This window comes from Myotis myotis, unplaced genomic scaffold, assembly GCF_014108235.1.
Source record: "Myotis myotis isolate mMyoMyo1 unplaced genomic scaffold, mMyoMyo1.p scaffold_m19_p_2, whole genome shotgun sequence".
NCBI classification, from domain to species: domain Eukaryota; kingdom Metazoa; phylum Chordata; class Mammalia; order Chiroptera; family Vespertilionidae; genus Myotis; species Myotis myotis.
This window is the reverse complement of record NW_023416324.1, coordinates 1,238,026-1,379,973: the sequence shown is the minus strand read 5'-3', so window position 1 is coordinate 1,379,973 and position 141,948 is coordinate 1,238,026.

Below are 141,948 nucleotides of genomic sequence, written 5' to 3'. Positions count from 1 at the left end.
CCCGTGTGCGCGAGGCTGTGCCCCTCTGTCAGCAGCCCAGGCAGCAGCCACCAGTCTGCACGGTGGGCGGGGCCAGCACGATGGGCGGGGCCGGATCAGCATGATGGGCGGGGCCAGCACAGTGGGTGGGACCAGCACAGTGGGCAAAATCAGCATGATGGGTGGGGCTAGCACGATGGGCGGGGCCAGCCCGGTGGGCAGGATCAGCGTGATGGGCGGGGCCAGCACTGTGGGCGGGGCCAGCACAGTACCCCCACAGCAAGGGCTGGGGACAGACTCACTCTGCCTGGCTCCTGAGCGGCTGTGCGGAGTGGAGTGGTGCGCTGACCAGGACCCCGCTGGGCTGTGACTGAGGGCTCCTGTTACAGTGTTTCTCTTCCACCTGCCCTGGCACCTGCCGTGGGCGGCTCCGTCCTCTCTCCCCATCTCCTGACGGCCTTGCTAGGACAGGTGTGCGCTGTCACCCACTCGCGGAACAGGAGGACCGAGTCCTGGTGCCCTGTGCCCAGAGGTGGCAGCGAGGCGGTGGGATGCACCTAGGCTGTCCTGCCACAGGCTTGGAGTCCGTGGTCAGCTCCCTCCTGTCTCTCTGAGCCTCAGTTAGTCATCTCTGGAATGGGCACGAGGCAGCCCTGTGTGGCCCTGGGAGGGGCGGGTGGGGGTGGACTGTCGTGTGGGAAACAGAAGCTGTTCTCCTAACGCGGGACAGTGTCCACCGGCCCAGGCCCGCACAGGCCGCCAGGTGAGGTCAGTCACCGGGCCTGGGAGGGGCGGAGGCTGCTGGCTGCGCCTGTGCACCTGTCCCCGGCCGTGCGGCCTGCGCCATCTGAACGCTGTGGGCAGCGTCTTCCCAGGCGGCCCCGGAGGCAGGCTGGCCTCTCCCCTCTTCCCAGGGCCTCCTCAGCATTCTTAGCAGAAGAGGAACTCGAAGCCTTCTTCTCTCCGCGTTGAAAACAGCCATACATCTTCCCAAGAAGCAGGAGCGGTGGGCTCCTGTGGTTCAGGGAGCCAGCCCTGGACACATTATGTCAGAGCCTCACCCTGGGTGCAGGCGGCTCGGCTATCATTTGCACTAATTGACACCTGGGTGCCTCCAGCGCCTCGCTGCCCCCTTCCGCCTGCGGACGGGCCTGGAAACGCTGACACCAAGGAGGCGGGCTCTGCCCCAGATTTGCTGCTGTCTCCATCCTGGAAGGAGGACACAGCAAGTCTGCCACCACCCCCTCTCCCTCCTCCTTCCCTCCCTCCCTCCCTCCCTCCCTCCCTCCCTCCCTCCCTCCCTCCTTCCCTCCCTCCCTTCCCCTCCCTCTCCCTCCCTCCTTCCCTCCCTTGTCCCTCTCTCTACCCCTCTCTGGAATCAGGAGAAGCTGGAGCAAATGCAAGGACGGAACAGACTCGACAAGGCCGGCCCGGGGCTGGGTCCCCTGCAGAAGAAAGGGACCCGGGTGGCCAGGAGCTGTCTGGCCCCTGGACTGGCAGCCAAGTCTGCTCAATTCAGAGTCCACAGGCTCCGCCCAGGCCCCTGTCCACGGTGCTGCCGGGCCTGTCGGGCTGTGAGCTGCAGCCCTGGAGGGGCTCACCCCTTTGTTTACCATCATCCAGTGGCCGCTGTCCTTCACGCTCTGAGCCGAGGTCCTGAGAACCATTGTCTCATCTATTTGTTCACTTTCCTCAGTCGGGGCCTCTGACGTCTGACCCTCCGTCTTGGTGGGAGCAAAGGGGCCACTGGCTCGCAGGCGCAGCAGCTGCCCTGCCGGGGAGCATCGTCCCTCCCCCGTGCATGGCCAGTGTTCTTGCTCAGCCAGCCCCTCGTGAGTCCCCCGCCCCCCTGCTGATGGCTTCTCAGAGTGTGGGGGCTGGTGTCAGCATTTACACCTGCCCCATTCACCCCCCTAGTGACCCCAACAACCTTTACCAGTCGCCCGAGTTTTCCTGTCACTGAGTCCTAACCCCGGACTCTGCCCGCCCCTTGGCAGCTGTAGAATGGGGTGTCCCTGGTGCCCCCACAAAAACCAAGAGGCTGTGGGGGGGGTGGGCTTTCCTGTACCTGGAGAGCCCTGAACTCCTGTCAGCCTCTCTGGGCTTTTCATGTCCAGAGAAGCCACTGCCCAAGACCGGATTGCAGTTTGGGGGTGCCCAAGGCCAGAGGCAGGAGGGAGCCCGTGACAGGAAACACACGGCCTGGAATGACTGTGCTCTCTCGCTGGCGGGCCTGCGGGGTCAGAGGACGCGTTCTTTCCCGCCAGCTCGCGGAGCTGCTGCTCATTTGCGAACCTCTTCCTGCTCGGGGAGGGGGGGGTGGCTGGAGCGGAGGGAGGCCACCCGGGCAGCAGGGCCCCCCCCTTGGAACTGTCCGTACAGGACACGCCCGACGTCCCTTGTGCCCACGCCGGCCCAGCCCACGGTCTGGGAGGGACTCAGGATGGATGTGTTTAAAGCCGCAGAGCGGGGCCGGCCACGGATCCACACACAACCACGTGCACTGAGGCCGGGTCTCGGGGGCTCGACCCTGGGAGTGCAGGCGCCCCTCCAGGACGACACGGGGGCGGGTTGCCCTGTGCCGCAGGCACCGAGCCGGGGGCTTTTCTTATACTTGGGGGAGGTTAAGGGGGTGTCATAAACGTCTCCGTTCCCTCCAGGCTCTCCCCCCGAAAATGCCCTTTGGAAAAGCCGGCCAGGCAGCTTCCTCAAAATGCACACATCCCTCCCGCTGCTTCTGTCTGACTTTTCTTCCGTGACCCTCGGGGAGTGGATGTGAGAGGCGGGGGCAGAGGCAGCAGCATCCGCTGGGCCAGGGCTGGGGCGCGGCCCGACTGCCGTGAGGGGATGGTGTGTGTGCAGCGGGGCGGGCGGCTGGCAGGGCGGGCAGAGCCACGCTTTTGGCCTGAAGTGGGTTATCCAGGCTCCCACGGGGCTGTGGGGAGAGGGGGTGAGACGAGGTGCTGATGCTGGGAGCTCCTGCGTGCAGCCAGGATTTAAGTCGTGGGAGCCTGAGGGGGGACTGTCCTCTCCCATCCTACCAGCTGCCCCCCCCCCCCCCAGCACCCGTTCTCCTGCCCAGCGAAGGCCCCTCCTGTCCCCCGGCCTCTCTCAGGCACCAGCCCCGGCCTGGAGGCCCCTGTCCTGGGAGCTGTGCCTCAGGGTCCGGCAGAGGAGGAAACCGAGGCTCCGAGAGGCAGAGCGCTGTGCCCGAGGCCATGCCAGGCTCGAACCCTGACCCAAACCCTCCGCTGTCAGTGGGGCCAGGGCACAGCCAGGCCCACGGCAGCACCAGGGCAGGAGCGAGGGCAGCGCCCTTTCTGCTGGGAGCTCCAAGAAGATGCTGTGCCCTTCCCCCTCCTCCCTCCCCCCTCCCCCCTTCACCCCCAGTGCTGGGCTGGGAGCTTGGTCCCAGGTCTCTGCTGAGCCCTGCCTGCTCTGAGGGAAGCCGAGGGGGGGCAGGGCTGCCTGGGAGGGGACAGGGCTGCGGGGGGTGGGGGTGGGGGGAGGGAGCATTCCCAGGGAGATGGGGGTAGAAATCACTGTGGGTGGGGAGCCCCTGGGGCGTGGGGCTGTTTGTCACTGCAGCAGCAGCTGACAATTACAGGCATCCTCAGCGGAACGAAGGGCCAGAGGGAACGCCAGCTGGAAGCTGACCTGGCAGAAGGACTTCGAACGCCGTCCACTGGCCGCGGAAGTTCTGTTATTTTAAAATACTGTTCCTGCTAAAGGGAGCGGAACCACTTCAAGCTCAGGGTGATTGGATTAGACGCAGCGAGGGTTCAGGCAAGTGAGGCCTGACTTAGCGATGCCTGTGAATCACTCCACAAAGCTGCTGCCACCGAGTGAATGCGAGCGCGAGTGGACAGGGACAGCTGCTCTGCCCACTCGGGGCCCCGCCCATGGACACGCCCACCAGCGGCCCTAACCCACCCAAGGCCACGCCCACTCCAGACCATGCCCACCAGCAGCCCCGCCACACACACTACCTTGCCCACCAGAGGCCCTGCCCCCAAAGGCCCCGCCCCCAACAGCCACACCCCCATGGGCCTGCCCACCTGGGGTTCCCAGGAGGAGGGAGGCCCTGACAGGATCTCCAGGGCCTTGGACATTGGCAGCCATGCCCTTTGCGTAGCCAGGATCCTGAGCCCTGCCCCTGCCCCCTCCCGTCCTCCCTCTTTGGAGCTCTGCACGCCCATCCCCATGGCCAGGAGGGATGGTTGAAGGTGGGGCTCTGCTCCTGGGAAGACCAAGGACCGTGTAGGGATCTGCACAGAGGACAGAGGGACGTGAGGGCCCCTTAGGGGACCAGGAGAGGGGGCTGCAGCCTTTGCCGGCCCCCCAGCTCTTGCCTGTTGCCTGGGTTTCCGATCACCGTTCCTCTGTCTTTCCCCTTTTGCCTCCCATCATTGCGCGTATGCAGATTAACTGCCATCTTTCTTGGCAGTTAATTTGCATATCACCCTGATTAGCCAATGGGAAGCATAGCGGAGGTATGGTTAATTACCCTTTTTATCTTTTATTAGATAGGATGAGTGAGATCATGTAGTATTTTTCTTTCACTGCCTGGCTTATTTCACTTAGCATAATGCTGTCCAGTTCCATCCATGCTGCTGCAAATGGTAAGAATATCTTCTTTTTTACAGCAGCATAGTATTCCATTGTGTAGATGTACCACAGTTTTCTAATCCATTCATCTACTGATGGGCACTTAGGCTGTTTCCAGATCTTAGCTATGGTGAATTGTGCTGCTATGAACATAGGGGTGCATATATCCTTTCTGATTGGTGTTTCTGGTTTCTTGGGATATATTCCTAGAAGTGGGATCACAGGGTCAAATGGGAATTCCATTTTTAAAGTTTTGAGGAAACACCATAGTGTCTTCCATAGTGGCTGCACCAGTCTGCATTCCCACCAGCAGTGCATGAGGGTTCCTTTTTCTCCACATCCTCTCCAGCACTTGTCGTTTGTTGATTTGTTGGTGATATCCTGTCTGACAGGTGTGAGATGGTACCTCACTGTTGTTTTGATTTGCATCTCTCGGATGATTAATGACTTTGAACATGTTTTCATGTGTCTCTTGGCTTTCTGAATGTCCTCTTTCGAAAAGTGTCTATTTAGGTCTTTTGCCCATTTTTTGATTGGGTTGTTTATCTTTCTTTTGTTAAGTTGTATGAGTTCCCTGTAAGTGTTGGAGGCTAAACCCTTATTGAAGATAACATTGGCAAATATGTTCTCCCATGCAGTGGGCTTTCTTGTTGTTTTGTTGATGGTTTCCTTTGCTGTGCAGAAGCTTTTATTTTGATGTAGTCCCACTTGTTTATTTTCTCCTTATTCTCTCTTGCCCTATGATCTGTGTCTGTAAAGATATTGCTATGACATATGTCTGCAATTTTGCTTCCTATGGAGTCTTGTAGGGTTTTTATGGTTTCCCGTCTTACATTCAAGTCCTTTAGCCATTTTGAGTTTGTTTTTGTGTATGGTGTAAGTCGGTGATCTAGTTTCATTTTTTTGCATGTATCTAACCAAATTTCCAAGCACCATTTATTAAAGAGGCTGTTTTGACTCCATTGTATGCTTTTGCCCCCTTTGTCGAATATTAATTGAGTATAATGGCTTGGGTCAATTTCTGGATCCTCTATTGACCAGCGGTTCTCCAGCTGTGGGTCGCAAAGAATGAAAATACATTCTGCATACCAGATATTTACATTACGATTCCTAACAGTAGCAAAAATATAGTTATGAAGTGGCAAGGAAAATCATGTTATGGTTGGGGTCAGCACAGCATGAGGAGCCGCATTCAGGGTGCGGCATTAGGAAGGTTGAGACACTGTAATCAGAAAAGAGCATCAGAGAGATTATTTCCATCCCATATGCCTAGAACCATGACAGAGAGAAGCACAGGCTGGCACTGGGCCTCAGGGGAGAGTGCCTGGCACAGACAGGAAAAGGGAATTAGAAAGACTCTCCTGGAGCACATGCCCTTGGCCAGAGTGGAACCTGGGACCCTTGAGCCACAGGCCGTGGCTCTGTCCACTGAGCCAAAGCACTCAGGGCTCTTCTCCTCTCTTCTTTTTCCCTAGAAGAAGGAAAGCGGAAAGGCAGAGGGTTTGGAATCCGTACCAAAAGGAGGGAAAAAGAACTACATGGACACAGAGCAGTCCAAGCAAGACCCCAGAGGCTTGAAATAGTGTACAAGTTGGGGGATTGTGATGTGTTCCAACCATAAAGTGAAAGAAAGGACGGAAGGAGATGAGGCTGGAGAAAGGGGTCCCAGGCTGTCCTCACGTGGAAGTCATTACAAAGCCTCTCTTTCCCACACTCCCTCCTCACTCTCTTTCTCCCTTTTACCAGGTTCATCTATTTGCTTTAAAATAACCCCTCAATTGAAAATATTTGAGGTTGTTTTCTCTTCCTTCTTCCGACCCAGGAGCACTTTCGAGTGGGAGTTACAGATGCCCCGAGGGGCAGTCACAGCGAGGTGGGCATGGCCGGCGGGGTGGTGGGGGGTGGTTGGAGTTCCCAGGTCCCTTTGGGGGCTGGTCAGGGGCAGCCCTGCCCGTGTCCTCCCCGGCTGTGTGACCACCTGGGCCTCACCTGGACCCGGAACCCAGGCCACCAGATAGCCAGTCGCCCCACTCTGCCTTATGCCACCCCACAGCCTGAAGCAGGAAGAGGGGGCCTGGCCCGCCCACGGCATCCCACGGTCAACCCAGAGACGGGCCCCTGTTCCCGCAGGACCCACTCCCAGTTCAGTCCCAGAGAACCCCAGTCACCTCCTGGGCGGGGCACTCTCAGGGGTCCCCTAATCACTCCCTCCTCAGCCAGTGTCCCCGCCGCCACGCTGTGATGAACTCTGTCCCTCGGGAATCTGTCATTTGGGGGAGACAGGCAGGTTAATTACTATTGTGGAAGGCTGAGCGAAATAAATGCTTTAATAAACGTATAGACGTGCGTTATGGAGACGCAGGGAGACAGTGATGACAGCTGGTGGGGCGTCGGGAGGAGCAGGCATCAGAACAGGGCTTCAAAGGATGCCACGAAGGAGGGGGGAGAGGGGGTGCCACAGAGAAGGGGGAGGGTGCCATTGAGAAGGGGGAGGGGGAGGGTGCCATGGAGAAGGGGGAGGGGAGGGTGCTATGGAGAAGGGGAAGGGGAGGGTGCCATGGAGAAGGGAAGGGGAGGGTGTCATGGAGAAGGGGGAGGGGAGGGTGCCATGGAGAAGGGGAGGGGGAAGGTGCCATGGAGAAGGGGAGGGGGAGGGTGCCATGGAGAAGGGGAGGGGGAGGGTGCCATGGAGAAGGGGAAGGGGAGGGTGCCATGGAGAAGGGGGAGGGGAGACAGAGATGGGCGAAACACTGACCTGAATCTCAAGCTGTTACCGAGGCTTTAACTTTCTGATAAGCCGGATGATAGCCATATATATATATATATATATATGATTTCAGAGAGGAAGGGAGAGGGAGAGAGATAGAAACAGCAATGATGAGAGAGACTCATTGATTGGCTGCCGCCTGCATGCCCCCTACTGGGGATCGAGCCCACAACCCGGGCCTGTGCTCTGACTGGGAATCAAACCCGGGACCTCTTGGTTCACAGATCGATGCTCAATCCACTGAGCCACACCAGCCGGCCGGGTGTTAGCTTGAAGTTCAAAGCCCAGCATGATCTTAAAGATGCTTGCCACACCCAGTTCCCTCATCAGCTGTGTCATTTGTTGTTTGTTTATGTAAATAAAAGCACATGCTGACACACTCCTCCCTCCACCGCTGCAGGTCTGTGTTTTGCTTCTCACTTGGCCTCATGCTCTGAAGACCTTCACAGCAGCATGCAGCTCGCCCTCGCTCTCGCTCAGAGCTGCCTGGCGTCCTAGCAGCCCGGGCGCCATAACCCAGGCCCTCCCACCCTCTGCCTGTGAGCTCTGTCCCGGGAGCCATGGTATATGTAGGTCGCTGTGCCGGTGGCCGGTGTGCCCGAGTTACCGAGCTGGGGCTGCGGGCCAGGTCCCTGTGTCTCCCCACCTGTGGGGACAAGACAGGTCCCTCCCGATGCTGCCGCTTCCACACCCACCTGGGGGTGCAGCGCCTGCTCCCAGCCCAGCCCAGTGCCTCCGGCCTGCGGACCGTGTGCCCATTTGCGGGGGGAGAAATGGAGTGTTCGTTTCAGTTGCCTTCCTGTTGTTGGGAACGAAGAGCCACTGGACTGTGTGTTCTTGGAAGAACGATCCGGACCTCTCGTCCAACATCCACCCGAACACCCAGCACCGGCTTTGGGAGGCGCCTAGTGAGACCGCATCGCACCGCCCTCCCCTCCCCTCTGCCTCCATGGCTCCCTCTGGGTGAGGAGGAGGCGCACAGCACTGGAGACCCGCTGAGGGCGGCTTCCTGCTCCTGTTTGATGGCTGATGCCGCGGCCCAGGGGGCTTGGCCGGTGCCAGCGGGAGCTAGTCAGGCTGAGCCAGGGCGATCCTAGGGGCGCCGTCTCAGCACCTGGACCCCTCCCCGCCCAGGCCGGCGTCCCTCTCCTCTGAGCGGGTCCCGTGGGCGGCCTGCCAGGCCATGAAGACCCTGGAGGCTTGGTGTGGCCCCAACCTCAGCCCCTGTGCTCACCACCATCTTTGTCGCAGCCACAGGCCCCTGGTCTCCTTGGGGTGACCTCGCCCAGGGCGCAGGCTGCCTCCGCTGGCGGAAGCCGGTGGCTGAGGGTTGGAAATACACAGACATTTTTAATGGAAGCAAAATGGGGCAACGGCGTCACGGCCATCCGGGATGGAGCTCAGGTAAGGCAGGGCGGGCGCTGTGCCCCTGTCATGGCAGCCACAGCAGCCGGGAGGCAGGGGGTGGCCTGGCCATGGGGGGCCTGCGAGGAGCCCAGGCTGCCAGCTTCCTCCCTGGGCAGAAGCACAGGCTCTGGCCCAGCTGGTTCTGCGAACACCCCACGGGCGGGCACCCGGCAGCTCCCAGAGCCTCCTCAGCTTAGTGCTTAATCACACACAGGAGTCCTCAATCTATTCAATCACCAGCCAGGATTTAACCAAGCCCGGCCCGGGAGCGGGGCGACCCGGGGAGCCTTGGGGCGAGCGTCTCTGCGGCTGCTCAGCGTAGAAAACCCTTCACCTGCTTGGTCCTGGAGGCTTGACCACTCATCGCCAACGCGGATTCTTCTAGACAATTAAATGCCACTTATGCTTTAATGTAGCTATTTAGTCCAACAGTCTTAATTATTTTTCAAAAATTTAAAACGCACATTGATTCTTTCGGGTTAGCTTCAATGAAACGTCAATTAGCGGCAGGGCTCAGGGAGCTGATGGCCAAGGCGTCCGCTGTGTCTGAGAGGCTGTGGGCTCCCAGAGCCCGGGCACCCCATGCGGGGTCTGGAGGGGCAGGGCTCCCCCTCCCGCTGCTCCCGAAGGAAGAGCAGAGAGGGCCAGGGTCTCGCTGGAGGCTGTGACTTGAGGCTCTGTGACTGTCCCGCCCAAAGGGAAGACCCGTGGAACAGGACGTCGCCGTTCTCCTGTCCGTCTGTTCGCCACGGAGCACCCACCATGGTCGCCATGGGAGGCGCGCCCCGCGCAGACACCAGCAGGAAGCGGGGTCCCTTCGGCACGGGGCTGCCGGCTGCCGGTAACGGCCGTGTGGGACGTTCATCAGGGAAAATCTTCGCACTCTCGGTGTTTTGGTATTTTGTTAATCCTCACCCAAGGGTATTTTTTCTATTGATTTTCAGAGCGAGTGGAAGAGAGGGGGGAGGGGGAGAGAAAGAAAGGGACGAGAGAGAAACATCGACGTGAGAGAGACAGCGATTGGTTGCCTCCCGCACAAGCCCCAACCAGGACTGGGGATCGAACCTGCTCCCCAGGCACGTGCCCTTGACTGGGAATCAAACCTGCGACCCTTCGGTGCCTGGGCCGACGCTCTTACCACTGAGCCACGCTGGCCGGGCACCCTGTGTGCTCTTCAGGGCCAGGGAGGCCCCCCAGGGGCCTCAGTATGGGGGTGACATCTATCGACTCGCACCGTATTGAAAATGAAAACGGAGACACTTAAAATGTCGGTATGTGCTGATTCTTTTTAAAAGCACAGTAACAAGCCTCATTCCATACGAACAGAAATGACATGCTCTGGGGAAGCTGGCCACCTGTGTCCCCACCCCGGTGGCGAGAGCGTGGCCTGTGCCTGTGTCCCCTCTGAGGGCGGCTCCGTGCCTGGGTCCCGGGAGACCCCGCTCAGGCAGCGGCCGCCCTGGGCTGTGGCCACGGGGTGTTTTGTGCCAAACGCGTGAAGAAAAGGCCTCGCGCAGGGCGGGCTGGGGCGCCGAGGGGCGCCGGCAGGGGCGGCCGGGGAGGGAGCATTTACTGCTGGAGAATCCACACGGGAGGGCCGGGGTCAGCCTGGGGGCCGGTTTTCTCCCCTTTCCGTCCGGTAGCGTGAGTCCTTTCACGGCCTCTGCCCTTAACAACCGCCCACTCACCCAGGACACGGAGCTTCTCCCTATTTCATTCCTGAAAACCGTTCGGGGGGTTCGGCGGCAGCTCGGCCGCTCTGTCCAGACGTGGCTTCTGGGTTCCGCAGACGGACGGAGCCTCCGAGGCAGCTGACCGCTACCGGCGGGCTTCCCCTCGCCGAGCCGCCGCTGGGGCCTGCACCTCATTCCACGTGGGAAACGGTGAAGAGGCCAAGAGGCCCTTGCGAGGCGTCGCGGTGACTGTCGCCGCACCCCCTCTGGCCGCTCGCCCTCCAGGCCGGCCCTCCATTGAAAGCCGGGGATCTGGGCGGAGGGGCAGGGCGGTTGCATAGCCTGACTCATGGCCCTTGGCTGCTATTGATCATAAGATCGCCGTGGCTCCACAAAACGTGTTCATGTGGCTGATTCAGGAGCTGCCGTGTCTGCCCGGAGGTGCTCAGCGGGCGCAGGCCTGGGAAGGGCAGGGAGGAGGTGGCTCTGCTCAGAGGGCGGCCAGGCCTCTGTGTGCTCGGGCTGGTGGCCCTTTGGGGCAGCAGGTGCAGGCACTGGAAGGGCTGGGCCCGCGGCGTGACCCACGGAGAGGCTGGGTGCCGGGAGCCGGTCCATGCTTGCTGTTTCAAGGGACCGGCATATATGGCATACTGTTCTTAATATGTTTGCTCACCTTCTTGGCACTATGTGTTTTAACCAAGGTCTCTGAGAAAGGTTGTTTCCCAAGGTAGGGTTTTTCCCCTGAAGTTAGGGAGGGAATAAAACCTCTTAACTAAGTGCCAGGCGGGTAATTAATCACTTTAACTATGAACAATCATGCTTAAGCTACATAATCTTTACTCCCTGGAATGGAGATAAGAAACGCCCTAACCTTTGTAATAGAGATTGATAGGATTGAATCAACTGGTATAAATACAGATGTAACAAGACAGCAAGAGACAGAACTTAGAATACAGAGCTTAGAACACAGAACTAAGAACACAGAACCTACACAGAACCTACAGACAGAAGAACGTCGCTGGAGAGAACATGGCAAAAGATCCTGGACTGAACCTGACTACAGAAATTGGCAAGAGAACCTGACTAGAACCTGGTGACTGAACCTGGCTGGAGAACCTGGACAGAACCTGGCTGGAGAACCTAGCAAGAGAACATGGACACAGACCCTGGCAGGAGATCCTAAGCAGAACTTCGCTGGAGATCCAGACCAGAACTTGGCTGGAGATCCTGGCTGGAGATCCTGGCTAGCCTGCTGATCAACTGAACACTGTCTCCGTGTCATTCCTTCTTCGCCGACTCCGTCCACGCCTTTGGGGACCCCTGGGGTTGGACCCCAGCAGCTGGGAGGATGGCCCGAGTGCCGGCGGCCATCCCAACTCCAGGATTCTGCCGCCGATTTAAAGTTCTGAGTGTGGTTTTCCTAACAGGGCCCTGGCTGCTACCTGGCTGCCCATTGTCCTGGACACCGTATCTGTGAAGCACCTACTGTGTGCCAGGATCAAACAATGCGCTGGAAGGAGTTGTGGGCGGGCAGACGGGGCTCCTGCCTGTGGAGCCCTTCCCAGCTTCAGAGCCCTGCTGCTCCCAGCTGTGTCGAAAGGGCAGGTGGCAGGAGAGGGCAGATGGCAGGAGAGGGCAGGTGGCAGGAGGGAGGGCAGAGGGCAGGAGAGGGCGGGGAGCAGGAGAGGGCACAGGAGCGCCGCAGCCCCCTCCCACCTGCTGGCAGCCCTGGGTGGGGGTGATCAGCCCCTTCTTCCCTAGGTGGGGAGACCCCGCAGAGGACACAGCACAGACCGGGCCACAGATGCTGAGCTGGGAGAAGGGCTTTCAGAACAAAAGGAGGCGCCTCTGGGCCCGGGGCCACGCCCGCAGCCACAGAAGCAGCTGAGCCGGTGCCCACCAGCAGGAAATTGCTCCTGAGAAAGTGCTGCCCCCTCCCCCCTCGCTGGCTCCCTTCCCCCCACGGCGTCTTGTCATTAATTTGAGGGAGAAAGCCAACCTCTGTGGAATCCGTCCCCGCCTCCTCTCCCCCCACAGTTTATTAAAAAACTAAACGCCCAGCAAATCACTTTTATGAGCAATTAAGTGCCCCTCGCGTGTGCGTGGCGGGCTCGGCTGAGGGATGGATGGAGCCGGCGAGGGCGGGGCCGCTCTCTGGCTCTGCACCCCGCCTGCCAGTCTTGGAGGAGTGAGGCGCGGGCCTGAGCCAATATTTCCTCCTCCCGGAGCTTGGCTCATAACTTCCGTTATTGCGGAGCATTAGTTACACTTCTCAGCGGAGGGAAGACAGCGGGGATATTGCCCCTCCCAGACTCTACGTAAACTCTCTCTGCCCCGTGCGCCGTGGACGGTCCCGCTGGCTCCCGTGTCTGGGACAGTCACCGGTCCGTTCCTTTCGTTGCCTTTAGAGGAAGCGTTCTCACTGTCGCCAGCACCGGCATCCGCCACCGGCAGGCAAGCCCCGTCCACGCCCAGAGGGGACTCCGGAGCCTGGTGTCCCTCGGCCCCTGTGAGTCTCCAGTTCATGCAAAACCGTTTATTCAGCCGACTCCTCTTTGGCAAAGTGAGGTCCACGGTGTAACTCAGACATCATCCTTTTAAAGGCAAATAAATATCACCTGGACGCAGACAATAGCGTGGGGAAGGCCTGGGGTGGGGGTGGGGGTGGGGGTGGGGGTGGGGGTGGGCCAGGAGGGGGACACGTGTAATGCTTTCAGCAATAAAGCTTTAACAGACAGACAAACAAACGAACGAGCCCCACATCTCCAAGCCCCTCCCGGACAGCGCGCCCTGGTGTCTGAGTTACTTTATACCCTTCAGTCTATAAGGGTCCGAACTGGAGTCCTCCGTGCGCACACCCATCTCTCTAACAGGCTGAGTGAGGGGAGGGGAGGAGGGCGCGTGTCCCCGGGCACAGGCCTGAGGCGTTCCGTTGTACGAGTCAGTCCCCAGCGGGCACGGCGGCTCCAACGCTGACAATGCTCCTTCTTGATCAGAATCCCCCCTCGTGGAGGCGAGAGCAGTAACCGGGCAGCCGGTCATCTCCCGCGACGTTACATCCTGAGCGTGAACAGACGGGCTCAGACCCCGGTGGCATCTGGCCACATGGGTTGGCCCGCCTCCTCCGTGGCCCTGTGGCCAGGCAGCCACACGGACAGCGTCTCGTTGGTCCCGACCAGTCAGCCCTTCCTTCCGTGAATTCTGCTTCTGCAGCCGAGCGAGGCCGTGGATGTGGTTGCGTGGGGATCCGGGTGGGCTCGTTCCGCAGACCCTCGTCCAGACAAGGCACCTGCCCTGAGCCTCGGCCTCCGGGTGCCACGTGGCGTGGCCGCCATGCGGCTCCTTCCACAGGTACATGTGGGAGGGACGGAAAGGGAGCAAATGGCTCTTCTGCTTTCCCGGATCCGGGCGCCGCTGCCTCTCCAGCTGCGGCTGAACCGAGGGACGCGGCCACCTGCACGTTTAGTGCCGAAGCTGGGGTCCCCAGCAGCGCTGCCCTGCGTGACACGCTGGCCCAGGCCCTCCATCCACACTTGCTGCAGACCTCCCCGATTCCCTGACCCGGACCTGCTCACTCTGTCCCCCCACGTTCAGCGATGGACCCAGCGACACAGGGATCCCAGACGAGAAATCCATGCCCAGCTGGGGCCTCCCCCACCTGCTCCAGGATGTCCCCCCTGCGGCCTGCCTGCCCCCACCCCCCAGCTGTCCTGCTCTGCGGGGGGACACTCAGGGCAGCTACTTCCCCTCTGCGTGGCCTTGGGCCACGGGTGCAGTGCATAACCCGACGAAGGCTCCCCGGCAAGAAGCAGCGGAGGCCGTGCTGGGCGGGGTCGGCCCCGTCCCCGGTGCTTGGTAGAGAGTGGAAGGGAGGCAGAGGAGGGGCCTCGTGGAGGGTCAGCGGGAGGGTCCAGCCCTGACGGGGGCTGTGAGGGAGCTGCAGGCACTCACTCGAACCGGGGCGTCCCGTGGGACTTACGGGGACCACAGTCAGCGTTCTCTGCTGGCTCCTAAGCTGGACGTGGGGCACAGATTGAGGAAGCTGCCCGTGACCGAGCAAGTCCCGGCCACGTGGGGCCAATGGTCTCGGGTTTGATTCTGTTTGTGATGAGAGACAGCAGTCAACCAGGGGGACAACTTCTCACCCATCGGACGCACAGCCGCCGGCAGCCCGGGCTGCTCGCTGTACATGAGAGTACAAGACGGTAGTCAGGGCCTCATGTAGCTGAAGGGCAGTGCAGACACGATTCAGCAGGAGAGCTGTGCATGTGTGCATGCCTGTACATTAATGTATATGTGAGCATGTGTGTACATGTGTATGTGCGTGCTCCTGTGCACGAACGTGTTATGTGTATATGTATGCATGTGAACATGCATGTGCGCACATGTATGCATGTGTGCATGAATGTGTATGTGTGTATGTATATGCGTGCATGCATGTGCAGGAATGTGTATGCATGTGTATGTGTGCACCTGTACATGAATGTGTATATGTGCACACGTGTATGCATATGCACGTGCACATACACGGATGCGTGCATGCATGCACATGTATGTACACATGACAGCAAGTTTGATCACACACATATGCACATGTGAGCACACACATGTGTGCAGCTATGTGCGAGCATGTGTGTATCTGATGTTTTCGGGGACCAGGGGGGACACTTCTCTCATTGGGTCCCGGCTCCTAAAGTCAGTGCAGCCCCAGGTTTTGAGGGGAACACTGCCTCCTGGGGGGAGACTCCTGGCTGATTGTCTGGCGGCTCCCAGGGGCTGTGGCAGGTGTGGGAGCCGCCGCTGTTCCTCTCATTCAGAGTCTCCCCCCACCTCCGGGTGGAGTCTATAGGGTCACAGTCAATGTGATTATTCAGAAACACCAAGTCGGGAATTACCTCCTGAGAACCTGCTCCCCACAGGTTACCGGAAACAGGCCAATCCTGCCCATTAGCCCCAGATGCAACGGCGCTGTTCCCGCAGGTCACGGTTCAGGGACATTTATATCCGCTTCCTTTTGGGGAAGATAAGGGCACCGTTTCATAGCGGGGAGAGGGAGCGAGAGACATGTTGGCATAATTTAAACACTTACACTGTGATTTAAAGGCTTAAACTAGATACCTTGGGTTTCCAAAGGCCAGCGAGGGGGGCAGGGCGGAAATGTGGGGACGATAGAGAGCGTGTTTCCACAGGAGGGCCTGGCAGTGTCCTGGCACCGGTGAGGGCCGGGGGAGCCAGGTTCTGGTCTCGGATGCCTGTGGGCACACAAGCTGAGGCCCCGGCCACTCGGGATTTGCTGTCCACAGTACAATACAACTCATCTTTGCTGTGAGCATTTTCTTCGCCAAGCAAACCTTTCCGAGCGTGGTTGGGAAATGCGTGGCTGCTCGCTTTGCCGCCCCACGTGAGTGACTCCCTGTGTGCGTGAGCGCCGGTGCGAGGCGGTCCGGGCTCTGGTCCCTTGTCCTTGGGATCCAGCAAGAGGCTCCCCTCAGGCCACTGTGCTCGGGCGCTTGGGCCAAAGGGAGCAGGTGGTCTGGTCATGGCAAGAAGGATTTGTGAGGCTGATCCATGGAGCTTTGCCCAAGTCTGAATCCCATCAGGCCATCAGCCGGTGGGTGGCCTTGGGCTAGTTATTAACAAACATAAGTCTTGGTTTCCTCATTTGCAATAATTGTCCCTCCCTCAAAAGATTGTTGTGGGGATAAAATGAACAAGTACATGGAAGCAATGAAAAGTGTTGGCATTTAGCAAATGCCAGTGATTATGTTGGCCACCATCATCGCCGTCTTTACCATCACCACCATCATCATCACAATCACCACCATCACCATCATCATCACAATCACCACCATCACCATCATCATCACAATCACCACCATCACCATCACCATCACAATCACCACCATCACCACAATCACCACCATCACCATCATCATCACAATCACCACCATCACCATCATCATCACAATCACCACCATCACCATCACCATCACAATCACCACCATCACCACAATCACCACCATCACCATCATAATCACAATCATCACCATCACAATCACCATCATCACCATCACCATCATCATCACAATCACCACCATCACCATCATCAACATCATCATCACAATCATCACCACCACCATAATCTCCATCTTCACCATCACCATCTTCACCATCATCCTCACCATCATCACCATCATTGCCATCATCATCACCATCATTATCTTCACCATCGCATCATTATCAGCATCATCACCACCATCACCATCACCATCATCATCATCACCAGCATTACCACCACTATTGTAACCATGATTTTGTGATGTACCATCTGGCTTGGTAGGAGGCACAGAGAGGTTTCATCGGCTGTGACTATCAGAAATTAAAGAAACACACGCCTGGTAAACGAGAAAAGAAGTATGAGTACTCTTATTAGGTGCTATCACCATCCCTATCTCACAGAGAAGGAGGAGGAAGCACAGAGAGGCTGTGTAACCTGCCCAGCACCACACAGGGCAGTCAGGGTTCACAGTGAGAAATCTAGATCATTCTCTTACCCCTGGAGAGGGTGAGGCCCTGGAGGGAGGGTGGCTGTGCAGGGTGGCCTCGGAGAGGCTCAAGCCCCTGTGAGAGGCTCCCGGTGAATGACTCCGTCATTTCCATCCGTTTATCCGGGTAACCGATTCCAAAAGCGCGGACCAGGTGGGCCAAATGCTTTGAAACATGTTCACAGATTAGTACACAAGATGGGGGCTCTGGGACGAGATCTCACACTCTGACAAAACAGCAAATGGGGTTGTGTTGATCATAGAAGTGCCGTGGACAGCTGGGCCGAGGACAGCTGTATAGCTCCCAGGACACGGGGCTGACTGACGGCGGGCCATCGCATTCCCAACGCCTGTCTAAATGTTTCTCGTTTGATCCTCCTCTTATTGGAGCGTGGAGAGATGGGATGAGCTGCGGCTGCTTCAGGGCCGCAGCCCCAGGAACAAGAGAGGCAATTCTCAGCCCCGAGCCAAGACGGATCCCACCCCCAGCCCCCGTCATAAAGTGCTCTCACCCCCTTCCTCTCCCAACAAGCAGCGCGCTTTCAATTGAACAGCGTCGGAGACGTGCGCCCCATCCAATAACAGGCCCGCGGACGCACCATTTAGTGTCAGAATGACACATGCTTCAATTAGGCCGACGGGGCTCTCTCTCTCCAAAATAGATCCAGATTAAATTTTCATGAGGCTGTGCTGTGCGTATGGCGCGGCGCCGTCAGCAGCTCTCATTACAACACAAATCCACACGGAAACTTCTGGTTCCCGGGAGCCGACCACCTCGCTGATAACTTGGCAGCCGAGGATGATGGTTTATCAGAGCCCCGTCCCGTCACGTGGGAGGCGCGCTCCTCGGACCGGGACATCGCCCAGGGAAGCGTCTCGCCGTGGCCGCGACACACCCTCTTCCGAGAGACCGGGAGGCGTGTTTTGAATCGAGCATTTGGCCAACGCGTGCAGGGCCGTTTTTCACGGGTGCCATCTCTCCTGCTGGGCCCGGATTGAAAGCTGAACCATGATGGCCAGGGCGGGGTCGGTTCAGAGACCGGGGGTCCGCTCCCCAGCAAGCCTGGGGCCCCGAGACTGGCTGCCATGGCCGGTTTGGTAGCGCGAAGGTGATAGTGTTTCTTCGGTGTCCTGGGACCCACTGCGTGTGTCCTCAGCTGCCACGGCTCTGAATGAAACGCGACGGCCGCGCTCCCAGTGTCGAAGGCTTCCTTCCCAATCACTCCCCTGGCCTCCATTCAGGGCTTTTCACGTTCTGCGAACAGGGCGGGAGCACATTATTTCAGGGTGAGGAGCAGGCAGCAGTGTGTGAGAGCACTCAGAAGTCTGCCAACACCGGCCTGGGGGCAGGGAACGGGGGCTTGGCGTGCCAGGCAAGTCCTCCTGCAGAAACAAAAAGGCTGAACGAGCTATAGCACTTGAAATAACACAGTGGCGAGCACAGAAAAGGAAGGAATACCCCAGGCCAGGAATTTATTTTTAAGATTTTTATTTTATTTTATTTTATTATTTTATTTTATTTATTTTATTTTATTTTATAGAGGAAGGGAGAGGGAGAGAGAGAGAAACATCAATGTGAGAGTGAAACATCGATCGGCTGCCTCCTGCACGTCCCCTACCGGGGACCCGGCCTGAACCCTGGGCGTGGGCCCTGACGGGACCAGCAGCCTTTGGGTGCACAGGCCGACGCCCAACCAACTGAGCCGCACCGCCGGGTTCCAGGCCAGAAATGAGCGCGTAAGTCGGTGTGTGAGCTCAGGTGCCTCAGGCAGAGCCTCGGGTCCCAGGGGGGGGGCTGGAGGCGGAGTCTCGGGTAGTCATGACCATTCAGGGTGGGTGGAGGCCTGGGCCCTCCAGGTGGGTGGGGGCTGTGACCCTTGCACAGGCCAGGACTATTGGGACCGGCCGCGTCATCAGCGATCGGCGACGGGAAACAGCCCAGCCACCTAGGGGGTGGCAAGCTCACGATGCCCGATACACGGGTGTGTGTGTGCGTGGGGTGGGGGTGGGGGTGAGGGTGGGGGTGTAACTGGGAAATGGAAGCTCCAAGCCTGCTCCTCCTAGGGGCCTGGAGTCCAAATTTCTGCCGCTAAACAGTTCTTCCTGTTTTTGAAAACACGCTTATCTGCAGCAGAAGTGGCTTCCCCACGGCCTGTCCTGACCCTGAAGCTGGAAGTGGCCTCTGAGCGGCATCACCCCTGGGGCGGGTTTCTCAGCGCGGGGGCGGCCGGCTCTCCGCCCCCCCCTGGCCTCGGGCGCCCGCGCAGCCTCCCGGAGGGCAGGCCCACCCTGGGCCCCGTGGGTGTCCAGCCGGCGCCGACCCCCGACCCCCGTCCCCAGGCCAATGGGAGCTGCTGGGTGAGGGAATGGGGGTCACTGGTCTCCATCCTGCCCGCGTCCTCTCTGGGCCTCCCGCCCAAGGTTTGAACAGAAACTCGCTTTTATTGCCTTGAAACAGCCTGAGGAGCGAAACCCAGCAGAGACCCCTTCATTCGGTTTAGATTTTACAGAAGCGAATGGAGGGCCGCGTGAGACGTTTCCCCTGCGACGTGAGCCGGCCCTTCCCCGAGGGTCTGCAGCCCCCGACCCGACCCGGCGGCCGAGGCTCACAGACAAAGGACTTCAGAGGAAGGTTCATCGCCAAGGGCTCCGGCTCCGGCTCCTGCTCTGGCTCCTGCTCCTGTTCCGGCTCCGGCTCCTGTTCCGGCTCCGGCTCCTGTTCAGCTCTTGCTCTGGCTCCTGCTCCTGCTCCAGCTCCAGCTCCTGTTCGGCTCCTGCTCCGGCTCCAGCTCCTGTTCTGGCTCCGGCTCCGGCTCCTGTTCTGGCTCCGGCTCCTGCTCCGACTCTGGCTCCTGTTCCGGCTCCTGTTCAGCTCCTGCTCTGGCTCCTGCTACTGCTCCGGCTCCAGCTCCTGTTCTGGCTCCGGCTCTGGCTCCTCTTCCGGCTCCGGCTCCTGTTCGGCTCCTGCTCCGGCTCCAGCTCCTGTTCCGGCTCCTGCTCTGGCTCCGGCTCCTGTTCCGGCTCCGGCTCCTGTTCCGGCTCCGGCTCCTGCTCCTGTTCCGGCTCCTGCTCTGGCTCCTGCTCTGGCTCTGGCTCCTGTTCAGCTCCTGCTCTGGCTCCGGCTCCTGTTCTGCTCCTGTTCCGGCTCCGGCTCTGGCTCCTGTTCGTGTCGGGCCCACGGGAGGGGTCGGGCCTGAAGCTCGTTCCACGTGAGACACTGAGAGAACCAGGACTCTCGGTGGGAAGACGACAGTGCGAGAAGCGGAGGAGGGAAGGGAGACGGAGCGGAGCAGGCGAGGCGGCTGGGCCTCCATGCCAGGCGGCTGCGCCCGAGGGAAGCCCAGGCCTCGCCCGCCTTCAGGGGCCCGTGAGGGGGTCCGGTGGGGTTGGGGGCACCGGTGGGGGCGCTCCCCCCCAGCCCCGTCCTGGCCCCTGTCCTTGTCCTAGAAAGGGGCCCTCTGCTGGGTTTACGGTTTCTGTGCCAGGCGCCCGGCGGGAGCCCTCATTCCGCACAGCCAGCCGCACTGCGGGAGCCAGAGCCACATGGAGGCGCGTCCTGGAGGCCACAGATGCTCAGAGGCCGCCTGCCAGGTGCGCAGCAGGGCGGCCCTGCACTCGGGTGAGAGCCAAAGTGGGGCACACGGGAGTTCACAGGGGACCGAGCTGGACCTGCCGGGGCGCCCTGCTCTGCCCTGGGGTGGCCGTCACCCCACCAGGATCTCACCTGACCCGCTGAGCGCTGCAGCCGCACTGACGCGTGTGAGGGTGACAACAGGCCCGGCTGGTGTGGCTCAGAGGCTGAGCATCGCACGGGTGCTGGGGCGATGCTGGGCACAGAGTCGGGGCGCAGGGCTGGGGACACAGAGGACCCCCGGGCCCCGCCCTCAGGGGCACAGAGGGCTGTGGGGGCGGGGGGCCAGCAGGTGCAGAGGGAAACTGCGGTCCCCATGCGAAGGGGGGCTCCTCGATGCCCCCCGGGGCGAGGCCATTGGCCTCCCCAGGGCTCTCCTGGGTCTGGGGCCGGCACCTGAGGCAGGTGGGTGGGTGGCTCTAAGGCTGTGTATCAAACTCGGGCCATGCACCACCACCTTCCGGAACAGCCAGCCACCTGCCGAGCCCGTGGCCTGCTGGGAGCCAGAGTGTCCTTCGCCGAGCAGAGACCTGTGCCTCTGTCCCGCCCCATAAATTCGAGGAATCCCGTCCTCCCCCAGACGGCGGCCTCACAGGGCTGCCCGGAGGGTCACCCGATCCGGGGCCTGGCGCCTCCCCACCAGGAGACTGGGCCTCGGACTGCAGCCAGTTACTTAAACGGCAAGTCGCGCGCAAAGATGCTGTTTGGAAGCGTCTCCGACGTCTGTCATCTAAACCACGTCTGCCTACGAGCCCCATCGACCCGTTTTCTCTCTAATTTCCTTGCGCAAACAGCAGGCTGCGTACTGTAAACCAATTACCGCAATTCTGCTTCCTACGAAATCAGGAGATGTGATCAAGGAATGCAATCCGTTTGCTTTTCATGAAACAGCTCCGCGTGGCAGCCACGGGAGGTGGCCCTGGAGGGATCGGAACCTGCGTGTCCTGTGTGTGAGCGTGTGTGTGTGAGCGCATCTGCGAGACACACGTGTGTCTGCGTGTGTGTGTGTTTATCCACGGAGCCCCGCGCGGGCCCCAGCGGGAGGCTGGGCTGGGTGGGGGGCTCTGCTTGCCACTGTTTCCTGAACCCGGGACCCCGAAGTGCTCCCTGAAGGGCTGGTCTAACCCCCCTTCCCCAGGCCTGCGGGGCTGGGACGTGGCCAGACCCGCTGCTTCTGCACGAGGGACCGCGCATCCAGGTGGACTGAGTGGGAAACGGGAGTCTTACTTGAAATCTCCTTCTTTATCTTAAATGACAGTGTCATTCCGGGGAGAGAGCAGAGGGCCTCACCCGAACCAGCGGCCCGAGAAGAGGGTAGACACTGAGCTGAGGCTGTGGGAGGAGGGGGCCTCCCCAAAGGCCGGCAGTTCCCGGGAGCCCCGCCCGCCCGCCTGCCGTCAGCCCGGGAGAGGCTCTGAGGCTGTGAAGGGTCTGAGCGACTCCCCTACCCTGACTCCGGCTCTGGCTGCCCCCGACGCCCGCCAGGCTCTGATGTCACTGTGGTCCTGGGTGAGGGCAGGCAGCCGGCTCAGCCCGAGGCCCCTCCGCCCCCCTGAGAGCCAGCTCATCCTTGGGGGTGCGGGCTGGGGCTGAGGTGAGGAAGCGGGGGGCTCCTGGGTCCTGGCATGAAGCCCAGAGGCCTGGCCGCGGCCTGGGCAGCAGGACACTGGGTCTGAGTCTCTGGTTAAAGCGAAGACCCCAGCTCTGCCCACTCCCTGGGACCCCACAGCCCCCCAGGGCGGTTGTGGGGGGGCACCTGCAGCCGCCTCCTGCCTCCGCCAGTGGTTCCCGGTAAGGCTGTCCCAGGCTCCACTGAGCGGTGCCCACACCTGTTCTTGAAGCCTCTGGTGCCTCCAGGCATGGTAACCCCCAGGGTCCTCCTGGACCCCGTCTCCTACACGGGCTCCACCCTGGCTCCCCTGGCCCACCCCGGCTCCCCTGGCCCACCTGGCCCACCCCGGCTCCCCTGGCCCACCTGGCTCCCCGGCTCCCTGGCTCAGCATCCAGGGCAGGTGGGGCTCCAGGAGCCCCAGTTCCGCACTCAGCCGAGGCCCTGGGTGCTGGGCCATGCTGCCCTCACTTGGAACAGCAAGGCCCGTGTTGGGAACAAAGAACTGGACGCCTGCCCGGGCGTCTGGGCAGAGGACACACTTGTTCCCCGTCTGCAAAGGCAGGCGGGACGCGGGAGGAGGCGGGGACGGCGATGGCTCGGGAACGTGGAGGCCCGAGTTCCCGGCTGCGGTGACCCCATCTGTCAGTGCCCAGGGCTCCCCGGCCACGTCGCAGCGCGTGTGGGGACAGGGAGGGGGGACAGGAGCCGCGGAGGCGGAGGGATCGCTGCCCACCCCACCTTCAGGGTGCCCCGGGCTGCAAGGAGGGTCTGCATATCTGAGTCTACCTCTATTTTTCTCCCTAAATTACACACACACGCACACACACACGCACACACACACACGCACACACACGCACACACACACGCACACACACACGCGCGCACACACACACACACACACACACACACACACACACATAAAGCTATGACCTACTGCCAACGACAGTCACGAGTTCAGGCTCAGCAACTCCTTTCTGGCTTCTGCGAGTGGAGCTGCCACCTACCTGCCCCGCGTCCCCCCGCAGCTGGAGTCCCAGAGGGGCCGGCTCGAGGGGCGGGCACGAGGGAGAAGCGGGAGTGGCTGCGTCAGGACCGCCTCTCAGCCTGGACACGGGCTGCCTCCCGGCTTCTGGAATGACCCAGGTGGGGTCAGAGGCCGGCACCAATGCCCTCCTCCTCCTCCTCCTTCCCTCTCCCGCCCCCAGAACTGGCCCTGGAGACAGGGAAGGCGCGAGCCCAGGACATTAGCCCGGCCGAGCGGGAGCCGAGGAGACGGGCTGTCCCTCAGCGCCTGCCGGTGGGAAGAGGCCTGGGCTAACGCGAGGCTGCGGGTATCCAGTTGCCCACAGAGCACCCCGAAAGCTTCCGGTCGGAGTGAGAACCGCCTGTGTGCTGAGAGGCCTGTGGACCTGGGCGGCCTCCTAAGCCCCAACTTCCTCTTCTATAAAATGGGGCGAAGCCCCCAGCCTGTGAGTTTTAAAGGAGCCCGATGTCCCCGAGCCTTCTGCTCAGGGCTGGGGACAAGGTCGGCGTGCGAGCCATTGCGATCTCTTAGCCTCGATGTTCTCATCTGTAAAATGGGGGCGGCAACTGTGCAACCGGGGGTGTGGGGAGAGAGACGGCAGGACAGGCCTCATGACGGACACTGGAGACAACAGGAGGGGCTTCTGACTCAGACCCATTGAAAGGGGCACCGTGATCAGGGCGGCCGGCCTTTCCCTCTGCACCCAGCGGCGGGCACAGTGTCGGGCAGACGGGGAGGAGGCAGAGCACAGAGGAGAGGTCGGCCTGTGACCCCCGAGGCCCTCGCGGAGGACCCTCAGGGCGGCTGTCCAGGTGCTGTCCTCCGCCCAGGCTCCCTCCTCAGCCCCTCACCTGACCTCCCGCCCTCTGACCTCTCACCCCGCTTTTCACTAGGGACACACTTCGGACCCCACATTATGATCTTTAGGTTGAAAATGTCACTCCTTCCCGGGCAGCAGGGTCTCCAGGGAGCCAGCACCCCGACTTCAGGACAAGCCGGGCCTCCCCTGCCCAGGGCTCCCCTGGTGGCTCCCAGGCAGCTGCCTGCCCCAGGGTCCTGGGCATCTGCCAAGTCCAGGCAAAGGCCCCCACATACACGCTGCAAGCCCCGGGGCTGTGGCTGGCGTCGGGGGAGCCGAGAGGAAGCGGGCCTGCGGGCCAGGATGCGCTGCGCTGTCACTGTTCCTGAGCCCGAGGGCAGAATCCCGGCTTCCTCTCCATCTCCGCGTTCCCACTGTCAGCGCAGACAGGCAGCGCGGAGTGTGCGGACGCGCTTCCCAGTTTCTGCAGAGGACGCGCTGGAAGGGCTGTCACAGGTTTCTGCGGGAAGATAAATGGACTCGGCGTCCTGACAGCGCTGGCGTCCTGCCCGCAGCCTCACCGATGCTCTTGTCCTCTCTGCAGAGTCCCCCTCCCAGCACCCTGCTCTTCTCACCAGCCCTGCCCCCTCCCAGCACCCAGGGCCCCTCTGGGCACCATATCCCACCGCCCTGCCCCCTCCCAGCACCCTGCTTTTCTCGTCAGCCCCGTCCCCTCCCAGCACCCTGCTCTTCTCACCAGCCCTGCTCCCTCCCAGCACCGAGGGTCCCTCCCAGCACCCAGGGCCCCTCCCAGCACCATGTCCCACTGCCCTGCCCAGTGCATCTGTCTCCCCACTGCCCTGCGCAGGGTGTCTGAGAAGCTTGCCACCAGCCTCGGAGCCTCCGAGTCCTGCCTCTATCTGCCCACCGTGTCCTAGAAACACCCCAAAACCAGGAGGCTCCTGCCCAATATTTCAACCTGACCGTCCCCTGTCCTCACACCAGCACCTCATCTTGCCAGGACTTTCTTTGCCAACTCCTACCCAGGGAAGCACCGGGACCTACCTGCCAGATCGCCTCTACTTGGGGATCCCCAGGAACCTCGGGGGGCCTGTCTGTCCGAGCTGAAGGGCCCTTTTCTGCTCCACCTGTGCCTGCCTGTGGCCCCAGCTCAGGGCCCCGCCCTGCAGGCCAGGCCGAGGTTCACTCCGGGGCCTTCTGGCTTCCGGGCTTCCTCCGCCCACCAAGCAGGGGTGGCATCTGCAGTTCATTCCTCACTCTACCCCCACCCCGTGCTGTGTCCTCTCGCAGCCCCTCCCCGACTCATGTGCATCTTTGCAACAATCTCCTCGCTCCCCTGCCCTGGCAGCCCCCCTCAGCCTCTGCTCTGAGCGCTGGCCGCGCCTGTGTGCACCGGTCAGTCCTGCAGATGGCGGCGCGGCATCCCCCTTGGCCCAGCGCCTGCCCTGGGATGCCCTTGGCAGCCTTGCCTCCCGCCATGTCTGCTGACCCTGCGCCTGTGAGGGGCTCCCACTGGGCTGTCCCTCTTGACCTCAAGTCTTGGGAGATGCCGGCCTCCAGCTCAGGACAGGGCAGCTCTGAACCTGCTGCTCTTTCAGGCCCGGCTCCCCCCAGACCCCCTCCAAGCCCGGCCTCGCGTGCCCTCCACGTGCTCGGGGCCCAGCCTGGGGCCCCGACCCTCAGGCCTCCCGGAGGCCCTTCGCTGGAGGTGGTATGACACTGGCAGCGCCACCCACCCTGTGTGAAGCCCACCTAAGTCCGCAGCTTCCCCCGCGCCCTGTCTGTCCGTCTCCGAAGGTCCCGCTGATTTAGCTGCAGCTCCCGAGTCTAGAAACTTGTTGACAGCTTGTGCGGCAGGTGAGACCCAGACGCGTTCTGCCACTGTTTTCTCGGGGAAAAGAGAAAACAAACAGAAACCACAGATGTCGTGGGAACAGCCTGGCACACCTTCCCTCTTCTCGCTCCCTGGCGCGAGGCCCTTGGGGGTTACCTGCGCCACGTCCGTGCTCCTGGCAAGTGACGCGTCAGCATGTGCGGTGCGCTCCGTCCCCATCGCGCCTTCCAGAGGCGAGACGTCCGGATGGCTGAGGGAGACAGGCGCCCCTGGGGGCTCAGGCCTGCCCGCTCCGTCCCCATCGCGCCTTCCAGAGGCGAGACGTCCGGATGGCTGAGGGAGACAGGCGCCCCTGGGGGCTCAGGCCTGCCCGCTCCGGGCCCATCGCGCCTTCCAGAGGCGAGACGTCCGGATGGCGGAGGGAGACAGGCGCCCCTGGGGGCTCAGGCCTGCCCGCTCCGTCCCCATCGCGCCTTCCAGAGGCGAGACGTCCGGATGGCGGAGGGAGACAGGCGCCCCTGGGGGCTCAGGCCTGCCCGCTCCGGGCCCGAGCGCAGGACTCTCCCGTCCGCAGGTTCAACCTTATCTTGGGTGAGCGCGAGGCGGGTTGGCACCAGGCAGCGTGTGGTTGGTTGGTTCCTGGCTGGCTGGGTCCTTGTCTTCGTCCTGCGGCTGCCACAGAGCAAATTACCACCGAGCGGGCGGCTGACACAACAGACGTGCGCTGTCGCGGCCGGGAGGCTGTGGTCCAAGGGCGAGGTGTCGGCAGGGCTGGTTCCCTGAGACCCTCCGTGGCCGGCCGATGGCTGCTTCCTGCTGGGTCCCTGCATGGCCTTGCCTCTGAGCACTGCATTCTTGGGCTCTTGGTACCCCAATTTCCTCTTCTTATGGGGACACTGGTCAGTTTGGAGTAGGGCTCACCCATATGACCCCATGTAGCCCTAGTCACCCCTCTAAAGGTCCTGTCTCCAGATTACAATTACACGCTGAGGTCCTGGAGGTAGGACTTCAACACAGGAATGTGGGGGCCCACAGTTCAGCCCCAACAGTCCTCCTGGAACAAGTCATTCCACCTCCTTGGACCTTGGTTGATTCGGCAGCAACATGTTAATAATGATGGTGGTGATGGTGATGATTATGGTGATGGTGGTGATGATGATGATGGTGGTGATGATGATTGTGGTGATGGTGGTGATGATGGTGAGAGTGGTGATGGGGTGATAGTGATGTTGGTGATGATGGTGATGATAATGATGATGATGATGGTGATGGTAGTGATGATGGTGATAATGGTGATGATGATGATGATAGTGGTGATGATGATGATGAGGTGATGGTGATGGTGATGGTGGTGATGATGGTGATGATAATGAGGATGGTGATGATGGTGATGATGGTGGTGGTGATGGTGAGAGTGGTGATGGGGTGATAGTGATGTTGGTGATGATGATGATGATAATGATGATGATGATGATGGTGATGGTAGTGATGATGATGATAATGGTGATGATGATGATGATAGTGGTGATGATGATGATGAGGTGATGGTGATGGTGATGGTGAGAGTGATGATGGTGATGATAATGAGGATGGTGATTGTGGTGATGAGGCGATGGTGGAGATAATGATGATGGGCTGGGTCCCATGAAGGACACAAACAAGACAGAAGCTAACAGGAGTGATGAGCACCATGAGGTGATGGGAAATCACTGACCCACAGGACGATGGTCGTCAGTGTGAACAGAGCCTGACCTGGGGCGATTCCAGAGGAGCCTGGGCTGGGAGCCCAGGGAGGGTGTAAGGAGGAGAGGGAGAGCAGAGGGTCCAGACACCGCGCTCTGTCACGTGCACAGCCCGCCAGCACCCTTCCTAGCACCGTGGTTCTCAGGCCACACGGCTCGGAGAGGCACGAGACAGGAGCGGTCCTATTTCCCTCACAAACTCTTTCATCAAAGTGACAATAACAGCCGGAGCTTTGGCAGAAACTGGTTAGGAAACTGAATCGTGGCTCTTTCCCTGAATTGCAGGAATAATTAAGGTCACAGGTTGGATTTCTTTAGATTTCGGTTTTGTGACATTTGCTTCTGTTAAAGTCTCAGTGATAAAGGTGTAGCATGCCCCCTGGGGGTCACGCGTCAAGCTGTCCCCAGCCTGTGTGGGGGGATCCCAGGCACTGCCGTCCTGCTGTCTGCACCCCCTTTCCTGAGCTCCAGGTGAGCACCTGCAGGCGCCGCCCATGGGGCTGTGGAACCCAGAGGACGATGGCCCTGCAAATCCACGAGGGCTGGTCACCATCTCTCGGTCCCCGAGCCCCCCGGAAACCCTGAGGCTACAACCTTTGTGGACCTGGCCCCCAAGTCCGCTGAGAGGGCATGGGGCGCACATTGCAAAACTCCACACTCACACTCACACACACAACACAGCAACGCTTGCGTCTCCAACGTTTTCCTAAAGGGTCCAAACCTTAATCCCACCAGCAAAAGTCCGCCCCCGAAGGCCAAGCAGCACAGGAAAGGAGGTGCCATCCCAAGACACCCCCCGGGGGGCCACCTGGCTCCAGGCACCTTCTCCGCACCCCAGTGTGGATGGCGGAGTCGCTTGCTCTCTGTGGGTCGTTCCAAAGAGCAGGGCCCACTCAGCACTCCGCCCCTGGGCGCCAGGAGCCCTGGATGTGTGTTTATTCCCTTTCAGGCCCACCTTTCAGCCGCCAGTCCCTGGGGCGGGGGCGTGGTGACGAGGAACACGTTTGTCTACAAAGCGCTCTGTCCCCAGCTCCACCTTCGCTGGGGGAGCCCCGAGGGTTGGTCCCCGGAACTCCAGGGACGGGGATTTCCACCGTCCCCCACCCTCCAGGAACCCCCTCAGGGCACTGAGCCGAGGGCCCGCCCCTCCCCATTCCAAATTGGCAGGTGGGAGAAGAGGCTGGTGTGCCTGGCTGGGCCTGGGTCTGTGCCAGGGACACAGGTCTCCCCGGTTCCCGGCCTGAGCCCCTGCCCTCAACCTGCTCCGGGCAGCAGTCCCGCATCCTGCCAGCAGGTGGCAGCGCGCTGGGGCGGCTTCCTCCCTCCTTCAGGCCCAGCTGGTTCTCCCGAAACTTGGGCGATTGCTCCATTAAGTTAAACACCTTTAATGGGCTCGCAGCCGTTCCTTCAATCAGGCAAAGGTCAGCTGTCACCGCACAAATGTTAGACTTAATTTGTTTTCTTGATGCACATCCTATCGGTGATCATTTGGCCCCATTTCTAGTCATTTGCCGTGGGCGGGTCAGGGCGCACAGGTGGGGAAGCCAACGCCTCTGGGAGTGTGCAGGACGGGGAGGGGCCTGGTTCTGGGAAGGGCGCGAGGACAGCAAGCCCCTGGACCCCGTGTTCTGGTCCCCAAACTGCAGGCGGCAGCGGGGGTTCGGGGCCAGGCGCGCTCCGCTTCCCTGACCCCCACTCCTTCGGGGCTGGACTTGGCGTTCTGGCAGCTCTTCCTTGCTCTTCAGCTAAGAGGCAAAGGCGGCTTCCTGACCCTCCCCTGCCTCCTGGCCCTCTGCCCCTCCCTGTCCCCCCCCCCTCACCTGCTGGGAGTTTCCAAGCTGAAGAGGGACCTGCAGGCTCTAGGCCTGCAGCAAGCTGGTCCTGGGGCACAGGTCTCTCCGAGCTGGCGGGAGGCCCGGAACGATGGTGGAGGCAAGGCCAGAGCTGCCTGGGACATGGCGCTCACCTCTGCATTCGCGCGGACTTGCTTACTCACTCTTGGCCCCCGCCCCCCCGAGAAGTAAGTGAGCCCGGTCAGCACCTGTGAGCTCCGTGCATGCAGCGTCACGTGCCACCCGCTCTCACGCCGCACGTGGGTGCTTGCAGGGTGGACAGGTCGGGGGTTCCTCTTTATCCAATGCCAATGTGTCTGTCCATACGTGGCTGGATCAGGCACCGCACATTGTCTTTATTTTTATTTATTTATTTTTAATATACTATATTTATTGATCTGAGAGGAAGGGAGAGGGAGAGAGAGATTGAAACATCAGTGATGAGAGAGAATCATCGACCAGCTGCCTCCTGCACGCCCCCTGCTGGGGATCAAGCCGCAACCTGGCATGTGCCCTGACTGGGAATTGAACCCTGATCTCCCGGTTCATAGGTTGACGCTCAACCACTGAGCCACACCGGCTGGGCTCGTGTCATCTCATTAAATCCCAACCACGGCTCTGGTTGGTGGGCACTGTGGTGCCCACCTCACACGGGGTGAAGGAACCTGCCTCCGGGCACACAGCTGGGGCCCGTCAGACCCCAACGCTCACTCCTGCAGACACGGGTGGGGCTTCCCCTCCTGCTACACCCGACCGGCTTTCTCCACCAGCGGGCCCCGGGCCGCTCAGCATCGTGGCTCCTCCAGCTGCAGGTTAGCAGCAGCTCAGCCTGGCTCAGACCTGCTTCTCGACCGCACCCCCTCACCCCCGCGAGGCTGACCCGCCGTGGGGACAGGCGGGCTCTCGCTCACCCGGGCGCCCCACAGCCTGGCGACGGGCGCTGAGGAAATGAAACCAGGGATCTGATTATGTTCTGGCGCAGATGGAAATGCAATTACCCCGGCCGAGCCCACACCTGCTTTCTGCTCTGACTTCCCTCCTCCGAGGGCTGAGCCGCGAGGTCAGGGGTGGAGCCGACGGCCTCCCTCCTCCGCCTCCTCCTGCCTGCGGAGCCGAGCGGAGCCGAGCCCCGGGCTCCATTCCCTCCAGGACGGCCTCTCTGCATTTGGAACAGTCACGGTGCACGGCCCACGTCAGAGACACTCAGACCCGCAGACCAGGGTGTGACGTGTGGGTCCCCTCGGAACCACCCTTCCCTGTGGCACTGACGTAGACACGTGTCCCTCACTGGGGTCCCGTTTGGAGTTGAGTGGGTCGAGCACGCCTCTGCGTGTGTGACGGAGCACCCGTGTGTACTGCGCGCTCACAGCCACGGAGATCCGCCGAGTAGGGGGACTGCGGGCAGGCCGCGCCTCAGTGTGAGCCGCCGGGGGCTCGAGGGTCCTTGGTGTCTGTAACAGATGCCCCTCCTCCAGTGTGTGCCCTGCACCCGCCCGGCTGTGTCCTGCACCCACCCGGGCTGTGTCCTGCACCCAGCCGGGCTGTGTCCTACACCCACCCAGCCTGTGTCCTGCACCCACCCAGGCTGTGTCCTGCACCCGCCCGGCTGTGCCCTGCACCCGCCGGGCTGTGTCCTGCACCCGCCTGTGCCCTGCACCCGCCTGTGTCCTGCACCCGCCTGTGCCCTGCACCCGCCGGGCTGTGTCCTGAAGTGCCCGCTGCCGTCCTGCTGTCTTCCCATTTGGAAAGTGTTGTGTCTCATCAACAGGCAGAGGTGGAGCCCCGGCTCACTCAGGGGCTGTCGGCCATCAGGTGGCGGAGGACCCCCGAGTTTCACATCCAAGTTGCAGAAAGTGGCGATCGTGTCCTGAGTTAAGCGCCCACCTTGTCGTTATCTGTACTTCTGCCTCAAACAACCTGAAAGTGTCACCCGGCTGTGGCCGCGCTCCAAGGCGGACAGGCTGGGCACTGGCGCTTGGAGGGAGGACAGCTCTGCTCCTCGGCCGGAGGAGGAGGTCGGGGCTTGGACCTTGTTCTCCACTGTCCCTGGAGCAAGGGGCCCGAGCCCCCTATTCGCCCCCCTTTCCTCCAGGCACGGCCTCTGCATCAGAGGGGAGCAGCAGGAAGACTCTGGGCCAGGTCTGTGTGTGTGTGTGTGTGTGTGTGTGTGTGTGTGTGGGGGGGGGCGGTCTCGGGAGGATCACAGGCCTAGGGGCCTGGAGTCCCCAGCAGACACACCCCTCTCCGTGGGGGACACGGCCCTGGAGAGGCCACGTGGGGCCTGGTGGACCATCACGTGTGTTTTTTAAAGTATATATATATTTGTATTGATTTCAGAGAGAGGAAGGGAGAGTGAGAGAGAGAAACATCAATGATGAGAGAGAATCATTGATTGGCTGCCTCCTGCATGCCCCCCACTGGGGATCGTGACCTCCTGGTTCATAGGTCGATGCTGAGCCGAATCAGCTGGGCCCCGTAGACCTTTAGAGAGAGTGGGGGGTGGGGAGAGGGAGAGACAGACACTGAGAAACGTCCATGTGAGAGACACCCATTGGTTGGTTGCTTCCCGACCCCGGCGGAGCCGACAGCAGAGGTCCGTGCCCTTGACCGGAATCGAACCTGGGACCTTTCAGTCCGAAGGCGACTTCCAGGCGCGGCAGGGGATTTTGGGAGCAGCCCCGCCCCCGGCGCTCTCCTAAACACAGTCAAGTGGCTCTTTGGGGCGACTGCGGACAAGCCGCCAAGACACAAATCTCCCACGGGTTCCTCTCCCCACGGCCCCGCAGGGCCATCCTTCTCGCTTTCCCCGGGGACTAAAACGCGACTAAAGGCAGCTTTACTGTCCCCCTAAAGCAGGGCTGCCGCTTCCTGTCCTACAAGAGGGGGGAGAGGCCTCCCCAGTGTCTGTGTTTGTCAGGGTCAGCGCCCGGGCGCTCGCACGGAGCGGGCGGCTCTCTGAGACTCGCCTGCAAGAAGCTTCGGGGAAGTTTCTAATGAAGGGCCGGCCGCCCAGGCCTTCCCGTTTTCTCCAATTACACGCGGAGGGCACCTTCTGCTCGTCCCTCGTCCTCGCCCCGGGCCCTTTGGGCTGCACTTAAATCGAAGCCGGTCCAGGCAAAGCGCTGGCTTCCCGCGGAGGGCGAGGGCGCTGGCGACACATTAGCAGGAAGTGAAACGGCCGCAGGGCCCGGCGCCTTCGCTGGGCCCCTTCCCCGTTAGCAGTTACGGTTTGTGCTTCTCATGTCCCGGGGGTTGAACCGCCTCTTAGAGCTGCATCGTGGGCTTTGCTTGACTCCTCGTCACCGGGATTCGAGTTGGGATCCGACGCAGACCTTAGAAAAAGCCCGAGCCGGCTCCTGGTCCCACAGCTGCTGGCACCAGGACAGGGCGAGGGGGCAGCGAGGCACCTCGGGGCACTGTGGACAGACGGCGGGCTCTCCGGTCCCCGGGGGCACACGCCTTGCGTCCCCCTCCCCCCAGTCCCAACCCCGACAGCGGTCTGGCTGAGGGACAACTGGCCCAATGTGCCCGGCGCTTACAAGCCTGAGCGTGGCTTCCCGGGGAGTCGGACTCGCTGATGCCAGCCCAGCGCTGGCTGGGTCTCACTGAGCCAGACCCGGGAGTTCGCAGTGCGTGGCAGGGGGGACGGGGGGACTTCCTCCTGGTGGACCATGGGGAGTACGAGCGAGACTTGGAGCCACGGCCCCGCCATGTTCAGGCCTGACTTGCGTCCCTCCCGGACCCCCACGTGGAAGCCTGGCCCCCAGAACCTCAGGTGGGGCTTGAATTGGACAGCGTGTCCCTGCAGGCGTCATTCGTGACGGTGAGGTCACCCCGGAGCAGGGAGCACCCCCCCCTCCACTGGGACTGTGTCCTCGTAAACAGGGGAAACGTGGGCACAGACTCGTACATGGGGGGGGGCGCCCTGCGAGGGCTGGGGGAGGCTGCCCAGCCATGGAGCCAGCAGAAGCTGGAGAGAGGCCGGCCGGCCACATTCTTCTCGGAGCCTCCAGGGGGCGCCGCCTGTGACCCGTGGTCTCACCCTCCAGCCTCCGGAGCCGAGAGAGGGGGACGTTGTGTGTGCCCGCCACTCCGCCCGGGGAACTAGTTCCAGCAGCGCCCGCAAACTCACCCCCGATCTGTCCAGAAACCTCTGCTTCCCCCGGTCGTCTCGCTGTGGTGTCTGTCATGGGTTCCTCTGTGCGCTTTTATTCACTTGCTTTTTAAAATATACATACATTTTTATTGATTTCAGAGAGGAAGGGAGAGAGAGAGCTAGAAACATGAGAGAGAATCATTGAGCCCACGACCTGGGCATGTCCCCTGATCAGGTCTCAAACCTGGGACCCGTCAGTCCACAGGCCAGTGCTCTATCCACTGAGCCACACCAGGTGGGGCTGGTCCCTCGTTTGAGGGTGCCTGCATGCGCGTCCATGGAGGCGTGGCTGAGCCTGTAGGTTTAGGAGGAGCCATGCCAGCCGCGTGCACCTGCCGGGCGGGAGGGTGGGTGGGGCGGGCGCTTGGATGGCAGTGGACTCGGCCCGAGTCTACGCGTTGGGCACGGCCGGTGATTCTTCAGACGGAAGGGGTGCCATCCGCCCGTCCAGTGGCTGGTGTTCACTCTAGAGCAGTGGTTCTCAACCTTTCGAATGCCGCGACCCTCTAATACAGCTCCTCATGTTGTGGTGACCCCCAATTTCATTGTTACACACTGAACATAATTAAAGCACAGTGATTCATCACAAAAACAATATGTGATTATATATGTGTTTTCCGACGGTCTTAGGCGACCCCTGTAAAAGGGTCGTTCGACCACCAAAGGGGCCGCGACCCACAGGTTGAGAACCGCTGCTCTAGAGGCAAAGCCAGAGGGCAGGCGAGGCCGCACGGAGGGGCGCCCCTTGTGCTCACAGGAGCCCGTGCTGGCTGGCGGGGTGAGGGCCCCCAGCTCCGCTCCGGAGGGTAATGAGATGCTCAGCGGCGGAAATATCGCCCATTTGCATATTTCTGGGGACGCGGTAATGGGATTCAGGAAAGCGAGCCGCGGTGAATGCCACTTAAAGTTCACGCCTGCTCCTGTCGCCCGTGTTCTTCAAATTGAACACGGCCATAGACGGGGGGGGGGGGGGGGGGGGTAGGGGCCGGAGATGGCGCTCAGGCCACGGGGTTACCTGGCGGCTGGCCGCCCTCGCGGAACGCAGCTGCAGCCGGAAAAGCCGCGCCGGCTGTTCTAAACGATTCCGGGGACCGTGATGCCGCCTTCCTGGAGAGAGACCCCGACTTCCTACCCCCCAGGCGGTGTGGGACCCCCAGAGCAGGCAGGGAGGAGGGACTTAGAGCAGCTTCTGCCGTTTTCCCACATGAGATGACCGTGGTGTGGGGACACAGCACTCAACACCGGACCGTGGCTGTCGGTGCAGAGATAACGAGGAGCTTCCTGTCTGTGTCAGCCGGTCACAGGCCGCACCCCCAGGTCCTCGCGGTTCCTGGGAGCAGCACAGACAGCGGACGGAGATGGACGAGCGGCCAGGAGACAGAGCTGGGGTCCGGCTCAGACCACCTGGGCCAGCTCACCGTGTCTCTGGGCCTCGCCTCCTGGTCTGGGCAGAGGCAGGAGGCAGGCCTGGCAAGGACTCCTGTTCCAGGAACCAGGTTCGATTCCTGGCTCTGCCCCTTCACCAGCCTTGGGGGGGTGCGGGGGGCGGGGGGAGGGGAGCTGCTGCAACAAAGTACCGAAACCTGGGGGCCTTCAACCCCAGGGATTTATCCTCTTAGCCTGGAGGCCAGGGCTCAAGGCCAGGTGTTGGGGGGGCTGGTCTCCCTGAAAGCAGGAGGGGCCTCCTGTCCCCCTTTGGCAGTTGGCTGGATGGGAAATTGGTTCCGTGGCTCTCAGATGTGCCCCCCCTCCGTGGTCACGTGGCACTCTCCACGTGTGTCTCTGTCTTCACGTGGCCTTTGTATGCGGATCCCAGTCACAGGGGATTGGCCTCCTCACCCCCCGCCCCTCTCCCCCCCTCGCCCCCCGCTCAGAGTTTAAAGGGGCAGCACGTGCTTTAACAGCAGCCCGGATGGCAGTGCACAGAGCGGGCCCGGGCTTCTGCTGGGCACTAGCGACTGGGGGGCTTGCATAGGGGGTGTGGGGTCCACAGCGGTTCTAACAGACCCAACATGTAACCAGATGCATAATCCTGGGCCGTTCCATTTAATTCCACGGAAAGGGCGCTATGAAACGGGAACGCCATCCCAGTGACGACGCAGCCACAGGGCCCTCCTGAGCGTGCGGAGCGTGGCGGCCGGGAGCCTGGGCTGGATCCGAATGGAGGTTTCAGCGCGAACTGATCTGCATCAGGAAGTGACGGGCAGGGTGGCAGGACACAGGGGCCCCCGCCGGCTCAGAGCCGACAGTACCAGCGATGGACTGTGCATCCACGCTGATCGTCAATAAACAGTTCAATCACTAAGCCCATGGGGGCCGCAGGGGAGGCTGGCTGAGTCCGCGTCGGGCATCGGAGAGCAGAGTCGCTGTTTTGCAGCAACTGTGGTAAAGTTGGGCCTGGGGGAGGCTCGTCTGTGGGTGCAGATTGGGGTGGAGGGTGGGGAAGATGGAGTGTTGGTGTGGTTCCAAGTGGACATCACCCTGAAAGGTGATCCGAGTCGGCACCCCCAGGGGAGGGGGCGCACCATGTCCTTCCGGCTGAAGCCGAGAGGGTCGGGCATCTCGGGGTGGTCCTGGCCGGCACGCTCGCCCGGACGCCGAACAGGAGGAAGCACCGACCGACCGGGTCAGACCCTCCTGTGGACTCACCGGCCCATCTTCTTCGGGAATGTTGGGTTCCCGACAAACAGAGCCAGGCTGGGCAGCTGCCCAGTGACGGAGACGGGAGGAATGTGACCAACAGATGCAGCGTGTCCTGGGACTGGCTCGTGGGCCGGGGAGACAGCAGAGCGACATCCCAGGGAGCCACCGACTGGCCTGGGAGCTGCGGGGTGAGGAGCGTATCGCTCGTGTTAAACGCAGATTCATCCGGACCAGGGCTCTTTGCCGTAGAGAAGGCAGCTGGCTGTGGCAGGGCGGGCAGCGGTGCGGGCAGTTCACTCTCAGGTGACCCAGAAGAGCTGCACGTAAAATGCATGCACGCGCAGGGGGTTAATGGACGGTGGCAAATGTGCAAAACTGGCGGATTTAGGGAAAGGGCGTTTGGGAGTCATCCCGGCTGCTCTTGCAATTATTCTGTACGTTTCCCACGATTTCAAAATAAAACGTTTAGGAATGCATCATGTTCAGCAAAAAAAAAAGAAAAAAAAGAAAAAAAAAAGCAAGTGACAGAAGCACAGACTAGGTAGGGGTCCCCTCACCTAAGATTCAAGACCCTGCACAGCTCAGCCTCCTGAGTGTATAGGTATTAAGGTGAACAGACAGGAAGAAGGAGAGGCACAGAGCGTCCAGGGGAGGCAGGCTTGGGGGAGGCAGAGGTGTGGGTGGGGCGGGCGGAGGTGCTGGGGTGGGGCAGGGCCCAGCCTGTCCTGCTGAAGTTTCTCCAGTTGGGTGGTGGGTAGACTGAGTGCTTTATTACCGTTCGTTAAGCTGTGTGGGTATGTTCTGCACAGTCTCTGGAATGTAAGCATCTATACTAATAACAGAGGAATATGCAGGTTGTCCGGGACGCCGTCACAATAACATGCTCCACAGCAGGCTGCGTGGGGCGACCAGGCCGGTGGGGGGGCGGGGGCAGTTGGGGGCGACTAGGCGATGGGGGGAAGCAGTTGGAGGTGACAAGGTTGGCAGCGGGGAGGGGGCGGTTAGGGGCGACCAGGCTGGCAGGAGGGGCAGTTAGGGGCGATTAGGCAGGCAGGCAGGCAGGCAGGTGAGCAATTAGGAGCCAATGGTCCCGGATTGTGAGAGGGATGTCCAACTGCTGGTTTAGGCCTGATCCCCGAGATCAGACCTAAGCTGGCAGTCAGACATCCCCCGAGGGGTCCTGGATTAAAGAGGGTGCAGGCTGGGCTGAGGGGACCCCCTGACCCGTGCATGAATTTTGTGCACCGGGCCTCTAGCATTTCATAATAGAGGTTTAGAAACCAAGAATGAATGTGAAGGTATTATCCCCCCGCCCTCCCACCCATTTTTTTTTAACAAATGAAGAACCAAAGCTCAGTGAAGCAAATTTGGTTTGAACCCAAGTCTGCGGGCTCCACAGCCCATGCCGTCTCCTAAAGAAAGAGCCTGCTGGGCCAGCTGACCTGTGACCCAGGAGGTCACGGTTCGATTCCCGGTCAGGGCCCACGCCGTCTCTGGTGCCTGAAGAAGGAGCCCAAGTCCACATTGAGCAGGAAGGGAGGGAACCCGGGGAACTGTGTGGAAGGCGCCCTCCCCTGCCGCCTCGTGCCCGCTCGCTGGACAGGTGCCGTGGTCAGTGCCGACGGGCCTAGGAGAAGCCTGGTCCCGGGGGCTCCTGTGTCTTCCGGCCCCTTCCCCGAGCTCACTGAAGGGGGTTTAGGATAGATGTCCCTCCAATTAATGTCAATTAAAACGTAACACCTGGGCCCGGCCGGTGTGGCTCAGTGGTTGAGCGTCAACCTATGAACCAGGAGGTCACGGTTGGGTTCCCGGTCAGGATACATGCCTGGGTTGTGGGCTCGATCCCCAGTGGGGGTGTACAGGAGGCAGCTGATCCATGATTCTCTCTCATCATTGATGTTTCTCTCTCTCTCTCTCTCTCTCTCTTCCTCTCTGAAATCAATACAAAAAACAATATATTTTAAAAAGTAACACCTGTCCAGGCCAGGTGACTCGGTTGGCTGTAGCATCATCCTGTACACCAAAAGGCTTCAGGTTCGATTCCAGCTCAGGGTGTGTACGGGAGGCAGCGGATCCATGTTTCTCTGCTTCGCTCTCTCTCTCTCCCTCCCTCCCTCCCTTCCTCTCTCTCTCAAATCAAAAGCGTGCCCTCAGGTGAGGATTAGAAAGAAGTGACACCAGGTAAGAGGGGTGAGAAGCTGCAAGATCAGGGGACACCGACCCCGATGGCTGCGCACAAGTCTGGGCCGGCGCAGTACCTGCTCCTTCTTCCCAAGACGCTGGGCCGAGCCCCAGGGAGCCCCGTGCTCACCTGCAACGTGAGCGTAATCGTGGCTGCCCTGCCGGGACCTCCGACCACATGGCCCGGCGGCCACGGCTGTCCTGTGCGTCCAGTGTCCTGTGCCCTTGTGCCCGTGTGCCCGTGTGGGCGCCCGAACCACGGCGACTTCCCGCCACCTCCCGGGACCGGCGTGGAGCCCTCACCCCCAGGTCTTGCTGCCCAGGGCTCTGCAGCGCTGCTTCCGCTCACGATCAGGTTTTGAGCTACTGAATAATTGCTTTCTAATTGGTATTTGCTCTCAGCGTGCCGTGTGGTGGGCGCCTGTCAGACCCGGTGATTCAAATTCCCTGCGTGTCGGCTCCGTCTGCGCGTCCGCCTCCCTTGCCTTCCTCTCCCGTGGAAACACATGCGTTAAAGACACGCCCAGGTGTTGAGGGGCCGCTCTGGAACGTTCTCTCCCGTGACAGCTGCGCCCGCTGTGGGGGCCGCGGCGACGTCTTCGCCGTAATTGCCCAGGTTTTCCTGAAGCGTCGGTGTCGGGGAAGCAGAGCCGGGCAGGCGTCCCGCTCCTGGCACTGTGTTCGCGAGGCCCTCTCAGGACCAGAGGCGGGGAACACGGCCACGGACGGCCTGGCGCATCTCAGAGGGAGGGGCGGGGGCCGGGAGGGATGGGCCACAGACAGTCGGTGGCGAGGCCGGGGGCGGGGGTGGGGGGCGCCATGTGGGAAAAGCATTGCCTCTGTGACTCTCAACAATAAAGTGAAGAAGAGCCACTGTGCTGCCTTTTCTATGAACCGTCGCCTGTTCTTGGCCTGTTTTTTCTGGGCGATTGGTTGCTGTTTTCTCATAGATTTTTAGACGCTCCTTGCACATTAAAGAAATTAGCTTCTGTTTGTCATAGGAATCAAGACTTTTTCCTCCCTCCCTTCCCCCTCCCCTCCCTCCCTCCCACCTTCCTTCGTTTCTGTAATAATATTTTCTGCTGACATTTGGCCTTTGCCTTGGCTGTGCTGCTGCTTCTGCCCCGCGGAAACGATTTCTTTTTACATAACCCATCGCGAGGGTTTTCTGAGGAGCGCCTGGGTTTATAATACAGCTGGGAACATCGTCCCTGCTGGGAGGGAGATGCTTCCGACAGCGATGGATTATTTCCTGGTCCCATGTTTCTATACTTACATCCTGCTTCCTCCCCGTCACTTTAGGGAAGGGTGTGAGGTAGAGATCTCACCTTTTCTTGTGAGGCCGCTGAGCTGTCCCTGGGCGCCGCTCTCCCTGGCACTTGGGTCAGGGCTGTGATGAGTGGTCAGAGGACTGTGGGCAGCGTGGGGTGGGCCACGTTCGGGCCGGGGCCTGCAGGACTGGCCACCAAGGCTGAGGACATCCCTTCCCATGCTGGTGACCTGGGACACCAGGTGTCCAGGAGGCACGGCTGCGGGGGCGGGGGAGGGGGGGCTGGTCCACGTGACCGGTGAGAAGGAGCCTGGCTCCTCTCACAGACGCAGGTCGGGGCTGTGTGCGGGGAGCCGCTGGGGTCACTGCAGGCATCACTGTATTGACTCCTCAGTGCGTCCCAAGGAGGTCGGTGCCCTGATGGAGAGACCGGTGACCTGGTCACATCTCCGCCGCTGTAACCGGTGTGGCCGGGCAGTTACCCATTTAATCTTCCAGGAGAGTCAGGTCCTGGCCGCTCGCGCTGCGCCCGCGTTAGAGCGATTACCCGGCTAATTGCTCGGATCTGGACTTGGCCGAGGCCGCGCTGCGCGGAGCCCGGAGCGAGCAGATGGGCTGCGAGGAGGATTCTGAGGAGCCGGCCGGTCGGCCTCTGCGCCCAGCCCTGCTGTCCAGCACCAGCCACGCGTCGGTCACCTCGGGACGCCCTCCTCGCGTCTCCTCGCAGCCAGCGCACGAGGACGGGAGGACGGCCGGGAGCGGCCGCAGAGGTGACGGGAGACGCGGGGAGGGTGGCGATGGGGCTGCTGCCTGTGAGGGCAGCTATTCGGCCGTCAGGCCTGGACCGCGGCAAGATGCACATCGTCACCGCGGCGATGGATGGCTCCCAGGCCAGCAGGGCTCGGCTCCACGGACCCCGACCACAGTGTCCAAGTTTCAGCCAGAAACGGTGGACGTGGTTCATGCTGCCCCTGCCTGGTCCTGTCCTCTTTCCTCCCTCCCAGAGCTGGTCCTGGGAGCCCTTCCCCTAACGCCTCTCGCTCCATTCATGGGGGTCACCTCTCTGACTCCCCAGCTTGCAACTGGGGTGAACACACGTGGGTTGGTTCAATCCCCAACTTGCTCCGGGGCCTTTGGAGAGGAGCTGCTGTAGCATGAAGGCCGAGTGGAAGTTGCCAGAAAGCTGGGCCCTCTGGACAAGATAGTGAATCAGCCCGGCCAGTGTTGCTCAGTGGTTGAGCATTGACTTATGAACCAGGAGGTCAGGGTTCGATTCCTGGTCAGGGCACAGGCCTGGGTTGTGGGCTCAATCCCGTGTGGAGTGTGCTGGAGGCAGCTGATTCTCATCATTGATGTTTCCCTCTCCCTCCCTCTCCCTCCCTCTCCCTCCCTCTCTCTTCCTCTCCCTTCCTCTCCCTCCCTCCCTGAAATCAATAAAATATATTTAAAAAGAAAAAGATAGTGAATGAGAAACAGCACCGTGTCCTTCAACCGTCCTGATTGATGACTGTCATGGGCGGTGGCTGCGGACACACGGCTCCCCCTCCCCAGCGGGACGGTCAGGCAGGGGCCACGTCCCCGGGAGAGGCTTGGGGCGAGGTCTCCACCACAGCGGCCGCAGCGGGGAGGAGGGCGGCAGGCCGGGCGTGCGGTCACTCACAGCCCAGGGGGCCCTGCGCTGGCGGCCCTGGCTTCCCTCCGCCGGACCCAGACCCCGTCCCTGCGGGGCAGACCGGGCTGGGCACCTGGGTGCTGGGTCTCCCTGTCTCTGACGCCGGCTTCTCTGGGAACTGGAGGCCGCCTCCCCCTCGCCTCGTTCTCCTCCCGGCGACGCCCCTGGAGCGGGGTTTCCGTGGCAGTGAAGGAGAAAGGCAGCTGTGAAATCCAAAAGGACGGACAGTCACTCCAAAGCCCGAGCATCTCTCGGCGCGGGAAGGCCGCGGCGCCTCCGGCTACGAGGAGCAGCACCTGGAACGCGCTTCGCAACAGGCATTGAGGACGCTCTAATGAGAAGACAATCTAAAAGCCGATAAACATGTGTCGTTTGTTGATATGAGGCGGGGATTTTTTGGGGGGGGCGGTGGGGGCGGTAAGAGATCAACCGAAGGACTTGTATGCATGCATATAAGCGTAACCAATGGACACAAGACACTGGGGAGTAGGGGAGGCCAGGGGAAGGTCGGGGGGGGGGGGGGGAGACATATGTAATACTCTGTAATACTTAAAGCAACAAAACAAAACAACAAAAAAAGAAAGACGGGGACTCTGCAGGTCACACGTGAGGTTGGAACCAAGCCCAGCCCTGGGCGCACCGTGCGGGTTTGAGCGAATGACCGAGCCCGGCGTCCTGCTGACCTTGGAACGTGCTCCCTCGTGTGCAGCACGACTGCCCTGAGGCGGGACCACGCGTGTCCCGTGTCCCACATGGAGCTCGGGGCCAGGCCCTGCCGGCTGACCAGCCACTGAAGCCAGAATTCCCGGCTGTGTAAGCCCCTGCTGAGTGGGCAGCGGGTCCTGAGAGCCAATGAGATACCAGTGCTGCACCCCAGGGCTATGCTGTACCCCAGGGCCATGACATACCCCAGGGCCGTGTCATACCCCAGGGCCGTGTCATACCCCAGGGCCATGCTGCGCCCCAGGGCTATGCCATACCCCAGGGCTGTGCTGTACCCCAGGGCCTTGTCATACCCCAGGGCTGTGCTGTACCCCAGGGCCGTGCTGTACCCCAGGGCCTTGTCATACCCCAGGGCTGTGCTGTACCCCAGGGCCGTGTCATACACCAGGGCCGTGTCATACCCCAGGGCTGTGTCATACCCCAGGGCCGTGTCATACCCCAGGGCCGTGTCATACCCCAGGGCTGTGTCATACCCCAGGGCCGTGTCATACCCCAGGGCCGTGTCATACCCCAGGGCTCTGTCATACCCCAGGGCCGTGTCATACCCCAGGGCTGTGTCATACCCCAGGGCCGTGTCATACCCCAGGGCCATGCTGCACCCCAGGGCTATTCCATACCCCAGGGCTGTGCAGTACCCCAGGGCCATGCTGTACCCCAGGGCTATGCCATACCTCAGGGCTGTGCTGCACCCCAGGGCTGTGTCATACCCCAGGGCCGTGTCATACCCCAGGGCTGTGTCATACCCCAGGGCTGTGTCATACCCCAGGGCCGTGTCATACCCCAGGGCCATGCTGCACCCCAGGGCTATTCCATACCCCAGGGCCATGCTGTACCCCAGGGCCATGCTGTACCCCAGGGCCGTGCTGTACCCCAGGGCTATGTTTTACCCCAGGGCCATGCTGTACCCCAGGGCCATGCTGTACCCCAGGGCTATGACATACCCCAGGGCTATGCTGTACCCCAGGGCCGTGCTGTACCCCAGGGCTATGTTATATCCCAGGGCCATGCTGTACCCCAGGGCCGTGTTTTACCCCAGGGCTTTGTCATACCCCAGGGCTATGCTGTACCCCAGGGCCGTGCTGTACCCCAGGGCTATGTTATACCCCAGGTCCATGCTGTACCCCAGGGCTATGCTATACCCCAGGGCCATGCTGTACCCCAGGGCTATGTTATACCCCAGGGCTATGCTGTACCCCAGGGCTATGTTATATACCCCAGGGCTATGTTATACCCCAGGGCTATGCTGTACCCCAGGGCTATGCTGTAACCCAGGGCCATGCTGTACCCCAGGGCTATGCTGTACCCCAGGGCTATGTTATACCCCAGGGCTATGTTATACCCCAGGGCTATGCTGTACCCCAGGGCTATGCTGTACCCCAGGGCTATGCTGTACCCCAGGGCTATGTTATACCCCAGGGCTATGTTATACCCCAGGGCCATGCTGTACCCCAGGGCTATGCTGTAACCCAGGGCCATGCTGTACCCCAGGGCTATGCTGTACCCCAGGGCTATGTTATACCCCAGGGCTATGTTATACCCCAGGGCTATGCTTTACCCCAGGGCTATGCTGTACCCCAGGGCTATGTTATACCCCAGGGCCATGCTGTACCCCAGGGCTATGTTATACCCCAGGGCTATGCTGTACCCCAGGGCTATGTTATAACCCAGGGCTATGCTGTACCCCAGGGCCATGCTGTACCCCAGGGCTATGCTGTACCCCAGGGCTATGTTATACCCCAGGGCAATGCTGTACCCCAGGGCTATGCTGTACCCCAGGGCTATGTTATACCCCAGGGCTATGTTATACCCCAGGGCCATGCTGTACCCCAGGGCCATGCTGTACCCCAGGGCTATGTTATACCCCAGGGCTATGCTGTACCCCAGCGCCATGCTGTACCCCAGGGCTATGTTATTCCCCAGGGCTATGTTATACCCCAGGGCCATGCTGTACCCCAGGGCTATGCTGTACCCCAGGGCTATGTTATACCACAGGGCTGTGCTGTACCCCAGGGCTATGTTATACCCCAGGGCTGTGCTGTACCCCAGGGCTATGTTATACCCCAGGGCTATGCTGTACCCCAGGGCCATGCTGTACCCCAGGGCTATGTTATACCCCAGGGCTGTGCTGTACCCCAGGGCCATGTTATACCCCAGGGCTATGCTGTACCCCAGGGCTATGTTATACCCCACGGCTATGCTGTACCCCAGGGCTATGTTATACCCCAGGGCTATGCTGTACCCCAGGGCCATGCTGTACCCCACGGCTGTGTCATACCCCAGGGCTGTGTCATACCCCAGGGCCGTGTCATACCCCAGGGCCATGCTGCACCCCAGGGCTATTCCATATCCCAGGGCCATGCTGTACCCCAGGGCCATGCTGTACCCCAGGGCCGTGCTGTACCCCAGGGCTATGTTATACCCCAGGGCTATGCTGTACCCCAGGGCCATGCTGTACCCCAGGGCTATGATATACCCCAGGGCTGTGCTGTACCCCAGGGCCATGTTATACCCCAGGGCTATGCTGTACCCCAGGGCTATGTTATACCCCACGGCTATGCTGTACGCCAGGGCTATGTTATACCCCAGGGCTATGCTGTACCCCAGGGCCTTGCTGCACCCCAGGGCTGTGTCATACCCCAGGGCCGTGTCATACCCCAGGGCCGTGCTGCACCCCAGGGCTGTGTCATACCCCAGGGCTGTGTCATACCCCAGGGTCGTGTCATACCCCAGGGCTATGCTGTACCCCAGGTCGTGCTGTACCCCAGGGCTATACTGTACCCCAGGTCGTGCTGTACCCCCTGGTTCCGCTGCCCCCTCTTAGGTGTTGCTCCAGCTCCGGGGATCGTGTCCGTGTGCAGAAGGCGGCACAAACGTTGGTTGATTTAAAACGAACTCCGATGAAACAGGTTTTCAGAAAAAGGAGCCATTGCTGTTGGAGAAAATGGTCTAACCTTTCAGCTCCGTCATGTGGCACAGCGGGCGCAAGCTGCCCGGCATCCTGCGGGGAACCGCTGTGGCTATCATAGGACACGCTCCCACGGTGCCGCAGCGGTGAGCCGGAGGGTGGGTGGTGGCAGCCTCCGGTTAGCGTTCGGCGCCTCCCATGTGCCATGAAGGGACCCATGCTGCTCCTCGGCCCACCCAGTGTCCATTCCCCCGCGTCCATTCACAGAGCCAGGAGGGCTGAGCCTGGGCACTCATCTCTTCTTCCGAAGCCTCTCTTTTACATCGTCTCCCGAGTGTGAGGACGGAGAGGGGCCGGGCCTACCCCAGGGGCCCTCCTGCCTGGAGAACCGTCCGGGCATCGGCTCCTCCGGCGCCCCCTGTGGCGGCGGCTCAGGCGCGCAGGCCCTTCCTCCTCTCCCGTGTCTTCCCTCTTCGGCGAATTCGGTGTCTTGCTTTTGATGAAAGGAGGAGGCTCCCTGGCACCAACCTCTTCTAGGATTCTAGCACTCTTTTTAAAAAATATTTTTATTGATTTCAGAGAGGGAGAGAGAGATAGAAACATCAACGATGAGAGTCACTGATCGGCTGCCTCCTGCACGCCTCCTACTGGGGATCAGGGCAACGTGGGCCTGTGCCCTGACCGGGAATCAAACCGTGACCTCCTGGTTCATAGGTCGATGCTCAACCACTGAGCCTCACCGGCCAGGCAGCTCCCAGCACTCTTAATGGAGTCATAGCGTCCCAGTGAGATGAGCAGTCGTGGGCAATGGGGACCAGCAGACGTTCTATCCATTTGCTGCTGACAGTCACGGGCAGCAGCGGCCTATGAGGCGAGGTTCCCTTGGGTTTCCAATGAAAGAAAACCCACAAACACTGGGAACCAGCATCCACGTGTGATGATGTGGCCAGGAAGACAGCAACCCCGGAGGTGGGGAGGGGCCACAGGATGCAGTCTCCACCCCCATGTGCCTGTTCCCCCTGGGTCTGGGGGGCTGTCCACAGACAGGAGATAGGATCCTCGTACTCACACGGTGTGGCCGCTGCCGAGTGAGGGGACTTCTAATAAAATGAGTGAAAGCAAACGTTCGGTAAGCGCATTCTTGCTCTTGGCTCTGTGCTGGGCAGTTTAAGTTCATTGTCTTGCTGTCTCCCACGGCAACCACGTGGGGTCATGATGACTGCAATCCTCATTTTAGAGGCGAGGAGTAACCAGAGGCCAGAGAGGCCACGCGACACGGTCAAGGTGCCACAGAAACCACGGGTCACAGATTCCTGACCCAGACCCTCTATCTTTGTCACGGGGCTGGGAGGAGGGCAGGTGACACCCTGCAGGAAAGGCCACGTGATAAGCATCCCTGTTAGGGGCTCCGTATAAAAATCAACAGGACCAGACCCGCCCCCTGCCCCCTTGGGAAGCCCAGGCAGGAGGGAGGAAGCCGGGAGCTCACTGAGAAAGCTGGGCAGCTTATAGAAGGAAAGATTTCCCAGCCCCGGGCTACGGCCCATAAATCCCAGCAGTGCTTCGAGCAGCCCATTTCCCCAAGTGCAGACCCGGATGACTTCCTGAGATCAATGACACTTAAGATTTACTCACTGCGCCCTACGTGCCAGAATTTACTTGGTTTACCTCATTTAATCCACACAGCAACCCTGGGAGGGCTCTCTTCGCTGAGGCTGTCCCCAGAGGCAGAGCCTGAGACACAATTCAAGGACAAGCTGGTTATTGGTGAGGGGTGAGGGGAGCTGCTCTAAGGAAAGGAGGGCATCACCAAAGATACTCATCAAGTCAGTTCCTACTCCGCTGTCTGGAGATGAATCCCACAGAGAACCTCTGGGAAAAGGTATAACCACATACTTCTGATTTTTTAAAAAAATAGATTTTTATTGATTTTTTTACAGAGAGGAAGGGAGAGAGGCAGAGAGTCAGAAACATCGATGAGAGAGAAACATCGATCAGCTGCCTCCTGCACATCTCCTATTGGGGATGTGCCCGTAACCTAGGTACATGCCCTTGACCGGAATCGAACCTGGGACCTTTCAGTCCGCAGGCCGACGCTCTATCCACTGAGCCAAACCAGTTTCGGCTGATTTTTATGTAATTTATTATGATGGTGATGATGATGATGATGATAGTGATGGTGATGATGATGATGGTGGTGGTGGTGATGATGGTGATGATGATGGTGATGGTAGTAATGGTGAGGATGGTGGTGATGATGGTGGTGATGATGGTGATGGTGATGATGATGGTAGTAATGGTGAGGATGGTGGTGATGGTTGTGGTGATGATGGTGATGGTGGTAGTGATGGTGATGGTGATGATGATGATGGTGATGATGGTGGTGATGATGGTGATGATGATGGTGATGGTGGTGATGGTGATGATGATGGTAGTAATGGTGAGGATGGTGGTGATGATGGTGGTGGTGGTGATGGTGGTGATGGTGATGGTGATGGTGATGGTGGTGATGATGGTGATGATGGTGGTAATGATGATGGTGATGGTGGTGATGATGATGATAATAGTGATGATGATGATGATGATGATGATGGTAATGATGGTAGTGATGGTGATGATGGTGGTGATGGTGATGATGGTGAGATGGTGATGGTGATGATGACGGTGGTGATGGTGATGGTAGTGGTGGTGGTGATGAAAATGGTGATGATGATGGTGATGATGATGGTGATGATGGTGAGATGGTGATGGTGATGATGACGGTGGTGATGGTGATGGTAGTGGTGGTGGTGATGAAAATGGTGATGATGATGGTGATGATGATGGTGGCGATAATGATGGTGGTGGTGATGATGATGGTGATGGTGGTGGTGATGATGGTGATGGTGAGATGGTGATGATAGTGGTGGTAATGGTGATGTGATGATGGTGATGGTGATGATGATGATGGTGATGGTGGTGGTGGTGATGATGATGGTGAATGTGATAATGATGATAATGGTGATTCTTTTTAAAAAAATGTGAAGTACATTTTGTATTTCAATTTGGCTTCTCTTTCTATAGAATTATTGGATATTGTAAGTCCAATAGGAGAAGATTCACCTAAAATTATTTTAAATTACATGCTATTTACATGATATAGAAAAGTTCAAACCAAGTATGTTCCAGAGTCAGGATCAATTCAGCCCTATCTATATGCCTTCCACAGCGTGTCCTGTAGGACATGAGTCCAATGAAGGCGGAAGTCAATCCCGCATCAATGCCCGTAGCATAGGGCGGGCACGCCCAGCACCCGTACACCTTTGCTGACTGGAGGACGAGAGCAGGCACATGTATTTAGTGATCAGTGCAGGAACCTGGTCGGAATGGCTTTAAAAGCCAAGTCCTTCCTTGTTTCCGGAGCATCTACGGTGCTCAGGGAGCCCCCTCACCAGCAGGGATCGCCTGCCCAGGCCGCCAGGGACAGCCTGTGGGTGGGCACTGGCCTGGCCAGGGAGGGAGGTCACACCCTGTCTCCCATGAGCTGGGTCCCCTCACCCCCGAGGGGAGTCACCTTTCCCGCTCAGGCTCCCCAGCCTCAGGCCTCGATGTGCAAGAGAAACAGGCCACACGCATGTCGCCGGAGAGGGCTCCATTCTTTTCTGACGCGTCCTTTCGCCCGGGGCACCGTCTTTGAATCAGTGTCTCCTGGAACTGAAACAGGAAGGAGCAGGAGTCCATCCGACCAGGCGTCATAAACAAATCATTACCTGTCCGTGATTCTGTTGCGGCTGAGTTATGTCTCTCTGTGGCGGGGGGAAGGGGTGGGCGGAGGGGAGAGTCGTAGAGGGTGGTGGGCAGACAGGCGGGTGGGTGGGAGGGACAGGGTCAGGGTCAGGGCTGCGGGTGGGCCTGCACCCAGCCCCAGGCAGCACGTCTGACTCTGCCCGGCCTCCTGTGTCCCAGGAAGGAGCCCGGCCCTCAGTGCATCCTGTCTACCCAGACCCCTGCCGGTCCCTCCGGCGTCTGCGGGGACGCGGGAGGACGTTAGGAGGGCATGTAGCCAAACCCAGGTTTGTGGGAATCAGGCCTCGTGAGCACAGAACAGAGAGGGCTGCCAGGAAGGAGGGGCTTTCATGCTCACAGGCCCTGGAAGCAGGAGCCACCAGGCCACGCCCGCCACGGCGGGAGCACCGCAGGCCCGGGGACGCGGGCAGGGCCTGGCCCGTGGTTTCTGCAGGAAGGAACAGGGAGGCGGGTGAGCGGGCTCAGGACGGGCCAGTTTGAGCGATTTCCACGGCTCTTGGCATCAGGGCTGCTCCTGGATGCCCCCTGGGCGACTGGGTTAGGGGGGCTCGCAGCGTCTGCGGGGGCTCAGCGCCTGCGGCCAGTGCCTGGCAGGGCGGCGCTTCCCTCTGCTCTTCACAGCGGGTAACGTGGCCGACCTGTCCCACCCGTGCCGAGGCTGTGGCCTGGCCGGAGGCTGTGCGTGACCTGGTGTGGCCGGGAGGCTGTGGCCTGGCCGGAGGCTGTGCGTGACCTGGTGTGGCCGGGAGGCTGTGCGTGACCTGGTGTGGCCGGGAGGCTGTGGCGTGGCCGGAGGCTGTGCGTGACCTGGTGTGGCCGGGAGGCTGTGGTGTGGCCGGAGGCTGTGAGTGACCTGGTGTGGCCGGGAGGCTGTGGCCTGGCCGGAGGCTGTGCGTGACCTGGTGTGGCCGGGAGGCTGTGTGTGACCCTGTGTGGCCGGGAGGCTGTGGCCTGGCCGGGAGGCTGTGCGTGACCTGGTGTGGCCGGGAGGCTGTGGTGTGGTCGGGAGGCTGTGCGTGACCTGGTGTGGCCGGGAGGCTGTGGCGTGGTCGGGAGGCTGTGCGTGACCCTGTGTGGCCGGGAGGCTGTGGCGTGGTCGGGAGGCTGTGTGTGACCCTGTGTGGCCGGGAGGCTGTGGTGTGGTCGGGAGGCTGTGTGTGACCCTGTGTGGCCGGGAGGCTGTGGTGTGGTCGGGAGGCTGTGCGTGACCTGGCACGGGCGACTGTTTCCTCCACACACACCCCTCTCTGTCCCCGCCATCTATTGCCTCTGGGTTTCCATTTAATCCCAGGGCTGCAGCCTCAATTTGTTTTTCATGCACTTTGCTGGGCCTCTTGTGTTCCATTAATTCTTGCCTGACCTTTCTCTCCCTCCCCCGCCCCCCTTCCCTTTCGCAAACTCGCTTAGCACTGCAATTCCAGCCCAGGGAGCACAGCTTCCGCCCTCCGATGTGGGCCCTTCCATCCGCCTCCTCAGGATGGAGCGAGCGCACACATTATCGGCTCAATGTCAGGCGGCCTCCCGCCTGGTGCTTAGCCCGTCAGCACAAAGCCCGCTGGGGAGAGCCGGCCCCTCCGCATCCGCTGGCCTCGTCCCGGCTCAGGGGGGCCCGTGGGCATGTGGGCGTGTGGGCCTGTGGGCCTGTGGGCCTGTGGGCATGTAGATGCATGGGAGGCTTTGCTTCTCTCTGGTCACCGGGCTGTGTGTGCTCGGACCTGCTCTCCTCGGACCTCCTCTCCTGGGTGTCCATCCGAGTGCCTCCACGTGGGGACTGGCCCGAGAGCTCCTGGCCGGTGGGGCCTCTGAGCTGAGGGAGGGAGCTCGGAGTCCTGAGATCCCCTCCATGGCAGGCTCCTCCCTCCCCCAGGATGGGGCCCTCTGTGGGGTGATGGAAACTCCTGAGGCCTTTCTGAACTTCTGACCAAGGGACTCCATTCCCTCCAAACTGCACACACACAACCACAGGTGGGCAAAAATGTGAGGCCCTGTGGAGCCCTGAGGCCCATGGAAGACCCCCTCCCTGATGAAGCTTGCAGATCAAGAGGGTGCCGGGAGCTGGTCCATGCTTGCTGTTTCAAGGGACCTGGCATATATGGCATACTGTTCTTAATATGTTTGCTCACCTTCTTGGCACTATGTGTTTTAACCAAGGTCTCTGAGAAAGGTTGTTTCCCCAGGTAGGGATTTTCCCCTGAAGTTAGGGAGGGAATAAAACCTCTTAACTAAGTGCCAGGCGGGTAATTAATCACTTTAACTACGAACAATCATGCTTAAGCTACATAATCTTTACTCCCTGGAATGGAGATAAGAAACGCCCTAACCTTTGGAATAGAGATTGATAGGATTGGAATCAACTGGTATAAATACAGATGTAACAACACAGAACTCAGAAGACAGAACCAGGAGGCACAGAACCTACACAGAACGTTCTCTGGAGACAGAAGAACTTTGCTGGGGAGAACATGGCAAAAGATCCTGGACTGAACCTGACTATAGAAATTGGCAAGAGAACCTGAATAGAACCTGGTAACTGAACCTGGCTGGAGAACCTGGACAGAACCTGGCTGGAGAACCTAGCGAGGGAACATGGCTACAGAACCTGGCTGGAGAACCTAGCAAGAGAACATGGACACAGAACCTAGCTGGAGATCCTAAGCAGAACCTCTCTGGAGATCCAGACCAGAACTTGGCTGGAGATCCTGGCTGGAGATCCTGGCTAGGCTGCTGATCAACTGAACGCTGTCTCCGTGTCCTTCCTTCTTCGCCGACTCCGTCCACACCTTTGGGGACCCCTGGACCTGCTGGGTTTGGACCCCGGCAAGAGGGATTCCCCCTAAACCCGGCCTCTGCCAGCTGTCACTCCCGCTGGCGGATCCCCGAACCCCACGTGTGCGAGTGTGCAGCTGGCTCACACTCCCACCTCGGAGAGCGGGTGGAAAGGCGGCGGGCCTGGAAGGGCTGATGCTAAACCATCCGCTGAGGCTGTGCTCCGGCCGGAGTGAGCAGGGCGGGGTCTGTTTCGGGCTCTGGCACTTGTCTCTGAACTGCATGGCTGAGCCATGAACCAGGCTTCGGGGTGCAGTGAAGGAGGCGGGACGCAGGCCACACGGCCCCACCCCCATCCCGGCAGGCGACTCTGGCACAGACACAGGCCTGAGGACAGGTGTCCTAGCGGGCGGGCCAGTGGCCGGGGCGGGGACAGAGAACCCAGGGACACGGCTGCCCATGGCTCCCTCCATGGCTCCTCTCACGCCTGCTGAGGGTGAAGGATCGGGGTGGCCACTTCCTGACCCTCGGGCCCCTCTTCTCACCTGGGCTGGCCCCGACCGTGGCCCCGACCGTGGCCAGGGGAAGACACAGTGTGGCCGGGCAGTTTGAAAGGACGACCAGGCATAGGAGCTCATTTGTTGAGTCGCCCACCTCCCGCCGCCCCCACCAGCCCCCAGGGGGGGTTCAGAGAGGGAGAAGGACGGACAGAAGGTCCGGCGGCCGCTCCGCACTCGCACCACCTGAGCCGTGCCTACCTGAGACAGAAAATGAGTTTCCTAAGCTCTTTATTCCCCCTGTTTCCCGCAGGCAAATGGTTACGGATTTAATGGGGGAATAGACGGCCCTTCCCCGCCAAGGTACTAGCTCTGTTCATAATTCTTCAAGCAAAGAGGAAAGACGGGGAGGGCGTGTGAGAATAGTCACGTCCCGTTGGGCCCGAGTCCAGGGGATCTAATGAGAGGAGGGCGGAGGCCTGGTTGTAGAGCAGCGCTCAGGCCTCCGGGAGCCGGGGAAATGGACAGGGGAGGGAGGTGGGTGCAAGGCGGAGGGACGCGGGAGGTGAGGACTGACGGGACTGAGATTGAACCCTTAGGCCCCGCCCAGAAGACGCAGGGGGACCCCGGGCGGGGGGAACAGTCACCCCCCAAGTGAGCAGCCTGCCGATGGGACGGGGACGCCGTCGCGTTAACGTCTTTCACGGAAGATGAGCACTTACGGCTCCAGCGCTTTCGGCACCCTTGGCTGCGCACACACGTCCTCTTCCTTTCGCGTGTGCGTGATGCTCATGGGAGACTTTAAATGAGACCTTATCATGCCCAGCAACACAGCCTGGCCGCGGCGGTGAGGTCACGGACCTCCCCAGGGCACCGGTGCCCTCCTGGGTTCGACGGAAAAGTCACAGGACAGAAACGGGAACGCGGTTCTTTTTAGGGGAAAAATAGATGCTTTCAGCATTTCTGAAGTGGAAAAACACAACCCAAAATGCCTCAGAACATCACGCCCAGGAGGAGAAAATTAAAGAACATAAAATATTTATCGGCTTGGCTTCTCGGCGGCCAGCCGCGCGTGTAGGGTGGGCATGGTCACACCCCTCCCGTCCCACAATGAGCTTGGCAATTTGGTAAATGGAACGGAATGCCGAGTTCATTCCTCACATCCATTAATGTTTCATTTCTAATATTCTTTCCCGTTTCCATTTAAAAACAAAATGGGAATCGGGTGCCACTCGTCGTTCTCCATTAAGGGGGAGGCAGAAGCGCCTCGGGTTGCGGGTCAGGACCCTCCGGCGGAGCGCGAGCTCGAGAGAACGGTGTCCGTGTTGCCGCCTGAGGGTCAGTGTCCTCACCCGAAGAGACACCAAAGAGCTCTCTCTCCACGTGCTCACAGGAGGAAAGGCCGCGTGAGGACACGGCGACGGGGTGGAGAGATGTCGGCAGACCAGCGAGAGTGTCCCCACCAGGAATTGGGTCTGCCAGCACCTTGGTCTGGGACTTCCGGGGCCCAGGGCTGTGAGGAAGCAGTGTCTGCTGACGAAGCCACCCGGCCCACGGGATTCTGTCACGGCAGCCCACGCCCACTAACAGGTGCTAAGAAGAGCCGTGGGGCAGGCAGCTTTAGGACAAGAGCCCCGAGAGGTGAGAGGGAGGAGGGAGAAGGGGGGTCCTGGAAGCCAGGAGCACCAGGCATTCTCGGGAGGCAGAGATGGGGAATGTGCGAAGGTGCCAGGGGGTTGGAAGGCTAGGCAGGGCTGGAAAGGGCCACTGAATGTAGTGGCAGCCCACGTGGGCCTGGCAGGCGCAGGTCCAGCAGAACGGTGGGGATGGGATCCTGGCCGCAGTGTGTTGGTGTGGCGGGGGGAGTGGGGGTAGCGGGCTATAACACAGGGGTGGCCGCTCCCTCCGGAAATGCCTCCCTATCCCATTCACGCATCACAAAACCAGACCTTCACAAGGTGACGCACGTTGCGAGAAGCCACAGTAAGAAAGCAGGAAAGCGGCGGTTGAACCAGCCTTGCCTGCCGCCCAAGTGCACGCATGCTTCAGCCACAGCACCAGAGGGTGCCGTCACCAAGGCTCCCGGCCATGGAGCTGGATGCTCTGCTCTCAGGAGCTCAAGGCTGTCTGGGGGTGGAACCGCCAAGCACTGGAATTAACCCTGTGTCCACAGGGCCTGAACTGAAAGGAGACATCATCCCGAGACACTAGGGCCGCTGAGCTGAACCTGCAGGCATGGTGTGGTTCAGACACCTTAGAGGCCACGCCAGGGGCCCGAGGCAAACGGAAGCTGGGAGATGAGGAAGGCAGGGATCCTCTTGGATGGGGGTTGGGGTCCAGTAAAAAGTGTCATGTTGGTGGGGGAGGAGAAGGAGGAGGGGAGATGACAGCCTCCGTTGTGGGCCAGCCCTGATGGGCAACCGTGACTCTCCCTCCCCGTGGCCCTTGGTGTCCCTGGTCTGAGTGAGCGGACTCCTTGTGTGGCTGAAACAGGGCCAACCACCCGGGAAATGGGGACCCGGCCCTGCTCCTGGGGACTCAAAGACCTGCTCAGCTGGGTCTGGCCTAAGGCACCAGCCTGCTTCAGCCACTCAACACAAGTTAATTTTGGTCTGCTTAATGGGACATGCAATTGGCTTCATGTCACATCCTCTGAGCCTGTGATGATGCTATTTTCTCCACACAAGGTCTGTAAGTCACTGGAAGCGATTTCCTGTCTCCGGGAGCCCCGCCCTCCTGGCCCATCTTCCAGCACAACGCCCACGGCTTCCTCCAGCGCTCGCCATCCTACGCTGCTCAGGGCGCCTGTCCCGTGAGAGGGGCGTGGGAGGTGGCTTCTCTGTGGCCGGCCGGCCTTGTTGCTGGGATCCTAGATCGTAACAGCAGCTCCGGCGCATCCACACACACACTCTAACCACAGGGCTGGCCTGGTTCCTCCCACTTCACAGATTGGGAAACGGAGGCTCAGAGGGTTCATAATGGCCCTGAGATGCGTGCTGCTGTTTCTCAGTGAGCAGGTCCCTCTGTCCACAGGGGAAGCCGAGATGGGTCACCCCTGGAACAGAAGGTTCCTGCTCACACATCACCTGGGGCTCATTGGTGGCCACGCTGGACTCCTTGTCGCCTGCTTGGGAGAGGAAAGGACAGGGAGGTGGGGAGAACGCAGGGCTGCCACCTGGGCTGGCATAGGAGGTGTTGCTGCCTTGGTTGAGTCAAGAATCTCTGAAGCTTTTCCTTGCTGCACCAGGGAGGCCGTCACACGGCCCCAGAGAATTTCCGAGTGGCGGGAAGACCCGATGAAACCCACGAGAAAGCACCTGGAACAGCATGATGGGCCAGGGTCATCTCGCCACCCCACGGAGGTCAGCAGCGTCTGTCGCCACCCCGGGCCCTCTGCCGCCTCAGGACAGAGCTCACTCTGGCTGTGGGTGCGAGACTCCAAGACCTACTCTGCACCTGCCGTCAGGGCCCAGGGCCCCGTCTCCTCCCCCTGTGCCCTGGTGGCTGCCCTCCCGATCTCTCGGAATGGATCGCGATTCCAGTCTCTGGGTGTTGGAGCCACAGCGTTCGCCTGAGTCCGCTCCTTCCAGTCCTGTCAGCACGGAGAGCGCACAGGGCTGCCGGGGAGTCCGGAGCTTGGACAGGCATCTGTTTCCTGGGAGCAAAAAATCATTTAACAGCTCTAATCTCCGGTCTGCTGGTTTCATTATTTAAACCAAAATGAAATGTGACCCAGAGTGAGAAAAAAGACCAAGTGTGCAGCTGAGAGCAGTAATGAGGCATTTACAGCCTCGCCGGAGGAGGCCGTGTCCCTGCCCGAGAGACGATCAGGAGTCCCCCCAGGTGGGGAGGAGACATAATTGACTATTGCCAAAGCTCGCCGGTGGGAAATCTAACAATAATGGTACATTCTGGACAGAACACATCAGCTCCCACACGATCCCCATTACAGCGGCCAGAGCTGAGGCCTGGCGCTGCAGCTTGCCAGCTGGTTCGCGCCATTCTCGCTGCCCGCCCAGGAGGACTTGCCAATCAGCCTCTTAGAAGAACCCCAGGACGCCTCCCCGTTAGGCCGAGAGGGCGAGGCAGACATGCTGGGGAGGGAGCCAGGCTCCTATAAAGAAGGGCTGTGTTTGGGTGGCCTTGGGGACTGACCCTGGACAGCACGCTTGGGCCTCCGCTGTTGTGTTCACAGTGTGGGTCTCCAGATATGGAGTAGGGGTTACCACCTAAGCATGGTGGGTGGAACATTTGGGTCCGAGGAGAAGAAGGACAAGCCAGGAGTCAGGGGAGAGCGGGGAAGGAGACTCTGGAGTCCTACAAAGCTGCTACCAGTTGACCCCAGCCTACCCTTGTCACCAGGTTCTGCTTCCAGCCCCACAACAAGACTGGCCTCAGGAACCCTCCCTCTTCCCAGCCTCCATTCCTTCCCTCTCTCATCTCACCTGCCTGCCCTGCTTCCCTCTTCCTCTCTCCTGGCCCAGGAGAGCCCATCTTTTAGAGCCCAGATGACTTTCTCCCTTTGAGGGGATAATTATGATAATGTTGATGATGATGGTGGTAGTTATGATGGTGATGGTGATGGTGATATGGTGATGGTGATGATAGTGATGGTGATGATAGTGATGGTGATGATAGTGATGGTGATGATGGTGATGGTGATGGTGATGGTGATGATAGTGATGGTGATGGTGATGATGGTGATGGTGATGGTGGTGATGATGGTGATAATGATAGTAGTGATGGTGATGATGATGGTGATGGTGATGATGGTGATAATGATGGTAGTGATGGTGATGATGATGGTGATGGTGATGATGGTGATGATGATGGTGATGATGGTGATGATGATAGTAGTGATGATGATGGTGGTGGTGATGGTGATGATAGTGATGGTGATGGTGATGATAGTGATGGTGATGGTGATGGTGATGATGGTGATGGTGATGATGGTGATGGTAATGGTGGTGATGATGGTGATGGTGATGGTGATGATGGTGATGGTGATGATGGTGATGGTAATGGTGGTGATGATGGTGATGGTGATGGTGATGATGGTGATGGTGATGATGGTGATGGTAATGGTGGTGATGATGGTGATGGTGATGGTGATGATGGTGATGGTGATGGTGATGATAGTGATGGTGATGGTGATGGTGATGATGGTGATGGTGATGGTGATGGTGATGATAGTGATGGTGATGGTGATGGTGATGATGGTGATGGTAATGGTGGTGATGATGGTGATGATGAAAACAGTAATGGCATCTCCTGAATATTGAACGCTGTTCTTTCGAGGCCGTGTGTGTATTGAGCCATTTAATCCTCATAACAATCCTGTCATGGAGGGTTTATTTTTAGGTGAGAAATTCGAGGTTAGTGTCCATGGAGGTTCGTGTCCATGTTCCCCTGACTCCCTGCTCGGGTGACCTGTCATCTACCGGGCACTTTCTCAGGGGTGGCCCCTATGGCACGGAGAAGGCCACTCACATCTTCTGTGACCGTAACTTCCCGCTCAGCCCTGCCTGTTCCCCCACCTGGGCTCTCGGGTCCCGACGGCTCCAGCATCTGCCACTACGCTGTGCAGGTGTTTCCTGCACAAAACGTTCCCCAGGAATCAGGGGCGGGAACCGGGCTTTGGGGGCAGCTCCGGCCACCCTGCCAGGACTTAGGCGCCGTGGGTTTGGGGCTGGCACGGGGAGGGGGCAGCCTGGGTGGTGGGCTGCTCCGAGGGGCGGCGTGGTGGCAGCAGCTCGGCACCCGCTGCCCCCGGGAGAACGGTCTCCTTTTTGCCTTTGCTGGAGCCCCGCCCATCCTGCCCGCCCCTCCCCCCCCCCCCCCCCCCCCCGGGCGCCCTGGCAAGTGAGCAGTGTTTGCGTTTATCTTCCGACTTCCCTGAAAGCTATTGTGAGAGACTTCAGTGCCTCATCCCCTGGGGACGCCGGGACTTGAGAGAGAGCCGGGGAAAATCATTTGTTTTCCCTCCTAAATGCCACTTGCAGCTTTTTATGCCCAAGCTGACAGACTGTGTCTAGTTGGGTGTCAGCATGCTGAGGGAGGCAGGATGCGGAGCGGGGAGAGGACGGGGTGGGGGCCGGGAGGGGGGTGCGGGGTAGGAGGGGGGTGGGAGGGGTGCTCTCCAGGGACGCTGGCTGCGGCTTCCCCGTGAAAGCAGGCAGAAATCACTTGCCACCAGAAGCAGACACAACACTCATTTTTATTTATTCACACGCACTTAAACGCGCGGGCGCCACGGCAGACACTGTTCCCAGCGCTTTGTCACGCTCACTCGCTGGATCCCCCAACAGCCCCACAAGGAAGACGCTGGTACCACCACCATCTTGCAGAACAAGAAGCCGGCCCGGGGAGGCCAGGAGCTCCGGGCCGCACAGCTACCGGGCGAGTGGGCCGGCGCCAGCGGCGGGCGGGCTCCGGGGTGGGTGCCGGGCCACAGCGCGGGCCCAGCCTGTGGCTCAGTGACCTCAGACACACTGGGAGCTTCATCTTGTACGTCCAGGCAGGGGGAAGCCCGGAGAGTTTTGTGTTCAAAATTCTAATCTCCGGTATGAAATGGAGGGTCGATGCCAGGGACACCCGCCGGCCTGGGCCCTTCCCCCAAAGACGGCGGGGCCACGGGCCGGTTCTGCAACAACTGAGGCCGGACCCTGGGGCGGGAAGGGGGTGGGGCCTGCGGTCTCCTCTGGGGAGTCGGCTCGGGTGGGACCCGTGGGGAGGGTGGGCGGGGTCCGCTGTGACCGGCCTTGGGAGACCCTGCTCTTCACCCACACGTCCCAACGCCAGGCCCTTCTGGGGCAGCCCGACGAGACCCCTGGGAGTCGGGGGGGTCCCTGTAGCTTTCCATTCGATGAGTCTGAGCCCCTCGGCAGGTCTGTGCAGAGGAGCCCACGGTCATTTGACCCTCCCCTTTGGGTGGGAGAGTGAAGGTGGACCTCGCCAGGGTCTCCAGGCGCCGGAGGGAGCGAGACGCAGCTCCCTCTCCCTTCCCTTCCTCCTCTTTGATTAAACACGAGGAAGGTGGGATGACTTGTTCCCTGGGCACTGGCCCTGCCGTCTGGTCTCCAAGGGCCATTCCTTCATTTTTTTAATTTATATTTTTATTGTTTTTTTTTTAGAGAGAGAGGAAGGGAGAGGGAGAGAGAGATAGAAACATCCATGAGGAGAGAGAATCATGGATCGGCTGCCTCCCACACGCCCCACACTGGGGATGGAGCCCGCAGCCCAGGCCTGTGCCCTGACCAGGAATCGAACCATGACCTCTGGGTTCCTGAGTCAACGGTCAATGCCTGAGCCCCGCGGCCGAGCCGTTCCTACATTTTACACCGGCGCCCTCCCCTCCTCCAGCAGCACTTGCCCGTCAACGTCTGGACATTTCCAAGTGTTTGAGGGGGTTTGTTGGAAGGGTCTCAGCCCACTGCCCGTCTCAACCATCGAGCGCCCGAGTCCTTTCTCCTTTCCGGAAACTTCTCCCTGAGCCGCCCGGACGATGGGGGGGACAGTTCCCTGTGTTTATCATCATCATTTCCTGCGGATGGACTGGACGCTTCATAAATGTTAACAATGACAAATCACCGGTGCCCGCGACACCACAACCACATAATGACAGTCATTACCCGCGGCTGCTGGAGGGCCGAGCAGCAGGGTTCCGCCGGAGACAGACGCTGAGCCGCAGCCCCCCGGGGAGGCCCGGGGCCCCCAGCCCAGGGCGGCCACATGGGAGGGGGGTCAGAGCCTGGGTGCAGGGCTGGCCCCGTATGTCACTGCGTTAACTCCCTGTGAGTCTCACCTCAAACCACAGCGAACCGGGGCCGCAGCCACAGACACGGGCCTCGCACCCCGCAGACCAGAAGCTCAAAATCCAGGCGAGGGCAGGGGCGGTCCCGGTCCCCCTTGGGGGGCTCTGAGAGAGAACAACCCCCGCTCCGGGCCCCCTCGCTCCTGGTGGATGCAGCCACCCTCAGGGTTCCTGGGCTTGCAGACCATCCCTCCACTGCTGCCTCAGCCTCCATGGTCACACGGCCTCTTCTCCGTACGTCTGTGCGTCCCTCCCCGTCTTAGAAGGGCACCTGCCACTGCATTGGGGACCCACCTACCCCAGGACACCCTCAATTCCATCTGCTAGGACCTCACTTCCAAACAGGGTCCCACTCACGGGGCAGGTGGACACGAGTTTGGGGGTCACTCTTCAATCCAGTGTGGTCGTCGAGTCAGGGTGGACCCCAGGCCCGGACTCTGGGCCACACTCCGTCCCGTGGGCTCTGGGCCGCTCACTGTGTCCAGAGGGCGGCCAGGCGGATGGAACAGCGTGTCCCACGTCCCCGCGTCGGGTGTGCCTGGGGTGCAAAAGCCCCGGGGAGGACCTGCTCTCCCGTCCCAGGAGCCCCGTAGCCTTAGGGGAGGGGACAGCGATGTCCCACCCGGGAGGGGGGCCCTCCGTGGAGACGTGCCGGCAGGACCCAGAGCGGAGCCCGAGTGGCAGAAGCGGCCGACGCCTGCGGAGAAGATGCGCAGACGGCAAGCGAGAGGAGATGGCAGTGCCGCGGGGAGCAGCTGTTACTTGAACAAGGACCTGAATCGGAAAGCCTGTCTACACTTGGGGAACGGAAGAGCCGCTGACAGCGGGGTGGCCGGGCCCGGTGGGTGGGCCGTGCGTGGGGTGCCGGCCACACCGGGTGGGCGCGGTGCCGTTTCTCCTGTTGGTCATCAAAGGTTTCATGGCAGCCCTCGCCGGTGTGGCTCAGTGGATAGAGCGCCGGCCTAAAGACTTGATTCCGGTCAAGGCCACACGCCTGGTTGCTGGCTCAATCCCTAAGAGGGGGCGTGCAGGAGGCAGCCGATCAATGATTCTCACCATTGATGTTTCTCTCTCTCTCTCCCTCTCCCTTCCTCTCTGAAATCAATAAAATATATTAAAAAAGACAAAAAGGTTTCATGGCACAGCAAGCAGACAAGCCACCCTAGGGCCAGGTCGGAGCCCGGTCGGGGAGGTTCAGACCCCAGAACGACCGCTTGCACCCTCCGAGGGGAGTCCCCCGCCCACCCCCCCCCCCCCCCCGGGCCAGCTGGGACCTCATGTCTCCCGCCTTCCGCAGGAAACCATGGTGGTGCTCCCTCGCTGAGTCCCCCCCGCCCCCCAGCATCCATCCAGAGCAGAGCCCAGCCCCTCCGGCATCACCTCATCCCAGACCACCCCTCACTGGGTGTGTCCCCGCAGGGAGACCTTGCTCGCACGGGTGTGCCCCCGTGGCCTGGGGCGGGGGGCGGCACGCACAGAAACAGGTGGTCGCCGGTGTGGGCGCTGTTTTGGGCCGGGTGCCGAGCCACGTGCTTGGTATATATCATCCCGCACCCTCCTCCACGTGGAACCCAATCGGTTACAAGGTGGGACTGAGGCACAGGAGCCCGTGGTGGGTGAGCGTGTCCATGCCTGTGTGTGTATCGGAAACTCGATGTCCGCATCTCCGTGTTCACCCCTGGCTGTGGCTGCCTCTCCCCACGCGTGTGTGGGACGGGGTTTATGTGTGGGGCGTGTGTCAGGCCTCTCTCCGTCCTGTCTCCATCCATGTCCATCTCTGCCGCTGTCTGTCTCTGTCTGTCTCTGTCTCTGTTCATGTAAATATCCATCTCCATGTCCATGTTCATGTCCGTTTCTCTGTCTCTTTCTATCCATGTCCATCTCTCCCTCTGTCTGTCTCTCCCTCTGTCTCTGTCGAAATCTCTGTCTCAATTCCTATCTCTGTCTCTATTTTTGCCTCTATCTCTGTCTGTCTCTGTCTGTGTCATCTCTGTCCACGTCCATGTCCACGTCTACATCATCTCTCTCTACCCGTCTCTCTCTATGGGCCTCTCGCTCTCCCTCCGTCCACGTATTTACATCGACGCGGGCCTCCATAGCGACACACGCGTTTTCCGCTCCATCAGCTGTGGCAGATGAGGAAACTGCGGCCCAAAGGTGCCGCACCCCCGAGGCCCCGGTCTGTGAGCTGTGGGTGCACAGCCCGGCCCCAGTGCCGGGGCCTCCGCGGCTGCTGCACAGGGGCAGACACCGGTGTGAAATGACAGTGACGCGGGTGTGAAAGGCAGCCGGCCGCCCGGGGCTAGGAGGGCCGCTCGGAGCCAGGCCAGGCGCAGCGGGCGCGGCCGGCACGCAGCCGCCGGGCTCGGGTTCCTGCTTTGCCGCGGGGACGCCGCCTTCTGGGAGGCGCGGATCCCACGGGTGCGCAGGCAGAGGTGCGGGGAGCGGGGCCGGAGCACACAGCGCTCGGTAAATGTTATTCCTGAGGCTGGTATTTGTCGAGCCCCCGCTGCTCGCCAGGCGCCGGGAGCAGCACGTCACAGGCGCTCCGTCGATTAATCCTCAGAGCAAACCTTGGAGGCCCGGCTCCCGAGTTCCCACAGCAACACGTGGCAGTGCTGGGAGCCCGCCCCTCCCCCCGTCTCCCCGGGAGCCACAGGCCCAGAGCTGAACGCACAGCCCCACTCCCTGCAGTTTGGTGAGAACGCAGCTGGTCACGCAGGTGCTCCGTGGTCGGGCACCCGGCGTGGCCCACAGGAGGGGGGGGCCAGGCGTGTCCCAGCCGTGGTCCAGGTAACACCCTCAGCCAGCCCACGCCTTCCCGGAGTCACCTGTCCTCGCTCCCAAAGTCAGGAGGCGGCAGAGCTGGGAGCTGAACGGTCCTTGGCCGTGACCATGGGTGGCTCCTCTGCCCGCACCGTGTCGGGGATCTTGCCACACGCCCTGGGGCGTGGACATGACCCGGGCATGGCCAGTGGGAGAGGAGGCGGAAAGATACTCCGAGATGCTGAGTCTGCCTCAGGCTGTGTGCTGGCCCCGTGGACTCGGGCAGCGAAGGGAACGCTCCTGTCCTCAGACACACGCTGTGCTGGGTTAGATCAGAAATAAACCCAGATCAGAAAGTGCGAAATCCTTCACACGTCCTGGCAGACATGTTCTGTGAGGCAGCTGCTGCGTGGAGAGCTGTTTCCGGGACTTCACCAGGAAGACTGCGCTCACAGGCGGTGCACAGAGTGAGGGCCACCTGGCCGTGTGGCACTCCCTTCCCCCCAGGCCAGGAAGGGGGCCAGGGTGCCGGCAGGACTTTGAGGAGCTGACAGAGAAAACCACCACCTGGCCAGGGGCTGATCTGAGAGGAGTGGAGCCTACATAGTTCAGCTCAACCAGTGTGAGCTAGGAGCCTGGTGCTCATAGGTGCTCACAGGTGTGAGCTGGGAGCCTGGTGTGAACAGGTGCTCACAGGTGTGAGCTAGGAGCTGGGGTGGGCAGGTGCTCACAGGTGTGAGCTGGGAGCCTGGGTGGGCAGTGCTCACAGGTGTGAGCTAGGAGCCGGGGTGGGCAGGTGCTCAGCAGGTGTGAGCTAGGAGCCTGGTGTAGACAGGTGCTCACAGGTGTGAGCTGGGAGCCTGGGTGGGCAGTGCTCACAGGTTTGAACTGGGAGCCTGGGTGGGCAGTGCTCACAGGTGTGAGCTAGGAGCCTGGGGTGGGCAGTGCTCACAGGTGTGAGCTAGGAGCCTGGGGTGGGCAGTGCTCAGCAGGTGTGAGCTGGGAACCGGGGTGGGCAGGTGCTCACAGGTGTGAGCTAGGAGCCGGGGTGGGCAGGTGCTCACAGGTGTGAGCTAGGAGCCGGGGTGGGCAGTGCTCACAGGTGTGAGCTAGGAGCCTGGGGTGGGCAGTGCTCAGCAGGTGTGAGCTGGGAACCGGGGTGGGCAGGTGCTCACAGGTGTGAGCTAGGAGCCGGGGTGGGGAGGTGCTCACAGGTGTGAGCTAGGAGCCGGGGTGGGCAGTGCTCACAGGTGTGAGCTAGGAGCCTGGGGTGGGCAGTGCTCAGCAGGTGTGAGCTGGGAGCCGGGGTGGGCAGGTGCTCATAGGTGTGAGCTAGGAGCCGGGGAGCACACGTCTAAGAGCTTTGCTGAGAGTCACTGCAGTGGGGTGACAGTGAGCCCTGACGATTCACGTCCTCTGGGAACCTCTGGGCGGGGGCTTATGTGGAAGTTTCACCTTCAGAGACGTCATTAGTGAAGATGAGGCCGCTCTGGGCCTGAAAGCAATGCCCGGGGTCCTTAGAGGAGGGCACAGGAAGCACAGAGGAGCCAGGGGAGGCCGGGCAGAGACACAGCGGTGCACCTGTGAGCCAAGCATTGCCGGCCACCGGCCACCGGCCCTGGAGAGGCAGGGAGGGTCCCCCCGACTCAGGGAGCAGGGCTCCGTGACTGGGGCGACGCCGTGGCTGTGTGCGCCCCCAGCCTGTGGCTCTGTGTCCCAAAGCCCCAGAAGCTAATGGGCTGCACGGACTCCCACCTGCGCTGTGAGGAGGCGCCATTACTTCCTGGATGTGCGTTCATGCTCTTCACCCAGCAGGGCGCTCACTGGCTCCTGGAGAGGTTTGTTGCTTCACCTGAAAATGGGCCGCGCGACTCAGAGAAGGTGGGCGCGTGGCTCCAGGTCACACAGCTGGTCGCGGGCCAGGGGGCTGGGTTGAAGGAGAGCTCTTGGGGTCCCCCGCACCCACCCCATCTCTCGAGGCTCCTTGCTGGCGAGGCCCCCACTATCAGAGCACAGAGAGGGCGGGGCCTGCTGAGGGCGCTGACTTGGGCGTTAATAGAAACCCCCATGGAGATCGGAGGGCACGATCGGTCGTAATTACAGTCCCGAAGGGGTGGCTGTTGGTACATTGACCCCGAGGCAGGTGGGAGGGGGGAGGGATCTGGGGGCGGGTGCAGCTGCTCTCTCCTCCCCTCCCCCGAGCATCGAAAGAGCAGCCACCGCCAAGGGAGGGTGAGCTCTGTGGGTCCCAGAAGCCTGTAATTATCATTAAAATGCTCTTGTGTGTGTGGTGATCAGACAAGGAACCTTCAATGGGCTGGAGAGGCCGGTGGGGCTGGCGAGACTCAGAGCCAGACGGCGGCTCCCCCAGGGCCCAGGCGCGCCCAGAGGACGGTCCAGGCCTCTGCAGCCGGCCTTTGCTCTGTCTGCCCCTCCAGCCACGTCCATCCACGCTCGCTCTGTCCAGCCTCCTGGGGACACGCTGGGTCCTCCAGCCTCCGGCTCTTCTATCTGCTGCCCGCCCCGCTGCTGGGCCACCCCTGCCCCTCCTCCCTACGCTGACTCCTCTGGTCACTCACTCAGGCAACAATGCAGGTGGGGCGTCGGCTGCCTGTAAGATGGGGTCCCCGCACGGGGCATCCAGCCGCACAGGAGCGATGTCATCTGGGGGTCGGGTCTGAGTCCCCCCTTTTGTCAGCCCCACAGTTTCTGGCATAAGAAGCGCTAGAGGCAGGTGGAGTGAATGGCAGGCCCATGGCGTTCTCCATGCTGTTCCCACACCGCGTGCTCACGGGCACAGAGGCCCTGGCCTAGCAGTGAGCATGAGGTCGCCTGGCAGGACAGATCTCCCCGACCCTGGGTCCAGGAGTCAGCGGTGACCATGTCCTCGGGTGCCCTTGCCACAGTCGCAGTGTCGGAGGCCGGGCTCTGCCCCAGCAGGTGCCCGCCCGGACCTCCTGCCCATGAGTGTGGGTGCCCGAGTGGCTCTGGGTGGGTTGTGCGGCTTAGCTGGGCTCCTGAGCCTCCGCCGGGCCAGTGTCGATGGGGAGTGAGTATTTCCCACCTTCGTTTCCCGTGGAAATGGCAACAGGAGCCCCACTGAAACGGGGCTGCATGAAGCACCACAGACGTTCGCTTGGCTGGTTCCCACTTGGCTCTGGGAGGGGCCTGGGGTGCGGTCCCCTCAAGAGGCCCCGGGCCAGCTGCCAAAGACCTCCTGTCTCCACCCCACGCCCGAGTCCGTGCTCTGCCTGCTCCCTCTGTGCCAACGTCTCTCTCCTCACTCTCTCTACTTCTGTCTCTGTTTCTGTTTCTTTGTCTCTGCCTTTGTCTTCCTCTCTCTGCTCTCTTATCTGTCTCTGTCTGTCTGTCTGTCTATTTCTCTTGTTGCTCTAGTGCTGCCCCATGGGAAGCAACACCTGCGGGGCCAGCCAGTTCTGCCCTGAGACCTGGGCCAGTGGGGCTGTCCCATGCGGTGGGGTCAGCTCCAGCCGCAGGCCATGTATGAGGTCAGGAACCATCCTGGCCAGTGTCCTCTTCACAGTGGACCAAACAGTGTTCTCCACAAACCCACATGCTAAAGCCCTAACCCCAAGTCTATCACCAACATTACCTGCATCCATACCCCGAAACTAACCCTAACCCTAACCCTAACCCTAACCCTAACCCTAACCCTAACCCTAACCCTAACCATAACCCTAAACCTAACCCCTAACCCTAACCCCTAACCCTAACCCCTAACCCTAAACCTAACCCCTAACCCTAACCCCTAACCCCTAACCCTAACCCTAACCATAACCCTAACCCCTAATTGAAAAATGAAGCGGAGACCCGTGCGGCTCTCACAGGAGTGCAGGTGGGAGGTGGTGAGATCTGACAGGCGAGGACAGAGGCAGGGGACACGAGAGGATTCTCTGTGAGGCTGAGCCACAGGTTCTGGGGACGGTGGGGGGTGGGAAGCAGCGGGGAGGTGAAGGTGGTGCCTGGTGCTGGCTGAGGTCCTTGGCAGGTGGGGAGGAGGGGGGGCCAGGCCCGGGGAGGCCAGCAGGACTGGCTCTGTCCACCTCTGCAGCCCAGACCAGGTTCTCTGGGGTCAAACTCCCCCTTTCATTCAGGGTCAGTGGAGAGTGACTGTCTCCCTCAGGTGGCTTCCCGGGCGCAGGGAGAGCTATGGGTCCTCCGGAGGGGACCAGGTGCCAAAGAATTTACCTGTCCTCCTGGGGGTTCCCCGGGGATGTTCCAAGGAGCAGAGAGATATCATCGGGTGGAAATAGGTGTCCCTCGTGGAACGCAGGGCAAGCCCCACCGGGCAGTGAGAGTGGGCAAAGCTAGGCTTCAGGGAGGGCTTCCTGGAGGAAGTGGCTCCCAGCTCAGGTCTCTGGTGTGTACGCGTTGGAGAGGCAGGTGGAGCGTTGTGAGCAAACAGTATGGCCTGCTGGAGGGTGGGAGGCAGCAGAGACAGTGCCCACCCCACCGGCAGGCAGCTCTCAGGGGCCTTTGGGAGGGAAAAGCTTCGGCGTGGGCCTCGAGGACAGCCCTGGTGACCCGCCGGAGTCCCCAAGCCGTGTGCCTCCTCGCGGTCACCTACAGATGCCTCTCTGCGCCGAGACGCTCCCCACGGTTTGGGGCTAATGGCTCCCCCCTTTTCCCTTTTCCTCAGTTGGCAAAGGTCCCTGGCAACGTCTGCTTCTCTCCCTGGAATCAAAAGTGAACTTTAAGCAACTTTCTTTCAGAGCAATTTCTCCAGCCTCGCAGACAAGCTAATTTACAGCGGAGCAAATGCCACCGCCACCCGGCAGCCCCCGCGTCTCTGTGCTCGGGGGCTGGGCTCAGAGGGAGGCCCGGGATTCAGAGCAGGTGCTCGGGGCCAGCAGGGGGTGGGAGGGAGGACGGGATGGCGTGTGGGAGGCCAGGGAGGGCAGCTTTGCGCAGCTCCCTCTCAGATGGTGGCGGCGGCACAGACAGGACGCAGAGAGCTTTCTGAAAGGTCACAGCAGTAAAAACAAGAAGAGCCGCAGTCAGGGCTTGTGCTGCTTCTAGAACATTTTATAGAAAAGGGGGAGGAAGGCCTCCTGACTCCCTTGGAACAAAAGGGGCGGGTGTCAGTCCTGGCTGCTTCCAATGGGACCCCCATCCTGGCAGGAGGCAGCCTTTTGGCTGAGCGCTCACAGTGTGACTTGGAGCGAAGTCCTCCTCCCCCGCGAGCCTCAGTGGTCTTCGTTGTTTTGTACCTCGTGGAGGGACTGGCCCACAGTTTTTGAGCTCTCATTGCTCACCCAGCACCAGCCTGACTGCTTCCCACGGACCCTCTCGGAATCCTCCGAGAGCTCTGTGAGGTGGGCACGGCCACTCACCCCATTTTGCAGGTGAGGAAGCTGAGGAACAGTGAGTTAATAACTTCCCCCCAAAGACATTGAGGGGTAATTTGACATCACCAGGGAGCCGGGTTCCAGATTTGGCATCTAATCTCTTAGCTAATGAAACCTTGTAAAATTAGGGTGGAAATTATATGAGATGATGTGTGTAAAGTACTCAGCACAGAGCCTATAAGAGGGCCAATACTCAGTAAATGTGGTGATGGTGATGGTGATGGTGGTGGTGATGGTGATGATGGTGGTGGTGATGGTGATGATGGTGGTGATGGTGGTGATGATGGTGGTGATGGTGGTGATGATGGTGATGGTGGTGGTGATGGTGATGATGGTGGTGGTGATGGTGATGATGGTGATGATGGTGGTGATGATGATGGTGGTGATGGTGGTGATGATGGTGATGATGGTGGGTGGTGATGGTGATGATGGTGGTGATGGTGGTGATGATGGTGGTGATGTTGATGGTGGTGGTGGTGGTGGTGATGGTGATGGTGATGATGGTGGTGGTGATGGTGATGGTGATGATGGTGGTGGTGATGGTGATGGTGATGATGGTGGTGGTGATGGTGATGGTGATGATGGTGGTGGTGATGGTGATGGTGATGATGGTGGTGATGATGGTGATGGTGGTGGTGATGTGATGATGGTGGTGGTGATGGTGATGATGGTGGTGATGGTGGTGATGATGGTGGTGATGGTGGTGATGATGGTGGTGATGGTGGTGGTGATGGTGGTGATGGTGGTGATGGTGGTGATGATGTGGTGATGGTGGTGATGATGGTGGTGATGGTGGTGGTGATGGTGATGGTGATGATGGTGGTGGTGATGGTGATGTGATGATGGTGGTGGTGATGGTGATGGTGATGATGGTGGTGGTGCTGGTGCTGGTGATGATGGTGGTGGTGATGGTGATGGTGCTGATGGTGGTGGTGATGGTGATGGTAATGATGGTGGTGGTGATGGTGATGGTGATGATGGGGGTGGTTGATGGTGATGATGGTGGTGATGGTGATGATGGTGGTGGTGATGGTAGTGATGATGATGATGGTGATTATACTGATGGTGATGTTGGTGGTGGTGATGACGGTGATGATGGTGGTGATGATAATGATGGTGGTGATGATGATGGTTGTGGAGAGCGGCTACAGTGTTTGGACAGGCTACGGTCAGAACCTGTGGTCCCACATGGCTAAGTGATACAGGCTGTGGGAGGTGCAGCAAATAAACAAAGCCTGATCAGGTGCATGTAATTAAGTGGATTCGAAACCCATGAGAACGTTGTAATCACGCCCTTACTTTGCCTCGTGGAATCTGCTATAAAACAAAGACTCAGCTTGCAGGCCGTGGCACTGCCTCTCCACCAGAGAGAGCAGCGTCCCACCCAGACCCAGCTTTCTTCTCCTGGCTGTCTTTTCTAGTCTCTCAGGCTCACCGAACCTGGCTGCGCTGACACAGCACGTATGGCGCCCAATGTGGGGTCTGAGTTCGGGGAACCACAGTTGTCAGGTGAAAGGCGGCTCCCTTAAGGCACATGCAGAAAATGAAAGTGAAGTGAAAGTCGGGTAGGGAGCGAGGTTCGGTGGCCGCTGGGTGTAAGACATGGGAAGTTCAGGATCTCAGGAAGGGGATCCCTGAAACGATGCTCAGTGAGGCATTTTTAAATCTCGTGAGTTCTGTTAGGAGCTGTAAAGCTAAGGATGGAAGTCCTGGTCAGCGGGATGCTTAGGGCCAGGCCAGGGCGCTTTGTAAGGACTGTCTGCAGTGGTCTGTGGTTGATGACCTCAATGTGAGTTTTGACTGTTCGATGACCTGATAGCTCCCTGGAGCTTGGGGTCTGTGTGGGACGCCAGACTCGGAGTTGGAGGTTCCAGCTGTGCAGGACCGAGGGCTGCTCGCTTCCGGAGAGGACTCCATGCTGCAGCGGCTGCAGAAGCTGAGGAAGGGACCTGACTTCCACCGGCGCGGACGGGGCTGATCTGATGGGGATTGGTGCCGGCTCAGTCCCAAAGCCAACTGTCCGAGCAGCCTGGTCCTCAGAATCCAGGGGCACCATCCTCCCATCGACGACATCTTCGCATCGACGGCATCTTCAAGGGGAGCTAGAGCATCATCACCACCAGCAGCCTGAGTGCCGAGGCCATCCCACAGAGCCTCGCCGACCTGCGGCAGCTGTGGGCCTCCCCATCGAGGAGAGGGAGAAGCAGCATGGCGGCCGGAGGAGGTGCAGGGCACCCAGAGAAGCTCCTTGTCCTTCCGTTCCAAAGACTGAGAGTGGCCCCATGATAGCGATGCGGAAGCAGACAGTGAAGACTACGCAAGGGACCGAGGTACCCACACGGGGTCAGCTGAAGATGTTAGCAGCAGGTGGGAGAAAAGCAAGCATGGAGGCCGTGTTCCTGGCTATGCGGGGTTTGGTGAGCTGCCAGTTTTCTGTAAAGCCTCGCGTAGCCAAGGCTGAGGACTCTGAGTAAGATATACACGGCAGCAAAAGGAACGTTAACATGTCTGAAGTTAGGTTCTCTTACTGCTGCGTTGCATTGGCATTGTTTTGTTATTGTTTGATTAATAGCCAGAGTTTTGCTCTCTCTTGTTGCTGTATTACATTAATATTACTGTGTTGGCTGTTTTGTTAATAGCCGCAAGTTTTGTTCTTGATGTTTTTATTGTGCTGCATAATTTGCCTAGAGCTTTGGATGATGTAAATGAAAGTGTTTAGAAACAGGGAAAAAAGGGGGGAGGTGTGGAGAGCGGCTACAGTGTTTGGACAGGTTATTGTCCGAAGCTGTGGTGCCCCGTGGCTGAGTGGTGTGGGCTGCGGGAGGCGCAGCAAGGAAACAAAGCCTGATCAGGTGCATGTAATTGAGTGGATTCGAAACCCGCGAGAACGTTGTAACCACGCCCTTACTTTGCCTCGTGGAATCTGCTATAAAATAAAGACTCGGCTTGCAGCGCTTGCAGGCCGTGGCGCTGTCTCTCCATCAGATCCAGCTTTCTTCTCTTGTCTGTCTTTTCTTAATCCTTCACTGCCTCCTCTCAGGCTCACCGAACCTGGGTGCGCTGGTATGGCACAGATGGTGATGATGATAATGGTAATGATGGTAGTGATGATGGTGATTATGATGATGGTGATGTTGTTGGTGATGATGTGATGAGGGTGATTATGATGATGGTGGTGATGGTGATTATGATGATGGTGGTGATTATGGTAAAGATGATGGTAGTGATGAAGATGGTGATTATGATGATGGTGATGATGGTGGTGATGGTGGTGATTGTAATGATGGTGATGTGGTGGTGATGATGGTAATGAGGGTGATGATAATGATGATGGTGAAGGTGATGATAATTATGATGGTGATGATGGTGGTGGTGATGATGGTAGGGATGGTTATGATGATGGTGATGATGATGGTGATGATGGTGATGATAAGATGATGGTGATGATGGTGATGGTGATGATTGTGATGATGATGGTGTCCTAGAAGCTGAGAGAATAGTGTTGAGAGGAGCGAGCAGACCACTATGGTGAGTGTGGTTGAGAGGACAAGTGATGAAAAGGGAGAAGTGGCCATTGGAGCTGGTAACATGGAGCTCAGAGTGACTTGGGAAGGAGCCGGCTCAGCAGGACAGTGAAGACAGAAGCACATTTACAGTGAGCTCAGGAGAGACTGGGCCATGGGGGCAGCGAGGGCCTGCTCAGTTTTGCTATGACGGTTAAAGCATGGGGTAGTAAGTGGAGGGAAGTATGGGCTGTACAAAAACCTACCCTGACATTGGTTAAATTGGTAAGAAAGACTTTTAGGCAAGACTATTGCAATAAGGGGGGGAGAGAGAGAGAGAGAGAGAGAGAGAGAGAGAGAGAGAGAAGAGAGAGAGAGCTGAGCTCTGAGTGCAACAGAGTGCGGGGGCCAGTGGATGGGAGCCTGCTAAGAGGAGCCATGCTAACCGGGCCTATGTAAGTTCTTGCAAAAGGCAGGCCAACATCAAGGTCTCGTCACGAAGAGGGCTCAGAGGAGCCTATTAAAGTCTGGTCCCCGGTGGAGTCTCTGTCAGGTGTCACAGGCAGGTTTTAAAGAAGGGGACACTGGGCATGTTGTGCGCCAATGGCAATGGTCCCGGGAGAGTCTGTCGCCCCTGGTGCTCATCTCTGGTGGACACGACGTCTAGGCGGCTCCAGGCTCCAGGCCTTGGACTGCGCTCTGGCCTGTTCCCAAGGCCTCAGGGCTTCTGACTCTGCCACACAGGAGCTGCAGATGGTCTCTGCTCCCTGCGAATCCCTAATCATAACTCTGGCTTTTAGGACGAGCTGCACTAACTACCACATCCCTCCGCCTGGCTCCCTGCAAGTCCCCGGCAGGGCTGTTGCTGAGCCCGAACAAGAAGACAGAGCTTTGCCCGGCCGGCATGGCTCAGTGGCGATGTTAGTGGTGATGACTGTGGTGGTGATGATGGAACTAGGAGTCCACAGTTTGATTCCTGATCGGGGCACGTGCCCGGGTTGTGGGCTCGATCCCCAATGTGGGGTGTGCAGGAGGCAGCCAATCAAGGGTTCTCTCTCATCATTGATGTTTCTCTCTCTCCCTCTCCCTTCCTCTCTGAAATCAATAAAGATATATTAAAAAAAAAAAAAAGACAGAGCTTCCTGTATCCTGTGGAGTACGTCCCGGCACCCTCCCTCCTTCCAGCACAGGATGCATGTATCTGCTCTCTTCTCCAGGGTGCCGAGTGGCCCCCAGCCAGGAGATGTCTCTTGATTCACCTTCGGGGAAGGAGAGAAGGCGTTAGGCGACCTTCCTCACAGTCAGCCCCCGACACTCGCAGAATCAATGGTCACAAGACTGAATTGATCCAAAGGTTGCGTTGTCCTCTTGATGTCTCAGTAAATGCACGCGGTTGGGAGTCTGCTCCCATCTGGCATCTGGGCGAGCGTGAAGCCCTCCGCGAGGGGTCTGGCACGGGATCAAGGCTCAATACTCATTTGCCCGGGCTGCTATTTTTGTTTCTGTTGTTTCTGTGAGTTCATCACCTGATGCCAACGGCACAAGATGGGCCATTTGTCAGCACAGTCTCCTCATGTTCCGTAGCCAACAGCCTCAGTCTTGATGTATCTTTTCCTAAGATTCCAGAGACCAGAATGGAGGGCAGTGGTGGTGGGAAAGGATCAGACAAGGAGAGGTTTCAGGAAAACCTAGTCTAGTGGTGGAGTTCATCCAGGGAGAGAATGAAAGGAGGCTCAGTCCTTGTGTTCCTATCTGATTATTTTCTAATGGTTTCACTGAGACCTCTCTGTATCTGAGGAGACCCACTAGAGAGGGCCCATATCCAGGGTAGATGTGAGATGAAAATGTCACCATGTCCTGTGTAACACATGTACTTAGATTCAGTTCAGTCTCACCACTCCAGCTGCCCATCCATCCACCCATCTCCCTAGCCATCCATCCATCCATCCATCCATCCATCCACCTATCCACCTACCACATCCATCTATCCATCCACCCATCCATCCATCATGCATCCATTCATCCACCCACCCACCCACCCACCCATCCATCATTCATTCATCTATCCATCCATCCATCCATCCATCCATCCATCCAACCATTCACCTACCACATCCATCCATCCATATCCATCCAACCATCCACCTAACATATCCATCTATCCATCCATCCATCCATCCATCCATCCATCCATCCATCCAACCATCCACCTACCACATCCATCTATCCATCCATCCATCCATCCATCCACCCACCCATCCATCCATCCATCCATCCATCCATCCATCATGCATCCATTCATCCACCCATCCACCCATCCATTATTCAGTCATCTATCATCCATCCATCATCTATCATCCATTCATCCATCCATCCACCATCCATCCAGACATCTCCCACCCTCCCACCCACCCATCCATCCACCATCCATCATCCACGCATCCACCCAGGTGTCCAGTCAGCAATGATTACTGAGTCGCTTCTGTGTGCTGGGCAGAAAGGGAAATCATAAGCCACTTCCCTGCTGAGAAGGGCCCACGTCTACGGAGCAGACCACAGCGCTGGGCACGAGGCATCACTGTGGCCCCGAGGGCACTGGGCTCAATGTGGGGAGCCAGGAAAAGCTCCTGGAGGAGGTCTCCCCTCTTGAAAGGAGCGTGACCGTGAGCCAGGCGGACCCCAGGCAGCGGCGACTCAGCCTGCGGTCACGGGGCTGCAGGGCCGGCTGCATGGCGGGCCAGGGCCTGAGTATCGGAGGGCGATGGCTGGAAAACCAGCACACACCAGTCACAGGGGCCATGTCACCGTGCCTGACCTTGCCCTGAGGCTGGGGTGGGGCGATGGTGGACTTCACGAGGGGACGTCATGATCAGCCTTGTGTCATAGGAGATCCCCCGGGCGAGGGTTCTCCCATCACTGGGACCAGGGCTGAGTGGAGAGGGTGGGGGCCTCTGTCAACATGGACACGGCCACTTCCCCGTGGTCACTCCCACCTCTGCCACCTCTGCCTCCTGTGGGTGCTGCTCTAGCATCGGGGTCTCTCTCTCTGAATCTTCCCAGCGTCGCATGAGGTGGCACTTTTTTATCCTCCTCATGTTGCAGCCCAGGAAACAAAAGCATGGACAGCTTAAGAGATTTGCCTGAGGTCCGCCCCCCAGTAGGAGGAGGGGCAGCTCAGGGAAGGCATGGGGCTCCGTGCCCCTGTTCTCCGGGTCAGGCTGGGGTGTGGTGAGGTGGGTGGGTGTGGGGTGGAGGGTGGGGAGGGGGCTGGGACCCATCTGAGACCTCAGCTTCAAGCCAGGGTCCGTCCTGCCTATTCTCAGAGGGGACGGACGTGCTGCCGGGGAAACGGGCTGGTCCCATGGGAACCGGGCGAGGGGGAGCTCAGGTGCGCGGCTCACCTTTCAGTGAGAACCTGAGAGCAGGTCAGACAGGTGGCTGTCTATTCGTCCGTTCATGCCACCCGCGGCTGCAGCCTTTGAGACGACTGGACCCCAATGGGGTGTCTCAGCCCTGACCGCACCCCGAGCTTCCCAGTGGGATGGCCGCTCAGTGTCCCGGCCACCAGGCCTTGTTGGTGCCACACAGAGAGCTGTGGGGACTCTCAGAGCCAGGACAGGGCGGGCGCACCTGCACGGTGGCTCCGGAAAACCAGTCAGCGGGAGCCACAGGGCCAACTGCCTCTCCTCTGTGACCCAGTGACCTCGCTGCCACCCGAGAGGATGAGACACGAGTCCTGTGAGGGGCACGGCCACCTCTTCCCCCATCTCCTTGAATGACCTTCGAGACAGGAGGGGCATGCAGATGCCCGGGCACAGCTGGGGATCCCCTGGAGACAAAGAACAGCCCGCAGCTCGCCCGCCCGCCGGGGGTGATGGTACAAGCGTGGGGGGCGGAGGCAGCTGACCGGAAAGCTGTGCTCCCGGCACCGGCACCGGCACCTGCATGAGATTCCAGGAGAGAGGAAGCTCATTTTGTGGCAGGAAGCGGAGCAGAGGTGGCCGGGGTGGGGGCGGGGCCGTGCTGAGCAGGGAGAAGGCGTGGGAACTTTCTGGAGGGCTGGGAATGGAACGTTCCCTGTCTTGATGGGCGGGGGAGGGGGGGGCATTGTTGACGTGGGTGCATCGATTTGTCTAGGTTTATAAAGCTGCCCTGAGAATCTTTGCATTTCAATTTCGCTCCATGTAAATTACACTTGAAAAAACAAAACATAAAAGACAGGGAAAGCAGGAGGAAGGAGAGCGGGAGGGAGGGCAGCTGCAGTGCGGGGGGCGGGGGGGGGGGGGGGGGGCGTGGCGGGCAGTGCAGCCAGCAGGGTGGCCTGTGGCAGCTCTGAGCTTCGTGTGTGTTACTTCCCAGTTCCTGAGAGGAGGCCGTGCATGCATGAGGCCCCAACGCGGATCACCCAGCAGCAAGGTGGGGACGTCGGTCCAGCCCCTTCGGATGCCCAAGGCCACCGACGGCACCGGGCACGCTGTGGCTCCTGGTCCAAGACGTGGGCGTGAGGAGCCTGAGGCCACAGCCTGGGGTCTGAGTGCCCCAGCACCTGTCTGGGCAGGACAGCTCCTTCCCTCCCAGTGACAGGTGGCGCCCAGAGGGCCTGCTCTCCTGACAGCAATGACGGTGGCCGAGGGGAGCGGCAGGGCCCGCAGCCTCTCGGATCCCACAGCCGCCGCAGGTCTGGCTCAGGGCTGCTCTCCTGGCAAGCGCCGCACGGAGCGTTTTCCTGGGCGGCAGCAAAGGCGCCGGGACCGGAGGGCGACAAGCACATTCAGCCAGGCTGGTCGCTGTGCTGGCGACAGCACGGTGGATGAGGGGCCACCGCTCCCGGAGCCCCGGGCGTTCTCCCGGTTTTATAGGCAGCCAGTCCCTTTGCCTCTGGAGACAGAGCTAAGTCGGCGTCTGGTAGAGGCCGGAGCAGGTGCGGAGAGCAAATGGGGTTCCGTCCCAGACACCCCTGCAGAGATGGAGAGGCTGACGGAGGGAAGGGCCTCGAGGGTCAGGGCGCGGCGGATGGACGCCAGGGAGGAGGAGCCCGGCCGCAGGTCCCCGCGTGCCCCTGAGTGGCCACGGTGCCAGGCGGGAGGAGGCATCAAGGTGGGGTTCCTCGCGCTGACTCTGTGACAGGCCCAGATGTGAGTGACCATGTGGGGATCCCAACACCCCCACCCCCACCCCCCAGCATGCGGCGGCCGCACTTGGCAATGGGTCTTCCTAGATGTGGTCAAGCTGAGAAGAGGTCGTGGGCGGGGCGCTAGTCCCATGTAACGGGCGTCCCTGCAGAAGGGGAGTTGGGGCCCGGGGAGCATGCTGAGTGGAGATGAAGCGGAGAGGGGTGGCGCCCCCAGCCACGGAAGGGAGGCCGAAGGATGCTGGCAGAGCGCCCGGCGGGGGAGAGCATGGGGCGGGCAGGCCCTCAGAGCGGCCAGAAGGAACAGGCGCTGTCCAGGGCTTGACCTTGACCTTCTGGCCATATTGTCACTGTGATGGGTCCCAAGGGCTTTTTTTTTTTTTTTTTAAATATATTGTATTGGTTTTTCACAGAGAGGAAGGGAGAGGGATAGAGAGAAACATCGATGAGAAACATCGATCAGCTGCCTCCTGCACCCCCCCACTGGGGATGTGCCCGCAACCAAGGTACATGCCCTTGGCCAGAATCGAACCTGGGACCCTTGAGTTCGCAGACCGACGCTCTATCCGCTGAGCCAAACTGGTCAGGGCGAGGGGTTTTTCTTTTAAGGACAAACCCACGTGAGCAAAATCTGGGCTCTGAGTTAGGTCGCTCCCGGCACACGGCGAGGTCGCCAGGGGAAGCTCCGTCGGGGACGTGCTGAGGGAGCGTGGGCGAAGCTCCTTAAGGCGGCTTGTCTGCGGCGTGTCCGCGGCTCACTGCGCGAGTCCGTGGGCCATAAAAGGAAGATGCACAGAGCAGGGGACGAGGCCTGACGCCTCCATTTCTTCCCCACAAGGAGCCACAGCTAGGGAGGGGGCGCCGGGGGGCAGGAGCAAGCTGGGATTTGGGGGGTCCTTAATATCAGTGGTTTTGTTATTTAATCTGCTACACCCCCCTCCCCCCAAGGCAAGACCATCTCAGTGAACTTTGGGCTTCGACTTTCTCGGCCGGTCGGCATAATGACATACGGGTTAGGGTTTGCATGGGACCAACACGCTCAGGCATAGAGAGCAGCGTGTGAGCGAGATCCCCACATTCAGGAGGGGCCCCGACGTCACCTGCCAATCACCCCGCGGGGTCTGGGCTCCTCCAAGTGGCCCTCCCACCGGGGGCCCAGCACCCACGCCACGGAGCGGGCCGCTGTCAATTAATAACTTCTGAGACCCGGGGCCCGAAACTCGCCAGCAGACAGGCCTCTGGGAAGAGCAAACGCGTCGACGTGCTCTGTTACCTGTCACTCACCATTTAAATGGCCCCTGATGACGGGGTCTCCATCCAGGTTGGCGAGGCCTCCCCGTGGCAGGGGAGCTACTCGTTGGGGTTCGGGGAGCCTCCCTCCTTTGATCCGGGCCTGACCTCTGAGTTCCTGGGCAATTACTGGTGACTCGAGGGTTCCAGAAAGGGATGATGGGGTGGGCAGGTGTCGCTGTGCCTGTGTGCCCACAGCCGGGCACCGTGGCCAGGCGGCAGGGTGCCTGGCGGAGGTGGAGTGCGGACAGACACAGTCTCAGGGGACGGAGCGGCTCAGGCGGCTCTGGGCAGGCGTTCGGGAAGGCTCTGCGCCTGTTTTTAGTCTAACGTCTGGGGGCCAGGTTGTTATTGGCAACCACTGAACAGACCACTAACTACTCCAGTGACGAAGCATCGTTCTGCCAGGTCTGGGAGCAGGAACCCCCGTGCTTCCACTTCTGCAGTCAGCAGTCTGCCCTCCCGCGTGTGCAGGCAGCTGGGCCCACCCTCCCGCGTGTGCAGGTGCCTGGGGCCCGCCCCGCTAGCCTCTGTGATTGACGGGAAGGGCCGCTCCCAGGCACGGCTCCTGTGTGGGCGCCAGCGTGGCAATGCCACCAACAAGTGCCCTTTCTCTGCGTCTCCCTCCGTCGTTAAGGACATAAGATGTCAGCTCCTCTCACCTCTCACCTGACCGAGAACTCGGCTCGGCGGCCGCTTGCGCTGGGCAGCATCTCACGGAGGCCCTGTGAGAGCGGGATGAGCAGCCATTTCCCGGCTCCCGAGCTCTCCCGCTGGAGGAGCACACAGGCCGCCGCCCGCCCTGCAGAGGGAGCGGCCCCAGCTCTGGCGTCTCTGCAGGAGGGGCCATGGGACCCGGGGCTCTGGCCGCCTCTGCCCCGTAGTCGGCAGGAGCAGGTGCAGGCAGGTCCCGGGACAGCCCCTCCAGTGCCAGGAATCGGGTGTCTTTGCCAGCAGGCGAGACATCGCCAAGGCTCTGGGCCCGTTCTCGGGACAAGTCCACAGACAAAGAGCAGAGCCTGGCGACCGGAAGCCAGGTGTCCCAGGTGAGGGAGGGACCCTCCCGCCCTGTCTGTGACCCCGTGCCTTCCTCGGGTCCCTGGATCCTAAGTGCCTTTAGCAGCTGGTGAAAGCCACACAGGTCCCCGTGGAGAGCTGCCCCCGGGCCACGTCCACGCACCTCTGACTGCACCCTGGACAGCGGGGAGCAGGAACTGCCACGGCTACGCTGCCCACACGGTGGCCACCGGCATACGTGGCTCCGACACTCAGCATGTGGCTGGCATGGCTGAGACGCTCCCTTCTGATCTCATTTTGTTTTAATTAATTTAAATAACTTAAGCCACAGGGGCTAATGGCTCTGTGAGCAAGGACCCTGGGTTAGCCTCAGAGATCTTTGGGAAATAGGAAATGCTAGTGGGCCCTGGGCCTGCCTCTCTTTGTCCCTTTGACCTTCACTGCTTTCCGCTTTGGGTCTGGAAGCAGGTGGTCCACGGTTTCAGGACAGTGAGCATGGGGGAGGGGCCCTTGTCCTTCACCGCCTCCTCCGCGACTTACGGCCCCGCGGCTGTCCCCGCCGCCTCTCCCTCGGTGACAGCTCCACGCGCCGTGGCAGGCTTGCTCCACGCGTGATAAATCGCCCTCATTCTCTTTCCAGCAGTCCCACAGCCAGTGAAAAGCAATAAAGAGCCAAATGACACGCAAATTGTATCCCCAAAGAGCCGTAGAGGCCTAAGATATTGGAGCATCTGATGATCCGATGGGATTCTTTGCCTTTAAACAAATAACCCTCATTAACCAGGAAGAGTGTTGCAAGGGGGAGGAGGCAGGTCGCTCGGGGAGGGTGCAGGCCAGGCCAGCGGGGCTCTGACTCGCCTCAGGGGTCAGACAGCTTCCCCCGGTTGGATGGCGAATGACATGGCGTCACCGGGCAGCTCTGTGCTATGGGGAGCAGCCTCTGCGTTGCTCCAGTTTAGGACTTGGGCCGCCGTTTCTGCCCTGGCCCTGGCTTGTGAGTCTCCGTGGTTACCGGGAGGGGCCAGCTCCTGGTTTTCCCCACGGAACCTTGGCGAGAACCGATGCCCAGACCACAGGCCCAGAGATTCGGATTCAGTTGGTTTGGGGGATCCGGCATCCGCCTTTGAAAGCAGGTGCCCCCCACGTCCGCCAGGACACGAACCCCGGGACCTCCGCAGTCCACACCCTCAGAAGTGGGGGCAGTGATGGCCCCGTCCTCTGCTCCCTGAGCTGCGGCCTGCGGGCTCCTCTCCATCCTGGGCCTCTGTCCCCCCTTGGCCCGGCAGGAGCATGTGGCCTTCGTGCTTGAGCTTGAAGGGAAGGGGAGGGTGGGGAAGGGGTGCACTCGCTGGTGCTGGTCTGATTCTTTCTCTCTGGTGCCAGGTGCCTTCCCAGCCCCTCACGCCGCCCTGCGCGCTGTTGTCATCCCGTGGCCTCTCCCAGGAGGAGGGATCCGATGGTGTGAGCCCAGGCCTCTCCCAGGAGGAGGGATCCGATGGTGTGAGCCCAGGCTTCTCCCAGGGGAGGGATCTGATGGTGGTGAGAGCCCAGGCCTCTCCCAGGCCCGGCTTGGAGCCTGGTGCACCACCAGCACGGGTGGCAGTGGAGACAGGGTGGGCACAGCCTGCAGGGCTGGCTTAGCAGGGGAGCTGCAGAGACGGCTGTGGAGGAGGCCGGCCTGGCCCAACCAGGAGGCTGCTGCACCCAGAGCGGGGCTGAGTGCGGGAACAGGAGGTGCAGGTGGGGTCCCAGCGCACAGGGAGTGTGGGGGGTGGTCCCAGGGCACAGGAGTGTGGGGGGTGGTCCCAGGGCACAGGGAGTGTGGGTGTGCGAGCCACGTGGTTCTGTGAATGTGAGCGGTAGTTTGCATTCGGCTGCTCCCCAAGTCCTCTTCCAGGATGACACTGTGCTGACGCTGGGACAAGACAGGGAGGCTTGCGAGCGAGGACACGGTGTCAGCCCCAAGGACCCGGAAGCGCAGATGCCACAGCTGCCTCGGGCGCCGTGCCCCCCCCCCCCCCCCCCCCGGAGTCTCATCTCCACGGGCTGCAGGCCCCGAGCCTCACCCCCCAGTGCGGCGGCCGAACCGTCATGGTGGTGCCATCAGGTGACCTTGTCCGGAGCCCTTCGCTCCTGCGGGCGCTGCATTCACAGCTGCGTCTCATCCATCAGGGCTGCGTCCAGGCAAGTCCGACTTCCCGGGAGCGGCCGACGGATGGCTCCCCGCGCCCCCCATCCCACGGGTTCACAGGGACAGGGCTGCAGGGGGAGCCGGCGGGCATCGTGGGGGCAAGGCAAACCCTAAGCCAAACCCAGAACAGACACCAGCGCCGCTCCGAGGGAGTCGCCGTCGGTGCGTCTTCCCTGCCGCTGCCCAGGCGGGAGGTCACCTGGGCCACGAGCCCGGCGGGAGGACGCTCCTCCGTCCAGACCCGTCCACATGGCCATGTCAGGATGGGCCGGCGGAGGCAGGGTTGTTTCCGGACAGACAGATGGCTCTCCCAGATGATTATTTGTGATGGAGCTCGGCCACCTTCCCTTCCTTATCCTCCCTCCCTCCCTGCCTCCCTCACTCACCCAGTGACTGGTGTCCTGGCCGCGCTCCTGATTGGGTCACCAGAGGCTGTTGTGCACGCACGTAGGATGGAACAGAGCGGGCAGACAGGGAGGACCAGCCCCGGTGCAGTGAGGGGTTACCTGTGCCCTGGCACCCGTCTCGGATGCCAGTCTCCTCTCTGTAGATCGGTGGTTACTTCTTCTCCGTGGCAGGTGAGGGACACGGAGATCTGAGAGCTGGAGTGACCCCCCCCCCCCCACCACTGCCAGGCCCCAGACTTGGGTCCTCACCCTGCATTTCCTGTGGCCGCCTGGCACTGCCGCCCTGGGAAGCAAGGGAGGCACCACACTGTGCTCCAGGAAGCGGGCGGGGCCCAGAGAGCTCACCGGGGCAGGTGGGCGGGGCCCGCACACAGGGGTTGGGATGGCAAGAGCCAGAGAGCAGAGGTGGGAGAAGTGGGCCATCCTTGTCATGGATAGCAAGTGGCTTGGAGCTCCCCCTAGAGGTGGGGGAAGAACAGAGAGTGAGAGAGGCTGCCTCCTGCATGCCCCCTTCTGGGGATGAGCCTGCAACCTGGGCAGTGCCCCGACTGGGAATCAAACTGTGACCTCCTGGTGCCCAGGTCAATGCTCAACCACTGAGCTACACTGGCCGGGCTGGCCTCACTTTTAACATAGCACCAACCCTCTCCCATGAATAGCATGAGATGGAATGGCACTAGTCCTGCAACCTAGGCCCGCACCCTGACTGGGGATCGAACCCACCACCTCCTGGTCCCGGGAGGACGCTCCCACCAGCTATGCCACCCAGCCAGGGCTGCTGCCTGTCTTTCAGGATTCTTACCCCTGCGGGCGTGGTCTCTGTGGGATGGGAAGGACCTGCATCTTGTAATTCACACTTTGGTTCATTCAGTAAAACATGTTGAGCACAGATAACGTGTTTACACGGTGTTAGAAGTCGGGCTGCCATGGAGGATGGGGGTTGCGGGGAGAGCCATCTGCCCTCATTTACTTTGTTCTAGTGCGGGGGGTGAGGTGGGATGTAGTGAGGTTCAGGGAGCCGTTCCACCAGAAACACAGGAGACGGATGGGCAGGGTAGCCGGCTGCTGGCACACACCCAGGCACCCGGCACCCGGCACCTGGCACCCAGGCACCCGGCACCTGGCACCCAGGCACCCAGGCACCCACGCACCCACGCACCCAGGCACCCAGGCACCCAGGCACCCAGGCACCCACGCACCCAGGCACCCAGGCACCCACGCACCCACGCACCCTGGCTGAGGGAAACTCCAGGACCAAGGAGCGGGTTCTCCTCCGACCAGAGGAAGGGAGAGAGGCCAGAGGGGCCCTGGTGGGCTCGTGGACATGACGCCCAGTCACTCGCCATGTGTGGACACCATTAGGCGTTTGAACATGGGCTTCATGGTTGATCATTTTAGAGAATTACTGCTCATTTTCAAAGCTGAGATAACGGTGGGCGGTTATACCCCCGATACCATCCCCACCCCCTCTCCCTTCACACCTGGGGCGATTTCCCGCCTGCTCTCTGGATCTGCGGATACAGGTCTGTTTACTCGTCTGTTTTGTGTGTTTTCAGACTCCACGTGCAGGGAGATCTCATGGCGTCTGTCCTTCTCTGTCTGACGCCGCTCACCTAGCACAGCACCTCTGGGCCCTCCGTGGCGTCACAAAGCGTGTAATTTCCTTCTTTCCTGTGGCCGAGGGTAGTCAGTCCGTTGCGCACGCACCACGTCTTCTCCGTCCGTCCGGTCGTCCGCCGGCCGGCACGGGGCTGTTTTCACGTCTTGGCTGCTGTCAGCAGTTCTGCAGTGAACGGTGAATCGGTGCGTTTGTTTTCTTCAGGTCGATACCCAGACGCGGGGCCGCTGGGGCTGAGAGGTTCTACATTCAACTGTCTGTTCCCGACCCCGCCAGCGGCCACGGGGTCCCTCTTCCCCACGTCCCGTCCGCGTGGATTTGCCGGTTTATTGGTGCCACCCAGTCCGACAGGCATGGGGCGCGAGCTCGCGGGCCTTGACTTGCGTCTCCCCGATGGCTCGCGACGTGGAGCGTCTGTCCCTCTGGTCACGCCCGTCGCAGACAGTCCTCGCTCTCTGGGAAGCACACGCTGACGGGTTTCCAGGGGAGCGGGCTGGGTTCGCTTCCGACAAGGTGGTGGGCAGAGGAGTTTCATTAGATTGTTCTGTCCACTTACGTTGTGTTTGGAATGTTCCATGATGAAATGTAAAAAACAAAAAGTAGCATTGCTTAAGATACAAGGAAAATTCAACCAGGGAAATCATTTGAGATGGTGCTCAGTGTTGGGTAAAAGATACTACAGGGTCAGGAGGTGCCCGGGGGTGTAGGGGGTCCCCACTGTAGGCGGCCCCGTGTTTTGTCTCCTGGGACCTCCTCATCTTTTCAATACATTTTTAAAAATACATTTTTATTGATTTCAGAGAGGAAGGGAGAGGGAGAGAGAAACATCCATGATGAGAGAGAATCATTGATCAGCTGCCTCCTGCACACCCCTCCCCTCCCACCCTCCACCGCCCCCCACCCCCCTGCCCCCGGGGATCAAGCCCACAACCGAGGCATGTGCCCTGACCAGGAATTGAACGGTGACCTCCTGGTTCATACCTCGATGCTCAATCGCTGAGCCACACCGGCCGGGTGAGCTGTCTTCAATTTCTCAATTGCATCTGAACCCCGGCTGTCTGGGTCTTGCCCTGGGCTCCACCCACACTGGCCAGCGAGCTGAGCTGGAGTTTGCAGTCCCTCCTGGTCAGTGGCAGTGCCCTGTGTCTCCGGGAGGGACAGGAAGCACGGGGAACTGGGAATTTCCACTGCAGACTTTATTCACTGAGGTTAGGTGGGGGCGAGTCAGCCCGCTCTCATATCCTAGTGGTTGGTCCCTGCTGTTCCTTCATGAACGTTCTTTCAGAAAATCTGCAAAAGGAACAGTGGGGACCACAGAGAAACAGGGAGTGAACCCCCTTCCAGGCCTTTCTTCTCGAGGTTGTTCTAATCACCGGCAAAAAGCCGAGAACAGACCCCAGGATGGTTCAGGGGTGTCCTGTCCCCTCCCACTCTTTCTCTCTCCCTCCCATGCAGAGAGTTAGCCTCCAGTAGAATGACCCCAGAGGGCGGTGTGAGGCGGGTTCCTCAGACGCTGCTGTGGGTCCGCCCACAGCCGCCAGTTCAAGTTGAACTTTTCAGGAGGTGACTGGGTTTTAGGGGGCGAAGCCTTAGGCAATGGCAAGTGACAGGGGGCACCAGGTGGGGGTCAAGGTGGGTGCGCCCTTGGGCTCCAGGAACACAGGCATTGTCTGCACCGACAGCCCCTCCTGCGGCCAATCACCTGCTCCCTTTCTTCGTGCCTCTGTCGCCGCGGCCCTGTCCCTCTGGGATGCTCTGGTCTCGCCTCCCGCCCGCGGGATCCCACAACCACAGCTGGGCCTCGCCACCTCCTGTTTGTCCAGGGGCACGTGGCACCGTGGGACGGGCTTGCCACGTGGACCAGGGGCCCTGCCACATGGACCAGGGGCCTTGCTGCTGACCGGCGGCCAGATCCCGATGGAGTGACCCACTGTCCTTGAACTCGCACTTCTCCTTCTGCAAAATGGAAGTGGTCGTGACCGCCCTGGGGGTGGGGTAAGACCCAGCGGTTCAGGTCTGCCCAGGACGGCGGATGTGGAAGCGCTCTGAGTGCCAGCGGTTGTGATCACGGTGTTGCTCACGTCACCAAGGTGCCCAGGATTCGGCGACAGCCCGGCGTCAGTCTGGGCCTCCTTCCCGTCCCCGTGGCCCCGTGCTGTTAGGGGAGCCGTACAGCTGGTCACTTTGTCAATGGGTGGAGGATAGGAGTCTATCCCACAACCTTTATGAATCACATGCCCACTCTAGCGTCCCTCTGTGTGGCCCTACGGACAGCACAGCCAGAGATGAAATACCGTCTTGATAGAGTCTCCTCTTTTCCCCCCAAAAAGGCCTATTTTTTCCAACGACGTCTGAGGCAGCGAGGCTAATGCCCGCCAAAGACGTCCGTGTCCCGATCCCCATCCCTGAAAATGGGTGAACTTCCATGGAAAAGGAGAAGGAAGGTTGCAGATGGAGCTGTTTGCTCATCGGCTGACCTGAGATGGGGTTATCCTGGATTATCTGGGGGCCCGTGTCACCATGGGGGCCTTCAAAGTGGACAAGGGGGTCGGAAGAGGACCAGGGGGAAGGCAGCGTGGCACAGATGTGGCCTCATGTCGCTGAGTTCAGAGAGGGGAGACTGAACCACAAGTCAAGGAATGCAGAAGGCTTCTAGAAGCTGGAAAACACAGCTTCTAGATCAGTGGTTCTCAACCTTCCTAATGCCGCGACCCTTTCATACAGTTCCTCATGTTGTGGTGACCCCTAACCATAAAATTATTTTCATTGCTACTTCATAACTGTAAATATCTGATATGCAGGATGGTCTCATAATGTAAATATCTGATATGCAGGATGGTCTTAGGCGACCCCTGTGAAAGGGTCGTTCGACTGCCAAAGGGGTCGCGACCCACAGGTTGAGAACCGCTGTTCTAGAGGCTTCTAGAAAGTTCTAGACTCCTAGGCCCTTCAGAAAGGAACATGGCCCTGACCACAGATGGTTGTAGCCCAGTGACAGGAGACCCATGTCAGGCTTCCGAGCCTCAGAATCGTAGGATAACGCATCTGTGTGGGTTTACGCCCCTGTGATGTGTCGGTTGTCCCAATGGCGATAGAAAACCAACTCCGCATTAATGATGATGCTCTTCTCCAAACGTTCATTTTGTTCAACAAATAGGTATGGAGTTCTTACTCTGCGCAGCCCCTGGAGAGGTGCTAACCACAGGTGATGTGTGTGGGGCCCCAGCCAGCCTGGGCCCCGGCCCTCGGGAGCTCACGGTCTGGCTGGGGACACCATGCCAGTGAGAGGGATGTGAAACCACAGCTGTCCGCAGGGCAAGGTGCCCCTGGGCTCCCAGCCGTCTAGCGATGGCTCAGAAAGCCGCGGAGACCACGCTGGTCCCCCCAGGAGCCTCCCTCTCCAAGGGCCAGCGCGGGGCGATGTCGGCCCCCTGGTCCCCAGGCTGCTCCAGGACAGGGAGGCCCTGGGCCAGGTGTCCCCACGGCCCTGCCCCCTGGAGGCCCCTCCCCGCCAGGATGCGCCCGCCCTCGCCGCGCCAATCAACAGGAAAGACAGCAGGGCCTTTCTCGCACGGCTCCTCAGCCCACGTGGCCTTCATGGCCGTGAGTTTGCTTTCGCTTCCTGGGCAGGAAAGCCAGGTGCTCACATTCAGCTGTGTCCCCTCCTGCGGCTGCGGGACTCACACGGGATTTTTAAAACGGGTTTGTTTTGGGGGAACGCAGCCCGGGAAAGCCCAGGTGTTCACGCCCTCTGGGTGCTGCCTCTGCTTCTGCTGGGGCGGTTTCCCCTCAGCAGCGAAGGGCCCACAGACCTGCGTGAAATCACATCTCGTGCCACAGCCGCGGCTGGTGAGGCCCTGGGTTCTCCCAGGTGAAGCTGGTTCCATTCCTGCCGGGGAAGGAGTCTGCATCGACCGACCAGGACTCTGGGCAACAGGCCAGGCCCCGATGGAGACCGACGCCAATACCACTTCCTGAGAGGCCATCCCGGTTGTGGTTCCGAGGGCCCCGAGGTGACCCCGCTCTGCTCGGGCTGCTGTCCGCCCCGGCCCAGGGCGTCGGTGGCATGAGCCGGCCTGCAGACCCAGAGCGACACCCACTGAGCCACACCCTCACACTTCCCAGGCCCATCCCAGGCGCACCCCAGGCGGGGCCACGGGGCCCAGCACTGCTGCTTCGTGGGTGGGACCACGGCCACAGCCACGGCCACGGCGCACAGGTAGGAGGGCTGAACGAAGGATGTTCGTGGTAGTTACTTTTCCCGGCTGCTGCTTCTAGAATTTGCTTTCTGTTTTCAGAGGGATGTTGGCGGCTCTTCTCAATCAAACCGCGCTCTGCGGTCTTGAAAGGAGACGCGGGGATCCGTCCACCGCCCCCTCCCGCCCCCTCTCTCCTTTGTTTGCGATGTGAAGTGTTAATATAAAAATAGACGTTCTCCAGGCATTCGAGAGCGCCTCTCAGGTTCCCATGGAAACCAAGCCGTGCAAATATGTGAAGGACTTTTTTTTTTTTTTTTTTTTAATTTGACCAAAAATTTCATCCTCCGAGAGGTGGGGTCATTCTGCCTTCTGGTTTGGGAAAACTTCTTTTCTTCTTAAGATTTTCAAGAAATGGATGCTGCCTTTCCACTGGCCCCCACCCTTCCCACCATGCTAGCCGCGAGGTTTGTCTTTTTTTAAAAGTGACGTCCTGTTCCCACCGTGCGGCCTCGGGGGCTTAAAAACCCCTTTTGGGACAGAGTTGTTGGTCCTCGGCCTCTGAGGCGGCAGAGATGATTTCTTCCCTTCACTTTAAAGCGATTTGGAAGCAGCCCGCACTGCCTCCAAGCTGGCGCGCTGACATGCCCCGGGGACATCGCAGGCGGATAAATGTGAGCTAGCAGAGCCCGGCCGGCTGCCGCTTCCCAACTTCCGGCAGACAAACCGTCCTCGCGGGCGGAAACCTCCCCGGGCAGCGCCGCTGCGGCCGGGGAATAGAAAAGGCCTAGAATTAGGGCTTTTGTCAATGTCACTTGATTTCATTAGAGAGCATTCGTTCTCGGCCATTTGTGCGGGGCAGGTCGGAGGGAAGCCGCGGCAGCCCCCGCAGGCAGGCTGGCTGTGCAGGCCTGGGCCTGGGAGCACGCTCTCTCTGTGGTCCCCTGAGGTCCCCTGTGGTCCCCCGAGGTCACCTGTGGTCCCCCAAGGTCCCCATGTGGTCCCCCGTGGTCCTCTGAGGTCCCCTGCGGTCCCCTGTGGTCCCCTGCCCAGCCCCCCTGCAAGGCCAGGACCAGCCCCGGGTGCAGCCGTGGGCAAACTACGGCCCGCGGGCCGGATCCAGCCCGTTTGAAATGAATAAAACTAAAAAAAAAAAAAGACCATACCCTTTTATGTAATGATGTTTACTTTGAATTTATATTAGTTCACACAAACACTCCATCCATGCTTTTGTTCCGGCCCTCCGGTCCAGTTTAAGAACCCATTGTGGCCCTCGAGTCAAAAAGTTTGCCCACCCCTGCCCTGGTGTGTGTGATGGATCCTGGGGTCCCAGCCGCCTGGCCCCCAGGAGATGCCTGGGGCAGGTTACACCCTCTGCAGGACTGACCGATCTGGGGACAAGGGTGGACGCTTGCCGAGGCCCCTTCCCGCTCAGCTCTGCCCACCCCGTGTCACTTCCTCTCGGAGTGTCTCCTGGCAACACTCCACCCCAGTCACCCATCGGCCTCCGGTCTGCGGCTGGGACCCCGAGATGCCGGCAGCCCCCTGGCTGGGTTATTCTTAATGAGCCATGAAGACTGGGATGTGAGGCTTGAGCTGTGCCCTGCCCCTGCCTCCAGGACGCCAAGTCCTCACTCCAGGCACCCGGACCCGGGCCCTTGTTTGGAAATGAGCTCTTTGCAGGTGGGCAGGCGGAGAGGAGGTCACGGAGGCGGCCCTGGTCAGCGTGCCCGGGTGTCCGACAACGACGCTCCTTGACCGTATTTGTCAGGGCCCTCTGACCTGGATGGCCCCGCCCTGTCTGCCTGGCCTGGCCCAGGTGCGGCAGGAACCCCAATTCAGGTCTCTGAGCACCCCTCCCCTCGATGCCTCTGTTCAACAAATCCATCCCAAACCCCTCGCCGGGCCCCTGGGCATACGTCCCAGCCGTCTCAGCTGCGTTTGTCTCTCCCCGATGGCAAGGATAACCTCTTCCCACCATTTTAACGGGCGTCAGAGAATTCTTTCCCTCAACACCTTTAAAAGGGGGAATTGAGACACAGACACGCACGGAGAGCACCTTGTGAAGACGGAGCAGAGAGAGGCGAAGGGTCTACCAGCCGAGGATGCCGCCGCCCCCAGACGCTGAGAGAGAGGCGGGGCAGGGTCCCCAGCAGAACGGGCCTGGCCTCAGCCTCCAGCCTCCAGCCTTGGGGACAGGGAGAACAGCTTCTGGTGCCTCAGCGCTGTTACCGCAGCTGCAGGAAACGAATGCCGGTCCCTCTGCGCCCTGCGATGGCTGCGGCCCCTCCTCAGCCCCTGCTGGTCCATGGAAACCCCCCAGGCTCCCTGACGCCCGCTCCGAGCTCAGGGAGGTTAGCACCCGTGCTCTGAGAGCTGAGGTTGGAGGGAGAGGACCGCCCACAGGGAGGAAGTGCTAGCTGACCCAGCACAAAGCCAGGGGGGCTTCCTGTGGGAGGTGGCGTTCTCCCGATTGCACTCGCTGCCCTTCCACGCTGAGCTGTCACAGCCCGAAGACGCACATGTACCCGGATGCCGGAGCCCCGCTCTGCCATGAGGAGGTCTCCCCGGCTGGCTGGGCATCACAGGAACTCGCTTCCTGCCGGGAGGCAGCACCGTGTGACCCATGATTGCGCGCGGCCCCCGTGACGCGGTTTTCCACGTGAGCAGCCACGTGTGACGGGCTGTCAGTCACGGGCGACGTGATTGGACTGGGAAGCGTTACCCTGTGAACTGAGCTCAGCGACGGGCAATGCCAGCCTGACTCACGTTCTCCTTCGGCTGGAGGCTTCCTGTCTGTGAGGAGGAATGACAGCGTCTCCATGGCGCCTGCCTCCCGCCTGCCCCTGGCTTCCCACATTCTATCTGCGACGGGAAGTCTTTCCGGGTCGCTGGTCCGGGACAGGCTGCGTGGCCCACGGGGGCTCCAGCTCCGGGGGTGCTGACTGGTCACAGCGGCTGATAGCAACGCCGCGAGGGGGTGAATGAGCCTAGAGATCCGGTTGCGGTTCCGTGGGACTGGCTGATGCGGCTCCACCCGCCCCTCACTGCTGTCGTCTTCTCGGGGAAGCGCCCTCTTAGTTAGAAGAGCTCGCCATTCCTGGGCCCCTCACTTCCTGCGTGTGTCCCCGGGCATGGTCCCTGCGCCCCCTCTCACCCGGCCCTGCGGATCCTCTCCTGAGCCGCCCCACCGCACCTGCTTCCCCGGAGGATCTCCCTGGAGGTTTGGGCCAGGCCTACCAAGGGGCATGACATCGCCAGCGCCTCGGTTCCTAGTGGTTTCCAGACGCCCGACGCCAGTCCCGGGCTCCCCTCGCCTGCTGGACTGCGCCTCACCCCTGCCTCCTCCTGGAGCTCCTCCCCCAAAGGTTCTGGCTTTTCCCCTCGCCCTGGGCCAGGTACCCAGTGCCCCTGAGAAAGGACTGCGCCCTTCCCCACGCGGATGTGGTGTGTGGCCACGTCGCACACGTGGTGGGTGAATAGGAGCGATTCAGGCACTGTCCTATCTAAGACGCTTCAGAGGCAATGGGTTCTGCCCCTCCCCGGGGCCCCCATCGGGGAGCACAGAGGCGCCCTGGTCCCAAAGACAAGGACGGCCACCCCACCGGGACCCGGGCTGTGTGTGGCCGCAGCCTTGCCGAGGGACATCCGCCTCATGTCGCCACCCTATCCCCCCCCTCGTCTCGGACAGGAAGTCGGGGAGCCCTTCGGAGATGCAGCCGGGACTGGGAGGATCTCACAGAGAAACAATGGCCCGAACCCAGCGTCAGACGACGCCCGCGCTGTTGCCGTGGTGGGGACAGCGGCCGTCATGGGGCGCCCACGGTAGCTGCTCAGCCTGAAATATTTATGGGGCGTCACACACGCGGGCGGGGAGCTGTCACAATCGTGGCGACGTGTCGGGAAGTTGGCAGGACGGACTGATCAGGCGTCGAGCAGGGAATGGGCCTGGTTCCTGGGAGCAGGCCAGCCCTGGGCTCAGTTCAAATCCCCCCTCTCCCCCCCAGCTCCCCCGGCACGGCCCGCACAGTCACTGGCGCACCCACATCCTGGAACTCCGGCTGTCACCCCACCCCAGTCCTCACAACCCCGCAGGCCAGCAGCCCCGGCTGTTACCCCAGCCCAGTCCTCACAACCCCGCATGCCAGCAGCCCCGGCTGTCACCCCACCCCAGTCCTCACAACCCCGCAGGCCAGCAGGACAGCTCGTCCCCAAGTTAGACACGAGGCGGTGGAGACGTGGGCGGCGAGCGGCTTCATGAGCCCAGGAGCCCTGGAGTCTGAGGCCTGGGCTTGCTGGTTACATGGTTCCCACTCATTAGCTGCTCACACAATACAGTTCTTACATTGTGTGCAGTGCATCCGGGCTACTCTCAGGGTTTCTGTACTGTGGTCGGAATGTCTGTGTCCCCCAACATTCCTCTGCTGAGGCCCCGCCCCCACCCCAGGCCCAGAGGTGAGGTCTGGGGAGGTGATTGGGCGCCAGTCATGGGAGGACCAGCGAGGAGTCGGTGTCTGGGTCCCTGTGCCTGGCGCCTGGCTGGCATTTCCCACGTGGCTGGCACGTCGCAGCTTGGGCACACGTGAAGGCAGGCGCTTGTGCATGAAGAAGTTAATAAAAGGCAAAGCTGAGATGTCTTCTTCTGGCGTAAAACCTTCCCCTGACACATTGTCTGCGGGACTGGCCCGAGAGGCTCCCTGTGGAGGTGGGTGAAGCTTCTTTTTAAAGTTGAGTGTGGCGAGGGGTTTTAGGGTTTAGGTGTAAGCAGGTCTGCACCCGCCACCACTGAGCTGTAACATATTCCCCTCGGAGTCCCGTGTCCATGAGCTGTCACTCCCTACCCTCCCGTCACCACTGTCCATTCCTATACCACAGATGGGCTTTGGCGTGGCTTTTGCTTGTTTGTTTTTTCACTTAGCACAGCGGTTCTCAACCTGTGGGTCGCGACCCTTTTGGGGGTCGAACGACCCTTTCACAAGGGTCGCCTAAGACCATCGGAAAACACACCTATAATTGCATGTTGTTTTTGTGATGAATCACTATGCTTTCATTATGTTCTATTTGTCACAATGAAATTGGGGGTCACCACAACATGAGGAACTGTTTTAAAGGGCCGCGGCATTAGGAAGGTTGAGAACCACTGACTTAGCACAATGGTTTCAAAGTCCATCCATGCCGCGGTGGAATCAGAATCGCACTGCTCTTTACGAAGAGCAGCCATTGTGTGGACAGCCGTTTTCTTTGTTCATTCCGCCCTGATGGGCGCCCAGCTGCTTCCCGGGGGGAGGGGGGGGGGCTGCTGTGGGCGGGGCCGCTGTGGGCGGGGCTATGCTAGGTTCTGGCTGGAGGGAGGTGGCCATGCTGTGAGGAAGGACAGTGGCCGGAGGAGTGCCTGAGAGTGTCCCCCACACGGTCCCTTCACATAACTCGGAGAAGCAGTCACCCCAAGAAGGAGACGGAGGGGTGAGGCCTCCTGTTCTGTTTGTAGGCGCTGTGCACCTGCCATGTAGTAAATTACATGGGCTGTCTTAGCCCAGAGACCATAGACCTATTGACTATGAGAGGGAGAGTGAGTTAGAGGTTCCCAATTAGATACTGAACCACTAACAGGTTACATGTATAGTCTGAGGCCTGGTATTAATAAAGAGTCCGGGACAGCGTGCAAGCCGTGTTCTACACGAAGGAAGTAGACACGTGTCTCTACTGTTTTCCCTCTGAAGGGTCTGGGCCTCCCGGCAGCACGAGGCGCGGGGGCATTGCTCTCCCTCTGGAACCTTAGCATCCTGTCCCCTCTGCTGGCTGCTCAAACCCTGGGTTCTTCCTCGGCCTCACTTACTCCTCTGCATCCCTGGGGTTCTGTCCCGATGCCCCTTCCTCCAGGAAGCCCACTCTGCTTGCTCTCAAGGCACTGGAGCTTCCCTGCCATGGTGTTGTGTCCTCTGTACCTCCCCCACCAGGCCAGGGCTACTTGACATAAATGTCGTGCACCTATAAAGATATGTGTGTTATATATATCTACATACATGTTACCTATATCTATATATGTTGAGAGGTCACCACATATATAGGGTATATACATTGTGTGTGTATTTATATGCACACGATATTGGATATGCATTGCGTGCATATATATAACATTGTATGTACATTGTATGTATATGTCACAATGTTATACTGTGTATGTGTATATGTAAACAACATTATATGTACCTTGTGTGCATGTGTGTGTGCACGGCTAAGACAGATCCACAGCACCCCAAGCCTTTAGACGCAAGGATGTGTATCCCATCCTAGCAAAGGGTGATAAAGAGGTGACAGGCAGGGGCAGGGGGGCCTCTCGGGAGGTGGCTTGTGGTTATGTAAGTTAACGGGGGAAACGAACAAAGGTAAGGGTTGTGTTAGGAAGGTTGTGCGTACCCTCCCCCACACCCCTTCATTCTCAAGGATGCAGGTTGTCCTTCCCACCCGGCACGAGAGAGGCACCTCCACCAAGGACAGCTATGTCCTGCTTTTAGGCCGATGGGGGCAGAGGGTGCGGGGGGGGGGGGGCAGGGATTTCTACCAAGTCAGCGGCTCTCAGTTGTGAAAATCACCTTTTTGCAGAAGTGGCACATTTGCAGGTGGCATCTCCTGGTCCCCTTCCTCCCAGAACTTACCGGTAAGACAGGTGCGAATGACCTTGGCGACCTATGCAAATGACCCGTGCCCTTCAGCCTCCGCTTAGGTCCAGGTAACACCACCCTCCCCACCCCTGGGAAGCCTGCTGTGGGGGTCACCCAAGAAGATGCCAGGGGTCCCTTTGCAGAATGTGACACCTTGCAAAGCTGCAGCTGCGTGCGGGCTCGGAGGGGACCCCGGGGAGGGGCATCTCAGGCCCCCGCGTTCAGGCTGAATGGGAACCGCTCGGTGCACTAAGGAGCCCCTGGATCCAATGCCACCGAGAGGGGGGTTTGCAGGGACCCGCTGTTCCATCCCTGGGTTCCTGTGGATCTGAATTCCCCTGCGGGAAACGCAGCTAATTGTGAAATCGCTTCGGCGTTAAATGCTCAGTTATTTTCAAAGAACAGGCAGGATTTGCATGGAAAGCGAGCTCCGGCTGCCACGGTGAATGCCTGGGCAGGCGAGGGGCTCTCAGCCTCCAGGCTTGTCCCACCCCCCACTCGCCAGCTGGGACTGGGAGGCACTGCCTCCAGCCGCTGGGACCCCCTGGGTCTGCAGAGAACTCCTGCCTGAGGAAGGGAAGAAAGCAGCTCAGACTGAAAATAGAGCCGCCCGAGGTGCCCGGGACCCTCTGTGCAGCGTGCTGTCCCCGGGGTAGAAATCAGCGGAGGAGGGACGACCAGGCCCGCCCGCCCGCCCGCCCGGCAGAATCGGAGCTGGCTTTGTTCGCGCCCCGGTCGCCTTGGCCCAGGAAGCCAGCCGGCTCCGCGGGACCTGCCCAAGAGTGTGGCGACTGTGGGCTGCAAGCCTTTTATACACGCCGCCCCAGAGGTGCTTACATGAGCCGCTTGATTAAGTCTCAGCATTTATTTTTTAGTTTATTTGAATTTTTAAGCGAGTTATTAAATGGTTTTGAGGTGGCAAACGTCTATGCTTTGGGATGGAGTCAGAGCTGGTGGGGCATCTCCTCTGTTGTCAGGACCAGGGGTGTGAACTTACCCCGAGAAAGGGAAACCGAAGTGGGCGCGGGCAGATGTTTTAAGACTGTGTGTGAGAAGACATTTGCAGGTCATGGATCTGATGAGGGGCTGATCTCCAAAATATATGAAGAGTCCACACAGCTGAGCCCTGGCCGGTGTGGATCAGTGGGTTGGGTGTGTCCATGCACCCAGAGGTTTCAGGTTCAATCCCCGGTTGGGGCAGGTATGGGAGGCAACAGACTGATGTTTCTTTCTCCCTCCCTCTCCCGTCCTCTCTCTCTAAAAATCAATGAAAACATACCCTCAGGTGAGGATTAAAAAAAAAAAGAGTTCGCACAACTGAATAGAAAAAAACAACCTGATCTAAAAATGGGCATGAAAAGACGCTCAAATCACCAATCGCCAGGGAGACGCAAACCAAAGCCACGGGAGGCCTCAGCGCACAGCGGTCAGAGCCGGCTGTCATCAAACGGACAGAAATGACGAGTGTCGGTGAGGACGCGGAGAAAGGGGGACCCTCGTGCCCTGCCGGTGGGATTGTAAGCGGGTGCAGCTGCCTCGGAAAACAGTGTGGAGCGTCCTCCAAAAATAAAAAATAAACTGGAGCTGCCTCTAACCCAGCCGTCCCACCTCCGGGCACTTATCCGAAGGGAATGGAGTCAGGACCCGGAAGGTGTTGCAGGGTCTTCACGACAGTCAGCACACAGGGAAGCAGCCTGAGTGTCCCTCACCCGCGGGATGGATGCGGCAGGTGTGAATTGTGAGGGTACATGTATGCATGTATGTATGTATGTGTAGTCTCCAGGGGAGCCTCGCTCAGCCAGGAGCAAGACTGGCAGCCTGTGACTGGGGACGAATGAATGGGCCCCGAGGGCTCTGTGCTGGTGAAGTAATCCAGACAGAGAAAGGCAGAGACCATAGGATCCCACTTATGTGTGGGACCCACAAAAGCCAAACTCACAGAAACGGTGAGAACGGGGTCACCGGGGTGCGGGGTGGGCGTGGGCTGGGGGAGATGGCCGTCAAAGGGCACACACTTCCCGTCACAGCATGAGCCTGTGTTGGGGACCTATGGCAGCAGGTGACTGTAGTTATAACGCTGTACTGAATACTTGAATGTTGCTAAGGGAGTCGGTCTGACACGCTCTCGCCACAGAAAAGAACAGGTGATTATGTGAGGGGTTGGGGTGCCGGCTGAGGCCATGGCGGGAACCCCATTGCAACACAGAAATGGATCGAATCCACATAGTCTCTATGTCAATTACATCTCAATAAATCCCCTAAATACTATGTATAATTACACTTTATCTCCTGGATGTGGCCCCCAGAGGTCAGCACCCCGGAGAGCCGTGGTCAGTGGGCAGGTGCCGGGGGTGAGGCCACGGTGTGGGCGTGAACCCAGTTCCTGGCGGTGGGGTTTCTATGGCCCAAATACCTGTGCTCTGCCCCCCCCCCCCAAAGGCCTGTGTTGAAATCCTAACCCCAGTGTGACAGTATTGAGCGAGAGGAGCTTGGGGTGATTAGAGCACGCGGGTGGCACCCCGTGAATGGGACCCCACAGAGGCCCCCCGCCCTCCGCCGCGTGCAGACGGTCGTCAGCGAACCAGGAGGTGAGTCCCTGGCAGACACGGAACCTGCCGGAGACCCGCGCTCGGATCCCTGGGTCCAGGCCTGAGTCTGATATTCTGTTAGAGCAGCAGGAACGGACGGAGCCAGCGGCCTTCGCAGGTCACCGACCGCTGCCTGCCTCAGTTTCCCCTCCGACCACAACCGCGGACAGATGCCGAACCTCCGAAGCGCTGGGAGACCAAGGGAACCCCTGCCCCCCTCAATGGGGGAGATGGAGGCGGGGCTGTGCGTGTGGATCCTGTGACTCCAAAGCCTGGCCCGCAGGAAGTGATCCGATCGGAACCTGCGCTGGGGGCTCAGTTCCCTTCCTCGGACGAAGCTCCACCATAGTCTGTCCTTAACCCCGGCAGTGGGACCAGGGGTGCTCACCAGCACCCCACTCCCGGGGGGTCTACAGGCGGCTCCAGGAACCGATCAAAGGGATTTTCTGGGGTCCAGGAGAGACAGGAAACCCTGTGGCAGTGGCTCCTCCCATCACACGTCCACCGCCCGTTTGTGGGTAATAACAGAGGAACGCATGCCCAGCCCTGGGAGCACAGGGGCCCGGGGGCCCCACCCACTGGGCGGAGAGTTCCCGTGAGAGTGATCAGGGTGACGGTGAAACAGCACCAGGGGGTGGGGAGGGGCCTTCCTGGGGAGGGGACGGCTTCACCTGGCTGTCTCCAAGGACAGGATTAGTATAACCTACATTTTGCAAACGAGGAAACTGAGGCATGAGGACTAAGTGACTTGTGGAAGGTCCAACCGTCAGTCAGAGGGGTGATTGACACCTGTCAGTTTCCAGAGCCCAGACCCGTCATGGCGAGTGGCTTTCCCCGCCCTGACTGAGACTAATTTCACATCCTGCTTTGAAGTCTGCTTTTCCACTCACAAATACATCAGGAATAGTTCCCACATATTTGAATATTCGACAGCGCACTTTTTAAAAGCTGCGTTGTATTTCATCATCGGGGCAGGATAATGTATCGTACGCGCCTCTGTTAGTCAACACGGAGTTAGCTATAAGCACCTCGGGGAGAAACGGCTTGGGAGACGGATGCCTTAGCTTCCCGTGGCTGTTTTCTTCGCGTAAAATCTCAAAAGCAAAGTTGCCGGGTCAGAAGTGTGCCATTTAGAACGAGACACTTGTTTACAAGGGCTCTCCTACATTTCTTATCGGCAAGATGGTTCTTACAACCGGCAAGGATTAGTATGCCCAACCGGCACTTACCGAATCTGATGGAATGATGAATTAGGCTTCGGTTTGCACTCGAATTCAAAAAGCAATTAGAGGCAGCGGCAATTAGAAAAAGATACCCGTGAGCAGGGAACGGAATGCTAATACAGCCAAGTGAGCGCCTTTGCTGGCGGTTGATTGGCATCACCTGAGATGATGAATACGATTATAATGGTGGTGACGATGGTGATAATGATGGTGGTGATGGCGATGGCAGTGATGGTGATGGTAGTGATGATGATGATAGTGATACTGGTGATGGTGATGTGGTGATGGTGGTGATGGTGATGATGGTGGTGATGGTGATGGTGGTGGTGGTGATGATGGTGATGATGGTAATGGTGGTGATGGTGGTGATGGTGATGGTGGTGGTGGTGATGGTGGTGATGATGGTGGTGATGGTGATGGTGGTGGTAGTGATGGTGGTGATAATGATGGTGGTGATGATGGTGATGATGGTAATGGTGGTGATGGTGGTGATGGCAATGATGATGGTGATGGTGGTGATGATGGTGATTCTGATGATGGTGATGATGGAGATGGTGGTGATAGTGGTGATTGTGATGATGGTGATGATGGTGATGGTGGTGATGATGGTGATTGTGATGATGGAGATGGTGGTGATGGTGGTGATGATGGTGATTGTGTTGATGGTGATGATGGTGATGATAGAGATGATGGTGATTGTGATGATGGTGATGATGGAGATGGTGGTGATGATGGTGATTGTGATGATGGTGATGATGGTGATGGTGGTGATGGTAGTAATAAGACCATTTTAGGAGGGTTAGAAAATGTCAGTCTTCTATATTCAAAACTTCATTATGTATGTCTCTAATCTCCCCAGAAAACCCGTGGGTGCGGGGTTTTGCCTTTGACAGCCATCACCAGTTATTCCCAGCATTCATGTTCCTTGTCCTTCTAACAATAGAACTATGTGCTTATATCTGACTTATAATAAGAAATATATAATTTGCCTTCATCCCATTTCCTGGCACAGAGCTCTTAAAACCCTAGGAATTTCCTAAGTGGTGAGAGCAATGCAGACTTTTTGTTATGCTAATGAGGCGATTTTTGGAAGCTGCCAGATCACCTTAGGGAAGTCAACCCCAAGTGAGAGCTGGAGCTTTCAGTGCCCCCTGGGCCTCCCAGGAGGGAAGGGGGCTGGAGGGCGAATTGATTGCCGGGGTCCAATGATCTAAACAGTCATGTCCATATAATGAAACCTTCATAAACCCCCCAAATGGGGTTTGGGGAGCTCCTGTGTTGATGAAAACATTTACACGATGGAAACCTGCTGCACCCCAGTTCCACGGAGCCCAGGGGGAACCAGGTGCGTGGTCAGGTCCCACCCGCTGGCCCGAGTCCAAGGAGCTCATGACCCTCAAACCCCGAGGGAACTGAGGCAGAGAGAGGAGGGGCTGAGGCATCGGGGAGGCCCAGGGAGGAGGCCTCCTGTCACCCTGTCGCGATTTGTCATCCGGCGTAAACCAGGAACATGAAGATGTAGGTGCAGCTAGAGCTTAAAGTAACTGAAGCTCCAGGAAGGTGAACTGGGGCCGGGGCAGTCAGAGAGGGTGCTGGAGATGGGGGCGGAGCGGCAGGGATTACGCTCAGCTCCGTGGGGGAGTCCTCATCAGTGTGGATCCATGCTCGCTGGTGAGCAGGGTGCAGGGGGCGCAGCCGAGCGGGGCAGGAGGGCAGATGACGCGGGCCCACGGGCACGGCACTCGGAGGGGGCGTGGGAGGAAGCGCAGACTTCAGGGAGCTCTGAGGCGCGTCCCAGGAGGGACAGCACGTTCCGAAGGGCACGCGGGGACAGACAGGCGGGGCCGGATGCCAGGACGGTCTTCTGCCCACAGCCAAGCCCGAGTCAGGCAGCCTGGAGGAGGCAGAGGAAGGCGTGGAAGAGGCTGCGTGTGCGGGAGGCGGGAGGCGGGGGGCGGGGGGCAGGGGGCAGCGGGCAGGGGTATGGCCAGGCCCACGGACCCCCGTGGGGTGCAAAATCACGTGAGACCTGGAAAAGAATGGGTGGCTCCCAACTAGACAGGGGCATGGTGGAGTCAGTGGAAATAATACATTCACAGCCAAGTTCAAAATTGTGCCCCGAATGCGTGCAAAGCAAACGGCGTCCCGATGAGCGGGGGTCGTGCGGCCGGTGCTGCTGGCGGCGGGGAGCCAGGCGGTGGGAAGCCAGGCGGTGGGAAGTCAGGCGGCTCTGGGGGGAGGAGCTCCGGCTCTGGCCGTGGCGGCCAAAGTGAGAGGTGGGGAGTTTTTCGCTTCCGAACCCACTGTCCGCGCCCGGGGAGCGGGAAGGACGGACACACCCGGCTGCTTGGAGGGGAAACTGAGACTCCGGGTGTGGGGTCCACTGAGGCGGCCATGACAACCGGAAGCACGTCCTGGCTCCGGGCCCAGAGCCAGCAGAACCGGCCCGGGTCCAGCCCGCCACCGGGACCTGCCCGCGCGCCGCCAGCGCCTCCGAGGAGTCTCTGGAAGCCCCGTCCGCTGATGGTTGGGCACCGCTCTCCCGAAACCCAAATGCCAAGGTCCTCTTCTCACGGGGACACCAGTTAGAATGAGGGCCGCCCGCTCCCGTCTGCAGGACCCTCTCCCCAAACCAGTCACCCTCCCCGGTGCCTCTGCCAGCCCTCGGGGCTGGGACCCAGCCTGGACCCTGGCCTCAGCCCCACGAGGGCATGTCAGCCGGAAAACCACACCTGGGGTGGGGAGGGGGTCACAGGAGGGGCTCGGCCTGGTGTGGGGAGGGCGGGGGCGCGGGGGATCGGGAGGCTCAACCTCAGCACCTGGCCCGTCAGACGGAGGCCAGGCCTGGGCTGCATACAGTTCCCATGTGCCTAGTGCACGTCTCCTGCAAGGTCCCCCGGGGGGACCTGCCTCCTGAGCACGTGAGGACAGTGTGTAACACACACACACACACGCGCACACACATGCACACACATGCACACATATGCACACACGCATACACACACATGCACACACGCAGAACAGACATGGGAGGAAGGGATTCCTCCCTCACAGACGAGCTGCCCGAGAGTGGTCTGGTTTGGGAGGACGTCTGTCTGTCACAGACCAGGCAGGGGAGCCAGCGGCCGCCTGCCAGCCAGTGAGCAGAGGTTGCCCATGAGGGAGGCCGGCAGGTTCTCTGGGCACCAGCTCGCAGCCTCACCCTCCGGCCCAGGCCCCCTGCAGAACGAACAGGGTTCCCCCACCAGGTTGGGATGGGTGACAGTCGCCGCCCGGTGCACAGAGAAAGGAACTGTAACACCAGCCCCTCACACGCCCCGAAGGGGAACCAACCCACAAGCGAACTCCATCTTCTGTGGATGGATGTTGCCTGTGGGGGTTCCTCCGTGGCGGTGATGACACTGACCGTGCCCACCCTTCCCCGCGTGGTGCTGTGTCTTCTGAGGCACCGAGGTGCTCGGGCAGGGAGGCAGGTGGGCTTTGGGCCTGGATGCCCCGCCTGCTGCCGCCCCCCAGTCCACCTCTGCCCCGGCAGCTCAGCCCTTTGCAGCTTCCTTCCAGCCGGATGCCAGCTCAGCAGCCAGACAGAGGCAGGGCTGCCCTGAATCACACGCACCTTCCGAGCTGAGTGGAGACGGAGAGGTTTGGGCCTTTAAAGAAAACCCATGAAGCCCCCATTTCTCTCCCCTTCTAGTGAGTTCCGCTCCCCAAGCGACTTTTCAGCTCCCCGAGAATAGCATGTTTTGAGCAAAAAGAGACAAAAAGTAAGAGAAGGAAGTTAAATATGAAACTTTAATTGGATCCCTCTCTGACCATTCTCCCTGGAACGATGGAGGCTGTGCCGTCAGCAGTCGGATAACCTCACGGCTCAGCATGAGGGATGGCCTCCGGGGCCGCACGCGGTCCGAGGGCACCTGGTGAGAGGGAGGCTTCGGTCCTGCTCTTTGCCGTTTCTCTTCTTCAGGGTCCATAGGTCCGACGGGGTTGGCACCTCCTGGAAGGTCTCCTGGTGCCTGGAGATCCCAGGGCTGTGGGGTCTCCCAGCGTTTCAGGGCGAAGGGCCTGCAGCCACACCGAGGGGTGGCCCTCACGTTTCCGAGGCTGGGGGAGGGGAGGGATTTGGCTTTTAACCCACTCCATCCTCCCGACTCCAGGAGCTGCACTCCCTAGTGGGGCCAGGACACACTGACCAACCACCCACCAGGTCACCAGGGACCCGGAGCCACATGAGCTGGTCAGGGACATGGACAGGCCCTGCCTGCTGTCACCCACACAGGCCATCACTTGCCCGTTAGACAGCCAGGCCAGTTTAAAGTGTGAGTGCACATGCACACATGCACACACATGCAAACACACAGATACACACATGCACATAAACACAGAGATGCACACAGGCACACTAACACAGAAACACACACATGCACACACATACACACATACGGACATACCCAAATATACACATAGACACCCATACATAGACATTAGCACACATATAGACAACCACACACACACATACAGAGAAACACACATATAGACACATACATACGCACACACACATATGCTTGCACACAGACATAGATACACATGCATGCACACACAGAAGCATGCACCACACACACAGATATACAAACACACAGATACACACACATACATGCACAGACATACACTAATATGCACATAGACACATACATAGACATAGGCACACAAACACATAGACACACAGACACAGAGAGACACCCATTCATGAATGCATACACACATATACACACATATACACATGCACAAGACACACCCACGCACATAGACATACACACATGTATGCAGACACACAAATGCACAAGGCACATACCAAAGCGCACACACACACGTGCACAAATGACATGCAAACACACATGCACACGAACACATGCACACGCACACACATGCACACACCACACAGACACACACGGTGGAGTTCCGTGCCCAGAGAGAGCCTTAGGAAAGTGCTGTGCAGCTCTGGTGTGTGCGCCGTGACAGATTCAGACGTGGGTGCGCGCCCGCCTCGTGGGAAATGTGCTAACTTAACAAACGACCGAGGACCCTGAGGCCCCCAGAGGGGAGATAAGGGAGAACAAGGAAGCGCGCTCAGGTCAAACCCCGGAAACATCCCTGACTCAGGCCCCGGGCGCAGGCAGCGCGACGCGTGATTTATGGCCGGTCCCGGCCTCCGCGGGACGAGCCACGAGGAAGCATTTTGCTAAGCAAACCATGTTGCCGAGGACTCAGGGACGCCGTCTGAATTATTAAAAGAATCAATTGTTTCCCCGAGTTTTGGAAGCCTTGTTTGCATACAATTAACATAATATTACAAATTATTTTAAATGATTGCTGCAGGGCCCCGTGTCCCCTAACAATTTTATTGAACAACATCTTTGTTTCATTAGCCGGGGAAAAATTATGTAACTAGATTTTTTTTAAAACCCTGAAAGCCCATTTCTCATCAGATGCAGATTGGCTCTCGCTCTTCGGGGACAATGTGGAACAGCGGTGCCAGGTTCCACCAAACCAGCCCCCGTCAGCGCTCCACACGCAGGATCCGACCTCCCTGACTCCGAGCTGAGCGGGCGGCTGGGGGGCTGCGTCCCTCTGGGCCCCCGTGGGTCTCTGCTCCCGATGTCCCCTCCTGACCACAGAGAAATCTGCCCAAGAACACGCAGGGCCAGGACACCCGTGGGCTGGGACACGCAGGGCCAGGACACCCGTGGGCTGGGACATGGACGCTCGCAGGGGCTGCCGTCACAGGGGCCAAGACGGGCGGCCTGAGCCACGGCCATCCATTCCCTCGCAGCCCAGAGGCCGGGAGCCGGAGCCCCAGGTGCGGGCAGTGGTCCCTCCTGGGGCCTCTCCTTGTTGTGTAGACGGCTGCCTCCTCCCTGTGGGCTCACACGGTCCCTCCATGTGTCTGTGTCCAGATACGTCCTTCCTGTAAGGACACCAGTCCCACTGGATTAGCACCCCCCCAGCCCCCCGTTGCATCACTTTACTTATCTCCTCTCTCCAAACATGGTCACGTGATGGTGGACTGGGGTTAGGATGTCAACGCATGCATTGGGGGGGACACAGTTCAGCCCCTCACAGCTGCTGTCTCCTCTGCTAAGCAGTGACCACGGTGTCTTTTTCCTTCGAATGAAAGGGTCTGGGAGGCCGGCAGGGAGGGAGCAGGTCAGTGCAGCCTCCGCAGAGCAGGGCCTCCCACGACAACCCGGTTTCTGGTGGACAGGAAGCGCCTTCCGCCTCCAGCCCCCAGTGTGTACGTGTACGGAGTTTCTTAGGAATTTATGGCGCTGCCCCGTCAGAGGGGGCACCGGCGTGCATGCTCCCGACCCAACGCGGGAAAACAAAGGAGCTTGCTGAGCGCCGCCGCGAAGTGGCCGAGCCTAACGCGGACGTGGGTGCGAGCCTGCCTCGTGGGAAATGGGCTAACTTAACAAACAGAGGGCTCTTCTCGCTCTCCGCCCGAACCCGGGGCCCTCGCCACCGCTCCCACCCTCTCTCCTCTGAGGGCAGAGACGCCCCGCGATGGCAGAACCCTCTACAACAGCGGTTCTCAACCTGTGGGTCACGACCCCTTTGGCGGTCGAACGGCCCTTTCACAGGGGTCGCCTGAGACCATCCTGCATATCAGATATTTACATGACGATTCATAACAGTAGCAACATGACAGTGATGAAGTAGCAATGAAAACAATTTTATGGTTGGGTCACAACATGAGGAACTGTATTTAAAGGGCCAGAAGGTTGAGAACCACTGCTTCACAAACATTAACTAACTCCCCCAAACTCCTGTGAAGTGTGGGGGGGCGGGGAGGATTCATGTCTCTTTTTTTTTCTTCTTCTTTTTTAAAATCTATCTTTATTGATTTCAGAGAGGAAGGGAGAGGGAGAGATAAAACATCAAGGATGAGAGAGAATCATGGATCGGCTGCCTCCTGCACGCCCCACACTGGGGATCGAGCCCACAACCTGGGCCTGTGCCCAGACCGGGAATTGAAGCCTGACCTCCTGGTTCATAGGTTGACGCTCAACTGCTGAGCCAAGCTGGTGGACAGGGGTTAGGACGTCAACATGTCTGTTTGACGAGGAGACCAGGAGGCCAGACGACAACCCAGGTGGAAGCCACTGGGGGGAGTTTGGAAATCAAGGTGGCTCAAAACTGGGTGTAAAGAGAGCCCTGTGTGCGCTAGGCAGCGAGGGAGGCACGCAGGCCTCGGTGCGGAGACGACTGTGCATTGAAGCGAACGGGCGAGACCAGCCGAGCTCGCGGCTGTGGGGCCGAAAGGCACGTGGGGTCTGAGCCGTCCCGGGAGTCGGAACCACAGTCCAGTCAACGACCTCCTGTGAGCAAACCGCAGGCCGTCGGCTGGAAGACGCGCCCTAAGCATCCTCGTGGGTTAGACCCGCGGTGGCCGTCCAGGGCCCGCGGCCACTGGTGGTCCGTGAGGTCCGAAAGGTTGGCGGCCGCTGCTTCAGACGCGGTTCCGGTGGGGGTGCCGCCCGTGATGATAAACACCTGGGATAGGACGGCGGCCTCTGGAAATCGCTGCCACTTTCCCCGGGGGAGGCGCCATCTTCTGCCACCACGGGAACCGAGTCCTCACAGGCGCGCTGGCCGGGATAGCACTCCCAGGTCCCGGTTCTGGTGTTAAAAATGTTCCTGACGGGCCCTAGTCGCTTTGGCTCCGTGGATAGAGCGTCAGCCTGTGGCCCGAAGGGTCCTGGGTTCGATTCCGGTCAAGGGCACGTACCTCAGCTGCAGGCTCCATCCTAGCCTGGGCCCTGGTTGGGGTGCGTACAGGAGGCAACCCATCGACGTGTTCCTCTCACATCGATGTTTCTCTCTGTCTTTCCCTGTCTCTTCCTCTCTCTCTAAAAATCAACAGAAAGGTATCCTTGGGGGAGGATTAAAACAAACAGCAACAACGAGACATTCCCGGGACGGGGCTGAAAGGCGGGTCCTGGGCTGGAGGGTCTCTCCCGGGAGCTTGCGAAGCGGTCGGCGTGATCCACGTACAAAACCAAAGCGCTCGGCATTGACCGGCGCTGCCGAGAGCCGGGAATTGCGTGTAAACAAGGCCTGGCTCGCAGGAGGCTCCCGGAGCCAACACGCCCAGCTCCGTCACGGGGAGCGCAGGCCGCACCCAGCGTTGGTGGGCTTTTCAGAATCCACCATCCCGTCCGCTCACGTGATTCTCCGGGAGGGAAGCCCAGGGCTCTCTGAGGCTTGGGGAGGGGAGGGGGGGCGGCATCGGCCCGGAGTCACCCACTATTCAGTCTCGCTTCCCCGAGCCAGGCGGTGCCACCTGCAAACAGCTCTTCCCCAGGAGCCGGGCCCCGGCCTGGGAGCGCCCGCTGGGGTGGAAGGGGCCAGTCTTGTCCCGGCTCCCGGGGGTCTCCTTGGGGTCGGGGCGGTGACCTAAACGCAGCGGGACTGGCACCGGCGGAGCAGCCCTGCGGGGACTCGGACACGGCCGCGCCCTCGGGCCCGTTTCCCCGCGGGAATAGCTATGCTGCCTTCCCGCTCGGCCACCATTCCTGTCTTTCCTTGTGAGGAGCAACGCTAAGCCACATGTGGGCACAGACTCGGAAGCTTGGGCTGAGCCGGGGCTGAGAGGCCTCAGGCCGGACCGCCTCCCTCCCCCGGGGAAGCCACCCCCCAGGGCCCCCTGAGGAGCGCCAGGCCGAGGAGGCTGGTGTATGCACCGGCTGGAGTGGGAGGCAGGGTTGTTATGGCAACAAATTGCTCTGACTCTCCAAAGAGGCACAGCCCTGGCGAAATGTGGGGGGGCGGGGTGTCGGAGGTGCCGAGGATGGTGCCTCAGAAATGCGCTCAGGGCCTGCAAGACGCACCTGCACGTGGGCCTGACCGGCTGCTGGTCCCCAGACAGGGATGCAGTGTGCACAGCGACACTTTTCAGAGTGCGGGGCGGGGGTGCTGCCCCCTAGGCTCCCAAACCCGGAGCACCCTGCCCTCCACGAGCCTAGAGGTGAGGGGTGAACACAGGAGGCAGTGCCTGCAGTGGTTAGAGCTTGGCTCTGCCCTCCACCTGGTTACACCTGCCCCTACCCAGCTGCCTCTACCCAGCTGCCCCTGCCCCTGCCCAGCTGCCCCTACCCAGCTGCCCCTGCCCCTGCCCAGCTGCCCCTGCCCAGCTGCCCCTGCCCAGCTGCCCCTGCCCCTGCCCAGCTGCCCTCCATCAGAGAAAAGTGCAGAGTGACCTCCGTCCTTCCCTCCCATGGGGCATGAAGAGGAGCCCTAAATGGATAAAGGTCTGTGTGTATTGGACCCAGGGTTTCTGTTGGGGGAGATGAGGATTTGTGAAGGTTCTGGAACTACACGGAGGGGGTGGTTGTAAGCACTGTGGGTGTGCTAAACGCCGCCGACTGTGTGCACTTTAGAAGGGGTCCATTTTAGGTCCTGTGAGTTGCACCTCAAGGTAAAAAGGGAAACGAAAAGCCCTGAACATTCTGCCACCTGCTGTGGGCGCAGACCCTGCCCTCCTGGCCTGCCTGCCCCAGGGCCTGCGCACGGGCTCTGCATTCAGTCATGTCCCCAAGACCACGGAGAACCATCTCCAAATCTTCAAAGCACTCACAGGCCAGGGTCTCCGTGCCCAGCACCGCCATGCCCAGCGTCTCCATGCCCAGCACCGCCACATCCAGCGTCTCCATGCCTAGCACCGCCATGCCCAGCGTCTCTGTGCTCAGCACCGCCATATCCAGCGTCTCCATGCCCAGCACCACCATGCCCAGCGTCTCTGTGCCCAGCACCACCATATCCAGCGTCTCCATGCCCAGCACCGCCATGCCCAGCGTCTCTGTGCCCAGCACCGCCATGCCCAGCATCTCTGTGCTCAGCGTCTCCGTGCCCAGCATCTCTGTGCCCAGCACCACCATATCCAGCGTCTCCATGCCCAGCACCGCCATGCCCAGCGTCTCTGTGCCCAGCACCACCATATCCAGCGTCTCCATGCCCAGCACCGCCATGCCCAGCGTCTCTGTGCCCAGCACCGCCATGCCCAGCGTCTCTGTGCCCAGCACCGCCATGCCTAGCATCTCTGTGCTCAGCGTCTCTGTGCCCAGCATCTCTGTGTATTTGCAGAGCCTTTAACTGTGGCCTCCTCCAGGACTCAGCTCCCTGGGGACACCCGGGGACAAAAACTGGAAAGGGGTCAGCAACCCAAAGTCCAGGCCCCGCAGCCTCCTTGGACGGGGCCTGTATCCCAGCTCCTGCTCCCCCGCGTTAAGCAGCCATCAAGGGCGCTGTCTGTGGGGGCGCAGGGCGCACGGAGGGCTCGCCCCTCTGGTGAGGCTTACGGAGGGGCTTTGCAGACTGAAACAAACGAGGAAGCCACGCCTCCCAGCGGCCTCCAGAGAACGTGCCAGAAGCGGCCCAGCTGCGGACACCTTTTCCTTTCAGCTTCCGCGATGTTCCGTTCACGCTCATCCCTCAGGAGAAACATGGCGGCGAGTAAGGCAAATGCAATAACCGAGTGCCCGGCGGCAGGTGCCTCCCCGGCCACCTCCCTTCTCGGGAGCCAACGGCACAGTGAGCTCATCCCCGGGGCACGCTTCCAGGAAGGGCAGGGGAGGCGGCAGGGGCCGGGTGGCGGCTTGGGCGCAGCTCTGACTCCGTGGCCCTCAGGGTGCTGGGCACGCCCACCGGCCTCAGGGACCTCGGCGTCCGGGTCCCCTACCCAAGGCCAGCTCTCTGGGCGCTGCAGGCAGAGGTGTCCGGGTCCCCAGGAGGTGACTGGGGTAACTGGGGACCAGGGTGCACAGTTGCGTTGCCCCCAGCGGAAGGCGGAGCAGGAAAGGCAGAATGGGGGGTCCCGGTGGAAGGTGGGGGGCCACGGGCCCGGTGAGCGAAGCAGAAGTCCCCCCAGCTGACCCGAGCTGTCTAGTTGGCGGGAAGTGGCTGCGGCCGGCTCGTCGGGCTGGGGCGGAACGTGAGCAAGTCCCTGTGTCAGTGGCGGCCGATGACACCCGTGCTGAGTAAAACAGTGGGGGGCAGACGGGTGCCCGTCCCGGAGTCGGGCACGAGAAGGCCACTGTGCCACCCGGGCTTGGCGCCGGGGCCCCCGGGACCATCTGAACCCTGAGGGAGGCCTGGGGGGTGAGCCGTAAGCGACTCCACACGGAACTTTCTCTACCTGCCAGCCACCAGCTGCTCCCCACCCCAATGCTGCGACCTGTTTTCTTTCCATTTATTTTTTTCAACTTTATTGAGACATAACTGACAAAACTGTGAATATTCAAGGTGTACAGCATGATTTTGTTTTTAAAAAAGATATATTTTTTGTCGATGTCCGAGAGGAAGGGAGAGGGAGACGAGGAGTGAGAAACATGAGTGATGAGAGAGAACCCTGGACCGGCTGCCTCCTGCACGCCCCCCACTGGGGATCCAGCATGTGCCCGACCAGGAATGGAACCGCGACCTCCAGTGCACGGACGATGCTCAGCCTCTGAGCCGCGCCGGCCGGGGAGTGTGATACAGGGACACGTGGTGAAACGGCCCCCGCTGTGGAGGTCGCCAACACCCCAGCTCCTCACGTGGTTCTGTGCTTTGTGTGTGGCTACGATCCTGGGAGGGCTCGGCAGTGGGGCACCGGGCCTGTCCCCCTGGAATCAGGGTGGGGCGCCTCTGGGCACAGGGAGGTGCTCAGCACACGTGGACTCCCTAGCCACGCCGTCCACGGTTTCTCCTGGGATGTCGCAGGGGACACATGGCTGCCTGGGTCAGAGACCTCAGGACTGAACTCACTCCCCTGGCCTCCCCCCTCCAGAGGTGGAGAGGTGGGGGCTGTCCCCTCAGGCCCTCCAATCACCTCGGTGTCCTGTGCTCACCCCCACCCCAGCCTTCTCGCCTCGTTAGCATAAACTCAGGTGTGATCCCCGAGGCTCCTGGGATCACAAAGACACCCCAGTTACTGGGGAAGTTCCAAGGCTTTAGTCTTCCTCCCCGGGGGCCAGGCACGTTCTTCATTCCACAGCGTCTCTGAGAAGCCGGCCTCACTAACAAACACATGCAAATGTATGGGCTGTGGAGACAGCTCACGGAAACAGCCCGTGGAACACGGATCTCGGCTGGAACACGCCTCCAGCGCGAGGTCCCATCTCTGACACAGAACTGAACAGGCTTCCACAGTTACTCCCTAAATCACCACCTGGGGGTGGCGGGGGTGGGGGGGACGGCTCCAAGCCGCCTCTAGTAGCCTGGGAGGCCTCGGGCCCGTGCACTGACCCTCACTCCTCTGGGCACTTCTTTCTAGCAGCGCCCCGTGAGCGAAGGGACAGGGTCCGGGAGGTGGAGGTGAGGGATACTCAGGAAGTCCCGGGTACCAGCATCACAGTGCCCACGTATGGGAACACTCAGCCTCTGAAGAATGCCGGTGAGCTTATCTGAGCCGAACTGCCGCCCATCGCTGGGGAGCAGGGCCTCGGCGGACTGGGGTGGTGCTGGGGGAATGGCGGGTTTCACCTGTTTGGATAAATTACCATTGAAGGTGGAGGCGTAAGCGGGTTACCTTGGTGATAGATCAGGGAGGTGGGAGAAAGCCAAGCAGGGAACCCCCTGGGATTGGATACAAAGTAAAATGATGGACACCTGCTCCTTTTACACAGGCGGGTGCAGGGTAGTGAACAGTCAACAGAGAACAGATAACCATCACCAGGAGGGACCCTGTGGGCTCCGCCCGGGCGCCCTGGTGCAGTGGTCGTGCCAGGAGGGGTCCGGGGAAAGGGAAGTTACAAGTTACCCCGACATCCCACAGGGATGTTATCGTAGATGCGAAAAGACAACAGGCTCAGTCAAGATCGAAGCTGACCTTTGTCAGGGGAGATACCGGCCTAGGACGGGACCACCCACTGTAGCTGCTTTTTAATGAAAGGCTTCATGTCCGACCACCCTTTGCGGTCACTTTAGGTCTCCAGTTTGCACGGCTGCCACGCAGGCCGCCCCTGAGCATGTCGTGTTGGCGTGTGCCTTCCACCCGCTCGCCCACGTGGCCAAGGCGCTGAGCAAGCGTGTGCTGGGGTCTTCGTATCTGCAGCCGCCTCTGCGTGTCTCCACCCCCGTGGGCCCGCGCCTCCCGTGTCGTGGGCTGTTCCTGCGACCTGGCCTCTCCCACGTCCGGGTGGTTTTCCTCAGCATCGACCGACGCCTGCAGCAGGCAGAGCCCCGGGGAACAGAAAGGGCACGCCCTCCGGAACGCAGAGCAGGTTAAAGTCATCACAGCACAGAGCCGGACGGGTGAGCGCTCAGCCATCAGGATGAATTTAAAGCAAAAGACGTGCACCTGTTGGCCCCGGAGCCCGCGTTCTCTGTTCAGACGCCATCTCATCGGCTCTGCTCCCTGAGCGCCGCACGCACGCCCCACCGTCCCATCCTCTCCTGCCTGCACCCCGCCCCCCGTCCCATCCTCTCCTGCCTGCACCCCGCCCCCCGTCCCATCCTTTCCCGCCTGCACCCCACACCTGCCCCCCCATCGCGGCTTCTCCCACCTGCACCCCCTGCCCTCCTGTCCCATCCTCTCCCGCCTGCACCCCTCCCCCCTGTCCCATCTTCTGCCTGCACCCCACACCTGCCCCCCCATCGTGGCCTATCCCACCTGCACCCCCTGCCCCCCATTGCAGCCTCTCCTGTCTGCACCCCACCTGACTCTGCTAGAAGCATCATTGCCTCCCGGGGTCTGGCCCATCTTCTCTTCCTTTGTTGGTGGTGGGTGCCCTCTGCACCCCCCCCCCTGTTCCCGGTGGGGGTGGAGATCTTGGGGTGTCGCAAGGAAGGGAATTTCCCGAGACTCGCACTGGAGGATGAGTGTCACGGGAAAGAAGTGCATGGTAAGAAAACGGGGGTTGTGGGTTAGATTCCCGGGTGGGGTACACACGGGAGGCAACTGACTGATCTCTCTCTCTCTCTCTCTCTCTCTCTCTCTCTCTCTCTCTCTCTCTCTCTCATTGATGGGCATATATGTACACTGGCTGCAGGAGACAGCCCTGGAATAAGGAAACTGCTGGTATTAAAGCAGGAGGAGAGCGAAGGGGAGGCCGGGTATCTGGTGGCCACCTGGGCGGCCTCACCAGGAAACTGCGCCTCCCGCTCCCCCTCCCTGCAGATCATGGGGGCGGGGGGAGGGGCCTTGAGGGGACCCATCAAGGGTGAGGGACACCTGGGCAGTGAGTCCGGGGGTGGAGCCACGGGAAGGAGTTGTCTGTGGGTTTGACCTGGTTGTGGCCCTCAGCGGGGCGAGAATTAGGCCGCCACCCGAGTCTCTGCCCCACCTTCTGGCGCCGTCCGGAGCAGCGTGTGGCCGGCTGCTCGCCCTGTGCTCCCAGCAGTGCCCTGCGACCCCAGCCCGGCGTCCTATGACCTCACTGCCCTCTGACACTATCTCAGAGCGACAGGAGGGAGAAGCAGCCCGCGCCCCGCATCCCGCCTTCCGAGGGTGGAAGTGTGATGGGGGGCTACGTGGCGAGGGCAGGAGACAGGGAAACCCTCCTCCCTGAGCAGCTGCGGGGACCTGGGGCCTTGCGGAAGAAAAGTCAGCCAGGCTCTGCCCCTGGATGTTTTCGCTGGGACGGTGTCCCCGGGGGAACGAGGAAGAGGCTCCCCCCTGGCTGTGCTGTGTCTACAGCGTGGCCAGGTGCCAGCTCCGCGGGGGCGGGAGCATCCTCCTGGAGAAGGCCTGGGGCTGGGGAGGCGGCAACAGGGAGGGAGCAGGTGAGTAGCTGGCAATTGCATTTCCCGCAATTTGCATGTCATGAATATTCAGAGCCCTCCCAGCCTTCCTCGCTCCAAACCCAAAGAGATGTGTGTCCCGAGCCACAGCCCTGGGAGCTCATGCCTGGGACGGGTTCCAGGACCCCCTCAGACACCAGAACCCACGGGTGCTCAAGTCCCCCATGCACAGTGAGGTAGGACTTGCGTGCAAGCTTCCCACATCCTCCCGTGAGCTTCACCTCATCCCTAGGTCACTGTAGCACCTGCTGTGTCAATGGTGTTACACGGGGTGGCCTCCAGGAGGCGCTGTCATGGGTGACCCTGAGAAGCTGGGACTTTCGGCCCCGCCCCTGTCCTCCAAGAGGGGAAGGGACCGAGGATTGAGTGGACCATCAGCCACGCCTACGTGACGAAGCTGCCGTAACATCCCTAAACCACGGGGCTTGGGGGGATTCCAGGCTGGTGAACCCTTCCATGTGCCCCAACCCCAAGGGGCAGCGGCTCCTGCCCTCGGCCCTTCTGCGCCCCGTGTCCCTCTGCATCCGGCTGCTCACCTGTGCCCTTTAAACTCCGCTGGTAAAGCATGAGGTGTCCCCTGAGGTCTGTGAGCCGCTCGAACCAGCTGGGCCTGGGAACTGGCGCCAGGTGGGGGCCGTCGTGTGGGACCGAGCCCCTAACCTGTGGGTCCAACAGGCAGACAGGGTCAGACTGAGCTGAACCGTGGGCAGCCGGCAGAAGTGCCAGGAGTGGGCAGCCCACGGCCGGTGTCCCAAGCGCCCAGCGAGCAGGGAGTAGACAGAGGGCTGCCCGGGGTCCGGCCCGGGTCTCGGGTCCCAGGATCAGGCTGGCTGGTTTGGCCTGTCGCCTGCTGGGTGTGAATGAAGGGAGAGGCTGCAGGAGGTCACCCTGTCTAGGACACAGCGGGTGGACCACCCGTCCATCTGTCCATCAGAGTCTCCCGGACTCTCATGTCCTGCAAACTCAGCTCAGCCTGCGTCTGACGCCCGTGGTGACGCCTTTGGACCCTGTGAGTCACCTCCCAGGCCCAGGCTGAGGGGCCTCTGCTCAGCCCCCCACTGGGCCACCTGCCCGGCCACCTGCTGGGCCACCTGCTGGGCCGGGGAGGAGCCGGCCTGGTGCTGCAGGAGGCCGGAAGAGCTATCTGACCTTTGCATTTATCTTGGCACCTCTGGGGGCTGGTGACAACTGTCTTGGGGGCGGGTGGCGGGGAGAGGAAGCCTCGTCACGCCTCGCAGGAAGCAGCGGGAGACATTTACATCCCAGGTGGGAGCCGGAGGTGACACAAAGGAGGCGTCCGTTCTCGGTGACGTGGCTGAGATGAAAGTCACGGGCACAAACCGCCATGTCAGGACATTTTTTCCCCAAAGAAAAAAAGGGAGAAAGCCAGCGTTCAGCAAGCTTTCTGCTCGCAGCTCCTAATGCTGACACGGCGGGCGGCGGGCGGCCCGAGGGAGCTCTGAGCGAGGCGCGGCGGCTCGCGGGCGACCAGGCCCTTTCCTTTGAGAAACCTCGTGCTGGCCCAGGAGCCTTACCTCCTGGGAGCCTCTGAACTGAGCTGTCACCCCATTTCACAAGGAGCAGCCCGGGACCACCGCCTGGCCCCTCTGAGCCTTAAAACTGCCATGGGGCCACCCTCGTGGGATCAGAGGTCAGAGTTTTGCAAGCTGCATGGCACCCCATGTTCTCCCAGCGCACCCCAGTGCCGCCAAACAGGTCTCCCTGGGGGACGCTGCAGGGAGGCACAGGTGTGAGAGGCACAGGTGTGAGACCCAGGCTGCGTGGGGACAGCATGCCATCAGGCCCTCCTCTGCCCAGTCTGCAGCCCCCCAGCATCCCTGCCTCAGTCTCCCCTTCCTGTGCCCAGGCAGCACCTGCAGCAGCCACAAACCACAGAACCCTTGGCATCACGGGACCCTTGGCACCACAGAACCCCTAGAGCCACGGAACCCCTGGAACCATGGAACCCCTGGCACCACGGAACCCCTGAAGCCATGGAACCCCTGGAACCATGGGACCCCTAGAACCACAGAACTCCTGGAGCCACAGAACCCCTGGAGCCACAGAACCCCTGGAGCCACGGAACCCCTGGAACCACAGAACCCCTGGAACCACAGAACCCCTGACACCACGGAACCCCTGGCACCACGGAACCCCTGGCACCACGGAACCCCTAGAACCACAGAACCCCTGACATCACAGAACCCCTGGAATCACGGGACTCCTGGCACCACAGAACCCCTAGAACAGCCGTGGGCAAACTACGGCCCGCGGGCCGGATCCGGCCCGTTCGGCTGTTCTATCCGGCCCGCGGAGCCGAAAGAGTGGAGGGTTCTCTTGCTCTCCCCTCCGCTCCTTCACCAGCAGCAGTGTTAACATGTATTAGTTCACACAAACACTCCATCCATGCTTTTGTTCCGGCCCTCCGGTCCAGTTTAAGAACCCATTGTGGGGTTCCTGGAACCATGGAACCCCTAGAACCATGGAACCCCTGGAGCCATGAGAAGCTGGAGGTGGTGAGGGAGGGTCCCCGCTCAGAGCCTCCCACAGGACCCGCCCTGCGGACACTTTGATGCCAGACTTCTGGCCTCCGGAGGAGAGAGTGAGCTTTGTTAGAACGCCCAGCTGGTGGGCTTTGTTACAGCAGCCACGAGAGGCTCATACAGACTATACACACAGACCTGCACTCAAAGGACAGGTGCCTGGACCTGCTGCTGGCGCCAGCGACCGCCAGTCGGGGGAGGTGGCTCACCTGTGCTGAACCCTCAGATCTGTTGCCCCTTCTGGAGGCCCACAGGACACAGCCAGGGTCCCTCAGCCCCATCTCCATGACGTCTGGGGTGTCTTCCCTCTACCCCTTCATCCTTGTTCTAGTCCGTTTGGGCCTCCACGACCAAGTCCCAGAGATGGGGGTTGTGGTCAGCAGACACCTACTGCTCACAGGGCTGGGCTGGGAGCCCCAGGTCAAGGCCCCCATGGGCTCAGTGTCTGGTGAGAGCCACTTCCTGGTTCCCCGGTGACATCTTCCCTCTGCGTCTCCACCGGGTGGAAGTGAGGAGAGAGCTCTCTGGGGTCCCTTCTACACGGTCACAGGGGCTCCACCCTCAGGCCATAGTCACTCCTAGTACCATCACCTTGGGGGATTGGCTTCACCATATACATTTTGGGGGGACACAGACATTTAGTCCATACCATCCCCCAGCCCATTCTCCAGCCAGACCCCGGCTGACGTCTGCTCTGCACACTCACCCGCTTCCTCCCCCCCCCGCCCCCGACTTTCTCTCAAGGACCAGGGAGCACGTGTCTGAGGTGTTGCCGGCTGCGGCTGCGGCTGCAAGGTCTCTGTCCCAGCTGCTCAGCTCTGTATTGTGGGGGGAGGTGGCCTCAGATGATATGCAAATGAACAAGCATGGCCGTGTGCCAATAAAACTTTATTTATGGATGCTGAAATGGGAATGTCATATCGTTTCCACATGTCACAAAATCTCTTCCTTTTGATACCCACCCGCCCTCCCCAACCACGTGGCCATGCAAACGCCGTTCTTAGCCCGCAGGCGGCACGGAAACGGGCTGGGGTTGGCGGCAGGTATGGGTTGCAGGCTCTGGAGCCAGAAGCAGCACTAGAGGAGGGTGAATGTGCAGGAGGGGTGGAGCGGTGACCTTGGGCAGAGCTCAGGGTCACCTGCTGTCGCCCACCCGGGCTGGGCACCGTGCCAGGCACCGATGGCTGCAGCCAGCTGCCCCGCCTGTGAACGCGGCTGCTCCGGGTGGGCGAGCATCAGCCCCTCCCCCCCGGTACTCACACCCGCCTCAACTTTAAATATGGAACCTTTTAACGTTAAAGAGCTTAATAAGAAGCAGCTTGAGACGGGTTTGAAATAGCTTTGGATGGAAAAATTGGGCATATTAATTGCCACCGCTGGTGAGCTGCCTTTTTCTCCATTCACAGTCAAAAGCCTTGCTGTTCTGAAATGTCAAGTATTTTTTTCTGAGGAAGGCTGCAAAGTCCTCCAGCTCCGGGTCCGAGGGCGGGGCGTGAGGTGCGGGCTGGGGGGTCTGCGGGGCGGGGGGTCCCCGCACTGCCCGCCCTGTGTCCTTAGGGGCGGCATCAGGCTCATATCTGGGGCCCCCCGAGCAGTGGTTCACCGGGAAAGTCAGGAGGCAGCTGGCACCCTCCCACCTGTGACCCAGGTGGAGGCAGAGGGCAGGAGGCCAGGGGTGTCCCGGAGCTGGGGGGGTGATCCGAGGACACCGGGACCAGCCCAGAGCAAGCTGCTGCCTCTCCAGCAGGCACAGGCCGCCTGACGCAGGCCTGTGTGTGTCCGTCACACTGCTGCTCTCTGTTTGCAAAGGTGGTGACAAAAATGAAATGAGCTGCAGAACGCGAGGCATCCATGAGTCTTTCCGGACACAGGCTCCCTGCGTGGCGGCTGCTCTGCTGGGCGGGCCGGTCTGTACACAGGAGGCAACGGCGATCTGATGGGGGGAAGCTGAGAAGCGAGCGAGACACGGGTAAATGTGCCAAGCCCTTTAGCCAACGGGCATTCATGGTTCATCCCGAGAAAACACACCCGCTCCGTCAATGCCAAGTGCGCTTCCGCCCCAAGCACGTTAGCGGATCTGACCCCAACCCCTACCCAGGGCGTGGCAGGCAGCCCCGCTGTGGGCCGTTCCATACTCTTGTATCAGTTCCTAAGCCCGGAGCAGGAAGGGGTGGATGGAGCCTGCTGGAGCCTGGCGTTCACGCCCCAGGCTGCCCAGGTGTGTAAATCGCATCCGCTTCGAGGTGCCTCACCCAGACGCTGACCCAGACGCCGACCCGCGGCGGCTGCGGGAGCCGGGGCTGCGCGGGGCGCGGGCACCCTGGCCGCTGAGAAGCACAGGCCTGCCCTGCCAGCCCAGCTGGGCAGCTGGACGGAGCTCATGTGTCCATGGGCAGTGCCCGGACGGGCCTCTGCAGCTCTGTAACCACGAGGTCACAGGTGAACCCTGGGAGCAGAGCGCCTGGCCAGGGCTCCCGTCAGGAGACCGGGTGGGTCAGGTGGGTCCTCGGGAGGGACGCACTGGACGCTGCTCTTGCTAGTGGCTCTGACGGGCCCACCCTGGCCTTTGAGGCCAGGAGCACCTGGGCCCAAGAGTAGGAAGCTCCTGGGAAGAGAGGTGGCGCTGGAGGCGCAGCCTGTGACCAGGTCTACCCACACCAGTGGCAGAAATGAGGATCCTCCGTGAAGTGCCAGGCTGTTGCGAGGGGACAGTTCACCCCATTTCCCTCCGGCCGGGGGACCCCACTTAGGCCTCTCTGCTCAGTGGAGCCCTTCAGACGGGCCGGTCTGAGTGGTGAGGGTGGCAGGTGCGGCCGCATTACTGGGGGTGGAGTTGGGTCCAAAGATACGTGTCCAGATGGCCAGTCAGCGCTTCTCAGCCCGGCTGCCCAGTGGTGTGCGCTGGCCCGAATGGTGGGGGCCTGTCCAAGCCGTCAGCTGAGTGACCCCCTCCCCCAGGTCTCTGTACAGGGACTGGGGGCGGCCAGGTGTCTGGCTGATGCTCAGCTGCTCTCCGTCACCTGAGAATTGCTGCACACAATGGGGTGATGAGCCAAATTGTGTCCCCCCGAAAAGATATGCTGAAGCCCTCACCCCCAGAGTGAGCTATTCGGGAATGAGGCTTTTACAGGGGTGATCGTCACGTGGGTCCTAGACCAACACAAGGGTGAGGTGATGAGAGGGGAGATTCAGACAGACAAGCACCAAGGGGACCCGGGAGAGACTGACACAGGGAGAGGCCGGCCAGGTGACCAGTGACGTGTCTGTGGGCCGAGGGTCGCCAGGCGCCACTACCACCCCGGGCTGTGAGTGAGGGAGGACCTTCCCCTGAGCCCCCGAGGGGGCAGCCCTCCCAGGCCTGGGCCTCGGAACTGAGGGGTGACGTCCGTGGTCTGGCAGCGCTGCCTGTGGTGGTGGCCATGATAGCCACGGAGATCAATCCCGGCTGGGTAAGGGCGGGCCACACTCTGGCCCCCACAGCTAGGAGGGGAGGAAACCCAGAGCCCAGAGCCGGTGCTGACGGGGAGGACAGGGGGGAGGTGCACGGAGGGTCAGACCCAGTGCTGACCCCCATTCACAGAACCAGGCCCCTCCGCCACCTGGCCGAGCCAGGACTGGCCTCCACGCTGCCCGTCATGACACCCATGAGGAACAGAGGGGCTGGGTGGGTGGGGATGTGTGGCTCTGGGACCCCAGTGCACCTGGGCTGGCCCCCTGGCGGTCAGGGGGTGCTTGTCCACCATAACCTTCCTCCTGGGCCTCCGGTGACCCCACAGCTTGGGAGAGTGGGGGAGGCCGCCTTCGAAGGAATGAAACACCACATCAGAGACAGACTCGCTTTAGTCAGGGCGGGGATGACGTCACCACAAGCACTAAATTTAAACGTGGCACTTGGCACCCCGCCACCCGCCCTGCCCCCCTCCCCAGGCTGTCCTGTGACCTGACCTCAGATGGCGCAGCCAGGTCTGTGCGAGCGAGGCCGTCGCTTCCTCGGTGCCACAGTGGCAGCCGGCTCAGGGGTGTCTGCCTCCTGATGGAGCCGTGAACTTCAGAGGGGCTGGTCCCATGCGAGGAGAGGGGCATGCGTGCGCCGCCTTGGACGGAAGGACCATCATCGGGGAGCCCAGGGGGGCCCGGGAATGTCCCAGTCATGGCACTGCAAGTCCTGCAGCTGGGAACCCTCAGAACTGAGCAAGGAGCGTGGCTGGTTCCCCAGCCAAGATGGGATCCCCCAACCCAAGATCCTCTGTCCCCCATCATAAACAGACCCCCATCTCCTCCCCTGCATGGACCCCCCCATCTCCTCCCCTGCACGGACGCCCCATCTCCTCCCCTGCATGGATGCCTCATCTTCTCCCCTGCACGGCCCCCCATCTCCTCCCCTGCACGGACCCCCCATCTCCTCCCCTGCACGGCCCCCCATCTCCTCCCCTGCACGGCCCCCCATCTCCTCCCCTGCATGGACCCCCCATCTCCTCCCCTGCACGGCCCCCCATCTCCTCCCCTGCACGGACCCCCTATCTCCTCCCCTGCACGGCCCCCCATCTCCTCCCCTGCACGGACCCCCCATCTCCTCCCCTGTATGGATGCCCCATCTTCTCCCCTGCATGGATCCCCCATCTCCTCCCCTGCACGGACCCCCATCTCCTCCCCTGCACAGACACCCATCTCCTCCCCTGCACGGACACCCATCTCCTTCCCTGCATGGACGCCCCCCCCCAATCTCCTCCCCTGCACGGACACCCATCTCCTTCCCTGCATGGACGCCCCCCCCCATCTCCTCCCCTGCACAGACTCCTTCACCTGCCTTGCACTGACCCCTCCATCCCTCACCATGCACCTGAGCCCTTGCTCACTGTCACACTCAAGGTTCAGTGTCTCAGCCCTGAGCCGTTTCTGCCATGAATTCTGCAGGTTGTTGGACACGAGGGAGCTCTGCTTCTTTGTGCAAACACAACAGGAACACATTCCAAACCCATTTGTCAGGAGACCTTTGCATTCATTTGTGAATCTCCCGATCAGACCTCGTGGTGCAGTGGATGGATGTGGCGCCTCGTTCCGCAGCAGCACGTTCAGCCAGGCCTCTTTTGTTAGCACCGATTTGCATTGGAAACTGGCAGGGGCTTCGGAGGGACAAGCTCCAGCTGTACATCAGTGTCACTTGGCGGGGGAGGGGGACTCGGGGCTTGTTTTTGCCAATCAACTTACTGTTGCGTGAGCTAAGCTGTGCCCTAGATCGAAAACTGGAGTTGCCTTTGGGTTTAAAGGTGTTCATCTTGGTGGAGACTCAGGCCCTTGTCCCAAGCTGCAGTGTCATCATGTAGGCATGTGCTCTTTGTGCTTCTTGGTCTGCTAGGGACAGACACCCAACTGGCTTAACCAAGAAAGGGGCATCATTGGTCCATCCATCCATCCATCCACCCACCCACCCACCCACCCATCCACTCATCCATCCATCCATCCATCCATCCATCCATCCACCCACCCACCCATCCACTCATCCATCCATCCATCCATCCATCCATCCATCCATCCGTCCATCCATCCATCCATCCACTCATCTTTCCATCCATCCATCCATCCACCCATCCATCCATCCATCCACCCATCCACTAATCTTTCCATCCATCCATCCATCCATCCATCCATCCATCCATCCATCCATCCACCCATCCATCCATCCACCTATCCATCCACCCACTCATCTATCCATCCATCCATCCATCCATCCACTCATCTATCCATCCATCCAGCATAAAGCCACTCTATGCCAGGCACAGCTTGAGGCACAGCAGGTAGAGATGTGAACCCAGCCAGCCCTGCCCTCCTGGAGCGAGCAGGCAGACGTACAGTCTCATCTTGGAGAATCCAGACGCACTGGGTCAGGGGTTCAGAGGATATTGGAGCACTCGCCGTTGTCCTGTTGTCCCAATGGTTCACACAAAACCACTGGACTGGGGTCTCATGAGGGTGACTTGGGTTACAGCCCAACCCTGTATCTACCACCACATCCAGGAATGGGGAAGCTGACTGGCTGGCCAGCCTGGGTCATGTTTCCCACTCAAAAACCAACCCCATGGCTTGGTGGATGGGGATGCCCAAGGATAAGCTGATTGCTCAGGCCTGGCTCAGCTGTCCATACCTGAAACTCAAGGTTGAGGCTCTGTGCTCATGCACAGGACCCAAGGACTGAGGGGAGGAGAGTAGATGCATATGTCTATGTATTTATGTCTATGTCTGTGTCTGTGTCTGTGTCTATATCTATGTCTGTGTCTGTCTGTGTCTATGTCTATGTCTGTGTCTATGTGCCTACGTCTGTGTCTATATCTATGTCTCTGTCTGCGTCTGTGTCTATAGCTATGTCTGTGTCTATGTCTATGTCTGTGTCTATGTGTCTATGTCTGTGTCTATATCTATGTCGATGTCTGTGTCTATGTGTCTATGTCTGTGTCTATATCTATGTCTATGTCTGTGTCTATGTGTCTATGTCTATGTCTGTGTCTGTGTCTGTGTCTCTGTCTATGTCTGTGTCTGTGTCTATGTATCTATGTCTGTGTCTCTATCTGTGTCTATATCTATGTCTATGTCTGTGTCTGTGTGTCTATGTCTATGTCTATGTCTATGTCTGTGTCTGTGTCTGTGTCTCTGTCTGTGTCTGTGTCTATGTCTATATCTATGTCTATGTCTGTGTCTGTGTGTCTATGTCTCTGTCTATGTCTGTGTCTGTGTCTGTGTCTATGTCTGTGTCTGTGTCTGTGTCTGTGTCTATGTCTATGTCTGTGTCTGTGTCTATGTCTGTGTCTATGTGTCTATGTTTCTATCTATGTCTGTATCTGTCTGTGTGTCTATGTCTCTGTCTATGTCTGTGTCTGTGTCTGTGTCTATGTCTGTGTCTTTGTCTATGTCTGTGTCTATTTGTCTATGTCCCTGTCTATGTCTATATCTGTCTGTGTCTATGTCTATGTCTCTGTCTATGTCTATGTCTGTGTCTATGTGTCTATGTCTGTGTCTGTGTCTGTGTCTGTGTCTATGCTTATGTCTACACATATTTCTCTGTCTATGTCTATGTAGAAGTCTATGGCTAAGTCTATATTTGCATCTATATACACACCCAACAAAGGGCCATGGAGATAATAAGAAGTACGCCATGTCACACATTCTGTCCTTTGATTGGACAAATACCTGATGAGTCCTAAACTCCTGTATTCAAAGCCACTCAGGGCAGGGGCTGCCCGACCACACTGCGATGACACGGTAGCAGCGCCCCCTGAATCGCGCACTGCGGTGTGCTGTCTGGCTCTGACCTCAGAGACACACCTTTGTGGGTTCCCTTCCTGGTGACCTTGCCCCAAGCCCTCAGCTTGCGCTCTATCCTGTTAAATCTTCCTGCCATTATGTTTAGAATGGAAACAATTTACTGCTTAAATAATTTACCCAGATCCCATGCAGGAAGGCTTTTGCCGAGATCCATCAGCTAATAAAGAAAATTGATTCTGGAAGCCAAAGTCAATCCGAGGGTAGGGACACGCTCTCCGATCTGCATGTTCCTGTCTCCGGAGACTCTCTGTCACTTTGTCTGATGAGACTATCAGCCAGGGCGCACCTGCCTGGGAGTCTTTTCCCATGTGTGACTTTTCAGGTGCCCGGGCAACGAGCCGTCCACGGTGGGAAGGGGTAGCCGTGTGGGCATTTTACTGGCACTTCACCAATGAAAACAAAGCGTCTTCCCTCAGGTGCTCATTCTGGGGGATTAGGTGCTAGTCTGAGGGTGCAATGGCCCAAATGACTGGGGTCCGGATCAAGGGTGGTTTTGGGGGGTCATGTACAAGCCTCAGCAATGAGCTGGCTTCAGTGTACCTGCCCTCACGATGAGACTCATTTGTGATGAGAGGGAATAATTTGCATCTGGACAATTAATGTAACAAGGTGTCCAAAGCCAACTTTCCCCTCTGAACAGCTCCCTTGTTGTGTTGTTCATCCAGTGCATGCCCTTACGGAGCCCCTTTGTTGCTGACAGTGAGAAGGTGCCATGCCCGGTGCCCCAGCCGCCTGCTATGTCTATGTCTGTGTCTATGTGTCTATGTCTGTGTCTGTATCTATGTCTATGTCTGTGTCTATGTCTGTGTCTGTGTCTGTCCGTGTCTATATCTATGTCAGTGTCTATGTGTCTATGTGTCTATGTCTGTGTCTGTGTCTGTGCCTATGTCTGTGTCTATGTATCTATGTCTGTGTCTCTATCTGTGTCTATATCTATGTCTATGTCTGTGTCTATGTATCTATGTCTGTGTCTCTATCTGTGTCTATATCTATGTCTATGTCTGTGTCTGTGTGTCTATGTCTGTGTCTGTGTCTGTGTCTATGTATCTATGTCTGTGTCTGTGTCTATGTCTGTGTCTATGTATCTATGTCTGTGTCTCTATCTGTGTCTATATCTATGTCTATGTCTGTGTCTATGTATCTATGTCTGTGTCTCTATCTGTGTCTATATCTATGTCTATGTCTGTGTCTGTGTGTCTATGTCTGTGTCTGTGTCTCTGTCTATATCTGTGTCTGTGTCTGTGTCTATATCTATGTCTGTGTCTGTGTCTATGTCTATGTCTGTGTCTATGTATCTATGTCTGTGTCTCTATCTCTGTCTATATCTATGTCTATGTCTGTGTCTGTGTGTCTATGTCTGTGTCTATGTCTGTGTCTGTGTCTGTGTCTATGTCTATGTCTGTGTCTGTGTGTCTATGTCTCTGTCTATGTCTGTGTCTGTGTCTGTGTCTGTGTCTATGTCTATGTCTGTGTCTGTGTGTCTGTGTCTCTGTCTATGTCTGTGTCTGTGTCTGTGTCTGTGTCTGTGTGTCTATGTCTCTGTCTATGTCTGTGTCTATGTCTATGTCTGTGTCTGTGTCTGTGTCTGTGTCTGTGTCTGTGTCTGTGTCTGTCTGTGTCTGTGTCTGTGTCTGTGTCTGTGTCTGTGTCTGTGTCTATGTCTATGTCTGTGTCTGTGTGTCTGTGTCTCTGTCTATGTCTGTGTCTGTGTCTGTGTCTATGTCTATGTCTGTGTCTGTGTGTCTATGTCTCTGTCTATGTCTGTGTCTATGTCTATGTCTGTGTCTGTGTCTGTGTCTGTGTCTGTGTCTGTGTCTGTGTCTGTGTCTGTGTCTATGTCTGGCAGTTCCATTCCCTCGTGATTGTTCCCTCGTGGTTTCCTGCACCACCAGCGCCGCCTGGACCGCCCCTCCCGGTGTGTGCAAGCTAATGAAGACGTTCGTGGCCTCTAAGAACTGGCTCAGACCCTCTCCTGCCGGACGCCTCCCAGACCTGGCTGCTCCGGGAACCCTCACGTCCATTCCAATTCCTTTCGCAGACCCGGGGCTCACAACACACGACCTGTAGACCAGCTTTCCATTTGTGTACGAGTAGCTAAAGCTTTAGGGAAGTGGTTCTCAACCTTGGCTGCCCATTAGAATCACATGGGAATCTTTTTAAAGTCCTGATTTCTGGGCCTCATCCTCCGGAAATTCTGTTTCTTTGTTATGGGGTGGGGCCAAAACATTAGTAACAAAGAAACAGAATTTCCGGAGGATGAGGCCCAGAAATCAGGATTTTAAAAATATTCCCAGGTGATTCTAATGTGCAGCCAAGGTTGAGAACCACTGCTTTAGGGGAACACAACTTGGCCGTTCACTTACATGTCGTCCATGCTGTGTTTGCACACGATGGTAGAGTGAAGGGGTGGGGGTAGAGGTAGTCCTTTCAAACGCACGCAGAGAGAAGGTGGGCGTGCACATGAGACCGGGGCATACTGAGGACCGGGGGTGGGCCGTGTAAGTGTTTAAGCACCAAACAGGCATCGCGAAGAAACACGGAAACTGCGTTGCACATCCTTGCACTGACTTGATGGTTTCGTATCATTCTTGTTGTTGCTGTTATTCTTCACCCAAGGATATTTCTCCATTGTTTTCAGAGAGAGCGTGGGAAGGAAGGAGGGGACGTCTTATAAAGGAGACACATCGATTGTTAGCTGCCTGTGCACACCTGGACCGGGGCCAGGGTTTGAATCTGCAACCCGGGTAGGTGCCCTTGACCGGGAATCAAACCCTCAGCCCCTCGGTGCTGTCACAGGCTGATGCTGCAGCCACTGAGGACACCGGCCTGGGTTCATCTCATTTCTAACTGCCGGTGGCATCGCCGTGAAAGCTCAAAGCCCAGCGGAAACATGTATCTTTGGCTGCAGCCGTCAGTCTGCCGTGCTCTCGGGGGGAACCTCTAGGCTCCCCATCCAACGTGCGTCTCCTCCTGCAGAATCGGGGTGACGCTGGGTGAGGGGTCACACGGCTCACTTACCAGGAACAGCTTTTAGAAACAATGAATCAAACAGCAGTGATTGCAGACTAGTTGCGAAGGAAAGGTCACCGTCCATCATCCTGCCGCTGACAATCCCCCGAGAGCCTGGAAGGTCGCCAAGTCCCCTCTTGCAGGAGAAAGTCATTCATTTCCTGTTGCCGGCTCCTGTTTTGTCACATGGTTCAGCTGCTCAGTGTTGCACACGTCCTCGCCCCACATCTGCCACCGAGGACCGGCTCCGGGAGCCAATGAGGGCCGCGGCCGCTGCGAGGACCGAGCCTCCCGGAGCCTCCTCCGGGGTCCCTCCTGCAACCGGCGTCTCCACTCTGGAACCTCACCCAGAGCGTGCGGAGTGGGCGCCGTCGCTAACGGCCAAGGTGGAGACAAGCCAAGCGCCGCACACAGGGGGCTTAGTCAACTCCCTCGTGCCGACGGAGGGAAGGGAAAACATACAGAAGACGCCCGTGGAATTGGCGTCTTGGGTGATTCCCAGGGTGCACTGCTTAGAGCCAAAGAAGCAGCGGTCGAATGAGGATCTGCCTGCACTGCCTCTACCTTTATATATATAGATATTATTACTGATTTCAGGAAGGAAGGGAGAGGGACGGAGGGAGAGAAACATCAATGATGAGAGAGAATCATGGATCGGCTGCCTCCTGCACGCCCCACACTGGGGATGGAGCCCGCAACCCGGGCATGTGCCCCATCCGGGAATTGAACCATGACCTCCTGGTGCCTGTGGCCCCGCCCTCAGTCCCCATCTCCACCAGGTCCCGGGATGCTCCTCCCTCTCTCAGACAGGAGTGAGAAAGGCAACCTGGGAAAGAGGACGACTGTCCAGTTTTTAAAAAATACATATTTCTATTGATTTCAGAGAGAAAGGGAGAGAAACATCAATGATGAGAGAGAATCATGGATCGGCTGCCTCCTGCAGGCCCCCTACTGGGGATGGAGCCCACAACTCGGGCATGTGCCCCGACCGGGAATTGAACCATGACCTCCTGGTTCCTAGGTCGACACTCAACCACTGAGCCATGCCGGCCGGGCAAGCTTCGAGTCTGTCAGCACAGCCACTAAAAAGCGTGTTCCCAGCGGGTCCAGGCTGTCCACAGGTCCACACGTTCCCCCAAACAGAAGAGCCGATTCTCTGGCAGCTGGGAAGCAGACACATGCAGAACCACGAGCCGCTCGCCGGGCGCCCGGGAGCAGGCAGAGGCAGCCACGCGGCCACTAGCAGCCAGGCTCCGTCTGCAGGGACATGCCACCGGCACGCTCCCCTGCGGCTGTGACAACGCACTGGGCTCTTTCTCGCTGCCTGTGACTCAGAGAAGGGGGCCGCCGAGGGTGGTGAAGGGAGTGGGCCAGGGCATCGAGTGTCTGTTTTTGTCTTAAACATCAGGGACCAGAGAGGCTGCAGAGGAGAAAGAGCCAGAGTGGGGAGGCACGTGTAGGGCAAACAATTTTCACTTTGGGTCAAAGGTGGCAGGGAGGGGCGATAGAATCAGCTGCCAAGCTCTTAGACCAGTGGTTCTCAACCTTCTGGCCCTTTAAATACAGTTCCTCATGTTGTGACCCAACCATAAAATTATTTTCGTTGCCACTTCATAACTGTAATGTTGCTCTTGTTATGAATCGTCATGTAAATATCTGATATGCAGATGGTCTCAGGGGACCCCCGTGAAAGGGTCGTTCGACCGCCAAAGGGGTCGCGACCCACAGGTTGAGAACCGCTGTCTTAGACGGAGGGTGGAGGGGTGGGGGGGGGGCAGGGGTTGGGGTGGAGTCCAGGGGAACCACACGCTGTTACCTGTGGAGCCTCCCATCCTCTCAAGGAGCAGACACCAAGACAGATGCCATGCAAAGCGCCAGGGTAGCAACGCCATTCTATCCCGGCGCCACGGGAGGCCCGCGCCGTGTTGCCTCCAGGGCTTTGCACGCACGCCTCATCCTTTGTCTGTGTTTCCATAACGCCTTACGGATAATGGCGGTTATAAAAATGACGGATTGCCGAGGTGGATCCTTTAAAAAAAAAAATTAGAGGCGCGATCATTTGCAAACGTGATTTCCCCGAGGGCCGTCACAGCCGAGCGCGACCGCGGCTCCTCCCAGCGCCAGGTGTTTCTCTTTCCTTATTTTTTTGTTGGGTTTTGTTGTTGTTTCTTGAGGAAAATGTTCCCGGGCCCCCACGCTCTCCATGTGCAGAGAATGAATTCCGCAGCTGATGTGGAAACGATCGCCCATAAAGCTAATGAGATCTCACCGAAGGCTGGGTACACAATTAGCGGCATTAGCGGACCTGTTGCCATCGAACAGCGCGGCAACTAATTAAATTGGAAATTACAGCGCAGCGTCTGAGATGGATGGGGGAGGGGGGGGAGGGTGGAGAATTAACGGAGCTAATATTGCGAAGGCGACACTGTTATTAAAAACGAGAGGGAGGTGGTGTATTAAAACCATCCATTTCCCCTCCCCCACCCGGCGCTGGGTTCGGTTTTAATGGTCGCGCTTCCCGACGGTCCCCATGGTCCTCAGGGTCCCCTAGGTCCCCGCGTCTGTTTCTGGCCCCTCGGAAGGGCCCCCGAGATTCCCAGCTGGCGGCTCCCCGTGTTCCTGGCGGGCAGAGCGGCCGTGCCCACCGGGGGAGGCTTCCTTCCCCAGCCCGCAGGCCATCCACCAGCTCCCTGAAGCATGAAATTGGCTCCTTTGTTTCTGAGCTTGAAGAATGGGCCCTTCCTCCCGGGAGCAGGAGCTGCGTCTCAGGCCCAGCGTTGCGGTGGGTCTGGGAGCCCCACAGTCTGGTTCTTGGGGCCACGGAGCTGTGTTTCTTCCTTCAAAACAGCGGGCGGCCAGTCTGCACAGGGTGTGAGCAGGCCCTTAAATAAGCCTCTGCTCATATGCATTTATCTGCTGTCGGCTGTTTCCCCAGAACCGACGAGTGTGGTCCTGAGGCTTGTGGGGTTTGAGCTGCAGAAACCAACTCTCAAGAGGATGTGGAGCCGGCCGGCGTGGCTCAGTGGTGAGCGTCGACCTAGGAACCAGGAGGTCAGGGTTCCATTCCCAGTCAGGACACCTGCCCGGGTTGCGGGCTCCGTTCCCAGTGTGGGGCCTGCAGGAGGCAGCCAGTCCATGATTCTCTCTCATCATTGATGTTTCTCTCTCTCTCCCTTTCTCTCTGAAATTAATAAAAATATGTATTTTTTAAAAAAACTGGACAGTCCTCCTCTTTCCCAGGTTGCCTTTCTCGCTCCTGTCTGAGAGAGGGAGGAGCATCCCTGGGACCTGGTGGAGACGCGGACTGAGTGCGGGGCCACAGGCAGAGACCTGGGCAGGGGACCCAGCTGGTTGCTGCCCGGCCCTCCCCCACCGCGGTGGAGTAGAGGCCGCAACCAGACGGCCCCCTGGGAGGCCCAGTGATGGCTGCACGGCCCAGAGAGCAAGATAGGAACCGTGTCCAGCTCTGTGGCACCTCCAGGCGTTCTGAGGACGCTGGCGTCCCGTACACCTGAGCCCCCTATCCACGGATTTGCTCTCCGGGGTTCCAGGTAACCTAGGTCAACGACGGTCTGAAACATTAAATGGAAAATTCCAGAACTAAACGATTCATAAGTTCTACATGACATGCCGTTCTGAGCAACATCATGAAACCTCAGGCCGTTCTGCTGTTGCCCCAGGGATGTGAGTCGTCCCTTCATCTGGTTTATGTTCATATATTCTTCCCTCGTTGATAATGTGCGAGAATTTTATTTCCCCAAGTAGTAAGCTCCAGGTATTTGGAAGCTGTACCCTACACTTCCTTACACACACACACACACACACACACACACACACACAGACACACATATACATACACCCCCCACACATATACCCACATATACATACACCCCCACACACATATACCCACATATACATACACCCCCACACACATGCACACACACCCTGACACATGTACATATATACAACCCCATCACACACACACACATACACATAGCCCACCTTACACATACCACACACATACACACACACCCCACCACATGCACACAGACACAAACATGTAAATACATACGCACGCGGGCTCTTCGATGGGCCACATGAAAGCCTCGCTCCGGGCAGCTGCTCGGGCCGGAGTGCAGGAGGCAGACCTTCTGGCGGGAGGGGCGGGAGCAGAATGGCTGCTTAGGAGTGACCGGCAGGTGGGAGCCGTCTCCGCCCACCAGGCAGACGGCCCAGCGAGGCCACTCGGCCGGACTGTGCTGTGCTCAGTGGGCGCTCCGGGCAGCGGGCTCTCTGCCATGGGGTCCAGCCCCCGGGGCCCCTCAGGCTCCGCGAAGAATTAGGAGGTGCCCGTGGAGCCCCCCCACATCCCTGCACAGGACGGGAGCTTGTTTGCCGACTTGCTCGCATCCGTCTCCAGGTTAGCCCTCACCAGCGACCCCTCTGTCAGCGCAGACGGAGACGCCGAAGACGCCGTCCCGCCAAGAGCCAGCGCCCCCGGGTGCTCAACAAGTGTCGCACTCTGTTGGAGAGAATGATTATCCAGATGACGTTACTGGGGCTGGCGGCCCGGAAACTCTGGGCGACGCGTCCCCCGAGAACAGAGCCGCGGAAGCGACGTTGGGGTAAATACCACGATTCCGCCCGTAATTAAATAACCTGAAGGGGACTCATTATCCTCAGAGCTACATGTTAATAAAACTACCGGCAAACATTTCATAAGTTAATTCGGAGAAGACCTAAGCATAGGCAGACTTAATTAATTCCGTATTTATATCAAGCTCGCGCGCTTTTAACGTCAAACGCTTCTTTCCAAAAGTCGAAGAGTATAAAGGCATGTTGCACGAATGGGGCCAGGACCACATCGCCCTGAAATTGTTTGGAGAAAGGCTCTGAGATGGGGGTGGGGCTGGAGGGTGACAAAGCTCCTGGTACTCGGCTCTGGTGACAGGGGGTCACACCCGATGGGGGAGGGGTTCTGGGGTGGGAAAATTGGGGACCAACCGTCTTCCCCTCCCCTTAGTTCACCTAAGACACCGGGAACACCTCATCCTGTGAGATGCCTCCGGATGCCTTTTCCATACGCTACAGCACAGATGAGCCATATACTGGGCGGTGCCAACTGTGCTTCCCAATATGAATAGTAAACAATCACAGTGAATGCGTAGCCCTTTCCTAGGAACGGCATTCAACACTTTGTCTCAAGTCCTCTGCTCTCAGCATGGCCCCCTCCGGGCCCGGGAGGAAAACGAGGACAGTGTGTTCCTACGTCAGGATGCACTGCAGCCCGGCCGGCGTGGCTCAGTGGTTGAACCAGGAGGTCAGGGTTTGATTCCCGGTCAGGGCACAGGCCCGGGTTGTGGGCTCGATCCCCAGTGTGGGGCATGTGGGAGGCATCCAGTCAATGATTCTCTCTCATCATTGATGTTTCTCTCTCTCTCTCTTCCTCTCTGAAATTAATAAAAATGTATTTTTTTTTAACAAAAAAGATGCACTCCAGCCAATTCACTTAACAGACTTCAGCACCGACCTGCTGGACAGCTCCCCAGCTAGGTACCTTGCTCTCTGGGAATAGCTACCGCCCATCCCCCCAAAAGTGGACTCCATGGTCTTCTCTCCTGAGAGCAAGTCTCTGCAGGGCCTAAAGATGGGGTGCGTGTCTTTTTTTCTGGTTTTAGTAGAGGAAAAAGCCAGGCTGCCGGCTGGACACCCCCCAATCTACTCTGAAGTGTGCCTGTGACCACCACCAGCTCCTTGATCTCACCTCTTGTCTTCGTCTGCGGGAAGAAAAGAAAGACTATGCCGCCTCATTAACCCACGTGGCCCCGCAGTTTCAGATGGCTCCTCTTCCCCGAGGTTCTGGGTGAAGGTTAATGACTCAATCGTGCTCCTAAGCATGTTCTTTCTGAAGGTAATTCACGCGCCCCCGTGGACGCGTGCGGGACATGACAGGCCCGTGCTGCGGGGTCAGAGCCGTGTGAGGCAACGTTCGTTAAAGCCCCGGGGAGTGGGTGAGAGGTCAGGGCAGGGCCTCTGCTAATTACTGACACTCTGTTCCGGGACTGATTAACATTCGGAGCCGGGGCCAACGCTGGGGGCAGGAAGGACAACGGAGGAGGAGGCAGTCTTTGAGCTGAGCCCACAGATGTCTGTGCAGAAGGCAGCCTTGTGCTTGGGGACAAGGGCAGCCTTGACACTGTGATCAGCCTGCGAGATTAGGAATTAACCTTTTCATTTAGAGCCCGATCGGGAGCCCTGCTGACGGGGAGAGTGTCACCGAGCAGTAAGTGGGGCCAACGAGGGCCCAGGGACGGGCGTTCGCTGCCTCCTGCGAGAGGCCGAGGCGATGGTGGGCTCCCCTTGAACCCCCTCCTGTTCTCCACAAAACGGAAACGCAGGTAGACACGAGCATCTTTTCTTGGCCGCGTTAATTTTTAATGAGCCGATTGCATCCGTCTAATCAGGCCGCAGAGGGCAGCTTTTGCATTTCGGAAGCACAAATAAAGCTCCCCCGTCTGACTTCAGGCTCCTTGGCGGCCCCTGGCAAAGGCCCTGGGGTAGCAATGCCTCAAACCTTCATCTCCCGCCGTCAGCCCCGACGTGTAAGTACCTCCGGAAGATTCACTGTTGCCTAAATAATTGAATCTATTTAAAGAAATGAAGCCAATTAACTTTTCAGTTTATGACCAGAAACGCCGCCGCCATGTGTGGTCAGCTTCTGCTCGGTGTCTGGGGAGCCAATTATTGCTTCCAGCTGAGAGAAATGCAAACACGATCCTGAATGGCACCGGGCAGCCTTTCCTCGGCGTTTAGCCCCGTGACCTCGGCGCCTGGACGCGATGGTGAGACGCCCGGCAAGCCGAGCTCTATGCGTCTGAGCCCCGCAAGTCCTCTGCGCGGGAGTCGCTATCCCAATCCTCGGGTAGCGTTTTCGAGTTTTTGCCTCTGTGTCCTGGCCGTGGCGTCATCTGCTTTTCTCCTTGCCCCGTGTCCCTTTCTTATTCCCATAGAAAAACCTGCGCCCTCCCAGCCTCTCTGATCTTAAACTGTCTTCCTCAGGCTCTGCAGGCACATTGGAGGTGTAAGTGATGGATGAGAGGCACCGAGAAAGCGAACTTTTCTTGTGGGGATTTGCATTTTTAATAGGAAAGGTCACCTGGCAATAAAGAGAAGAAAATGTGGGCAATTGGAGTGTTAGATATGACCACACGCTGAGACCTTGGGGACGGCAGGTCCTCCGTGGGTCCCAGCTCTGCCCTCATGCACTGACCTCATTGTCCGGTGCCCCCAGGGTGGTTCTTAGCTTGGAGCCAGGACATGTGACTGGGAGGAGCCAGGGCAGGTGAGTGGGAGGAGCCTGGGCAGGTGAGTGGGAGGAGCCAGGGCATTTGAGTGGGAGGAGCCTGGGCACATGACTGGGAGGAGCCTGGGCAGGTGAGTGGGAGGAGCCAGGGTGCGTGAGTGAGAGGAGGACTGAGGTCGCCATCCTTTTCTTATTCCTCAAAGCAGAATTCATTCTTCAGATCAGCAATGGACATGCTGCCCTTGACAGTCTGTGAGATGGGCAACGCCAGACCCGGGTGGGGTTTGGCAGTGACCCCATGAGGACCTGCCCTGACCCCAGCCACCTGCCTCCTGGTTGACTCATGTTTGGGAAAGGCCCTGCCCCACCCACCCGCCCCCCTTCTCACCTCCTTCCCTTTTTAAGAATAGCCATCTCCTTGCGGGCTGGGGGCTGGCAGCTCATTGGTTGAACATTGACTTATAAACCAGGAGGTCACGGTTTCATTCCTGGTCAAGGGCACATGCCCGGGTTGCGGGCTTAATCCCCAGTAGGGGGTGTGCAGGAGGCAGCCGATCAATGATCCTTTCTCATCATTGATGTTTCTATCTCTCTCTCCCTCTCCCTTCTGCTCTGAAATGAAATACACACACACACACACACACACACACACACACACACACAATGCTAACCATCTCCTCTTGCCTGCCTGACCCCCTTCACAAACGAAACACGTCCAAACTCAACAGCTTCATGGATGTGTTACCACCATCGACCCAGCTGTGCAAACCAGAAGCCCGTGTGTTGCCCACGTCTGCCCCTCTCGCTCGTCCTGCCACCCAGTCCACCCACAGGAGGCATCGTCCTGCCTGGGTCTCACTCGCATTAGGCCCTTCCCATCCTCACGCCCCCAGATCACTGCCAGCTGCTATCGTTGCTCACCTACTCCCCTGCTTGTCTGTCCGACCCACAGTATTCCACTCCCTTCACAAAGGACACCTTCTCCAGGAAGCCTTCCTGATTTCCACCCCACCCTCGCTAGTCTTCTCTTTCTCTGAACCCGTCAGCTCTGCCTTTCTCCCAGCACACGCCCGTGGCTCCTCTACATCAGGGTTATCTGAGCACCTGTGCTGACCCACCTGCTGTTTTCTTAGAAGGACCAGCTTTTCATCTCCATTCCCCCTCCCGGAGAGTGATCCCTTCCCCGTGACTATTATCCGAACAAAAAGCAGCACGAGGCTGAGTCCAGCATTCGGAGACCCCTGGGAGGAGGGGACGCAGGCCAGCTGCCTCGGCGTTCTGAAGAGGGGCTTGGGGGGAAGCTGGGTGTTTCTGGGGAGCTTCCTGTGGCTGCTGGTGCTGACCGTACACACTGGGGTCAGGAGGGTGTGCGTCAGGCTGAGGATGTGGGGCCCAAGTCCCTCCAGCCCATCTTAACGCCAGAGAATCCCACCCCCAGGGAGCGCATACCCGGAGCGCCACGGGTTTCATGTCACCTGGGATCCCCAACGCCCTGCCAACGCCCCGAGCAGGTGGATGCGTGACCTGTGGCTGGGCACCACCTGGTGAGAGCAAGACTCCTGGGAAGGAGCCGGAGCCCGGCGGCTGTGGGTCGGGCTGGCAGCAAAGTCGGGAAAGGCTGCGGCCGGGAGGTCAAGGCTGAGCAGGCAATGGCATGGCTCCCATTGGGGTGGCCTCCCTGCCTCCCAGCTCTTAGGGGTCTGTGGGCAGACCGTCTACCCAGGATACAACCTGTGCCCCTTGCCCTCCCCAAATGGGCAGACTACATGGCTCCTCTCCTGCCAGGTGACGTTGGGAGGGGTCTCACGCCAGAGGGTTTTCTGGAACAATAGGTGAACGATGGAGGATTTTGGGGTGCTAGGGTTGTCTGGCACCCCCAGAGGGGTTTAGGGTTGTGCCATTGAATGGTATTGAGAAGGGTTCCCACAGAGACCACACGTGAACCTGGCTGACGTCTTTGTCCCTGTTCCTGGGGTCCAAGCAAAGCGAGTGTCTTCCTGAAGCCGAGTCTGATCACAGAGGGAATGACTTCTTGGCCATAAACTGGAAGCTAACTGGATCTGTTTCATTAAGTGGATCTAATTACTTAAGCCCCAACAAAGGTTCTGGTGAAGTTATTAACAAGGGCGCTCTTAGCTGTCCCCGCCTCAGGGACCCACTGGCACCCTGTGGCTGAATGAGTTACTGTAGCAATGACTACCCCACCCTGGGCCAGGGAGCAGAGGCTCTATAGGACCGTGGCCTTGAGAGCCAATCGTTTGGATGATGAAGGCCAAACACCTTCACAACTGAATTAGAAGTGAGTCGGGAACCTGATCCAGCAGCATAAACCAAGGTCGAGGGTTCTTAGAGACAGGGGAAGCCAGAGGGTCACAGCTCCAGACATGAGGCCCAGAAAACGCTGGCATCGGCGTATGGAGGGCAACCCTGGGGGTTCAGTCCAGAACCAGGCTTTCTGGGTGTTTGTGAGGGCGGCCGTGCTTAGGGCAGGGCACTGGCTCATTTCTTAGGCTCTGCGATGGGAAAACCACCCACGTGAGGCTTTAAATGAGTACAACGTCCACGCACAATGAGTGAGAGAATTATGGAAAATAAGCCACATTCTCAATTCTTGCTCTCACGTTCCTCACATTACATTGCAGAATTCATTTCATTCTCGGTTTGGCTGCCGACGTTGCCTGGTGAACTACTTAACCGACATTAATATTTCTGTCTTGTAATCGGTGATTGAAATCCCAAATTCCAATTTATTCTTAATCCCTTAATCCTGAGTCCAATTGTTAATGCCTAGATTATGAAAGCATTTTAAAGTGTTTCATTTGAAGTTTGAAACAGACTTAAGAGCCTATTCTGTAGACCCTGTGTGTGTGTGTGTGTGTGTGTGCGCGCGCGCGCGCGCGCACGCACTTGCTTCTCAATGGCCACAATAACTACTTTTACAAAATTGAAGGGCTGTAGTGACATGGCTGATGGTGGTGGTGAGGGAGGTGGTAATGATGATGGTAATGGTGATGGTGATGATGATGGTAATGGTGATGGTGATGATGATGATGATGGTGGTGGTGATCCTGCCGATGGTTATGATGATGGTGATGATGAAAGTAATGGTGATGATGATGGTAATGGTGATGGTGATGATGATGATGATGGTGGTGGTGATCCTGCCGATGGTTATGATGATGGTGATGATGAAAGTAATGGTAATGATGATGGTAATGGTGATGGTGATGATAATGATGATGATGGTGATGATGATGGTAATGGTGATGGTGATAATGATGATGATAGTGGTGATGCTGCTGATGATTATGATGATGATGATGATGAAAGTAATGGTGATGATAATGATAATGGTGATGATGATGGTGATGTTGGTGGTGGTGATGGTATGATTGTGATGACGTTGATGGTGATGATGGTGATGATGACGGTGATGAGGATGATGGTGATGATCGTGGTGATGATGGTGATGATGATTATGGTGATGATGGTGGTGGGGATGATGAAGATGATGGCAATGACAGAGGTGATGATAGCTGTTGGGATCTTCAGATACCTCATTATGACTGCATTTATCCCCACCCCGGATTCTGACTAAATTGAGAAATAAAATAAAGAGTAGCAGGTGATGGAGGCAAATATAGTGTCCTTCCTACTGGTAGAGGTCAGATGGGATGATACTGCTCCCACTCTGTGAACCTCACCAGCTGACAGTGTTGGGTGCACCTGCCCACCTGCCCAGGGCGCCCCACCCCATGTGAGAGCCGAGAGGACAGGGCCTGTGCTCTCTCAGGGTCTGTCTGAGGGAAGGGTGGGTAATGGAGGTCCCTGCATCGGGAAGAAGCCTCCGGGGAAAGAGGAGTTATGGAAGCCAGTCCGGAGCTAAGTGCTTCATAATGACCAACACTGGCATCGTCCGCCCCTTCTCCCAGAGGAGTAGCTGGTGTGCTCAGAAGGGCTGATGGCTTCCTGGGGCCCCACAGCTGGTAAGTGACAGCACAGGGTGGAAACTCAGGCCTGTCCCAAGCCTGTCCCAAGCTGAGGTGTTCATACCTGAACATTGTGCCGAGCCACCATCCACAAAACATGGTTCGAGGACTCCTGGGAATTCCCCATACCCTCTGGGGGTCTTAGGGTCAAGGTGATGTTCATCAGGACTGAAATGGACTTGCCCTCTTCACTTGCTCCTTCTCGTGGGCATGCGGCAGTTCTCCAAGAGTTACCAGATGCGTAGGGTCACAATTGGTTGAGAGAGGAAGCAGCGGAGGCGTCTTCTATGAAAGCCGGAGATGAAAGAGATTTGCAACAGGTTGTGAGACAATGGCCAGACCTGAGTCCAAGCTCCTTGGGGTCCTCCATGTGTGTTAAGACCACAGAGGGTTCCGGAGAGTGTGTGTTGGAGAATCATTGGTGTCGACTTTCATTTAACGGGAGAAACGCGTGGGCCCTCTGGGCTGTCACTGCTGCTCGGTCCTCCAAAGCCGAGTCTGAGGCTGGGTTTCTGGGCAGGTGAAGAGCCGCATCTGTATTTCCTGCGGCAGCGCCTCCCCTGGGAGCGCCGGGAAGGCTTGAAGATCAACCTCTTCTTTTCTTTTAAAAACTGTTGCTGAGCTCTCATGCGGGCTCAGCCCAACCCGGGAATCAAGCAGCAGCGCACGCTGCGGAGCCTGCTGTGCGCTTTCTCTGCCCGTGACCTTCGCTACGGAGACACGCAGGACGCCGTCTCTGCTCCGTTCACGCGGGCCTGGCAGAACCAAGTCGTTTTGGAGCCCCTGGGGGAACCCGCCCCTTCGGGGAGAGGCCACACGTCCCTCGAAAATAAGGAGGAGCGTTGTCCTGGTTTGACCTTGGCCCCTGCACGTGACCAGCCTTCCTCGCTTCCCGGGAGACCGTGAGGAGTGATGTCACTGCTGACAGGCGAGTTTAAGGAGCTCAGCCAGGACACGCTGACCCGAGGCTCTCGTCTCTGGTCGAGCCCCTGCCCCTTGAAGCACCTCGACGACCACGGAAGGCGAGAGCGTGCAGGTTCCTCGGGCATCAGCTGGGTCCCAGCCCCCATCTCGCTGGGGTGTACAGAGAAGGCACGCAGCCCCAGGCCGCCAGCCCTCATGCTCAGTGGGGGCCTGTGAACGCCATGGGAATGGCAGGTTCTCAGAGCGCCCAGGGGTGCCGAGCTGTGTGGACAGGCCTCCCGTGACCGGGCCTCCGTGACCGGGCCTCCGTGACCAGACCTCCGTGACCGGGCCTCCCGTGACCGGGCCTCCCGTGACCGGACCGGTGCCTGCCACCTGGACGGAGGGCCCCGGCGAGGCCGATTCTCTGCGCCCACCGCCCGCCCGCTCTTCCATCCCTGCACGTGGCCCCCACGTGGAATTGACTTGCTTGATCCCAGGTTCTCTCATCAGCCTGAGAGTTGCTTCAACTGTAACTCTGTTCGCCTTTGGCTTCCACCATTCGCCATGGAGCGCAGAGCTCATGCTTAACACCTGTTTGCTGAGTAAAGGAATAAACACATTGATGCACAAACAAATCGCTTGACAGTGGGTTAGGAGTGGCCCTTCGCACAGACAGTCCAGGGAGGCGTGAGCCGTAGATTTGGCGCTACTCCTAAGCCTATTGAGAAGGTCGAGGGCACACGAGAGTCCCTCCCTTAGCTGCGGGGATCCTGTCCGAGACCCCCAGTGGGTGCCCGAACCCCGCAGACACTATGATTTCTCCTGTACGTGCACACCTATGATAATGTGTAATTTATCGCGAGGCGCAGTGAGGGCCTAGCAGTAGTAACTCACCATAAAATGGAACAGCTGTAACAACGCGCTGTGATACAGGTTTTGTGACTGGCAGCGCTGAGTAACATCGGGGGACTTGAGCACAAGCCTGAGGAACCGTGACAGTGGATCTGATCGCTGACAGGCCACCGAGAGCCTGCGGCGTGGGGAGGCGGGCACAGGGCGGTGCACGGCCTTGGCGGGGCACTCCGGGACCGCGTGAGACTCCATGATGCCACGCAGAATGGCGTGCGACTTAAAATGCATGAATTGCTTATTTCTGGAATTTCTAGACTGCCGCTGACCTCAGGTAACTGAGACCACGGAAAGCAAAGCCATAGGGAAGGGCGGGGGGAGGGGAGGTAGCGTACACCATAGTCCCCTCAATTCTTGTCAAAACTTATAGACGGGAGCGGGTCCCCAGGGTTTGGGGGCTCGCTGCCTGAGGGCACCCCCAAAAGCTCCCTCCCACCAAAGTCCCAGGATTCTGGGTCCTGAATCCACTGCTGAGTGATACCCCCGGCACCTAGAGCTGCCAGGCCCTCTGCCAGGCGGGACTAGGCAGCCAGCCCAGGTCCCGGAGGCCGAGCGCAGTCTCGCTGGGACAAATGAAGAGGCGGCGACGGCCTTTTAACGGATGGAACCACGAAGGGGAACGGCTCACTCAGCCCCGGGGAGACGGCTCCCAGGCTGAGGCGTCCGGCAGAGGCCAGCGGGGACCAGGGTGGTTTCCGCCCAGTTTGGTGCATGACCACCCAAGCAGCCCCACGCGCGCGGCTGATCTCCGAAACCACGACCGACGGCAGGGAAAGGTGGGGAGGGATGAGGTAAAGGCCCCACATCCACGGTTTTCCTGACCAGTCTCCCCAGAGCCAAACATTTTCCAGCCCGCCTCCTGACTTCCCCAAGTCAGACAAAAGAGCTGAACAAGATGTCACGTGCTCGAGGCACGGCCTGACCTTGCGGCTCTGTCTCTCTGGGAGGGAGGTTCCCGGGCTGCGGTCTTGGCCACACCGGCCATTGGCGCGAGAGTGGCAGCTCCCTGCGAGAGAGGCATCTATCAAGGCCAGGACAGTTCTGATGGTGATGAGAACATATGAAAGTGCTGTTTGGATGCTATTAAATGCGGCAAAGTAGGTCAATATTGTCTGGAATAATGAACTTGAGTTTAATCAACATATCATCAGCAAAATTATCTGAAAAAGCATAGCAAGTTATTGCTGCTGTGTTTGGTTATTTGACTACTTAATCTTCTAAGATATGCACATAATAAAGTAATTTTGCACGTGGATAGAACTAATTTGTCTACAATCATGCAAGTGTACTTAACAGTATGTTAATAACGCACCAGGCTATCTTTGTGGGGAAATGTTTATGACTTTGTACCCGGATGACATTGGGTTGCCCTGGACCCTCACCCCCCCACACACATCATGGTGGACCTGGCACACAGTAGGTGTTTCATAGAAGTGGGTGGAATTCGGTTTAGGCGTGGGCCTGTCCCCCTGTCATCAGCTGTCCCTGGGGGAAGGAAGGGCTCTTTGTCAGTGTTGTGTGGTTGTTTCATGATGCAAAGCAACGCCCAGAAATTCAAAGATGGTCTGCCAGCAGTGGGAAAAACAACATGTGAGTTCCACGCTGGGAAGGGAACATTTTTTTTTTTTTTTACTGAGCTGTGTCCTTACCTAGATCCCTTGAAACTCTGGCAAACCTCAGAGGAAGAATCCTAGCAAGGCAGGGAGGAACACAGAGGAAGATGTAGGGGCACTCGTGGACTGAGGGTATGAATCTTAGGGCCATCTCTCCGGGCCCCTGAATCTTTGGGAAGCGGGAGAGCTGAAAGGAGTTATTTCTGTCAAGTAATTACCTGGTACAGATAAGTGCCTTCAATAAACACTGATCCTCTTGACTATTATTGTTGTTGGCAGTGTCATCATCATCATCATCGTCACCATCATTGTCATCATCTCATTAGGATCATCATCATCATCGTTATCATCTCATCATTAGCATCATCATCATCATCATCATCATCATCATCTCATCATTAGCATTGACATCATCATCATTGTCATCATTGCCATATCATTGTCATTAGCATTGTCATCATCATCTTCATTAGCATTGTCAGCATCATCATCATTAGCACTGATATCGTCATATCATTGTCATCATCATTGTCATTAGCATTGTCATCATCATCTTCATTAGCATTGTCAGCATCATCATTAGCACTGATATCGTCATATCATTGTCATCATCATTGTCATTAGCATTGTCATCATCACTAGCACCGATATCATTGTCATGTCATCATTGTTATCATTATCATCCTCATCGTCATTGTCATCATCTTCATCACTGTCATCATCATCGTCACCATCATTGTCATCATTTCATCATCATCGTCATCATCATCACCATCACTTTCATCCTCTCATCATTAGCATTGTCATCATCATGGTCATCATCATCGTTATTATCTCATCACCATCACCGCCATCGTCACTGGCATCATTGAGGTCCGAGAGGAGGCGTCCCCACATCTGAGGCGCGCCGCACCCGTTGAGCTTGCTGTAGGATGGACCGAGTCTGGCAGCAGTTGGTAGACCAGGCTCTGCCCCTCACTGTGAAGGTTTCTTCCCGCCAACATTCCCGAGGCCCTGGGCCTGTGTGCCGGCAGCAAGCAGAGGGACCCGCTGGGATTTGGGAACGGGAGTCCTGGCATGGCAGCTCAGGCGCCACCCTGAGCCTCCACAGATGGCCGGGTCCCGCCGTGGCCACATCACCCTCAGCCCCAGGCGGGAGGAAGGACGGGGCTGGCCTGGCTGCTCCGCTCTCCCCGTGAAAGTGACCTTCACGGTTTAATCAGTTGGCAGCCGAGAGCCAGATTGCTTCCTAGTAAAGCATAATGTCAGATCAGTTTCGGGAATTTTCTGGGTGTTTTTTATCTTTGCAGTGAAGCCGTAACGACCCTCGCAGCAGCTGGCTAGGCTGGGAACTCGGTGCGCGGAGCGGCTCATTAGGGCGTAATGGCATTTCTGAGAGTAGATGCTCCTCTGAGCAGCAGGCAGGAGCCTCACGCAGCAGCCGCCTGACACGTCTCCCTCATCAGCACCCGCTGATGGACGGCGGGCGGTCAGGGTCCAACCGCGCGGGCCTCGCCAGATCCTGGGCGGGTACCGCAGGTGCTGCCCTCGGGGCGAGGTGGGGACCCCCTCTGGGTGTGCAGGGACAAATGGAGGAGCAGAGGGGCCAGGGGAGCCCGACGGGGGTGGCGGGGCGGGCTGGGGTGATTTAGAGCCCTGTCCCCAGTTTAGATTGAGCAGTAAATTCTGCCTCCGGCGCGGCTATTGAACTTCCCAGGATTAAGCTCGGGGAGAAGC